This window comes from Chlamydotis macqueenii, chromosome 2 (genome assembly GCF_036417535.1).
Source record: "Chlamydotis macqueenii isolate bChlMac1 chromosome 2, bChlMac1.mat, whole genome shotgun sequence".
Lineage (NCBI taxonomy): Eukaryota > Metazoa > Chordata > Aves > Otidiformes > Otididae > Chlamydotis > Chlamydotis macqueenii.
In genome coordinates, this window is record NC_141557.1 from 74703259 (window position 1) to 74829298 (window position 126040).

The 126040-nt window shown below is 40.8% G+C and overlaps 2 protein-coding genes across 6 annotated transcripts; one reads left to right on the forward strand and one right to left on the reverse strand.

Moving 5' to 3' along the window:
• Positions 1 to 17652: 17652 nt before the first annotated feature.
• MYLK4 (myosin light chain kinase family member 4) lies at positions 17653 to 102354 on the reverse strand. 5 transcript variants are annotated; one of them, XM_086740299.1, is made up of 15 exons: positions 102259 to 102354; positions 86038 to 86296; positions 37173 to 37239; positions 36214 to 36679; positions 35361 to 35380; positions 32401 to 32506; positions 31449 to 31542; positions 30232 to 30341; positions 28952 to 29093; positions 26429 to 26499; positions 25584 to 25712; positions 24911 to 25063; positions 24499 to 24571; positions 22836 to 22905; positions 17653 to 20563 (listed from the first exon to the last, which is right to left on the reverse strand). In XM_086740299.1, the coding sequence occupies exons 1-14, from the start codon at positions 102312 to 102314 to the stop codon at positions 22864 to 22866; spliced, it is 1788 nt and encodes a 595-aa protein (XP_086596425.1). In that variant the 5' UTR covers positions 102315 to 102354; the 3' UTR covers positions 17653 to 20563; positions 22836 to 22863. The 5 variants fall into 5 exon arrangements, with proteins under 5 accessions (XP_086596425.1, XP_086596421.1, XP_010123650.2 ...); XM_086740295.1 differs by lacking the exons at positions 86038 to 86296; positions 102259 to 102354 and adding an exon at positions 47937 to 48596 and having other exon boundaries at positions 22836 to 22902; XM_010125348.2 differs by lacking the exons at positions 86038 to 86296; positions 102259 to 102354 and adding an exon at positions 47937 to 48596.
• Positions 91038 to 117013, forward strand: WRNIP1 (WRN helicase interacting protein 1). The gene is made up of 7 exons (XM_086740300.1): positions 91038 to 91589; positions 101124 to 101315; positions 102321 to 102565; positions 109310 to 109539; positions 114636 to 114791; positions 115662 to 115741; positions 116238 to 117013. Exons 1-7 carry the CDS (start codon positions 91068 to 91070, stop codon positions 116511 to 116513), a joined length of 1701 nt encoding a protein of 566 aa, XP_086596426.1. The 5' UTR covers positions 91038 to 91067; the 3' UTR covers positions 116514 to 117013.
• Positions 117014 to 126040: the final 9027 nt, after the last annotated feature.

The following is a 126040-nucleotide window of genomic DNA, read 5'->3' on the forward strand; positions in this document are numbered from 1 at the left end:
GCTGATACTCCCCCTCCAAACGTAATGTATTGCAGCCATAAACAGTAAAATTAGGCATGACAGATTAAGACTTCCAGTCTAACTGCCTGGCAGACGGGCTTGAGTTTTGCATAACCACACATACTGAAAAGACTGTCCTTGGCCCCTCAGATGTTTTAGGTACAGTTGGAGCACTCAGATCTTTAAAGAAGATGTCTATTTGCTAGAGGCACTAGTCAAATCTAGTCACTCATAATGAAATGCACAAATGTATAAGAAAGAAGTTTTTGCGGTGTCCTGTGCGTGCACTTTATGCACTTATTTTTTTTTTAAATTTGACTCAAGCCTATGTAGCTATCAATTGGGCAGCCCAAAATATATGATAATAAGCTATTTGGAGTAACAACATTTCCTTCATTTGACTCATCGGTGGAAATTTTCTTGGGACTTTATTTCTTTAGACCACCCCAGTCTGTCCAAATGACAATGTGTCTGTCTTTGTTCCAGATATCCTAAAAGCAAGGATGCTTACAGTTTCTGTACACTAACGTCTCATCTCTCTTCCCACCAGGGAGACAAATGAGTAGTTGAAAGAAGTAAAATAAGGGGAAAGGCAGAACTAGCAGCTGCAGCAGAATGAGCAATGGAACATACATACTGGTTTTTAAAAATGCTTTGTAAGAAAGGGCTTTAAAGAAATGCGATTCGAGTCTGCAAAAGACTGGAGTGCTGGGGAGGTCACGGCTTTATAATCCAACAGCAGTTCTGTCACAGGAGACCTCCTAGTAAAGGGGCACCAGCACAGTACAGACACACAGGCGTGTACATGCGCGCGCTCACACATCCCGCAACATGGATGGCATTGCCTGGCACTATAGGAACACCATGGCTAGTGTGCGTTTTACCTGGAAGTCTTGGAATTATTTCATATCATCGTTTCTTGAATTTATGGGGTTCTTATGGCATAGAATTAGTTCTATTTTACAGATTCAGAGATTCAGTGCCAGTAAGCCTCATCAATTAGGGACAGGTTAAAAGAAAAGACCCAGGTTGAGAGGGACAAACATGGAAACTCAGGCAACTACAGAGAAGTTGAGTCTTTCTGGAGTCTAGATAACATCAAACTGTCATAATTCACTGTTGACAGCCTTATCCAAAAGGCTATAGTCTTAAGAAACATGGAAAATAAACTGTTCTTCCAAAATTTTAGAGATCTCCAAAGCTGAGATGAAACCTTTTAGAAGTGCAGATGTTTATACTGCTACGTGCACTTTATTGAGATCTTTTTCAGTACTTAGATTTTTTACAAAAGGGATGGATCTTCAAGAAAGAACCACCAACTAACTGCAAATGAATTAGTGCCCTGCATAAGAAAAAAAACCTCATAAACTCTTACAAGAATTGCACAGATTTTCTGATATTGCAAAGAGAAACACTACTTTGGAACGATGTCTTGTCATTACAGATCCTATATGACATGCAGCTCACTTGGCTGCTACAGATTTCCAAATGTTATGAGCATTTATTGTGTATCTTTTCAAATGCTAGCTCGTGCATTAAACCTTTACATTCCTTTAGCTGCATTAATATCCTGCCTATTGCGAGCCTTCTCCATCTTCCTCTTATGTTATGGTAATATCTGCTGGTGGAAAAGTCTCTACTACAGTAAAAGACCCTCAAATACTCAACAACCACTAAGCAACTTCTAGAGTCAGTTTAGCAAGCTGCTTTAAAACAAATAGTTCTAGGAAATGCTTTTAGGTGGTGTAGATTTCAAATAAGAAATTAGTTCAGATCATATAAATAAACAAGAGGGGAGGAAGGTCAGTATGTTCCAGCAGAGGAGCAGAATTTATTTCCCCAGCCTCAAAGTTACAATAATATTCAGGGTTCCAGAGATTTTTCTGATCAAATATTAAAACTCTGCTTTCTACAAAGCAGAGTTGGCAAATGTTTGTGTTTTGTGCAGGAGCAAGGCCAGAAAGCTGTTAGAAAGGAGAGTGACATGGTAGTGCTGGAGTTGGGCAGTGGGGAAAGAAAATCAATTTTTATTGGGACACCTGATTTTCTCTTTCTTACAAATGTGCTATTCTAGAAGGGAACACTCAGAGAAACCAGTTTGTGGATATAGATGCATCAGTACGAAATCTTACAGATTACAGGTTTAGATTTCTTGTATATGAAATTCAGACGTCTTCTGTCCGACTTAGGACATGGAGGGCTGTGTTCAGGTCAGGTTCCTATGGGCAAGCTGAACATCTGTGGATACATTAAACTACATAAAATTGGAGGGATCATGAAGCTTCCTTCACCAGACCTTATGCCAAGCAAATTAGTGTGCTTAGGAACAAACCCTTATGGAGGAAAAGTGATTTCTGGCCATTACGCAGGGGCATGGGGTGGCTGGGCTAGAGATCTGCCTCTCCCTCTTGTCTTTGCTCGGGCTTTTCTGGCAGCAAGACTAATGTGACATCAAAGGGCTCTTTCATACGTCAGCACCTCTGACTCTTAATGCAATGAAAATTATTTCTTTCCTTCCCCTCCGGATCAGACCTTCCATGCCTCTGGTGCATCGTGAAGTCCCCAGTGGATTATTTCCTGCTGCCTCCCTGCAAGTTTTGAACTGGAAAAGTTCAAGTTTTGAGATGGAAAAAGAAGGAGAACAGTTTTCAGTGTTGCAGAAATCACAAAGAAAACAACTTTCACATGTGCCCAGCAGCTCAGATTGTAAAGACTAATTTGGTGCTATCTCTGAGTCTCAGGTGTGGTTGGATTTTAGCGGAGAGCTGGGGCAGGGGGAACTCAACAAGCTCATCTGAGTTTTCTTCAGTTCAAGCATTTCTTGTCACGACTTACTGAGGAAAAAAAAATTATTAAAAGAGCAAAAGCAGGAAAGGGCCATTTGGCTTATCTTGTTCACTTCCTGAAATCCAAACAAACTTTCAAAAAAATCCGTATCACACCCTATCCATTCACCCTGTTTCCCTGCACTGAGGATGGGAGAGTCTAGACAAATCTGGGCTTTGGGAAACCTTTGGAACCTTTTCTGAAAATAGGTTCCAAATATTTTCTTAAAGGCTTCAAACACATTGGAAAACACTAGCTGGGGGGTTGAGGGAGGTTTTTTGGGTTTATTTATTTGTTTTCTCTCTAAGCACCATTGCCAAGAGCACAGGAGAGACGGGCTGGGAGGTCTGCGCCAGCGAGCAATTACTCACACAAGGCAGTCTCGGTGACTTCCTTGGGACACCATTTGCCAGCAGTTACTCAGTCAGTATCACCAAAAGTCAAGAGCCAGCACCAGCTGGATATGACAGCCCTCTTGGCCCTTCCACACCAGATGTCTCGGGAGAGCTCCTGCCTTTACATCTCTCATTCCAGCTGCAGGAGCATGGTTTTCCAGGGTTTACCCACCTGGCCTTCCTCTGGCTGTGCCCTGTGTGGCTGCTCTTCTTGGTAGATTTCTGGCCCCTGGGGTGAGAAGCAGCAGCCCCTTCCCAGCCCAGTGCCTGGTTTACAGCACCTGGAAGCCAGGTCTGCAGGCATATGCAGGTACTTCATTTCGAATGAGGTACCCAAAAGCCTTTCTGTGTTTGGGCTTTGCTCTCTCTGTTGACCTAGGGTGTATTTTAGCTAGTAGCTGGCAGTTTCCAGATTAGTGAAAATCCAATTCTTCTTTATAAGTCAGATTAAACAAAAAAAAAAAAAAAAAAGAAAAAAATAGAAGAAGAGCAATGTCACAGATACCCACTGCAATATGGGAGAGGGGAATTTCCTCAGAGCATATGCCCACCTCCTTTCCCTGCTCACTCCTCCAGCCTTTTCCTACGGTCACCAGATAATAAATATATTTCCCCTTTTCTTGCATCCCGTCCTTCTGTTCTTTCTTATGTCCTGATGGGAGAAATGCTCCATACATGAGCCAGTCTTGCTGGACATTCCAGAAAACACAAGGCTGCTAACTTTCTGCCATAAAATAGAAGCAAGCGGGGGAGTCACTTCAGTCCACAGAGATTTAATTGACAATTTACTGAGCTAAGTGATGAAAGTTGGGAGCCGTCATCACAGACTTCTTAATATCTTAAGCCTTTCTTGTAAGAACCAGGGAATGGGCATGTTCAATCCCAGCTGGTTTAAGTGCTTTATCTTATCAAGCTGTTTGCTTAAACGCAACAAAAATATATAGGACTTCTGAGTACTTTTACTACTTGTGTCAACTTTTTAGTTTTATACAATGTGCAAATCCTGATGCTATAGAACATTTTTTTACCAGCCCCATAAGGCAATTAACAACCTTAGAAAATCTGTCAGGAAAAAATCACAGGGCAATGCTCCTGGGAGACAACTAAGGATTTAATGGAAAGTGTCACCAGAAACGTAACATGAAGGAAGTTTTGACCAGTTTCCAGTTAGTATGAAAATCAATAATCATAACACCATGTTGTGGTAGCCCGACTCCTTCTTTTATGTTATTTAGCAGAGGTTGGATGGCTTTGGGAAAAAGTTAGCTCACATGTTCCCCTGGAATACAGGCTGGGCTTTGGGAAAGTGTGGGAAATGCATGTAAATGTTTTTCACACACTTCAGCATATCTTACATTTAGAAGTGGAAGAAGAGAGAGTGAAACCAGGGAGAGTAAATAAGTTTTGGTGGATCTGCACTTCTCAGATATCCACACCCAAGACATTGTGGGGAATTTGTAAGAAATCTCTTTCTCCAGTGAAACAAGGACCAATTTCTAGTTTGGCCACGCAAAGTAACAAGTTTGGCTAATCGCCTGAAAGTTTGGATTAAGCTGTTAATAAATTAAGCCTAAGGAGCAGCCAAAAATCACATCTTGCTGCTAAAATCCATATTTGATTGAAAAATCCTGTGGTTTGAAAGAGAAAGGAATGTTGTGCCAGTTTTATATTGTTCTTTGGATCGGCACTTAATTGTCTCTTCAGGAGAGGCTCTTTTGTGACCTGCCTGGGTCACAAGTGGAGGGGCAGAGTGGAGGGGGGAGCACAGACCTCCCTGTCCTCCCCCCTGGCCCTCTCCTGGCTCACACCCCACCACTTTTTTCATTAGCAAGCTACAGGGCCCGAGTAGCTTTCCTCATTTCAGAAAGAGGAAGACAAATCCAAGGCTCTCAGCCAGTTTCTAGGGATTAACGGGCATAAATAGTCCTGGAAATGCCTGGAACTCAATTGACTCCTAAGAAGGAAGAAAAAAAAAATCAAAGCCTCAGCCCATCCCGTATATTCTGTGCAGCACTAGCACAGAACTTAAAATTTCAAATGTGTGGTCCTCGTGTTTAAAAAGAGATCTTCCACTGAGTGAAAAACATAGGAGATGTTTTTCACAGATTACATCTTGGAATATATTCTTGACACGAACAGAGATAGGATTATAAAACAGAGCAGTCCAATACAAACTGTGGTCTCCCAAAAAACAAATCCCCAAATATTGCACCATGGGCCTTTCCACTTTCCTGGCCAACAATCCCTTTAGATGGATTAGCTTCCGAACGCTCTCCATCTGGTAACAGAGAATTGGTCAGGTAAATCTCACTGAATGCCACAGAGACAGAGGTGCCTTTTGATAGTTAAAAAAAAAGGGTGTGTGGGGGAAAAGGGACAAAACCAGTTTTCCAAAGTTGGCAGAGGTGATCTGTCCCCTTCTATAGCTTACTACTTTCCACCTCTGAGCCAATTCTGTTGCACAAATGTGACCAACCAAAAAAAGGTTAGGCTGGCAGAGCCTTAGCTTTGGGAGACACATTGGTGTTATGTTTTGCTGTTTTCTTTGGTTTCTTTGTTGAGAGGGTATTTTTCTGTTGTTGTTCCTCGTAGTCTGAGCTCCAGTCATCCATCCGTCTCTAAATGTTGACACTTTAACCTGATACAAATCCCCCCACCTAGCTTTCTGTCTTTTCCATTTTCAGTTCAGATTTCCCTTGTGGACTTGCAATTCACTCTCAGGTCATTAATATCGTTTGCTGGCAAATCTCTCTTGATGTATGGAGCAAGAGTGCTTGCCGCCAACTGATCTTCCTTCACCTCTTTCTTCCAATAAGGAATGCAACCTCAGCTACCTTTCGACATTTCCGGCTCCTATTTTTCTACCCCTATCATTCGTAGCTGCATAATGACCACTTTACCTCAGTTATCAAGGCTCTTTATTTCTGTTCACTCTATGCCGGTGTTTGCCTGTAACCTCGCTTTTCTAGAGGGTTGGCAGACAGGAGGCAAGAGAGACTCACGCAGCTGAGCACGGGCTTTTCTGACTATCCAGGATGTGGCATAAGCCAAGAAAGTTCCCCCTCCTTCTGAAGAAATAAGGACAGGGGGGAAAAGGAAAAAAAGGAGCAGCAATCAAGTCTCAAGACCAATTTAAGCAGAATGAATGAGTCTTTGTTCTCTAGGGCAGGGTTTGCATTTATATTTGCTGTGTTAGCCACGGTCATGATTTAATTGCACATCTTAATGGCATTTGGTGTTTCCCTTAAAGACCCAGAAGCTGGAATCACGGGAGTCCATAAGGCTCTTTGCATTCATTCAGAGCAAAAGGTAAACCTTTACTTTTGCAACAAAGAGGAAGAAAATTCTCCCTAAAAGGCTCCAAAACCCAAAGGAAAATAAAAGGAAATTGACATTTGTTGTTTTTAAGAAGTCTCAGGATCTTTAAGCCACTCTTAGGATTTCGGAAGGTGTGATGCTTTGATGCTCAAAATTGACAATGCTGCCTTTATGTCGAGTGTGCCACCAGGCATGAGTTTCCTCGAGAAACTATGTGTAAGGACTCCCTCCATCTGCCTCGTCAGCCCTTTCAGCTTGTTTCTTCTTCTCTTTGTTCAAGTGATGTTAACGCAAGACACTGCCCATCTCACCTTTGCTGCCTTTTGAGATTGCCCATCCCTCACGCCTTTGCTAGTCAGATACGCATGACACTGCATACAAGAAAGCTGGTGTAGGCAGACACTATACAGTGTGGAGTTTTTTTTTGTTATTTAAATGGGAACACATGAACCCAGAGTTGGGGTTCACAGGAGAATGAGGCTGATGGCTGATCTCTCACTGTCCTGGCATGAGATTGTTCCTAGCAAACCAGGGCAACCAAAGGCCCTGATGCTGTCTAGCAAAATCACCAGAAACATTGCCATAACTTCAGTCATGGTCACCATGGCAGGAAGCAGAGTGTGAGGCGGGTGATCTGGGTCCTCTACCTCCTGCTATCTGCTTTTGTCTATTTGTAACACACTGCATTCTGCAGCCTTTTGCCATTCTCTACCCATTTTATCCTCCAAACAATTAACAGATCTGTTACTGACAGACTGGGCTGCTGGAGCTCACATTGCCTTTTCTGAGGTGAGCTAGTCACGTTCCTTATCTGTGCCAGGGACTTGGGCAAGCAGCATGAGCTGCAGCTGGGATAAGCACTGGAGTCTTGAGTTGAAGCTCTTTCACAGAACGTGCTGACTGGTTCACCAAGCTGCAGCTGAGCTGGCTGAGGACATAAGGAGCTTCATCCCATCCCTGGCTGTTCGTTGTCTTCCCTCTGCCAGAGCTGCTGACAGAGTTGCTTTTGCAAGTGTTAATTAGCTGCTCTCTGTCAGCGTGAGCTCGGTTAGCAATGATCTACCGCCCGAGCTCCCTTTGTGCTTGGGAAAGGCTGGGGGACATTCACACCAGTGGTGGCACAGCACACCCAGGTGGCAGGGGTCTGTGACAGTTCGGATAGGTGGTGGCCAGCAGCTGGAGATGTAGGTTGTTTAGACAGGACTCAAGAGGAGATTTGTGACCAAGCCTGGAACAGAAGTTGGTTCTGGGCAAGCAAATTCGTACCTCTGTTCATCTTGCCGTGTTTGGCTTGCTTGTTTGCTTGGATTGTAAACCGTGCAGACAAGGGGCTCATCCTCTCTTAGCTCTGGGTTGGAAGACCAAAATGAATAATGGCAGATTAATTTGCTCTCAGTTCTTTTAGGCATTCCTTTAAAACATTCTGCTAAACCTTCAAGAGTATTTTTTTTCCTCACTGGCAAATATGATACTGCTGCTGTTCCTCACTCCTACCCCCATCACCATCATGTGATGGTGATTTTCCATCATATTTGAGAAGTTGTGGCAGTCCAGTGAGTTTCCCACTGACTGGAAAAGGGGAAATATAACCCCCATTTTTAAAAAGGGAAAGAAGGAAGATCTGGAGAATGACAGGCGGTCAGTCTCACCTCTGTGCCTGGCAAGGTCATGGAGCAGATTCTCCTGGAAACCATGCTAAGGCACATGGAATATAAGGAGGTGACTTGTGACAGCCAACACGACTTCACTAAGGGCAAATAATGCCTGCAAATTTGGTGGCCTTCTGTGATGAGGTTACAGCATTGGTGGACAAGGGACGAGCAACTGACATCATCTACATGGACTTGTGCAAGGCATTTGACTCTGTCCCGCACGGCATCTTTCTCTCTAAACTGGAGAGACATGGATTTGACAGACAGACCACTTGGTGGATAGGGAACTGGCTGGATGACCGCGCTCAAAGAGTGGTGGTCAATGGCTCAATGTTCAAGCGGAGACCGGTGATGAGTGGCGTTCCTGAGGGGTCGGTATTGGGATCGGCCCTGTTCAACATCTTCATTGGCAACATGGACAGTGGGATAGAGTGCACCCTCAGCAAGTTCGCTGACACGAAGCTGTGTGGTGGGGTTGACACACTGGAGGGAAGGGATGCCATCCAGAGGGACCTTGACAGGCTGGAGAGGCAGGCCCATGCAAACCTCATGAAGCTCAACCAGGCCGAGTGCTAGGTCCTGCACGTGGGTCAAGGCAATCCCAGGCACAAATACAGGCTGGGCGGGGAATGGATTGAGAGCAGCCCTGCGGAGAAGGTCTTGGGTGTGCTGGTGGACGAGCAGCTCAACATGAGCCAGCAATGGGTGCTTGCAGTCAAGAAAGCCAACTGCGTCCTGGGCTGCATCAAAAGAAGCGTGGCCAGTAGTTGGAGGGAGGTAATTCTCCCCCTCTACTCTGCCCTGGTGAGACCCCACCTGGAGTACTGTGTCCAGTTCTGGAGCCCCCAACACAAGAAGGACATGGACCAGTTGGAGAAGGTCCAGAGGAGGGCCATGAATATGATCAGAGGGCTGGAGCACCTCTCCTATGAGGACAGGATGAGAGAGTTGGGGCTGTTCAGCCTGGAGAAGAGAAGACTCTGGGGAGACCTTATAGCAGTCCTCCAGTACCTAGAGGGGACCTATAGGAAAGACAGGGAGAAATATTTTAGCAGGGCCTGTTGGTGATAGGACAAGAGGTAATGGTTTTAATCTAGAAGGAGATAGATTTAGACTGGACATGAGGAAGAAACATTTTACAGTGAAGGTGGTGGAACACTGGAACAGGTTGCCCAGAGAGGTGGTTGATGACCTATCCCTGGAAACATCCAAGACCAAGTTGGATGAGGCTCTGAGCAACGTGATCTAGTTGGAGATGTCCCTGCTTCTTGCAGGGGGGTTGGACTTGATGACCTTTAAAAGTTGCTTCCAACCCAAACTATTCTATGATTCTATGTGCTTACAGTGAGCGAGATTTCTCACTTTTCTTAAAGCTAGATTATTTCTACCTTGCTCCCATACTACCTGTGAATGTCTTCCTTCCTTTGACCCTCACAAACGAGGCCTTCCTTAATTTATGCCGTATTTCCATAACAAGTCTCCTCTGTTGACCCTATTGGTTTATTTGGAATTTAAGCTTTGATTGAAAGAATATATAGCACCAGCTGTTGGTGGCTGGGATGAAAACCTTTGGACTGACCTGAGACTTTGTGGTCACATGGGTTCTTCAGCTGGTACACAGAGAGAGTGCAAGGCCACTCACAGCAAACTGACATTATTTTTGGACCCCAGTGACTGCTACCTATGTATCAGTGTTGTTAACCAGATGCCAAAGGAACATAGTCCTGCTCATGGACTGGGAAGTTCTGTCTTGGCAACACTGAAAGCCATGCACTGGGAACTTGCAGGTCATAGCCTGAAGCTAGCAACCTAACAACCAGTGAGGCTAACAGCTATCAGAGTGTGGAAACAGGCAACAGGGGAATGGGTAGGAAAGACTCCATGCTCCTGTTACATCTGATGCTGAGGTGACAGATACTGGTATGCTATGTTGTATTATATGGCCTGCAGTGTAACAATGGCCTCAGAAAACCAACATATACATACAAAAGAAACTTGTAAGAGTGATCCAAATGTTTTGTGGTGAAAGACAGGAAAAAGCAAGCCTGCTCACATTAAAGAGAAGGTCAAGGAGAGGCTTGGGCATTCAGTCTAGAAGTACTTTGGTGAGGAGGAGACATTTGCTATTAGCGATTTGTTCAGCCAGTGTCTAAAACATGAAGGAAAACAGACAAGTAACATTTTATTTTAAAAAATGTGCTGTAGTTCAAAAAGAAATTAACTGGGGAGGTCTTATGTCATCTAATGTACAGAAGATCAGACAAGGCCATCACAGCAGTCTTCTCTGACCATATAATTTCTGGTTCTATTCTACAAATAATCATCCAGCTTTCACAAAATTAGAGAAAGAGATCATATATGGAACTTGACACCTCCATTCTTGCCCTTTCTCTCAGGACAGCAACAGGACTTCTGTGCACAAAGGAAATGCAGAATAGGTGTTTTGGTACATAAAGGACCAACCCTAGTAGTTTCTTAGTGCGCTCACATCTCATTCAAGCCAGTGGAAGAGCACTCATCATCTCACCTGATGTGTTTGACTTCCTAAAGAATCTCTTTCTCAACATAGAAACCATGTGGTGTGGAGATTTCTGTTTATAAAAGAAGTGTCCAAGTTTCTTCATGCTTTTCTACTCATGTGAGCTGATTCACATGCAAATCCCAAATCACATCTACTTTCTGTTCATGTTCTGCAGAGGAGCTCAAGTAGTGCTGTTGCTAAAGGGAGAAAATGGCAGTGAGTAAGAAGCACTCCCAGCTTCACCATTCATTTCCCCACATTCACCTTGGCCAGTCTCCATGTTGCACAAACTCTCTGATTGTTTTTTTGATATCATACCTCAGACATGCCCCTGGGGCCTTCTGCTTGGTGTGCTAAGAGCAGGCTTGGGGTGGGGAAAGGTTAAAAGCTGTATTTAGCCCAGTTTACGCCTGAAAATAAATAGTGTTGTATTAGTCAGAGATATTTTAAAGGTCACCCATCTCCACATGCATGGGCTGACAAGGCGGTCCCTAACTGGGGTCTGGGAGTGCCACAGCACTGCATACCCCAGCCTGTACTGGCAGTTCTGTACATGGCTTTCCAAAATATCCCCTCATGGAAGCGACCATTTTATTAAATAAGAAACAGCAATGCTGACCTCTCGTGGCCATACAAGCCCTTTGCAGCAAGGTATCACAAGTGGCATCTTCGGGCACCGACTCTAGACAGCCACCAGGCTCTGCTGGGTACCAGTAGGACTGAGGTTCCCTGGCCCTGGGGAGAAGGCGCAAAGGGAACCAGCACCTGACCACCCACTGTCTCTTGAGATGCTTCTCATGATGGGGGCATCGCTTTCCCCTTGCCTTCCCTTGCTACCAGCCGCACCCCAGTGGTACTGACTGCTAATTTTGGCCCCAGCTCAGGAAGGCATTCATGGCCCAGGACCCAACTTGCTGCTATTGCACAGAAATCAAACTGGCTGCACATGTGTGCTTGCCTGCTGAACAGTGAACTATCTGGAGGAGATTGATTAGGGAGCATTGATTAGTACTGAGCATGGCCAAGTGCTGCTGAAGTTGAACATGCGGTTGCAACACAACAGCAGTAACCAAAAAAAGCATCAGGACAACCAGTTATAACAAGATAAAGTTCTACCATGAGTTGATGTGAAACACATTACAGAAAATTTTATGGGTCATTTATATGGGGCGATGCCACCCAAACAACAAACTGTAGCTTTATGTGACATACCACATTTTTAGTTCAGTTTTGAACTCTGCTTCTTTCTCTGCCTACTAATGCCTGTGGGACTAAGTCTAACGTTTCAGGCCCTCTGAATAGCTCTTGGACAGCACTTTCACCAAAAAAAACCACCACCCCAAAACAACAATCTCCTATGATTAGAAAGCTTCCTCCAGCCCCTGAAACATGGGCATCTGCAGAGATTAAGAACAGAGTAGATGAAAGCTCCTCGCAGTGGATACTTGTTAAGTCCACACAAGTGAACCATAACAAAAAAATAAAGCTAAAAGCAAAACCTAGCAAATGTTGGTGCCAGTTAAATAGCTCCTTTCAACAGTCTGGTGGTTTGGCTTACTCAAGTGTTACCCATGAAGTGAGCTTTATCGGTAAGGGTCAAAAACCCTTTATGAACCTCCTGACAAAGCAGAGGGGTACCAAGTGGCAGGTGACAGAGCACAGCAGCACTAATGCTCAGTTGCCACATCAAGGCCATCACTTTTTAACGAGGCAAGACCCTGTCACCTGTCTCTAAATCGTCTCCAGCCCCTGAGACCACACAGTCTGAAATGGGGTTGATGATACATTCAAGGAGTTGTCTCTGCTTCAGAGCTGGGGGTCTTGGTATCCTCTCTGTGAAAGTACTCGTGCTTCTAAAGGACCAAGGTCACCTCAAAAGTCACTTGCCATGACATGTTTTCAGTGCTCAGATGTCACACCTACGTATGTTATGGACATAGCCAAACAAAAGAGTTTATGAAATAGGGACTGGACACCTAAAGCAAAGAGGGCAGGTGCATTTAAACTAACCAGTGAGGAGTGGATGACTCTGGAAAAGGATGACTTTCACCTTCCCTTCTTCTTCGTCGTCTCTGACATCGCTACAGCCCTTTGTCCACAATGGACAACACTATGTTGCACCCTGGAGACAGCTTCACGTCTGATTTGTTGGTGGCAGTGAAGATGTTTGTTGTGCACCCACTTGGGATGGGTGCAAGTTGGGAGCCTGAGGGCAGACAGGGCCAGCTCAACAGAGAAGCAGTGCTGCTGGGGATGGTGGCCCTGCTGCACCCAGAAGAGCCTGAAAACTGTGACTCGCCGAGCAAACCCTCCAGCGCTGCCTCCCTCTGCACTTAGTCCCATCACTGGCAGTGGGGGCAGACCCCCACGTGCTGCACTCCCTGCCAAGGCTTTCATTGACTTAGGACCTGGTCCAAAGAGGGTAAAGGCATTCCTCACTTTCCGCAAGCTTTATAGCAAGCCCTCAAATGGCAGAGCCTGGAGCTGTGAGAGCTTGTTCCTGCCCATGGCCAGGCACCCTCGCTTCTCGCGGCAGTCACTCAGAGCCAACGGGGGGATCTGGCCCCTCGTCCCCCTGTGCATTGCCAGCCTGCACTCCCAGTACAAGGTGGCTTAGCTCCCACATGAATACCTGCTGTATGCAAGAGATGTATCTGAGTCACCCCTGAAGAAGTTATTTTTTTTTCCCTCCCCCTTTTTTTTTGGATGAGGAGGCTTCAAGAGAGGAATTTGGAAATCTCCAGGCCCTTTCCAAAAGCTTTCATTAAAACAGCCCATAAAAGCAGTCTCTGGAAACTTTAGGAGGCTTTTAAGAAAAAAAATTAAAATTAAAATTCAGTTTTATTGAACAAATGGGCAGCACTGAAAATATTCAGAAAATTAAAATTAATTTGAAAATAATTAAAAATAAGAGAACCTTAGTCTGTGTTTCCAAGTTCTGGGTAATATTAAAGTAGCATTAAAAAATTGCAAAGGAAATTTACTGTGAGCAGGTGTTTGAAATAATTGGGGGAGAAAAAGGGTTGACTATTAATTAATGAAGAATTATGAATGTCCCTTGTTGGATTTTTTTCCTGTAGTCAACATATTTTTAACCACATGAACTTAGCAAATACATTTTTAAAGTGTGGAGTTGCTTTACAGACACATACAGGGAGCTGAGTGTTATTTTATTCCCATTTATTTTATTTTTGCCAGTGGCATGCATTTAGCAGGAGCTGTTGAGAGGACCGAGGTGCTATGGCAAAGTCTTCCTCACCAGCTATAAAGCACAGATGCTAATATTTTCAGGGGAAAAAAACAAACCTCCTACAGTAGGGTCAAAGGCACCGAAGGCTAAAACACATTGAAAGGCAAATAAAGAGCAAACGTATAAGATCTGGTCACACGTAGGAACTCACTCTGGGGTTTCACTCCAGAAGCTTCTTGGAGAACTACTGAATTCAGTTGGACCTGGTGCAGACACACGCTGGAGCTCGAGCGCAGGGTCAAGATGTGGGTATGGTACCGTGATGTTCCCAGCAGCACAATGCTGTTACCAGCACTGATGACATTAGGGACCACTAGAAGACATTATTCAGGAGAAAGGGGAAACACCACCATTGTGCAAAGGCTATACAGCCTGTGAATTTGGAAGGGAAATCTCTCACCTACTTGCGTAGGAAGGACGCCAAGGAAGAGGCTTTGCCCGGGCTAACCAGCACAGCGCTCTTGAAATGACTGGTGATCTCAGAGCTGTCTTGAGCAAGTGCAAAGAGAAAGCAGCTGCATGTCCTGTGCTCAGCTGTTGTAAAATTGTTCTCTGCCCTCCTCACTTCCTCCAGCAGTCAAGCTCTGCTAGCCAGGTTGCAATGGCTTTGCTCTGTGTTGGCCAGGAGTGCTGAGCTCCCCAGAGGATGAGTGCAACTCTTTGGTTGATTTAACTTGCAGCTTAATCAGGAGGCTGTCTTGTTGTACGCTTAGATCTTACACCTGCAAAGCTCAGGCTCATCAAATACAGGTTGATATCAAATGGGAGCCTTCCAGTGTAAGAAGCCAAAGTTGCTCCTCAAGCATGGTGAATGTCTCAAGTGCTGCAATCAGAGCTGTGGATAAACCATGCAGAAAAAGTGCTACTTAGCAAATATAGGCCAGTGCCAGACAGAGGTTGCTTCCTCCTTTCTCATCCTGTAACTTTTTTTTCTCAATTTTTCTTCTTGCTCTTCATTTTTTCACTAGCCAGACAAACTTAAGGTTGATTTAACTCTGTAGGAAACATTCCTTCTGGTTTCAGGCTATTTTATTAGTCAGTGAACTCCTAGATGGGGTAAGGTTAAAGTGCGTTCCCTAGACAGCAATATTGAATAACAAGCCAACAGTCCAAGTGTGACAATTTAGGGAGAAAAGAGTGACACCAGTTCCCCTGAGTGACTGCGCACCAGAAATTTCAGTAATCTCTTCTTTCTTCCCTACTGACCTGCTCTAAGGACTTCCAGCAAGATTGCAGCCAAGAGCACCTCAAGTCCCAGTTATTTGCAGAGAAAGCCGAGGATTTCTTACAAGGGGTGAGTACAAGCTGTGAACCTGAGTGAACCTTCAACTTCGGTATTTCTGTTTCAATGGAAATTACTCTTTTTCTGTCTTCATGTATCTAGGAATAGCAGTTGTGAAAAAGGCCATGTTTCTTTCTATTACTTACTGGTATAAATGAGAGGCACACCAAATACAGCAAACAAAAACCCTGGAGTAAACAAAATCAGCATTTATTCTTCAGTCATCTTTTTACAAGATTGCTTCATTTTCACAGAAGAACACATACCAGAGATACATGAGTTACTCTACAAAACCAGATATGCAAGCCAAAGTGATATGGTACATGAAAATCCACGTGCTTCATAATTTAGTTCTCACATGCCTGTCATTTAAATTTAAGAGAAGTTGCTGTGGGGTACACAAACATTATTTCTGCTGGACCAAAATGTGATCGCTAACTCTACAGACACACTAAACAACATATTTACAAAGCGTTACCTCTACCAATCTTCATCTAAGGTTTGAAACAAGTAGTTAGTTGTTCAGCTACCAAGCCTTCATGGAAGGTGAAACAGTCTAACTTCCCTAAATGGATTCATGTGATGTTTAGTTTCATTCACGTGAGACACAAGCACAAGTATCTATGACAAAAGTCGTATGCGAAGATGTGGCATCCCTCTGGAAGGAGTTTGGAGCGTCAATGTTCATTCATCACTGCTATGGGACTGACACTAAGCAAAACTGCATTCGTTACCACATACTAAGAGTCCACAAGCTAAGAATTGCCCTGCTCACTGGTGGGGCCAAGGGAAGGGGATGGGATGTTTCCAGGTCCCCATCAGCAGAGAAGAGCTGGCAAACACCTGCTTTCTCACAACTCCTGCTGGTGGGGGCCATTGTGCAGAAAGACACTGCCAGTGATTTCTAATGTCAGTATGAAATTGAAGATGCCAAAATACCTTGATTATTACTGTGGCAATTTAACCACTGCAGAAAAACTGTATCCTGATTGAGATTCCTTAACTGTTAAAAAATTAAGGTTCTTTTCAAGGTCAAAACCGGTGCAAAATAGATTTTTTTTTTTTTTTGGCAGGGTGTGGGGGTTAAACCGGGCTTTTGTGCTACTCACATCACAAAAGGTGGACTGAGCACTTTCCTTATTTAATTCTGTGGAGCTGCACTGTTACTCCTGGTTGGAATCAAGTTATAGCAGAATTTAGCTTAGGCTTTACCTTTATTCAGCTTCTGACATTAGAAGGGATATAAAAAAGAGATTAAGAAGTAGCTTCTGTTCTAGTCTCCAGAGTGGATTATCAGATTGCCAACTGCTTACGCTATAAGGGTACTCAGGGGAGCTGCTGGCTGCAGGTGCTCACAAACATGGCTATGATAATACGGACATCTTTCTGCAGTAAAAGTTTTCACTCATTTCATAGCTTCCAGGATGTTCAACATGTGAGAAGAGTTGGAAAGCCACCAGTGTCCCACCCTGAGCCAAATCAATTTGCTTCTAATCCTGATACTAATGTTAGACTACACAAGTATATCCTGGGCAAACCTCTTTGAGATTTTCTCCAGCTGAATCTCTCCACTGCATCTATAGAAATGGGAGTAACAGCGTCCTAATTCTTGTAAGTGCCAGATGATAGCTCTCTTTCAGTGCATGACAAGTAAAATCATGCATTTCTGAGTACAGTTACATCCAAGACCCTGGGAAAATCTGACAGTTACAGAGTGCCTTCAACTTTCAGTGACTTCCCACAGGTCATGCCTGCAGAACAGCCCCTATGTAACATTACTGCTAAAGCTGCCTTTCCAAACAGAAAGCCCTCTGCCTTTTTGCAATCCAGTAGGGAGCCTGTATGGAAACCTGCGGGTCAAATAATCATCTGGTATAAATCACTGTATGCCCATGATATGGCCTTTAATTTTCATATGTCAAGAAGAATACGATGGTGTACACAGACGAAATGCTGCATCTTGACACGTGATCCCTTCCATCACAACTGATGTTTCTGTATCCTTGTTGGTACCTGCAGCCATCTCTGACTGCCTGTGGCTATACAGCCAAACAGAGAAACGGCAGCCAGTACAGTGCCTTTCACACCCAAACCTGCGCTCAAGCACAGTAATTCACAGTTTCCAAATGAATTCACGTAAACCAATACACAACAAAAATGGTAATAAGGAAACTCACATAGATGCAGTTGACTTATTAGAACCTACTCGACTTATTATTACCTGGTGGAAAATAAATAATGATGTGTCAAAACAACAATTCAATATAGCAGTCTCTAGCTATTAGTCATTACAGAATGTATTTAAGGAAAACGGAACCAAAATCAAACTTTCACGCTCACACACACACACAAAGCAGCATGCTGCTCAAAGTGCAATGAGACAGAATTAGAAAGCTACTAAAAAGAAGCTGTGTCAAGTTATTTAATTAAAACTACAACAGCTAGAAAAGATACAAACGAACAACTCTGGAGACATTTTTCTCAGGCACATCGCTATATACAGCAGTGATAATTACACAGCAGTATAAATTTTTTTACCCTTAATAATGATAATGATCTTGGTAACACGCCTCCCTTTAGACTCAGTGCTGCAGAGCTAGAGTCTGAGGGGCAATAACAAGAAGTACGCTTGGGATTTTCTCCTCCTCCGCTGGACACCTGTGGGCCCACGCTTGTGCGTAATCTTGGGCACCAAATGGCACCTTCAGTCACTGTAGAGACTCGCTCAGTCCAACCTCTTCCAACTGTCCCCACCGCAAACTCATCCCCCATCACAGGAGCTCTTCCAAGGATGAAACAGTGGGGCAGTTTACAGCTAAGACTCAAGAGTGTGACCATCGTTATCCATGTTTGTACGAATAAAAGTTAAATTATTTGAGTATGTTAACACAATGCCCTGTTGCACAAGTAAGGGGCTAGAGTGAAGTGCCCACTCCTCACCTCATGCCTTCTGAAAGGGCCTAGTCCCCAAAGCATGTGAAATATGTCACGCTTTTCCACTCTCCCTAGTAATTCACGTGTGGTATTTCTGTCAGAGCACTGTACAGACAAACGCTGTGGATGTGCGTAAAAGAGGCCACGTTCTCCAAACGGCTCCTGGAGGATTTGTGGCTGACTCAACGCAACACACTCTAACACAGGGCTGATCTTTAGGGCACTAAGCTCTTAATTACTACTCAAATGTATATATCCACAAATGATATATCCTCTTAATTCAACTGAGCAACAAAACAGATAAGACTGCAGTCACACTGTTATTTTAGTATAGTTAATAAGATTCAAAATTACATGCAATTTATTCATACCCATGTAAAATCTACCACAGGAAAAACAAACCCCTCAATCCAATCCTACAATACTGGCAGTAAAGTGTATAATAATACCTTATCAACCCAAAGTTGTCTGCTGCATTTTAGTCTGATTATTGAGTTGCTTGCTGCACAAAAAGCTACAATATCTTGAAGACAGTCAGAACAGGAGTGGGAACTCCATCCCTAACAGAAAGGTAGCTTTTCTATTTATTTTGCACAGGCAAATATAAATGGTGACTAAAAATAAGCAGCCCAGTTTCTATCTAAAAGTCATATGCTCATTTTCTTGCTGTGAGATGGCTTAGTCTTTTCCCAAAGAAACTTCCATTTCTGCTAGTCAAAGTTTACTTTAGTTAAGACTACAGATAAGGATTTGAAGGTGGCAGTGCTCTACATGGTATCATAATTACATGGTGAGTCATTGTGTGATAGTAGTAATGGGTCTCATGCATTTGTAACAACTAGTACAACACATTAGTATTTCTTGAATTTCACAGCTGTAAGAAGCCCTATTCAATTTATAGGAGCAGTCTTAAGAGATCTACAATGGCTTTAAAACATTGGATCAAACTGGCTGTAGAGAATGTCATGGCCATGATGTCCCATTAATGGGCCCCTTTTATGTCAGTATGAACGCTATCCAGAAAGGACAAAGGTATGAAAAACAATTCATTGAGTGGTGATGAACAATACTATTTTGTCTTTATGTTGATCCCCTTTAAAAAAAAAAAAAAGACATAATTTAAATATAAATACATATGTATAGATAAATATATAGAGATAGCTATGTTAATATGTAACTTGATCAGAACTAGATTAATCGAAGAAAATCTAAAGGCACCACAATATGTCAGCATCATTGAATAAAATGCTATACTTTGCATTTATGTAGTTCTGAAACGAAGCAGTCAGAAAGCCATACACAGCAGGGAATAAGTCCCCTTATTTTAAACTCACAGCCTAGGCAACTAAGACTCAGAATCACTTAATGATGAGCCATACTCAAACAACCTCTGGTAAAGAATTCAGCTGTTCTGACACCCAGTTTTTTACCTAGTTATGAATCAGAAAGGCTTTGGAGCAAGATAAGAAAAGAAAACTTCAGAAAAATGGAAGATTTTCATTTGGGCCTGTACCCAGAGGTTACAATGGGTCATTGCCAAAATGACCTTTTTGCCAATGGTCTTAATCAGTCCTATTAGCATTAAACAAATGGGCTGGTATAAAATCACCCTCTGTTAAAATAACTTTGAATTATACTTGCATATTGGGGAACAGAGTTTGCATGGGTACAAGTGAATAGTGCCTTGTTTTCTGTCTTGTTTAATTAATCCAAGTGTATTTAAAGCAAATAGTAATTTTTCAGGCTAAAAAATCCTAAAACGTATCAAATCACAGTTACAGCAAATTTACCTACGTGCAAGGAAAGCCTCATTTCTCACTTCCACTGGTGTTACATTAACATGGCCTTAACTTGGGTTGAGCTAATCCTTAGCTCATTTTAGTGTGACAGGAAAAACAAACTTCAAATCTTCTACATAAGGTAGCTTTAAATTGACTGCAATTTTTTTTTTTTTTTCATTATTTGACTCCAGTGTCAAACTAGCCTCGGCTACAGATATAACACAGTGACAGACTGCCTTCTGTGCTGAGATGAGAAATAGTCAATTTAACCTGATAACTTGAACCTTAAGGAGCCTTTGATAAGTAAGTGAGGATGTAAGACAAGATAGAGAAAACTTCATTATGAATCCAAGCTAATGTAGCACTTCCAGACATGGAGAACATGGTGCTCAAGAAGCAACACCTTCCTGCAACCTGGAGAAATACTTTCCTTCTTTCAACAGCTGAATAGAGAAGCAGCAGCTCAGCAATGCTAGGACTTGTCCTGCAGCTAAAGTGCTGTTGGTCCATTTAGTAGAAGTCTCGGTCACAACAGGGGGGGTAAAGCACCAAGACTGCTGATATTTTCAAATCTCTTAGCAGCAGTAACCACACAGCAGCTTTTCTGCAAAATAAACAAAATAAGAATCCAGTTAATTCAGCAGTATACTTCTTATTTGGTTAAGCATTCTAAGACAACCACATGGTGGTTTCTTTGTGCATAAGGAAAAGAAAGCAGTGCTGAAGCTTCTTGCTTACAAAGGATTTTTGCAGTCACCTTATTTGTGAGATGTTTTATACATATTACTAAGACAAGGCCTCTTTGTTAAGTGGAGAAATGGTCCTGGAGGTCTCTCTTGAAATGCAGCTACTCTGCTTTTTTGCCTCTCTTGCCATAGAGATCACAGCACGAGAAGGCATGCTGAAAACCTCTCCGTTTATTTGTGTTACCACTGCAAGCATTTATAATACCGGGTCTAAATCAACTGGCACTTGAGTGTATTATTTTGGGTTAAATGTGGTAACCATGCTACTTGCCTGATAAAAATAGCTAAAGGGATTCTTCAAAAACAAAGCACTGCTATGACTTTAGATCCACTCATTAAGTAAACTCAAACAAACTCCAAAAAGAAAAACACATGCAGAGGAAATAACACTGTGAAAGCCAAAACCAGGTTTTCCTGCAGGTTTGATCATGGGTAGGTTACTATGTTACAAAGCTGTAAAAAGTTTATTTAAAAATAATTTTGACTGCTGTTGGACAGTCAATTTATCTCAAAGTTGATTTTGGTTGTAATAGAAAGTTGTGTAATAAAGCGCATCCTGCATTACGGAGGGAGAATTTTCACCATTTGGTTGCTGTGCTGGCTGGTGGCTTGAAATGGGAAATACAGACAAAAACATTAGTCCTGTAACAGGTCAGGAAAACTTGTTTAGAAAACTACTAAGTAGAAGCACACAGGTGAGTGGATCAAAGCTTCATGCAACCTGACCCAGCACCAGTGAAGTGGGGATGAATGCTGAGGATCACAAAGAGGTATTCATTCCCACTGATTCCCACTGCAGAAGCTGAGGCTCAGACATCAACATATCAGAAAGGTATGTGGCTTCAGAGAGCAAGCAGGATATAATAATGGTACCTTAGTCCTCACTGACCTCCAGCGTGCCATGAAAGGCAGCTTGAAGTCCCCAAGATAGCTCATTTAAAGTTCATTAACTTCTGTGTTACTACACTGCACTGTATAAAATCTGTTCTAATTTTACTTCGTCAGAACAAAAATTTCAGCCTCTCACAATACTCTTTTTTACACATTTCTGGAAAAAAACAGAGTTGCTAACAAACCCCAGTACATTCACTTGCCCTACCAAGCAGATGATGGATGACAGTAGCATTAAAAACTTGCTTGTGGTGAAAAGTGGACTACTTTTATTTTGGTATCCTAGTTGTTACTTGTGACTCACGACTAAAAGGAAGTGGTTTTACAGTGTGTGTGTTCTCAGTCTCATTCACATCTTGACCCTCCACTGAGTTTTGCCCAGAGATGCCCTCAGAACCTTTGAGTGGTTCCCATGGTCCTTCAACAGAGGCACCAACTTCTGTGGTAGTTGGTAAAAGGGACTGTGGGAATTGGTGTACTGGTTTATGGAGGTTGTGTAGCGCCTGAAGTAGCCTGATTTCAAAGTGGCTGAGTGACTATGCTTTGGTCAAAGACCAGAGACAGAACACGAGAGCAGACTTGAGTCTCCCTGATCCCCAGAGGAGGCAAGCAAGCCAGGCTGAGAACCACTAATGAAGTGTTTGTTAATGAAAAGGCAAAGACAGGGAGCCAGAAAAAAAAAGGACAGAAAGACATGCTCTGTCAAAATTGTTTGGGTTGTTACAGGCTAAAAGGGCAGAGAAGTGCCTTGTCAGAACAAGGTCCTCAAAAGTTTTAGGGGACACCCCACTTTTGTTTCACTACAGTTAGCGGAGCTGCCCTTATGGTCTGGCCCATGTCTTTGCTAAAAAGTAATTACTTTTCATATTTCTACCCTTTTTAAACCATACTCCTAACCACAGCATGAAAACCTGAAAGCTTTCAACACTGAAAAATTATTGGGTGAAATCCTGCCTCAGGAGAGCCAGTGGGAGCATAACTATTCCCTCTAAAATGGCCAGGATTTGCAGCACATATGACTTCACATATATGAATTTTTTTTCACATTGCTGTGACTTGCTATAAGTGATAGGGCCAGTTTACATTTTGAATGCTTTCCAAACAACAGCAAGGATGGTATTGGTGAATAAAATTCGGAGCATGCACTTTGGAATATGCAAAGTTTTTGGCGGCCCACTGATTCCTTCCACAGGGGATACAGTATTTATGTCTGAAGAAACACTTGGACCCAAAACAAACCTTCTGTTTGGCAGGTCTTTCGGAGAGGTTATTGAGCCGAGGGTGCTTGGGACACACCTTTAGGCTTCTTCTAGGGGAAAAGAGAAACAAAAAAAAAGAAAGGAAGATGCCATTTTTGGAGCATTAATTGAAGATCAATCACATCTTACCTCTAGTTAATGTAATGGCAGAACACTGCAACATCAGCATGTTTAGTGAAGCTATTTTTGTAAAGCACAAGAAGTATGAACAAAAAATACCAGGGGAGGAGCTACAAAGGATTACATGAGTTGTAAGGTTTCTATTAGGGCAGGGTTTCCCCAGAATAAAACTGGTGATAGGAAGCAGCACAGCAGGTAAGCAGCCCGTGCTCTTGCACATTTGGAAAAGATAGCCTGTTTCCAGGTTGAAGGAATTGGAGCTTCACTGGACCCCAGCTAAAGAAGCTAAACAGTATCCTGTGAAACCCTTTAAAGAGATAGCTTACCTGTGACAAACTCTCTTATTTTTACCGTGTATGAACACTTATAATTTTTGTAATAATCTCATGGGCATTGCTGTTCTGGGAGATTATAATGAAAATTAAATTTCAATTAAAATTGTAATAATTTATTTGATTGCCATTATTTCCCATTTGATATTACTTCTTGCTATCCTTACTCTGTATAAGAGGAACATCTCACAAGGACACTGCTTAGTCCATCCTGCCCAGAACCCACACCACCTCAAGAGCAGAGCTACTATTGCTTTATTATCATCATAATCTTTACTCTTATTTTAATAAGATTATTTTATTAATTAATAATATGATCTCTTAATTCTTAATGATGGCTGTAGTTCAAAAGGCACCTTGACATATACAAGCTAGGTCATACAGCAGTCATTTTATTTAATATATATATGTGCTTTGCCTGCAAAGGAGGAAGTGAATATTGCACAAATGTGGTAAATATTCTGAAATCTACTTAAAATTATCCCTCATGAATCACTGAACCACAGAATGGGCTCACTTAGAACCAGCCAACAGCAGGTTTATCAACAGTGTGAATCTCCCAAACTGACTGACTGCTTAACAGAGGAATAATCAAAATGATTTAAAATCTCGTTGATCCTCCAACTCAGCCCAACTGAATTTTTTGTGTGAACAAACAAATGCTTCTTTTGTGTTGGCCACTAAGTTGGCCATCCTCAAAGGGCAAAAAGGTGCTTAACTACGAAGATGCACAAGGGGTGAGGTTCCCAGCTCTATTGGGAAAGGTATCCCTTAGGAAGATGTAGGATAAAATCTAACAGCAGTCATAGGGGACTTCAGGAAAGCCTGAAAGGGTTTTCAAAGCAGGATGCAGAATCATCCCCAGTAGGAAAACTCTTCTCATATGGTAATTCAGCACTCATTTTATAAATAGTCTCATTTTGCTAAGAAATGGATCTACTCAGCAATACACAGCAATTGCGTGATCTTATATTTCTTCTCAGACATGCAAGAACTGATGAGCAAGTGTGAGCATGCAAACTACAGCAGCTAAAAAAACACAAGGGGACACACATGGCTTACAGTGGCAAGAAACGCAGCAGCAAGGAAGATTCAAAACAGTTAAGAAAAACATCAAAGCAAATAGTGATGTGGCAACACAAGAAGGCAACAGTAGATCTACAATGCAGAAGGATATTTAAATTTAGGGACCTGGAGTCTGCAGTGGAGCTTGTGGTCTGATAACCATGGATGTTTTAAGGCAGCAGTTGCACTTATTCTCCAGCTAAAGGAAAATCAGAATGCTATTAAGTTCTTTTCCCAGAATCTTTCAATTGAACAATTCTCTCCTACAGGTCATGTGTTGTGCCATCATGCAGTGCTGTCATTTCAGGACGTTATGCCAGACGACAGTTAATCCACGAAGTAAGTTTTTTTTCACAGTAAAAATGCATTCAGGTAACTTCAGAGCATTTTATGGACACAATGAACAATATCAATGAAGTGGCACAATAATATTCTATGAGGACAGAAAAAACTTAGACAAGTAATGATAGTTCTGCAGTGACACAACTGTGACATGACGGCATGGAATACTAATTTCAAAAATACAGGAATTATATACCATTTTTCCTTGATGAGAAGCTTTGATATGAAATCTTTGGCCTGATCAGAAACATCTCGAAACTCCTCATCTTCAAAATCCCAGCTACAGGACAGGATATTGTTGAGGGTCTCATTGTCATCATCACCCAAAAAAGGAGACAATCCACTGAGGCTAAAGTAGAAAGGAATATGTTCAGTCCTCCTGTCTTTTCCCATTCCCATACATGATTTCCACTTTCTACATGATTGTTCCGTCACTCCTGGCCTATCTTGCAACATGTTATTGTCTAAGAAAGTCTCCAGACAGTTCCGATTCTCTTTTCTATTTACATGTTTAAATAGGCACCCTTTTTCCCTAACAAACCAAGCATTACTGTCTTTCATGGTAGGTCATATTTTCTAGACCTCTCACCACTCTTGCACATATCTATTGGGAACTTACCAAGCAGTCTACATTATTCTGGAAGTGTGATACTCAAACACTTATGAGAGATGCGCAATAAAACAAAGAAGAAAAGTTCATGGTGATTGGAAAAGAGGAGAGATTACTGAATATGGAATTTGGAAAGAAGCCTGTATTTTTTATTTTTGGGTAAGAATTTTGTCAGTATTCCAGTATAATAACAAATTTGGATGACTGACACAGTTCAACCTAGAAACAGCTTACAAAGCAGATACTGAATCCTACTTACAGCATATAAGCAATGACTCCTACACTCCACATGTCTGTAGGAAAGGAGACAAACTCATAATTCACAACTTCAGGAGCAAGAAATTCTGGAGTCCCAAAGTTAACTCGAAGTTTTTCCCTGGGTTTATATCTAGGAAACGGAAACATTAACAGAGGACACCAATTACAGCTCTAATTAAAGTTGCATCAGAAGTTGTCTAGCACTTGAGCAGGAAAACAAGGACAGATAGAGGTACAAAATAAAAATAAATACACCTGTATATAGAATGAAAAACATTTGCAAGCTTTGTATTATACTTTAGGGCAAAACCCAACTACTATACAAAGGAAGAAATTCAGATTTCAAGGACTTCTTAGAACAGCTGTTATGATTCTTTTGGGATTTCTCCATATCATAGGTATGAAATTTTTAACCAGTAAATCCTTCACTGAGGTTGTGATACCTAATTAAAGCAGAAAGTGATATAGCATGGGATATATTGTAACAGGCCTCTTACACTCTCTTTTGTGTCTCTTAACACTCTCTTTTGAAGAATCTCATAACGTTGGAGACAAGAGGTCAGACAAGACGTATCACTGGTTTTGTCCATTTCAGCTGTTCCAAGATACTTACACACATACTTAGTCACAATCACCCCTCTTTCAAGCTTCTACCTGAAAAAAAGACTTCAGAACAAATCTTCTTTTACTCAGCTCCAAACATTCCTTATTAAAAGATATCCCTGGTTAAAAGAGCCACATTAAATTTGTCCTAAGAACAGTAGGAGACAATTATGTATCAAATATGTAACACTTTTTTCACTGTTTCCTAATTAATTTACGATTAGCAAGAACACATGCACGTACCTTCTTGCCAATCCAAAATCAATAATTTTTATTTGATTTGCTGCTCGGTTCACACACAGGATATTCTCAGGCTGCCAAGAGAAACCAAAAAGCACTTTAATGAGAAACAAGTATGAAAAACTGGGCTTTTATCAAACTGTAGGGAGAAAAACACTAAAAACACAGCAAGCTTCTCATAAGCACCTTTTGCTTTCCTCCTTGGTCAGATTTCTCTGCATGGGTATCCCCCCTGCTATCACACAGCAGTTGAAATTGTGTGTTCTGTGCCTTCCAACTTCTTTTTCTTCTCCTTGGCTTTTCAATTTGACATACGGCAGCAGTTCAGATAAAGAACTCATTAGGGGGAGTGGGACAGAGAACGCAGAGGGCCGCCCCAAAGAGGGGCTTCAGGATGTTGGCACTGTGTTTTTACAGACTTTAATAAGCTGACGTTGATTTTTAAAAAACCTCAAAGAAATTAATTTGATGGGCTTTGAAGTTTATCTTACAGCTTTAAGTTTCTGAGATCACAAATGTTCTGGCAGTAACTGTTTGATTGAAGACTGACATATTAAGCTAGTCACATCAAATTTATGCTTTTCTCAGTTATTTTAGCAAAAGGTAAGATTCTCAGGTTGAATCCATCTGGATTTTCATAGGGCCAAATGCTGTTCTTCACTTCCCTGGCGGGAATCCATTAATTTCCTAGAATTACTCCAAATTCATACAGAAGGGACTGAGAACAGAATTTGGCCAATTGTCTTTGAAATGTAAATATCTAAAATAAGAGTCTCATACTCACTGCCAGCAGTTTTATAGCTACTCTGTCTTGTTGCTCATTGAGTCCTCTTTGAAACAAAACAGCCCTCAACACTTAAAACATTAGTTAACCTTTGTCACCATTACTAATTCATTTTACATGTAGGAATTTTAAACACCATAGGACTTTTAAACACCATATGACCACAGTTTCTGAGGTCCTGGATGATTATGGTCAGCATGATTTTCTTTCAATTTCAAGCTTTCTTCCCTAAACTCATTTGTTACTGACAGAAATCTATGAACAAGCAAAACAGAAGAATGAAGCCATAGCTGGCAAGCACATGAAAAGAGGTCTCCCGGCAGAATTTCTTGGATTGTATATGTATCTTTTTGTCAGCAGTTTGACCTCATATTAAAACTGTGCCATCTCCAAGAACATAACTAATGTGCTCCGAAGAACCGTGCAGACTTCTGCTTGACAGGTTTCTAGGTTACTGGATGTTTATAAAGAAAAAGAGAGTCTGGTCATTGATTAGCAACTGAAGCAGGTCTGAACAAGCATCTGTTCATTTGATTAACCACTGCAATAATATATACACTAACAACATTAAAGATGTACTATATTAACTCAGTTATTACAAGGCAAAAACAGCAGCCGTAATAAAAATCTCACCAAAGAGAAAACCGTCTTGTGCACTTTTTGTTTCTTTTTGCTTTGTTGGAAAGCTCAAGGATCACTAGGAAGCTTTATATCCAGTCATAAAACTAAAGACATCATCCCGTTTTATTCCTGCACTAAACGGAGGTAAGAAGCAAGTCTACTATTTGATAAAAACTTGGGTTAAGGGAAAAGGAGTCAGCTCAGATTTATAGTATAATGAAAATTATCTTTACAACAAATGTTTTCTTAGGGGTGACAGTTAACCATTAGCAGTCCACCAGAGTAAGAATGTGCAATTGGTGGATTTGTTTTTAAAAATAAGAGCAGGGATTTGGTTTTGGTTTTGATGTATTTGAATAGTTTTTGGGTTTGTTGGGTTTTTTTTTGTATTTGAATAGCTTTTGGTTTTGATGTATTTGAATAGTTCAGATAAATAAGCAAGTATGTGGCAGAGAATCTGCTGCCCTTCTCTGGGCCTTCAGATGCCCTAGCAGCTATTGTCTAACCCAACACAGACATACTGTATTTGTTACATCAGCCACTGACTATTTTTATTTATTTCATTTTAGCAAGTGCATTTTAATGTATTTTCCCTTAAGCTGGCTATCTATTGATGCTTTTCATGACCATGACAGTGGAGTGTAGTCCTCAAAAAGATGTGCAAGGTTTACACTGCTCCTGAATGACCCTTGAATTTAGTTCCACTCACTCATGTTTTGGTTTCTGCATCATAAAAAATGGGAATAATCACTACACCGTGGCTGATCTGTAAAACAGGGATCTTGTGCTGTTGAATTTGATAATATTTATACACTATCTTGAGATTCAAATATAAAAATTGAAAACAGCAAGATATTTGTGGTCAGCTGCTAGCTTTCTGGAAAATTCAAGTGCTACGAGGCTTGATGACATATGACCACAATTCTCATTTAATTTACTTACTCCCATAGTAATTTACCTGATCTCAACGTTGTTAAAGCAAATACACATTGCTCTAAGGAAAGCAGAATAAGGCCCTTTGTTGTTTCTGCCATGGGAATCTGCCAAGCTGTATGGCCTACCATTAAGAATAAGAATTTCCACAGCTATCACTGCACAAAATATACATCTCAATTCTCTACCTTGAGATCCAAATGAAGAATATACATTTGGTGCATGTACTGAATTCCCTCGCAGATCTGTTTTATGAACGAGATAGTATCCATCTCTGTCAAACTGCAGTTTTCATCAATAATTCGGTCAAATAACTCTCCTCCTTCCACACTGAGGAGAGAAAGAAAATGAAGTGGTCACCAAGTCCAAATCCAATCCCATGCAGTTAGAGTCATACAGAATTCATACTATTGACTATTTTAATAATTCACCGTCAAGTTCAGTAAGGTGGGCCTACAATATGAGCTTATACTCTGATCTGAACTGTCCAAGAACTAGGTTCTGATGCATACTGGCCTGAACTTACTGAAGCTCTGAGAGTCCAGCCTCCTATTCATTAATAAGTACGAAAGTCTTGAAATGTGAACCTTATGCTATCTTGAGTCATCATTTTGTATTAGTGAAATTAATGAAGTCACATAGAAAACCAAGACAACATCCTGGAGAATCTGCATTTAAATCCGCAGTCTCCTCCCTCAGATTTTACAAGGGATATGATCCAAAATTTCAATTTGAAACTATCTAAAGTAAAAAAAAAAAAAACAAAAAACAAAACAACTTCTTAATTTCTCGTCACACTTCAGAATGCCTCCAGTTTACCCATTCATAGCTACACTGACATTTACCTTTTGTGATATGCTATTCATGCAGGCCAAATTCAGAGGACCATCTGAGAATGTGCAGAACAGCCAAACTCACATAACTTTGAACCTTCTGCCATACCTTTTAATGTTTTAGTTATACCATTTTCCACTTCCTTAAGACAACATTGGCTTAACTTGACTTTAAGGGAGCTATTTTGTGCCTAATTACCCTGATAACCCAGCATAAAAAAAATGGTTTATCCATTCAGGCATCCAGTATAAGGATCAAGCACAACACCTACAGCTGGCTCCTCTTCGGTGTAAGAAGTCTTCCCATTTGCCTCACAAAACTAGAGATATTCTGAGAGGTCTCTTTCTTAGCTGACAAATTAAAATTTGAAATTAAAGAGAAGATATATACACAGCTCTGTCTTCAAGTGGAGCAGTGGCTTTACAGCATCAGGAATGTGGCATAGCACCAGATGGCTGTATGGGAAAACTTTTCTCTTAAATCCAATTTTTTTTTTTTTGTTCCTGAGAACATATTTCTTATGCTCTTTCCACCTGTAAGAAGTTCTATTTCTAATTTCAGGAGAAAGAAAGAAGGAAACAAACAATTCTAACAAAAATGGTAAAGAGAAAGGGAAAGAAAAGAACACACTTACTATTCCATGACTAGGACAATGTCATTTTTTGATTCAAAGGCATCATACAGCTGGATGAGGTTCACATGATTCAGCTGGTTCATGACATTAATTTCATTCTTTACTTCATCCTGTAAAGAGTCATGAGTATTGTTTCAAAAGCCTTTTCTCTAAGAAAGCTACATGAAACGGGACATAGTTTGAACCAGACATCTACACTACCTTCCTGTTCTCATTCGTGGCAACCAAACTCAGGGTTTTCCTTTGATTTCTCCTGCAGCGGTAGATGTCAAGGCTATAGGAGCTACTAGACTGAACTCAGAGTTAAGTGGGGGACTGCTTCATTAATAAGCTATTTGAGGTAAAAGGAAGGGGAGAGCCCACATGGACAAGTGGTGGGTTCGCAGCGATGTAAAGAAAAGAGAGAAGCACAATAGGACTTGGTTCAATCACCTGTAGGTATAAACAATCAAGCTGTGTAAGGAAAGTCCAGGACAGTCCTCAAAACCTCCCCTTGCAGTCAGGGGAGAGAGACTGGTACCTCCACTCAGCCCAACGATTTTAGACATACAGTTTAGGATGGGCTGAATCATTCTCTGGTGGTGTCAGTTTCTCTTTATTGACTATAAGGGAATTATTGGTGATCAGCCAGGCCACAGCTATACCTTAGCAACCCCACTTAGCTGAGACAAAGTCCACCCAGAATGCCATTAATGACACCGCTGTCACACAAAGGATGCTATGCATCGCGTCTATCCTGCGAAAGCAAGCCCCAAATGGCCAGGAGGTTTGCAAAACAGGCCAGGCTAATTTTTCTCATCTGTGTTCATGTCGATGTCAGGAGCCCAGATCATGCCTGTTATCAGCATCCATCACAGTGACAGTGTGCTCAGGAGAGAATATACTCTGTCACAGGCCTGACCACTGTTTTTACCATTAAAGAAAATACTAATAGAATTAACAGCAGAAACCAAAAAAGGAAAAAAGAGCTGAAAAGAAAGTTGGAAAAAATAATATTTTTTTTTTAAAAAAAAAAGAAAGAAAACTTCAAAAGAGGACTTTGATGAGTCATTAGAAGTTCTAGAGGAAAAGGGAAACAGAAAAATAGAACTAGAGTCAATGGTAACCCAATGGGTCCTGTGACGGCTTGTAAGACACTTGGCCATGGTCTGTTTTGTAGCTGAAGAACAGTGTGAGATCCATTGGGGAACAAAAGACTGATATCACACTCTACCAACCTTCTGTTTAGGACCTTTCGCCTTTATAATTTTGGCTGCTAGTTTGAGACCTGTTGCTTTCTCTTCACATTTGTGCACTTGACCAAATCGCCCTCTATGGAAAAAAAAAGGAGAAAAAAAATAAAATCATCCAATGGTACTGGTGCCAGCCCTGAATGTAAACTATGCTATAAACAACAGAAATAGTGCTCTCCCTGCTGAGTTCCTTTTCAATTGCTCTATTGCTGCTATTTTGTTGTCTAGATTAGACTTGCTACTACTCATTTAGGCACACCAAAGTCACGCACTGTTCTAGCTGATACCCCACTTGTATGATTCACTATACTCACCTTATAACATCCAATGACTAATCCTGGGGAAGTCAACACACTGTAAGGATAATAACTCACTTATATGCACAATCTGCCCCTCTCCATCTCATCATTCTCCTCCAAGTGGGTGTTGTGGCTTCATGACTAAACAAAGACTTACCCAAGACCATGCTGCCATCAAAAATTACAATGTCACTCTCTTCTAAACAATGTCAGTATGAGAGATCAATTAACTATATGGTCTGTCAGATTAGCCTGCTGATCTATCTGAAAACATGCAAGTGTTTTCAAGAATGGGGCCCACTGAGAGAAAGAAGGCTACATGTCTCTATGTCCTGCTGGCTGCAATGTGAAGTAAAGTATTACAGCATTCTAAGAGCCCCATCATAAAGCCTGAGGGCAGCTGGCTGACCTAGAGCAATACCAAATACAAGCCAAGTCTGCTGGTGCCAAACCGTAAGCCAAAATTCACTCACAGAGTAAAGTCAGCCTCCTGTTTTCGTACCTCTCTAAAGCACTGTTAGAGCTTAGACTTTCATGACTTAGGCTCTAGGATGCATGTTGCTTCCATTCACCTCCCAGGGTGCTTGGCTGTAAATTTGTACCTTGCTTTCTATGTTGATTAGATTCACCTGACTTACCCTCCCAGGATTTCATTCTCGCTGACGTTATAATAACTGCTGATCCCCACCCTTTTGGCTGAGACAATCCGGTGATCAAATGGTGCTGGTGGAGTAGGACTATCATCTACAAAAGACAAAACAGACAGATAACATATGAATGGTAACATGTAGTGCTTGTCTATCTCTTATTTTAGTCCCTCTTTTCCCCACATAAGCTCATTTGAGGACTGAATACACCTATTATAAGTTTTATAGATAAGTATTTCTCTGTTATTTAAGAAGGGCTTTATTCCAGGAGCTCTGACTCAGAAAACAGGGTGCTGTTGGGGAGCTACACTACTAAGACAAGGACTCTTTTATTAAGTTAGCATCTTCTGCACAACAGTGGCACAATGCAAAGTGAAGACCGCTAGACTAAACCAGTGTAGCTTCATGCCCACAAAGGGCCTCAGCAATTTGTTCGGAAGGAATTCAAGGAATTCAGCTTTTTCTCCATTTTTTGTTGTTGTTGTTGTTGTTGTTTTTGTTTGCTTTTTTTTTCCTCAGGGACTGTTAATAGGTGAGCATGTACTATAAATCGGCAGTGGGGTAGGAAGAGAGACTGAGCTCTCCTCCAGGCCCAGCTAAAAGAGGCTATTTCTCAGCTTTTGCTGTTCATCATGAAGAATCTCCTTCTCTACTGATTGACACAACCTGTCATTCTCTATGGAGTGGTCATCACCTTTAAAAATCACATTTAGAGCTTGTGCACATGAGGGAGCTTCACCCTGGCAGGCAGCACCTGGGATTTCCAGTATGGCTCAGGACCTGGTGTGGTAGGACACATGGTAACTGTCACATGCTGCTCTGAAGAATTTCTGTCCTTAAAAAAAGATGGCAGATAAAAGGCAAAGAGGGGCACAGAGAAGGGATGGGTTCCCAACACCACATTGCAGCAGCTATGGATTTTCAGCACAAATGCAGGTCTCTGGTATTATTGTCCAGATCTCCACATGCTGGACCATTCTGTTGTCCTGATGTCAAAATCCCTGCTGGAGACCAGCCTTGCATGCCTAATTTCTCCTTGGATTTTTTGCAGGGTGTTGCGACTTCAATTTCATACCCATGTTGTTTTTCATTTGATTGATATTCCCGAGAGTGACCTTTGGCTGACCAAGGTGACAAATACTTCTTCAACTGGTTGGGAGGGCTAGAGCCCAGTGTTTCAACATGAGCTCTCTGGTTTGGAATGCCGGCTCCCTTTTGTGTGAGGCTTGTTGAGCAATTTTAAAACCGTTCATTAATCCAGTGAAAATGATTAAAAACACAAACAAAAAAACCCCATGACAGCATGTAGCTGGCAGGAACACTTTGGTCATTAATGTAGCAGTAGATTGTCCTTATTCACAGTGAATGTCCATTTTTCCAGGACACCAGCTGTGTACCTACAGGTTTTTTTGACAGTGTTAATAACTTACATGGTCAGGAAGTTAGTTCACGGTCAAGGAATTGTGAAAAGCTGGGGCTTCTGGAAGTTTGCCACCTACTTGGGCTTCTGCAGAGTTTGAATTGCACGTCCGTAAGTACGGGCCTTTGTGTGTTACCGAGACGCACAAAATGCCAAGAAAACCTCTACCCTAAAGGCAGAATTTGACTTTAACAGCACAAACTCCAAGGGCACCAGCACCAGCATGTAAGTGACAGTAGAAAATGTATTTCTGAAAGCTCAGCTTCCAAATGTTACCAAATTTTGGTCATGGAAGTGCTCTTTTCAAGAAGCCAGAGTACCTCTTTAAAACTATGCCTAAGTTTTAGCCTTCAAGATTTCCCTGGTGACAGACTCTATTTTTTTTTTTCCCCTGCACATCTGAGGTGATTTTTCCCTATTCAAGAACGACCTCCCATTACAGATCAAAGATGCTCCTAGAGAGACACTCTAACCTTAATGTCATCTCTAACAATCTGCCAGAGCTCAGGACAGGTTATGGAGTTTAAAGTTTTATTACATTATCTCCTGTTTCCTGCTACAAGAGTCTAGCACAAACATTTAATAAATGTTTCCCTTTCCCACTCTCCTCCCATTCCCAAAGCAAAGAAATTCATTCTGAGTCCTGTGCATGCACACACACACACACACATCTTTAAATCCTTCAGGCCATCCTCTTATGTGCCATAACTTCACACAGAGGTATAGGCACTGAAATTCTCAAGCTGGATGTATAATATTAGAAATCTCTGCTTCACCCAAGTAAGCACTGCTTCCGAGTTCAGTGCCTGAGCACCATTTATCTGACTGTTCAACAGCATTAGTCAGGCTTCCACTCAAAAATCTCTATTTCCTTATTTTAAAGGATGTGGTTGTTCTCACTTCAGATTGCAATGGTACAAATACAAGCAAGCTGGTTTTGCAGGCTACATGCACAGCATTGCAGATTCTGTGTTAAGACATGTTCTCAGCACTTCCACAGGTCAACCAGTTTCACCACACATTATATAATTTCTCCCAGCACTCTAAACTTAGGAGTTTTAGCTCTGTTGTTAAAACAACAGGGAAAGAGGATAGTGTTAGTGGAGTAGCTGTGGCAGGAGTAAATTAGTTGCAAGTAATTTCTGCCAGAACAGAAGTCTCTAAGATGGAAGCAAACAGAACTGTGTTATTTCCCATCAGCTTAGGATGTGGCCCATGAACAACTGCTTCCTGTCAGAGCTACCATGCACAATTTTCCCCCTGCTAATCACAATCATGAAATTGTTCTCTTCTATGGATGTCTCTCTCTGATCATCACTGTAATACCAGTGGAATCAAATGCTTTGCCTTTAGGGATACTTTCTGTAAGAGCTTTTTCAAGTTTTACATATGCCATCAGCACTTTCCGCAGCTGGCCTGCTCTTTTTGTTGTCATCTTTGATTAGGCCTTCATCGTTCACGCGATGCTTAGTGCTACCACTATGCTCAAATTGGCAGGTCTGCTCAGTGATTGAACTATAATTTCCTGTACCTTTTTCGCAGCCTTTACACCTGCAAGGACAAAACATGGCATTAGATCAGGGTACACTTAAAGTAGAGAAAATTTAGAAACACAGGTGAAAAATGCCTACATATATGTTACATTCAAATACATTAGTTATTTTGCTTCAAAATGTAAAATAAATTGTTTTAATATCCACTTTGAGAAATGAAAATGACCCCTAAGTTAATCATGACAGTAAAATGTTTATCTATTACTAAAATCTTCACCTGAGTTTTTCTAAATTTAACATTTGGATATCAATCTCACCTTTAAAGTAATGGGAGAGCATTGTGATTTGACTGTTCATATAGGTTCCTGAGAGCTTAAACTGGTTTATCCCTGAAGGGCTATATATCAATGCAGCAAAGAAAGAATTACAGTAAACAAATTTATCAGTTTAATTGCCCAGGCAAAGTTTCACAGTTTTATGTTATCACTTAAGTTACAACATTTTGCAGTAACTTAACTCCCAGTTGGTACATTGCCTAATCTACCTTTACTGTGCTCACAGCTTACATGATGCTGCAGTATATAAAGATAACAATGCGAGAATTCTCCTCAGAGATGAAGAATAGCCTAACATAATTCCCATCTTCCTAACCTATTTCCCAAGCAAACCACCAAAGCACACTGCTAGTTCTGTGTACAGTAGATCATTCACTTGTCTTTTTTAAGGGTATAATTTCAGCTCAGAGCTCAGATCAGACAGACAAATTCATTTTACACTTTTGTACTGGGCTGGATTTCCACCAATATTTATATTAACCAGCCACTTTGACTTCAAACTTTTTTCTAAAGCACAGGTCTCTTAAGAATGTGCAGTCCAAGCTTTAGGTCTTACCTTCCCTCTGGAGCCTCTTGATCATGACTTTGTCCTGCCTCATCTTCATTTTTGGAAGAAGCTGGTGGTTCCTCAACTTCTTCTTCACTTTCATCAGCATTTCCTTCCCTTTCATTCTCCCTCTCCTCCTGTCTTTCATCTCCAGACACTTGATGTTCCTCCTTCCTCTCCCCATGTTCTGGGGACTCACTTTGTATCTCCTGCCCGGTTATCCTTTGACAAGCATCATTAACAGCCTCTTCTTCTTGATGCTTTTCTGTAGTGAAGGATTTCTGAACAGAGCTTCTCCTGTATTTGTAACAGCTTTCAAAAGCCAAACTTTTTACTTTCTCCTCTGGCCCTTCAGTATGAAATTTGGGAGGATCTATTTGAAGCAGAACAGAACTTTCTCTCTCAGCGTTTTCCTTGTTGAGCTTATCAACCTCTTCTTCCTGAGAGCAGGACTGGCTCTTCTGGATGGACTCCTCTGTAAGTAAACAGGGGAGGAATCTGTCAGTAATTCTCTGATAGTCAGTAACAATATTAAAGTAGGGTTATGCACTTAGCATAACTTCTGTTGCATTTTGAACCAGGCACTTGCTTTCTTCTCCCACTTTCAAGGTCAGGGTAAATGTCTCATAAGCAAGAGTAGACTACTTCTTTTGAACTGGGATATCCTGGGTCATAAACTCTTCCTTTTGGAGACAGCACTGGAAAAGGTTTTTCCCACTCAAATTTACTGTCAGCCAAGTCAAGGTTAATAAACTCCTCAGGCAAAGTATCTTTTTGTGCAGTTTGTCGCCATGTGCACAGGCATGTGAAAAGTAGGTTAATGTTGCTTGGACAATTGTTACTCATGCTGATGAGCACACACGTAACCCAACCAACTCCACTGGAGCTGCTCAGGAAAGTAATGGCTACTTATGTGCAATTGTACCCTTAGGAACTAGAAACTGATTAGAAAAAAAAAATATTCTAACCTGTTGAATCTGGTGGCTTCTTCTCTTTTGTTCCAGTCTCATTCAAATGTGACTTTTCTTTGATGACCTGTGGAGAAGGCAATTGATGTATTAGTCAGTGTATACAGTGCTCATGTTGTATTGTTCCTCATTAAACTGCAGCCTGATTTTTTTTTTTTGTCAAATCCAAGTACTCTGTGTTCTAACTCACACTTTGCCTATAAATGATGGTCCTTATTTTAACAAGTACCAAGCTGATCAGACTGGTAGCAGCGTAAACAAAGAGAAATTATCTCAGTTGTAATCAACATCATTGTTGGCATAAACACAGCCCAGAAAAGATCAGGATGGAGCCTCAGGGACTAAAAAGAAAAAAACATCCAGAAATGAGCTGTTGCCCTGCACTAGCTTTTGCTGTTAAAAACTAGGTTAGTTAAACCAAAGATAGTAATGTTTAATATTCTAGTAAAACGTTCAGTAACAGACTTACTGACAGATTTCAAAAAGTTTTTTTGCTGTTAATCAACATCTGGTAACAGCATTTTTAATGATCCGGTAATTTATTACAGGCTGACCGAAACAGTTACCAGGAATCGGAGCATATAAACCATGTCAGCTTTGTAGCGTTCTCCTACCTACGTTTTACAACGTTACAGTGACATCTAGAGGTGCCTTATACCAAGCCAGTTCCTCATAAAAACTCTATTACTGTGACCTTTATGGCTCTTTACTCATATTCCTATGCCATTTGCACAGTGTGTTTTTTCATCAGCCACTCCTAGACTTGTAGTAGGCTGGTGACCACAGTAAACCATGGTGTCTGCTGTTGCTCGGTGCTCCTTTTCCACCTCCCTTCTTCCTCTCTCAGTACTATGACACTGGCACCATCATCATTCCACACGGTGTTAAAAAAACCAGATACCTCCAAATATTTTCCAGAGAGACTACTTTGGATCATTGAGCTACCAGTCGAAGCAGTGTAACACGTATTTCAACAAAATATACAGTGCCAGGCACTTAATTTTGAGTGCCTTAATCATGCAAGCAGTCCCACAGCTTATTCATATTGTACTGTGAGCATGAATCAGTTCTATTACTAAACATTTGTTCTGGTAAGCCCTCTGCATTTTTTATGCTTTTTTTTTTTGTTCTGTTTTAATTTAATCGGGCTATACAGAAAATAGGCATGAAATTAAAGCAATGTGTATCCGCTATAAACAGAGTTCAAGGGAAAGGAAACTCGAAGAGAAGCAAAAAAGGTTGAGAAAAACTGGATGAAACTGCATGAAAGAATTTCAGCAAGACTTGTTCAGAAAATCTTGCTCTGCAAGGGACAAAAAAAATGGTAATATGAGTATACTGACACTGACAACTATTTAGGATGCAGCTGGTCCTAGGAAGTTGCAAGCTGCAAAATGGAATAGGCCTAAGCAAGACTACATAAGTACCCTTGAAATATAAATTGGAGCCTTGTTCACAGAGAACTTAAATATAAATATCATGATTACAGATGGATCACAGGGAATCAACCAATGCTCATTCTGTTCTTTTAATGGCAAAAAGCACTAAAAGAAGTAGGGAAAAGCCTCAGACTTATTCATTCTCCAATGTGAGAGCAATTAGTAATGCACTTGGATTCCTGTAAGTACGTCAACCACACCATACTGCTGAGGACACCAGCTCTGATCAAATACAGTCAGCTGAGCAAATAACTGGAGAGATGGCCTCCAAGGTCTTTGATGCATGGGGCCAGATTTCACTCCTGCAATTCAGAATTAATTGCAGGCACACAGTGCTTCCTACTAAATATTGCTGTAGTTTGCAGGTGTGAAATACAGAAGCCAGCTTTTGAAAATCTGTCTAGTGGAACACTAGATGATGCTGAATATCTGAAACTGCCAGTGCATTACATAAATTACTACTGTGTTTATTCAAGCATCATTTCTGATTTCTTACATTTTTACAGCAGATGAGGAGCTCATACTAATTTAAATGAGAAAAAAAAAAGAATACAAATGAAACATTTACTGGTATCCTTCTGAATCAACAAAAGTAGCTATTTTCAATAAATACAGGGTCAGTAGTGCACTAGAATAAGAAATACAAATATAAGGACTAGATATTGGACTATCTGTAGACACATGAGTTGTCTATACAGGAGCATCCCAGTTTTCTCCATATTTTGCTATTTGTAGCAATATGTGAGTTCAACTTGTCAAATCTTGACCTGGCAATAAAAACACACACATTTCACTCATTATTTCTTCCCCATAAAGGGTGGGATTGTGCCAGGTTCTCTGGAGCTGATGGAAGTCAACGCGTCCCTCTCGGCTGGCCGCATGCCACAGGAGGCACAAAGACTTTTCTGCAGTTTGTTGGGGGGATGCACCCCCACAATGTCCAACCCCAGTCAAGCCAGCTGCTTCGAGAGCCCACAGGTTGTGAGCACCCAAGGTCACCACATTCCTCTGAAAAACTCACCCAAAAGGTGTGGTGGTTTGTTAATGACATCAACCTGACTCACCTACTCTTCATAACATTCCTCTTCCTTCAATCTGCTAGCAGTGCTTTCTTAAGGGTCTTTTTAACTTAATCTCCAATGGGTTTTTATTTATTTCTGTATTATTCTTCCTGAACTTTGGTGAAATGTGACTTTTTCCAGTCTGTAACTTCTAAAATTACAGAAATCAATATTTCTTAGTGGAATTTATGCCTCTATCTTACTTTTCCCCCTTTCTTTATTGACTTGAATATGCACAATGAGGTTAATGGCACTACAGTCATTTTCCCTATTCATACAAGCCAAAAGCTTTCAATTAAGTTTTCACTGTAATTCCACAAAAGGTTAAATATGAAAGGTTGCATTGTGACTCTGCAAAACATACCAAGGCAAAAAGGTGGCCATACCTACACAAGTTGGTATTGTGTCTTCAAAAATACATTTTCCAGACTTAAACATATTCTTTCACACACAGTATGGCTAGACCCCAAGTAATAGAGACAGAATAAAAGCCCATGTGATGATAACAGAACAATGTGAGATACTCCAGAGGCTAAAACTTCAGTATAGACCAATGGCAACAAAAAAAAAAAACAAAACAAAAAACAAAACAAAAAAACCCAAAACATTTTCAGAAATTATTTAAATTGACCTTAGAAACCTGCAGAAATTAAGCAATAAGCAATATATTTTAACAGAAATTTCAAATGCAGTGAGAAATTAATGTTTTTTATAGACATCTGACTCCTTTTTAATGAGCTGTACTTAGTTAAATTCCGTCTTTATACTGCAGCAGTCCTACCTTTGGAATGTTTTCCTAGCTAACTTTCAAATTTTTTTTTATTCACCTAATAAAACTCTTTGATTTTTTTTTTTTCCTACTGCAAAAATTTTTATAATGAATGGCCTTATGAAGCAGCCTTAGCCTTTTAGTTAGAGGTCCTTTATCACCGAGTCACATTTCGTTTGATGTCAAGACATTACTCTCAACTTCAATCAGCCGATACTGAGACACAAAACTTTGTACATGCCTACACCACATCTCTCAGTCGGTTTCTCATATATTCAGTGAATGTATTCCTGACACAAACTTATAAATGATAACAAAATACACACATGGGAATTCTGCTTTTACTGGCAGGCAATACATCTGCTTCTGTGTCATTATTTTTTGCTACACTGCACAAACTGCTGGCACCTTCAAGCAAAGATTTTGACTATTCCATGATTTTTATACAACTCCTTGAACTAGATAAAGAAAGCACTCTTCCGTATAAACCAAACTCAAGTCACAAATATCTTTTAACGACACAGAGAAATAACCTCCAAGCTATGAGAACTGCGATTCCCCCACTAGTAATTACAAGAGAATTTCTATGTGACCTGCTGCCTTGAAAGTACATTGGTAATATATGCAACGGTAACAACCTCTGCATGAAGACACATACTAAATACTGAAAAACCCCTTGTAATAACACCATCCTAGATGAGAAGATGAAAATTAGTGAAGCCAAAGCCTTGTCCATTCCCCACTTCAGGTTTCCAACTTCCCACCCGCTGCGCTCAAGAAGTGGTAGCTGTCCTGTTTCAAATGGATGCTTCCTCCTGCCAAGCCATTCTTCTCAAAGCAGGGAGACTTACAGTGAAGAGTAGAAGACGCTTTCATGCAACCAGGCTCCTGACGGGGCCCATGGCCTCCAGCATGCCATCTGCTAGGGTGAAGACACAGCATATTGCACTAAGAGTAACAGGTTGCTTTCAAACATCTTTACTTTTGCCTTGAGGTCTAGTCATTGTCATTTAACAGAGTCAGCATCAAGCACAAGAAGAGCTTTAGAGGTAGATTCTTTAACTCCAAGTTGACTGGTATAATTTTAATGTCTCTGGAATACACGGAAGCTTGTAACAACGATCGACAAATCTGAGGCTACCAATCTATCCTGAAGACCAGAGCATTCAGCTTTACCTGGCTTTGACATACATCCTTTCACTGCATCTGGGAAATCAAATCAACTTGTTACTATTACTTTTGGGTTTCTCACCTGAACAAATCAGGGGCAACATCAGGCAAACACAATCACTGAAGACTCTGGCTGCTTGTCTTATCAACGCATTAGACAGCCTCACATCTGCCCCTTCTCTATACTGCTTAATGCCCTTGCATGTGTGATGACTGGCAGGGTCCCATGTGCTTCACAGGTGCACATGTGCCTCATAGGCACCTGTGTCTTATCCCCAAAACTTCCTAGGTGATATTCTCCACATTTTCCCCATTACCATTAAATGGCTTATCATCTAAAGTGGGCTCTACTATTGCCTCAGTGTGAGAAAGGAGGAAAAAAAAATCCAGCTTGAAAGTCAAATCAGTGGTGGATCTTTTTGCAGGCACAAACACCCATCTGTCAAACTACTCAGGGAATTTTTTGCTACAATATCAGCCAAGTAGCCTCCTTGTTAAGACAGTATTTCTCAGCTTTACTAACTTATCCAAGCTAAGCATGCAATGATACAAATGGCAATTATCTTCAGACTTCTTGAACCACCTTTCCTAAGCTACTTTCGGGAAATCACACTGTTGGGAGATTTCCAAAGGGTTATGAACTTCAGAAATCATCCCCTACAGCTTTGATGACTCAGTATGAACTGGACTCCAGAAACGCAGGTTTCCTAATAACGCACTTCATTTAACAAGAAGGGGTTTTAGGTGGAGGGGAAAGACCTGGGATCTCTTTATTTCCCCTTTATAGACAGACCTTCTCCTGTGGTACCTCACCATGCAGGCAGCACCCAGCCAACTGAATGTGATGGGACTCCTCCCAGCCTCTGCTGAGGCTGCTACCCAGCCAGCCATCACTGCTCCTCCTTACTGGTGCACATGTGCACAAAACCCAGGATGGTACCAAACTAATAGCATTCCAAGGCAGCTACCCTTGACAAAAGTCAGCAGGGCAGAGACCTCACATTTAGTTGCAATGCCGGAGGAGGCACTCAAGTATGGTATCTTTACTATTTGCAGAGGTATCAGACTCCTGACAGGGGCTGAGAGGAGTCCTCACCTGAAAACTGACTAAATGGCTAGGATATCTGGTGACAAAAGGTGGATTTTAGATGACTGGAGTGGGCAAAGACCTCTTACCTGAGCAAATTCTTCCTACCACTGTCTCACCTCTTCAAGGAATGAGGGCTCCTGCTTTTACAGGACTGCTCTTCTCTTGATGACCTGCCTTGCCTTGCTCTCCTGCACTTACTAGCTACCTCTTCATCTTCATCATTAGATCTCTCTAGTTTTGCAAAGGAATTGTAATGGATTCCTAAAACAGTCATCGTAACACAGAGACACTAATGTTATGCTCGTAAGCCATCAGAGATGGCGTCCAGGTATTCAGAAATCAGCTGTGCCTGCTTTGATTCCACACATCCCTTAGAGTTGAAGAGAGAGCAAAACCACAACAACAGTGCCGAGGGCAGGATCCTGCCCAGGGAATATTGTAGAGCAGACAGCAACTTCAGAGGCTAAATGAAAGCAAAATTAAACCACATTCTGAATTGAAAGGGCATGAAAAATCTTCTATGGCTTATGTCAGTAAGGGAGAAAAATGAGCAAATCAAGACGAAAATTCTTGTCCAGAGAAAATATACTAGTTTACAGACAGAGAAAGTCAGCGACAGAATTATAGCTCGAATATATTATAGCTCACTCAAAAACTGCAATACTTCTACCAAAAATGTATTTAGGTAAAGGCGTCAGTCCTGAGGGGAAGAAGAGCATCCTTGAGTATAACGGCAGACGAAGGCACCAACTGGCTGCATTGCCCAAGAAGCAGACAACCCATCTGCTGATCCTCTACCCTTAAAACCACCAAAGATGGCAGAAATTCTTGCAGACAGATAAAAAAAAAAAAAAAAAAGGAAAATGAAACAATTCCTGCCTATTTGGCTGGAATATGAAAAATTCACAGAACATGGCCAATCTGGAGAGAATTTAAATAATGCATAAGGGACTCGTTAGTACTTGTAGGCATAATGAAGGAATTAGAAGCACGGTTACAGACTGAGGCTGAATGGATCTTAAAACACACGTGGCAAACTTCATTGCAGACTCCCTCCTACTAAAGCAGCCAGTGAGTTGCAATTGCAGTGTCGTACCTGCACGGGAGGGAGAGAGGGTTCAAACAGAAAGCACAGCTCCCACTGCTGGGGTGTTTTTAGTGTGGGAACCAGCCTCAAACTGCTAATAGTTATTAGTCCTATGGCAAAGCCTGTACAAATGGCATGAGACTGAAGTCACAGCAACCTGCAGGCAATTGCAGAAAGTTCAACACTGCTTTACGATCGCAACAAAAGGGACTTTCTGACTCTCCAAGTGAGTATTCACAGGTTAATAGTATAGAATCTCTAAATTGTTTAATTTGGAGGAATTAAGTGAGGTACTATTTTACTCCCTTTCTTTTTGTGTGGAAGGAACAGGACCGAAAACAGAGTTACAGAGTCATTTTGCAACAGGATTATCACGGAGTACTTAAAAAGGTGAACTTGAGGAAAACCTCAAGACTTTTAAAGACCCTTACTGTAGAACTGCTGATTTCCCTGGGTGGTAGTAGTGAGAAAATAACTTAAAACGACAAGTAATAAATGCTACTCCTCTCAGCCATGTGGTGATAGGGTCACGCAGCACTCGGTGGAAAATAGCTTGGAGACATTTGGCAGCACTGACAAAGCATGAAGTGTCTGCAGGCTACACAATATTGTAACTCCAACCCAAAACAGAAATAAACTAGCTTCTTGTATGAGACAGTGGAGGTATTTCAGGATGGCAGTAAAAGGCAGCAAAGCAGAACTTTTGCTTCACAGGAGAGCGATCCCTATATTTTGCAGAGCAGAAAAACTCCCCGTTGAGCCTGTGATCTGGAAACTGTTCCAGCTGCTGCTGAAGCCAGAAGAGAGATTACACACCCCAGCTGCTTATCACCCCCTCTTTACCTCTCTCCCATGCCCCCTCTTCCCTCCTCGTTGTTCTGTCTTTTACACTGCTCTCTACTTAATCCAGTTCTGTAAAGCCAATTAGGAAAAAAAAAAAACAAACAATCCTACAATTAATAAAGCAAAGTGCAGCACCTCTTTTAAGAGGGAAGGATGGAAAGGCAGGTGATTAAGCAGTATGTGAACACAATCCACTCCCTTATTCAATATATCCCGGGCCACCTATTGCACCACCTAATACTAATTAAGAATGATGGGATCATCTTGCAGAACCAGGCTGGGGACAGCCAAGTATTTGTCAGACAGCTCAGCTGTCTGTTAGAACAAAGAGATGGCGTTTGCTCACAGCTGAGGCAGGCACATCATCCAAAATATCTCCAGCAGTGCACAAAAGTGAGTCCTGTCCTTCCAAATTAGGTGTAGTAAATGGATCACCTTGCTCACAGCCATAAGGAAACAAAATAGGACTGCGTATGTGTAAAATGATTGCAGGGTTGCTCAGAGTCGCCATACAGAGTCCACCTAGGATAAAAGAGAAGCTGGCCTTACTGCCTGGCAGCTAGCACTTCTGCAGGGTCTGCATTGTTCAAAACTGTCATCAGGTGGAGACTAGAGACAGTAATAAGGATTATGTTTACAGAAGCAAGGATTGATTTCTGCATAATCAGGTAGGTTTGTTCATTGCTATGCCACCAGTTATCAGTGGCACATTTCAGGTGTAAAACTCTGCAAGGGTGAGATCCCCTAGTTCTCTATTACTTTGCTTTTCTTTTTTATTTCATCATATCAATTTAAAACCAAAAACTTGTAAATTCAGTTTGAATACGTGGCAGCCAGAGGCAAATGCAACCAACTTCACAGTGTCTCATGGACCAGTCTTTTCACTGATTTGCTCAGAGATGCTGTTCTTACCTTCCCAGGCAGAGGAGATTCTGCCCTGAATGCTGGTAAATAGCATAGCTCCTACTAAACTGACAGCCAAGCTCAGCAGGCTCTGCTCAAGTATATCCTACCATCTTCTATTATTCTTAATCCAGGGCTGAATTCAAGTCTGTTTTCACTTAAACCCAAGATGATTAAGTGTTTACTAAAGCCAGCTGTTGTTCACAGGATAGCCTGATAATTTTATGATGGTTCTTTACTAATAAATCAAATGCACAGAGAGGAAGGTAATGACAAGCTAACAGATGTATGCTATCTCATAAAACAAACAAAATATTAACAACGCAATAATATCACCAGCATGATTCCAGACATGCTCGTGCCGCCTTTCCTAAGCCCTCAAAGCTAGACAAGCTCCTACCAAGTCCACTCAACATTGCCAAGAGTTTGCCTAAACAAAAACGAAACAGTGAGGGGATGACAAATAGAGCAGCTGTTGGAAGAAGACAGAGACTCTGCTTGCCCCTCTCCTCTTTGGGCCTTTGTCAGTAGGCTGCTTCTGTTTCCCTCATGTTCAAGCCTCCTACTCGCCACTTCCAAGCCCTTCAAAGCTCTGAACTCTCCACTGAGCACCTGCATCTCTGCTATCCCGGCTCCCCTCTGGGCTGCCTGCCAGGAGCACGATCTCCTCCTCTGACCTGCCCCTTCCACTACACCCACCAGCTCCCACAAACTCACCAGCAAAGCCTGCACGGTCCCCCCCTTTCTCTCACCCTGCATTTCTAGAGCAGAGAGCCTCGTACCTACTCAGGCCTCCAGGAGCTGCCAGTTTGTTAACATCCCAGGCCTGATTCAGTTTATATTAAGATATAGTTCAGATGAATATGTAATTTGACCGAGACAGGTAAAGCTCTACCACAAACTGCAGTGATCGCAGCATTACAGAGATGAACTGTGAGTCTCCCTACTGTAGGCCTTTTACAACAGATGCTTTCACTGATGTTGTGAAAAGTAAAAGAAACCCCAAACTCAGATGCTCAAAATAAGCAATCCCTTCTCATCAAAGTAATGCCTACAAAAGAAGAAAATTTTTCTTTTGCTAAAACTCCTTTATTGAAACCAGTCCAACCTGATGTTCAAGAAGGGCCTGTAAAAACAACTTTTCTTGTCAGTCTCCTTTGGCATGGCAGCAACTTTTCCCTTCAGTTAATGATGCTCTGGAAACAGGGCTGCACATTTTATATCCCTACATAGTCGTAGATCAGCCAGTTCAGTTGACAGAGCTTTACAAGATGCTCCTCTGCTGCTACTCAGCACTGACCCCTATTTTTATAGTCTCCTACGATGGCTCAAACACTTCTTGTCTACCTGAGAAGTGGGGCTATCTAAGAGTAAGCAAGCTGAAAATCATCTGGTTTGCTGACCAGACTGGTCTGAGTAATATTAGGTGCTGCTTTTTTCAATTAATGCCATTTCCAATAATACCTTCACAGGATGTTTTTCCAGCTCAAAAACTTCAGAAAAACAAACTCAAGAATTATTCTTTGGATCTATCAAAAAAGTAAAGCCTATATGAGACATTTTTTTGAGAAAAAAAATGCAGAAAATAACTATGAAAGGCAACCTTTTTGGTTCACTGTAGGTTAATTAAATATCAACACACTTGCTCAGAAGAAATTCCTCAATTTTCTAATGCTACTCAGCTTCCTTACCAAATAAAGAATAGTCAAACTACCTTACAAGAGCCTATTATAATCAATGGAGCCTTTCAAGGGATTTTTGTGGTCTTTTAATCTGACCTGTAAAGAACACGATGAAACTCCTGTTACAGTGACACAGGCGTTTTTCCCCTGAGGAAGTTTACACAGGCTGCAGCTCCAGTTACGGTAACCCTACCTCAGATCCCAGTTTAGAAGCCCCCCTCTCCCCACCAATGTCAGCAGAAATATCAGGTCAGAACAGCACACTTAAGATGTTCTTTGAAGGACATACACATGTACATGCCCAGAACCAAGAAGGATTTTTACCAGTTTCACTAAACTCTAGACCTCACTGCATATAACATGACTGCTGCAACTTGATTCCCTAGATAATAATAAATCCAGAGATCATAGTAAAACATATGTCCAGGACCCAAGCCTCCTAAAGTCTGTGTCAATCTTTGACACCCTCGTCAAGGACCGCTTGTTATGTTTTACAGCTGTAAAGAAATAATTAAAAAAAAAGAGGGTATTTCTCACTCGTTAGATTTTCTATATCTTTGCCACTGAAACTTGCTTAGTTTGTTCTACTAGTTTTCATTTTTAGAGCATACTGGTTGTTGTCTCTTAAATGTTAATGGAATGAAAAAGCTAAGCATATAGCAGAACATATCCATAGCTTCCAATGATTCCTGACAAGATGAAACACAAACCTGGGCTCACCTTTTCACTTTTCTTCTTGAGCAGGGCATCAGCTGTTGTCTCAGAGAAAAAGTGCATCCTAAAAAGACGTTCAGCTCCTTTTGTATAATCACCTGCCTTGCAAAGTTTACGTTTTTGAAAATGGTGTTTTACACGTGAATTATGAATTATTAATGATTTAACCTTCTCAACCAGAGGCCCTACAAGCTCCTGTAGTCCAAAAACATTTTGTTCCAGTCCATCTAGTCTTTTAACCTGCCACTCTGCATTCCTGTTTATATCAGAAAGAGATTTTTCCATTTTAAGGCAAAGACTCTTCATTTCATTACTTCTCAGATTTTTATTTGTTTCCATCCTTGATCCAGGTTCAGATGTTTCTGCCTTTACAATCTCAATGTCTTTTTCAATGCAATAGATTTCTTGGGAAATGCTGTTAAGCTTCTTAAGGACATTGTCTTGCAGAGTCAACAGCTTATCTACTTTCTGTTCAAGGGAGGCAAACTTCATATCCATGACGTTAAAACTTTCAGAAGTGCTGACATCACTGCTTGCAACATGAAGAATTTGGGGGGGTTCCATTCCATTATCAGGCCCTTGCTTTTGCAAAGCGTTTGGATCAAATATTTTGGCCAAGTTGTTGACCATAGACGTAGAAGAGCTCTGCCTGCTGGATGTGGTCATTTTGCTGGTTTGGGTAAGGGAAGGAAATGCTCTGATGGTCAGCTTCTTGAGGACAATATCAGTTGCAAAGGCTTCCCATCCAGACTGCTCAGATATACTGCCAAGTTTCGCAACTCCAGCTCAACTAATATAAAAACTACTCTCATATATTTGACTCCAACACAGGAAAGAGACACACAAATTATTCAGGAAGAAAAATGCCTTTGATCCATTCAAATAGACATATATATATATATAAATAAATACATGTATTTCCAAATGAAGTTAATATAAAGATGTGCATCCTAAATGCACTCAGTTCCATGACATCAGCCCTAGCAGGGACTGAACTATTTGCACTCCAATGGAATTTGACAGCAAAAAGGCTACATGATATGTGAGAAGCCTCTAAGGGTAAAGACACTTTGGCAGTGGTGTTGTTGCTTTTTGAAAGCCTAGTATGTAATGTGATTCCTGCTCTGAAGAGAATAAAGGTCCTTACAGGGACCTTCAGTGTGGCTGCGTGAAATTACTACGTCTTGAGGTGAGCTTTTCAGATTAAAACCTCTATTGCTTGAAAGGCTTGTTATGCCAGGCAGGAAGTCAATTGAGTTGTTAAAAAACAAATACATTAAAGAAAGTAAAAGAAGAAGGAGAAAGTGAAATGCAGATATTTGAAAAAATCAGAATCCCTTTCTTTACTCTGTATTTCAGCTACCACAGAGCAAGCTCTTTATACACAAGCAGTTATCTTCATAGTCAGTATCTTATTTTTTTCTGTATTTATCAAGACTGTACTAATTTGAAACAAATGAAGAGGCTCTTATGTTTTACTATGATCTGGTGATACAAGTTCCAAAATAGAAAGTTTGATAGAGACTCAGTTCTTTGCTTTCTTTGCCTGCCAATAAATGTCTCAAAACCACTAATTAGTATTCATAACTCAAACAGTTTGTTTAATTTTTGCATTGGCAAAAAGCCTTCATTTCTTTCAGAAAGACAACATTGGACAAAGAAGAAACATGATGACTGGGAATGGGATTCCCCTAGGCATAGGTCTGAATTGTTGAACATTGTTCATGTTGGTTAGAAAAATAAAAACAGAACTAAAAAGAAAGAATAAAACCAGAACTTCTCAACCCAAGTCAACTATATTCCACATGAACAAGAAGGAAATCAATATGGACCACCTTGATGGAGAAAGGCTGCCTCCGAAATACAAAGAAAAGGCTACCTTGTACAAATGACTGTCATAGATTGACCATACATAGGTCAATCTGCACTTGTGCTGAACCTATTATAGATATCAACACATAAAGTCAGCCAGCTGGTTGGAAAACTGCAGACTATGACTCTGTTCAAAGGATCAAGAGCTTCTTTTGTGATCCCCGTTAATTATTTCTTTTGCCAACCTCAGTTTCTCCATCCTTTAAATGGGGAGTGTGAAGAATAATTAAGTAAACCATGCAGTGAGTTCTGAATATCTAACACACTAAACAGCCTTTCAAAATTACATCTGTTCACTAAATGAAGAATATGAAAGGTCTTCTGTTTAAGTGCCAAAGAAATCTTTTAGAGTCAATCACAGCTGAAGTCTTAAAGTTTCCAAAGGCATTCTCCCACAGTCATTTATGAATCAACATATAGTCAGTGTTGATAAGCTAATTCAGGAGCTTGTTCTCAGGTTACCACAGGTTAATAAAGGAAAAAAAAAGCTCCTAGGTACATTCGTCACCTTCTGAGAGCAGCATGTTACTATGAGTGAAAGGTGAACCGTGTCCATGCATGACCCTAAAACATAGTTTGAAATCTCTTCTTTGCATAACAGACATTAACAAGAGGTGACTACCACATGTTACTGTGCATAGCATATTCACTGAGTGGATTGAGAAGGTTAAATGATTTTAAAATAGGAAACAGCAGAGGAAAAAAAAAAAAAGACAAGGAGTTTAGGGATCCCTATTTCATGGGAAGAATAACATACAGGACAGCAATTTAAAATAACAGAACACCAAAGCAAAGAACATCACATTGGTTCCAACAGAGAGCAGTTGTGTTTGAACCCCTTTGCCTTCTTCCGTTCATCTCTGTTAGGAACATAAACTAAACCCTCCTGACAGTTTCACATCTGCAGAAGCCCCCTATTAGACACAAACTTCCAGGAGAGGTGTTTCCATGTCTGTAAAATAACCACATTCAAAGAGCCATTTATCTTAGATGAAACATCCCTACAGGAGTTCACAGTGAGCTTCCCCCCTGTCCCCTACATCCTCTGTACAAAAAAAAAAAAAAAAAAAGGGTAAAGGTTTATTAGACCTTGCCATTCATCCAGCTAGGACTCCTGCTCTGGGAGATTTCATAGGCAAAGCCTGTCAGCTACAAGGATCCTCTCCAAAAGCAACACTGTTTTGTAAAAGCAAGGAAATGATAAAAAAAAAAAAAGGGGGGGGGGAAACATACAGATAGTAACGGTAAAATTATGTGTTATATTAGTGTGCACAGACACATATGTTAAACATTTCAATCTCTCCTAAGAATTGCCCAGGGAAACATTATGTGAAATACCTCAAACCAATACCATAAACACTAATAAAAATTTTAAGCTCTGTGAGGTAAGATCCTATTATCAAGTATCAGTTGTGAAGTCTTATTGATTGAATATTATGCCATAACACACAAAAATACCAGACACTTTTAAAATGTAGAAAGCAAACTATAAAAATGCTTCATTAAAGCCTTATCAGTACGTGTTAGTAGTTCTGTCTGAAGCTGAAGTGAACTGGAAGAGAGAACTGCTGTGTAGTGGCTAGAAAAGAGGAATAAATGAAAGCAAGCTAACATCAGCTTGCTTTCTGAGCTCAGAAAGCTCTTGCTGGTAACTTCTTCACAGCTGGGAATCTGTGATCCCTGCCTCTTGCTCTGTAAACTGGAAATAATCTTTGGATACCTTTCAAGAGTCTAGTGAGAATGAATTACTTAAGAGAAAGTTTCCTGTAAAAAATAGTATTGTTTGAAGTATTTTAAGATTTCTTTCTTTATGGGGTGGATTATTACTGCAGCTACTTTATGAAATTTAATAATATTAGATATAAATAATTTGAGATACTTTTAATAGCCAAATACCTGAATGCACTTTTCCTAGTCACTGAAAGAATCTCTTAGCAACTGTACCTATCATTAACGCACAAAATAAGCCCATATAGAATCATAGAATCATAGATCGGTTAGGGTTAGAGGGGACCTTCAAAGGTCATCTAGTCCAACCCCCACATAACAACATTCTTATTTTCATCTCACAAATTTTAGTGATGACTGGTCATCGGACTTGCCCAGCACGAAAACTGCTAGAAACTCTGTTGGAGATGAAGGGTAGGAGCTGCAGCAATGGTTATCCTTCATCAACTGAAAACAAAGAAACACAACTGACCCAAATACTGTAGAAAGAAAACAATTTCACCAGTTTTGAAGCTGATACAATTCCCCATACGCCTAACATTGCCCAATATTATATTTCAGAATATTAACACTAGGCCACTACACCATGGCGGTGCCAGTATCAGCCCAAAGGCTGACACTGAACCCTGGGATTTTTTGCACAGAGGCGTAACAAACACCTGCACTATATAATACAGTGCTAAAAAACTGTGAAAACTGAGAGTATTGAATAATCTACCAAAAGAGTTTCAATTCTTCCATACAATTGCTGCTCCGTTGATGTTGAATTCTTTAAGTGGCTTTTATATAAAAAAAAAATTAACTCATATTTCTTTTTTATTTCAAGTTCAGTTGAAAAAGGCCTTAAAGCAGCATGTGTAATTTTCAAAGTATAGAGGCATCTAAAATTTGGAAGAAATAGCAATGAAGTAGCAATGGCTAAGTTGCTGCTACTGTGACTTTCACATTTTTAACACGTCTGCAGACAAAATGCAATGAGTGTGTAAGAGATATGATACAATTCCATACTTTGTATAGAAACAGATAACGGGGTTAAAGGTGAAGACTGGACAGACTAGCGAAGTCAAGTCTTCCTTTTGCTTTTCTCTCTTGAACTCAAACTGCCGTCAGTGTTATTTTCTCTGCACACACAAATATGGAAAGCTGGCTAGCATTAGGAAATTACCACAGATGAGTCTGCTTGCTACCCTAGCTCTGTTAGCTGTCTGCCTCTGAACAACGAGCCTCTGGTTCAGAGATGCCCGGACCAAGCTTTCAGCATGTTCTGACCCAAAGCCTGCAAAGGACAGGTGGACCTCAAGTTCCACAGTATTTGGATGTCATAGGTATTAGAGAAAAACATCTTTAAAAAAAATTATTATAGCCCAAAACATCCAGTCTCTTATCAGTAAAAAGAGGTAATACTTGCTTTTTTTAATTTAACATGGCAAGTTATCAGTGCAAAGCAAGCCTGCTTTCTGTTGAAGTAAGTTGTTCACTTAGTTTTCACCAACTCTTCGTCCTCTGCTCATACTGCTGAGATGATAACTACCTTGCCTCAGTTTATCTTCTTCTACTGGACCCATGTTACAAGGAGCTTTCCTCTCCCTCCCCGCTTTTTTAGCCAGAGTTTTTTCAATTTAGTTCAGTTCAGTTCTTCGTATTTCCTAACCATTAAAGGCCCAGGCAGAGCACCTCATAAATTTATAGCTGCTGGCATCAAACATTATAAACAAGGGCACAAGTGGAAATGCTTGAGTCGTAGAGTCTTATTCCAACTTTCTTGAGCTGTAAGCCGTGTCCTGGAATATGCTGCATTTTGTGGAAGACTGCTGTCACTGAACCTTATCGGGAGAACACAGCACCATGTTCATCAATCTCAAGCTGTTCTAGACAAGGCATCTCCAAAACTCCTGAGTCCAGTTTGATATTTTACCGCTGTGGAGGTTTGGAGTGTTTTTGCCCCAGAAATAACATAAGGCTGCCTGCCATGCTTGAGTTTGCAGCACGTGTATGACGCATGCTCCACATTCCAGCCATTGCTCACTTGTATGTGCAAGCAGCGTAAGTTCTCCTGACATTTCTGTACCTATGTCCTGGTAAGGATCAGGTTTGCACAGGCTATATAATAAGGGCAGGGGGGAAAGTGTGAACAATTAGCTCTGACTTACAAGCGGTAATTTAGACTGGGCCATTGTAACCTCCACCTTCAGAGGAAAAAAAAAAAAAAAAAAAAAAAAGGTATTGTAAAACAACCTCCCTTGATCACTTAGAGGTGCATTGTACAAAATTTTATGCAATCTAGGTAAGAGCAGATAGGGCATGATGTATTTCAAGTCACAGCCATACTGAATCTTACTGCACATGTATTACTAAAACAGTGGGAAGCTCTGGAGGAAAGTCAGCTATCTTTATACAGCTAAAAGACAATATGGAGAAAATACAGTTCTTAAACTTGTATGAAAGTTTGTCTCATACACTGAGCTTATTCTTAAAAACTTACAGCGCTGGAGTTTCCACAACTTCTCTAAGTAACCTAAGTGCAGTGCTGACAATTTTCTCTGTTAAAGGGTTTTCCTAAAGCATAATCTAAATTTCCCTCAGTGCAATTGAAGTTGATTTCTTCTTGTCCTATCCATGGATGACAAGAACAGTTTATCTGCAGACACCTTTTATGTATTTGAAGTTTATTATTGCATCTCCCTCTCAGTATTCTCTTGAGTATATAGTTATATTGCACACAAAAATTACAATTTTCTAGAAGTAATTACTACTAAGAAAAAAGGGGAATATTTCTCTTGAATATTTTTATGAAGAAGTTGAGCTCCTATATGAAAAGAAATTGAAGATATTCTGTGTGTGTGTGTCTCTGGACATATAATAAATTCCTTTGTGAAAATAATACAAGTCAACATGTTATGCTGTATCTCTCAGAAAACAATGTAAGATTTGGCTTTCCTTTGACCATACTGATTTCCTTTTCTATTAAAAAAATACTAAAATTCCTAAATAAAATCTCAAGACAGTTGAAAGCAAAACATAAATTCATAAACATACAGCAGGAGTCAACTTTTCAGAAGCTCAGATAATAAATTATTATCTACTGGTTTACACTGTAATGACTTAAATTAAGGATTTTAAGATTATCCTTATCTACCATTCTCTTATTTTTCTGCTGAGTTTTAATTTATTTTTATTCTTTTCAGTGTCTATTTCATACCTTATATATCCCTGCCCTATATAACTGGAACTTCCATGTTCCTCTTCTTTCCTTAAAAATTAATTCTCTCCAGCAATATTGACCACCTTCTTGTCTTCAGCATTTATCCTACAGTTGATCTGTATTCATCCACTTAATGAAAACTCAGTCAGAAACTAAGAAAGGGCAAGAAATATATGTTAGACTACTTTTATGACATTCTAGTTCAAATTAATTGTTCTAACACTGTATCTTTTACAAATAAGCCAAAAAAAAAAACCTCCCAACTTTTTCTGAAATTCTGATTAAGAGACATAAAATCATAGAATCTTTAAAGTTGCAAGAGACCTCCAAGATCATCAAGTCCAACCGTCAACCTAACATCACTATGCCTACTAAACCATGTCCTGAAGCGCCATGCAGATTTTGTTCTCAGATTGGCCACAGAGATGCACATTTTGTGGCTGGACTGGCCATAGGAGCTAGTAGAGAAGTCCCAATAATATCTTTTATATCTGAATCATCAATTGTGCTTTACAGATAAATCATGTCTTTGTATTTTTCCCCATTGCGATAGCTGTCATAAACTGTACACATCCCTAGCAAAGAAGGCTGCCTCCTTTAATCATTTGCAAATAAAGTGTTTTGAAGAAGACCTTTATATCATTTATAGAATATTTCTGTAGAAATCTCAGCAAGATTCAAATCTCAATAAGCCTCAAAAGAGAAACAACTTTATACTCCAGGGAACAGGAGACCCACTGTCTAAAATATTCAAGGATTGCTATATGCAATAGCAATTGTTAGTCACAAAGCAGAGAAAGTACCATACACAGTAGCGCACAAGTGAGAGTTAAAGCATGTCTGCTCTTTCTCCAGTACGCAACAGCAGCTCCCTGAGAAACAATAGAAGCTTACAGCTGCTCAGCTCTGAAACAGATTAGAAAGCAAACATGAAAGCTATGAACCAGATTGAGAAAGTCATTCTGTTTACTGAAAGTTCACAGATGTCTGTGATGGTAGAACAGAAAAACCATTCTCTTCCCTCTCCCTTCCTCCCTCTCACTCCTCCCAACCCAAAAAAAAAAAAAAAAAAGAGACATCAACATGGATCAGAGAATTTATCCAAAACGATACATTTCTACAACCAGCAGTCACGTTGGACTCTTTCACAGTGGGGGCTGCAATAACTATATGCCCAAGATTAAGTGTCATAAGTGATATACCTTTATGGCCCCCCTGAGGTCTGCCCAAAACATTAGTCTGGAACCTTGCTTAAGGTCAGAAAAGGAAACAGCTTTACGCAGGGCAAGAGCATACAGCAAGAAAAGTCTGGCACTGAACTTCATGAGGTAGGACTACGGAATTTACTGCTCCACAGGGCTCTCTGTAAACAACTCCTCTACGACCTGTTAATTAATTATGAATTCTAGCTTCCTTTACTATAATGACCCTGGTAACTAAGTATCCTGGAGATACCCTAGTGATAAATCATGAGAGCAAGTCACCGAAACAAACTACAGAGAGATCCTGGTTCAGTTCAGTGATCAATCTGCAGATGATCTGGCCTTTTAGATGTACCACCACCTTCAAATTTTGAGCCTCTCTGTAAGCATTCTGCACTTCTTGGGAAACAAAAAAAAAAAAAAAAAGAGAAGTTTATTGAGCTGTATCTCTCTGCAGAAAACACCTAGATCTTTGAAGATTAAAATGATGATGGGAGACACTAACCATGTTCTGGGGGTGATACTCATACTCTGGAGTTCTGCAGATCTCTTGTATGTGGAACGGCATTTGCACAGGAGAAGTAATCCACTGCAAGTTGCACAGTGCAGCATCTATCCAGGTCAGGTACAACTCACTCACACATGGTTCCCAATGTTAATGGGTTTCTTTGGGTGAATAAGAACTGCACACACCAACAAAAGCCACCATAATCAGTACCTGTCTACTTAACAGCTGAAGCAGAAGTTCAAAGCACTTCACCATCAAAGTGCATGATGTTCTTTCACTGAGGGTTGGTCTCCGCTGTTATCATCTCCTGCGGTCAACATATACACATCAAGAGCCTCACCCCTGCTTAGCTGTCCCCATTTTACTATACTAAAAACAAAATAAACCTCAAAACCCAGAGTTTCTTAAGGCTGAAAAATACTGTGTGATAAATTACCCATTAATAGCCTAAAACTCTATTTCCAGGAAGCCTGTTTAAAGGAAAATTCCTGACTTTCTGAGGCTAAAGCAGAGGTGTCATAACTCTGAAACAGAGCAATGAAAGAAGTACTGTCTCCAGGTGCAGCAGGAGCTGTACCTCATTTCATCTGCTGGGGAGACTGGTTAAAATCTTTGGTTGCAATCCAAAACTTTCTGGCAGCTAGCATCCTGTATTAAAATTTATAAACCACGAAAGGTCTTTTCTTACAAAAAAGTTAATTCAGGGTGGATAGGCTGAAAAGACTTGAAAGGGACAGTCATCAGAAGTGGTTATATGGAAAATTGGATGTAAGTAACACCTTTCACTCCATCAGAACATACTAAAAATATGGCAAATGTAACTTCAGTGAGAAAGGGAAACTGTAACGATTAAAAGATCTTTAAAAGAGCTGTGGAGAAGAGCCCCAAAATTGCCTGGCCTGTTGGGAGGTAGAAGTTTTACAAAGGCTGTATTATCTTCTCCAAAAGAAACATGTTGATAGCTCAGCTTCCTTCCAGCTGCAAAACTTACATACTGTCCAGTCCACGATATCAGAGCGCCGGTCAGAAACAGCAGGCATCTTCTGGGGTGGCTGCCCACCCAACAGACAACATCAATAAAAGAGCAGTTGAGACCCATATCTGCCTTGGGCTGTCACTCTGTGATCAGCTGGCTTTATGAAACTAACTTTGGAAAAGCGAAGGTAACTAGCTTCGGATTCATTATGAGTTAACCTATTTTCTCTGCTCTAAGAACTCTGCAAACATAGCAACACTCAGGCTAGTGAAGGTCCCAGTGTGGCAATGAGGGGAATGCAGTGCTATTCTGCTGAATTACTACTGACTCATTTTCACCTGTAGTGGTTTGTTCCTTGCTGCTTTCTACTGTGAGACTGTCTATGGGAGTGCAGAACTGGGAAGGAAGGTTTGAGGATTTTTGCTTGTTTGTTTTGGGTTTTTTTAAATAGCAGTAAACACTCTCCACAACTACTATTAGCCTATTTCTGCATCATATACTCACTAAGAAATTATTTTATGCTGCTCCACTGCTAAGGCACTGCAGTAAAACCAGGAATCCACTCATTTTTTTAGGTGAGGCAGGGCACTGGTTGTTTATCCAGGCAGGCTCTGCTGAAGCAAACATTTTTCACCAGTATGACTGCAGCCAGAGTTGGAATTAAAGAGACTTCAACTAAGTAAATCAGCATGAAATGCTGTGTGCAGAAAATACTTTGACCCATCTCTTCTTATTGATTATGTAGTTTCAAAAAAGTTAAATAAATGGTACATTCATATTCAGCATGAATGTCAGAATCCAGGACTGAATAGAAGAAGAAGGGAAAGCACCAAGAAACGCATATACTGGAGACCAGTGTTTTTAGGCAAGGAGTAACTTGAGCTGATTTTATTTGTAGGGTTTGCTAATTCTGGTGAATATCTGTTGATATTTTAATAGATTGTAACTTGTGCCTGGCAAGTTTCCATAGCATACCTTTATGCTTTAGGGATGAAGAATTCAAAGGAACAGTGTTACATAAAATTTAACTTTGAGCTATATTAAAAAGCCCTAAAATCCAGGAAGCTAAGTATTACAGTTTTTCTCCCCTTTGATCTCAATTTCAGATTGAGCAGTCAATTTCAATGACAGAATGAATGAATATGAGGTAAATAAAGGTCACAGAAATCTTCCTCCCTTTCTTCATGTCCTGCCCAAGATGCTAATACCATTTTGTGTTGGTGGATATTCTCAGTGACAAAAAAGCCTTTTAGCTACATGTCATCTTTTATAGCTATTTTCTTCCCCCTAGAGCATTAATTCCATGATGAAACATTGCAAGTTCTCAGCCTTATAGCTAAACTTTGAAAGCCATCACAATCACCACCTATCTTTGTCTCCTTTAACTCCCACATATCGCAACTAAAGGATCATTCCAGATGCCCAGCCACCTGGCTATAAAGACTAGCCACATCCAGTGCCCAACCAGAGAGGTTCATTAAATGAACAGTATTAACAGCCATTAGAAAAATCCTGTGTAGCACTTCAATTTTCAATTATCTGATGAGATCTGAAAGGTGATATGGTAGCTGGCAGGACACTAATATATCAGACAAGCTGAGATTCACCAAATATCTTCTATAATAAAGCCTTTTTGTTTTAATTGGACAAGTTTTAATAGTCCAACTTGAAACTTCCAAAAATGAACGTCAATCTTGGCCTTAATGTTGTGAGAAATTTCAAATTAAATTATTTGCAAGAAAAAAAGAAACTTAAAAAAGATATTTTGTCTGTGGTAAATATATTGTTATCATCACTTGCACAAAAGCTGGGGAGAGCACTCTTGTTGAAAATTACCCGCCTTTGCTAACAGAATAAAAAAATGCTCGACTCCACCAAGTTCTAAAGCTCTTATACCAGAGATTTCACTGCGTCTTTTCGTAGCTACATGCAAGCTGCATGAAGCTTGCTTTCCTGGAGGCCATCGAGTCAAGGGAGGACTTTCCTTGCAGATGCAGGGGGCCTGGGCAGGATTTACCTTGCAGGTGCTTCTCCCACCTTCAAGAGACTGCAGTGGCACTAGCAGATGCACCCCTGCACACTGACAGCTTTTCTCTCGTGCTTTCACTTCTCTCTGTGGCACCCTTCAGGTAGTCTAAAATCAGTAAAGAACCTGTTTAAACTGAGCAGAGTGAGTGACACAAAGAAGGATGCACTCAATGGGAAGAAACAAAAGTACTGAGAATCAAGTCATTGTGAACAAGCTCCTACTTACCATTCAAGAGCGTCCCAAGAAAAGTAGCATGTGACCAGGCGTTAGGACAGTCCATAAGAACTAGAGGAGAAACCCTGAGGCTGCACATGTGCCATTTTTCAGCTTCTCAGTGCTTTTCTTGGAAAGGAGTGTTCCTTAAGGTAGGCCAGGAGTAAAATAACAGCTGCATCATTCAGTAAGGACTAGCTAAGTTTTTATTTAGAAATGCTGCAGGGAAACTGCTTTCAGAGGTCAGTTTGGGCATCTGATGAGCACAATGACCCATAAGACACACAGTTGGATTGCAGTCCCTGTAACTGAAACACTATTTCCCTACCTTAACCTGCAGGCTAAGTAAAATCATGTAAGATTTAAAGTGCTTGGCCTTCGGGCCAACTGGCTGAGCAAAAAGAGCGCTTCCTTTGGCCAGCTGTAGCTTTTTCCAGACAGAAGTTTCTTTTCATAGAAATTTTATCAACATGTAATGCTGGATAAGTCTGCAGTTTGAACAAACAATAAAGTACACCAGTGTTACAGAAGTTGGCTAAATAAAACAGTCTGGCATTACTGATTCATTAATATTCCACTGCTGAAACAGTGTTTCAGCCTGTAAATGCTGAGGAATTAGTTGTTGGGTTTTCTTTTCTTTTTAGGAAAAAAAAAAATTATTACTGCTATACTGTCTGCCTAGAAGCCTCACCTCCCTACCACATTGTATCACTTACACAATTGCAGTCCTATCTCTTAAACCTCTGATTTTATGTAACTATGTCCTGGTTCTGGCCAGGATAGAGTTAATATTTACCTGAGCTGGGTGGAGAACTGAAGCTGGTAGCCCCTATGGCTGGGATAGTTAACTAATTAGCTAACAGCTGGGGTTAATTTACCCAAATTAGCCAAAGGGCTATTCCATCCCATCTGACATCATGCTCAGTATATAAGTGGGGAGGGTGCTAAAGGGAGGCCCTGCTAGTTGGAAGAGACTGGATGTGGAGATCTGTTGTGAGCTATTATACTGTATTTGTGTTCCATCACTCTATTGTTTTCTTCTGTCATTACTGTTAAATTTACTTTTTGTTCAATCTCAACCCGCGTGTTTGGTTTTTTTTTTTTCCTGGTTTTCTTTTGTTTGTCAAATCTCCTCCTATTCTCTCGGAGAGTGGGGGGAGTGAGAGAGAGACTGCGTAGTCTGGTCCCCGTTGGGGCTGAACTACGACAAACTACCAGAGTTTTCTTTTTTTTTTCTCTTGCAGAAAGTGTGAGGCAGTCTTTCATTAGACTTTGAAGAACTCCAGTAGTCAGCATTATTAGAGTCCAGAATGAAAGCTTTGTGTTAACAGAATGGCTTAAGAATAGGTTAAACTAACTCACAAGTGTCTAAAACCTGTTAATTTTTTTTCCCAGCAAGTACAGAAGTACCAAACCAATACTCAACCTGTCTACTCGAGCTCAGCGGTTGTATCACTTCTTTGCCAAAATGCACACATTGTGCTCTTCTGTTGTCACCTGCTCCAAATTAAAACTCAGTTACAGTGCACACCTGCAGGCTACTGAAGTGAAGGCTTTAAGCCTTTGCTAAGTCCATGCTGTGGGATTCAGCACTAATTTTACGAGGAGGATTTTAAGCTAAAGACACCAGAACTGAAGTGTGATCCATTTAGGAAGGAACTTCCACACAGGAGGCCAGAACAGGTGCAAGGCAACTTTTGCTGAAAGTAGTCATGTTTCAGAGTGCTTCACCATCTGATAGCATTATGTGCAGCCGGAAGCACTTCTGACCACTCTTTGAAAAGTCTTCAGGGAAAAGTTTTGCCTGCTGTTCATACTCACTTGTGAACTTCTGAAGTGCCTGCTTGAACGTTCAGATGAGAACAACTGTGCTGCTACGTTATAGGAGTGGGAACCCTTCAGAAGCTGAAGAGAAGAGTGGTGATCCTCTGAACAACTCACGCAGGACACCAGCTGCATGCACTGGTAACCAGGCCTAGTTTCTTAGTGAAACAGGTGGTAAGAGCAAGCACTGCCTGCAGGAGAGCCTCAGTGCTCTCCTAGAAACTTGTCCAGAAAAAAGGAAGACAGGTGAAGAATTTGTAACCCTTACCTTTCCCACTTCCCCCGTGTAGTTGGCCCAATTGCTAACAGATTTCTTATCCTGAGAACACAAAAGGGGCTGACAGTGCTTAGCCAGTACAGTCTGCTTGCATCTGTACCTCCCCTGTGCTTCTGCATAAGGGGCACTATAGGCTATCTCTAATTCTGCATTGTTAAAACGCAAAGAAATAGGAAACAGAAATGTTGCTGCATTGTACAGCTGACCACAGTGCACATCCTGTGTTATGCAGTAGTATGACATTTAATAAAACCTCATAAATAGGAAATTCTGACTTGAAAAAACAGCAGGATTAAGAAACATTATAGCTATGCAATGTAAGAAAATTAACATTTTCCAGGAGCCACATCTTCTGCATTTCTTGATGTGTTTTCAGGCTAAATTGTTACCTATTTTTGGTATGTAAAAAAGTAAACATAACATTGCTTAGAATAAGTTCGTTGTATTTACGTTAATGAAAGATCAGATCTGGATTCCTGAGTGTCTAGTGACTCTGCTTCTGGGACAAGGAAACACGAGAAGAGCAGTCTTGTTATGAAACAGACTCTCCTCTTACCTCAAAAGCCCTCTCCTCTCTTCCCCTGACCTATCCTCATCTGCTCACTTCTTCTATTTACAGAACTCCATTAACGTTACTTGCTCTAATTTGATCACAAGTTTTTGGGCTCCATACAGAAACCGCCTGGCCGATTTCCATGGCCTCTGCCCTGTGGAAGGACAGAGTGGAGGATTAAAATGGTCCCTTCTCACTTCACACAGCTGGTGGAAGCTTATGTTATAGGACTTTTTTTCTTTTAAACTCTGAAATATCTTTGGGATCACAGACACACGCCATACTCTTTTTCTCTTTCCTAGTTGAAGCGAAAGCTAGGTAAATAAAGCCCTACTGATAGCCCCATCTGGCTTTCCTCTCCTCCTCAGCAGGATAGTCAGCAATTAGTACTATTACGCTGATTAAAGCTGGACACAAACACAAGGAAAATGAAGTTACAGAACCTCTAAAACCCATAAATCTAAATCTAGTAATCTAAAAGATGTTTAGCCTAAAGTAGGCATCCTCTGTAGTCAAGGGAGAGAAAAAGTGAGTGATGTCTACAGGACAGTTCAACCCATGTTACAATGGAGGACAAATAGGAAGAAGTGTACCCGGTGGTACTGCTCTCCCTCCTGACTAAAGGAGAAGATCAGCTTGGATTAAACACCTAACTTTTCAAGGGCTACAGGCAGAGAAGACTAATCTCATCTTTCGTCCCCACTTTGAAAATGGTTACAACTATGCTTAGAAAACAGTCTGTCATCATCACAGAAACATGAATTACGACTTTCAGCATTGTTTAAATTATGTCCGCCCTTTTCCTGCCAGTCCTGTAACCCTGCTTCTTCTGCACCATCAGGGTAGACTCTAACAAGGGAGAACAAAAAACCAGCCTATATTAATCTCAAAACATTAAGTAGTGGGTCTTTGATTTTGTAAGAAGAAGTATGGATAGTATTTTCATCATGATTCCTATCAATGTATCTCTCATGAAAGTTGCTTGGCGAAATGGCATCAGCAGGAATCATGGATTAGACCTTGTCCTAAGGGTATGAAATATACGAGGACTGATCAGAAATCACAAATTATTTCCTCACTCTGCCTACACAACACAGACGAGCTTTGCAAAATTCCTCTCAAAATATCTGATTTCCACTCTTTGGAAAGGCAGTTTTCACAAGCCAGAAAAAAATCCATGCTCTTTGGAAAGTAAGGGCAATTTCACACAGCAATCTCACTTTCCAATTAGGCCATGCTGTTCAGTTTCTTGTGAGTCTGCTCAGCTGGTTTTACCGTCTCATAAAAGAGTCCATTCCTCTCTCTCATTTGCTCTTTTTTTTTCTTTTTGTATTTTTAAAATAAATATGCTGTTTCTGACTAACATTTCTGCCTTAATCTCAATACTCACTGAGAAGTCATACATACATCTGTAAGTAGTATCATGGCTCTCGAAAATCATGATTGCTGTGACAAGACGAACGGGGAAGGACTAACTGCCATTTCTCCCGGTGCAAAATGATGGAGAAACTCAGCACAAGTATTGCACATCAGTTTCAAATGAGAAATAACAGATTCTCACACTAATTACTTGTTGTGGAGTTAGTGTGCCACAGGATATTGTGGGGCAGATGGGATAAATGGACAGGTAGAAAGGCACTGGACAAAATTAGAAAGGATAGCTTCATTAGCAGCAATAGTGAAGATGTAACTTCTGGCAATGGGCTGCTGTCTGACTGTCTGAAGCTAAGAGGGTCTCAACGGAAAAGAATCTCACTTCACGTTCCCTGATTTTAGAGGCTGCTGGTAGCCACCTGCAACTGGGACGCTGGCTGACCTCTGACTCCAAAATATTCATATGAAACCCCCTGCTTAATCACTTGTAATCCTTTATTTCTGCCACTAGAACATAGTGGAGATATTAATTACTTCTAGGTCTGTCCTGCCTAACAGCATGGAAGATTTCAGGCTGTCTGGCTTCTCTCCCATCCTGCTTGCACCTGGAAACAATTGGAAGCCTTGCCATGACCTCACTCACCTTTCTGCCTGTGGGATTCAATTTCGTGACTACTGCATTTTTTTACCTAAATTTTTCATCTGACACTATGGAAAATGAATTGTGATTACCGGGAGCACAAGTCTCTATTCCCTGACAATTCATATGATCCAGCGTGAGAATCAAAAATAGTTGTCACTGGAGCTAACCAGAGTTTTGAAACAAAACACTGGAATGCACTGGAGAATGACGGCTCATGAAAACAGAAGACTTTGATGGACACATGAGGACGTGCTACTTCCAAATAAAATTAACTGGGCAAGAAAGCAAAGCAATGCTTGCAACCCCACTGGAATGAAGCACATCTATTTTTCATTTCAGTGCAGTTTTGCTTATTGCAACCCTCTTCAGGGGCACAAAATTATTGCAATGAAACTGAAAACCTTATGAAAAGAGCCAGATTATAAATTTCTTTGCAAACTAATTTCAACCAGCTTGCTTAGTCAAAGGCTTTGTTAGCTTCTGGAAACCTACTGACTGAACCAAAGTATACTTACGGTGAAACAGAATCAACTAAATTTGACATAAAAAGACGATTTTACATGAAGCTGGGAGTAGCTATTTTTGGTTTTGTTTTAAATGCTAGTCTGTGTTGAACACAGCATATAGACTTAAGGCAGAGCATGAAGCTTTGACAACAGATATAACTGTTGAGATTGGCACAGATTTGTTTTTTAGTATTTCTTCTTTCTTTTCTTCTTTTACCTCTGCACTACTAATTGTTGCTATTTTCCTTAAAAGATACGTTTTCTTAACGTCATGTTTTGGCCACAGTATCCACAGAGTACAGCCAAATCCTTCAATTCTTTGGTTTTGCTGTACTAGCTGTTTCAAATTTACTTTCAGTAGTAAACATGCCACAATGGGGAACATCACCATATATCAAGTAGCTGTGATCAGGCAGATCAGGTACCAGTAATTTTCCTAACAGAGATCTAGTGTCAGAGATCAAGCACAAAGGATCAAATGTCCGCATTGCCACCATCCAGAATCAAATGTCATGGATCAGGACTGTAACTGCAAGGAATGAAGTGTCACGTGTGGCAGAGTGGGGAGCAGATACCGCCCTGGACCTCAGTGGGGGGACTGTGTCTCCATAGCTTCACCACTGGGCATCAAGGATTAACATAGCAAAGGCAAAGGTGGTTTAATGGTTGTTGTCTTAGATGACCCCAATGCCTCTTTGCCAAACATTGATTTGGCTATACTGGCATGTCTCTGGGCAAGCAGTACCTGCAATATTGCTTCTGCAGTTAAACATTTTAGACACTGCTCATCATGCATTTGACTTGCTGCTCAATATATAAATACTTACATTCTTTTGAGGAATATGCACTGGATGCATGTAGTGACAAGGGAACATCCTAAACTAGCATAGCAGTGCTCCTGAAGGGAGATGAAGGGACACAATTTCTTGAAATGATCAGATTTGAATCTCAAGGACTTGTCAGTGCCCTCAACTCCCCTTGAGCACATTATTACTAAGCCCAGTGTTTTCAGATATAGCTGAAACTGGGAACTGTGGGACATGAAGAAAAGAAAAAGAATTGGAAAAAAAAAATCTAGGATTTTGTCTTTAATATTAAAAAAAATATATATTTATTCTCTTTTGGTTTACGTTTCTGTTTTTTGAGGTCAATGGAAAATATCGGAGAACTAAGGTCAAGTTGCTGCTCAGTACCCACCTGCTGTGCATCACCTTAAGCAAGTTGTGTAATACCTTTCTGACTCAGTTTCTCCATTTTTCAAACAGGGAAAATGATACAGTAGTATCATCCAGAGGAGTCATAAGATGTTTTGAGAGCTTTGAGATTGGAAGGACACATCAGGCCATGAAAATGCAAAGAACTGTTATGCTGAAAGCTATCCACGGGAGCTTCTTTAACTGTCATGGATGTAATTAGAACTGGAGTGAAGTGGATATGCGCCACACTAACAGAAGGAACAATTATGCCTTTTTTGAGTAATGAAAATTAAAGTAAGCAATTTATTTTAACCTTTCCACTTTCTCAAGAGTGCTCACATGACTGGTTACTGGTTTCAAAAAAATAATCTATAGACACAAAGCCTCGAGTAACAGCTGAAGGGACATTTCGACTTCTCAAAATGGTCCAATTTGGATCTCAGGGACCTGCCAGCCTTCCACTCCTCTTAGGCACTGTGTCAGGTCACTGTTCAGAAGCATTTTGTGCACAGTTGTTGTTCTTGTAACCTGGGCATTTAGATGTGACGAATGCCCACTGGCAGCATGCTCCCTGCCTCACGCTACCTCTACGCACACCACTTCTTAGGCTCCGGATGTATAAAGAAACTATCAAAGGAGAATTTTTTACTTAATCCACATGCTAACACTGTGTACATGAAGATTAAGTAGGAGTTGCCAGTAGGCTCTAAATTTACACCATTTCAGTGCATTAATATGCATTCGCTTGCCTGAACAGACTAATTCCCATCAAGGAAAAATTTCACTGGACAGGGGACAGCGAGGGAGCATTACATGCAGCAAGCTATTTATATGAACCTTGAATACCTTATTCCATTGTAAGGGACAAGGATTTACACATCTTAAATCAAATAGAGACTTAGAGGTGGGATTTAATATGAATGAACAATACAAATTGCTTTTTTGAGGTTCCTCAGGCTTTCAGGGTTCATTAGAAATTGTAGAGACAAAGTTAAAACTGATTGCAAAGTAAAAGGTTTTGGCCTGCTTCATTAGTGCTGCAGTCCCACGCACAGTACTAGGAGTTAGTCTGCACAACCTCAGGATAGACTATTTGAGTACAATTGATTTAAAATGTAGTTTGTTTTTAAAACACTCAACAGAAGAATCTGTGCCAACAAAATATGAAGGTGCGAGAGACAGGTAGATTGAAAGAAAAATAAATACAAATAATAAATACAGCCTTCCACCCTCCCTTCTCTTCCCACCCTACCTCCTCAATCTATAGGCAGATATAATAACAATTTAAAACATGAACCTTGCAAATATCTTTAAACTGAAAAGCGTTTCAGTAGCTTGCATCCTGGCTTTTTTCATTAAAAGTGGGATAGATGAAAGTCTCTAAGGAAGGCATCAGTAGTGTCTTGTAGTGAAATTTTTCACACCTTATCTAGACATTGATCATCTGGAAGCACAAATCCTGTTTCTGCGCTGCTTCATCTTCATCTGGGAAATAAGATTGGTGGATGCAAGCAGCTTCAATTTTTTTTAATGTTAATACGCAGAGCCACAGATCTGTAGATTTTAGGACAGGATGAGCAGTTTATAATCATGTATTCTAATTAGCTTGCATTAGTTCCTAAATATCACCTTGTGATTCTCAAGAATCCCTCAGAAAACAGCTCATTGTCAAGATGCCTACCACTGCCAAACCAAAAAAGGAAACACCATGGTCCTCAGGAAGCGCTCCTGGAAAGTACTGACACAAGTAGATTCATGGACAACGCTCAAAACTACGGTCTGAAGCTACAACACATTTTGATAGTGCTTGGTATTAAGTCCTTGGTACATGAGCCATCTGTAAATCCCACCTATTATTGGCAGGGATAAAGGAACATGCCTGGAGCCATTTAAGGAGCAGAAACAATTTGAGAGAAGCAGACTTGTTATAGCTAACATTCATTATCACTGAACACCATATTTAGAAAGTCTCCTAAGCCCACAAGGCTCATTACCATCTGCAGGTACCTCAGTTCCCAGCTAGCTTTGACATAAATGCTTTATAAGCCAGAAGAGAGGAGCCAGCTACAGCCACTGCACCATTACATTTCATGTCACAGGTTTGAGTCTTTGTCACTCCAACACCTGCTGTGCTGCTGACAACTACAGTCTTTTAAACTTTCAAGCTGCTGTGACACTACCAGTATCTCTTCAGCAGTCCACAGCCTCTCAGAGGGGCATGAAACCTGATGTCTGTGCTCTACTGCCCAGAGATTACTGGTGAAATCTTACAGGGTGAGCAGCACATGCCTGTCACTGCAGAACCAGACGTGGCTACGTCCATCTTCAACCCAGCTCCACTGTGAGCTCTGTTTTTTTGTCAGCCTGGAAAATCAAACAAATGGGCTATTCTTATACATGTTTATTCCACAGCTGTTAGAAACATGCACTGAATTTCCAGCCATTTGCAGAGTTCACAAGGAGCAGGCTACTGATTGATTCACAGGAAGTTAACTTGCTCCTTGCCAGCATGGTACCCAACCTCCCTATCTCTTAGGACTTGAATATTCCCATTTACAAGCATAGGTGTCCCCTTGCAGTCCAGAGTAAGGAAATCAAAAGTGTGGTCAAGAATGGCAACATTCCCATTTCTTTTACAAGGACAACAGAATCTTTCATTCCCAGGCACTGTGGTCATAGCAAAGGTACAGAAAGCCTCTCTAAAGGAAATACAACAGCACCCAACTGATCCCTTTGAGAAGGATTTATGACAGAGCCAGCCCAAGCACAGTTTGCAGTAGAATGTTTCATGCTGTATCTTTCAGTGAGCTGCTCTGCTGTGTTGTTTAATTACTTAGTTTGCTTGCCAAATTTTAGCCTGTCTCAAGCAAGACAAGGTACTCCTCTCTGACAATCTCTCAAATACTATCCCAAAGAAAGTCCAGGAGAATTAAAGGCCTATTAAAATCAACAAAACGTGATTCAGAAAGTCAGCAAACAAGACTTCTCTTGCAGATTCTAAAACCTGATCTTCACATGTGTTTTTTCTGTTTTTCTATCTAGATATTGCCAGGAAAACACAACACCCATTATAAGCTCGTTGGCAACATAGAATATGTCCACTGAAATCATGCACATGAGAATTTACATTCACAGCAGTTGGCTGAAGTCTGATGATTTCTGACCCATGGCATGTCTACTACAGAGCACATTTACTTGGTATATGAAGTGTAAAAGAATGAAAATCATCTGGGAAAGGCAAGTGATGCCTGTATCATATTAACCCCCCAAAATTTTCTCCTCACCTATAATACCACAAACGACCTGACATCTTGACTGCTCTTTGTAGAATCCAGCTCCATTTTCATTCCTGAAGATGGCTCTCTATTTTCTCCAGAGAAAGGTCAGTAATGCTAAGAAATGTAAGTAAAGAATGCCAGTCACTTGACGGCAACCAGGCTAATCTGTGCTGCCAACAGTACAGAAGTCAGCGTAGGCAAAGACAAGTATTCTTCCACTAAAAATTACTATGAAGGACTCTAAAGTATAAAGGTCTATTCTGCCTTGTAGAACACAGAAATATCTTCCTTCTATCCCTAACGCCATATTCCAGCATCATCAATTCCAAAAATTTACTTTTCATACTATTTGTGGGGTCTGGGCTAGCCAGATGGCTAAACCATTACAGAATCAACCCTTAACATAGAACAGTGAAGAAGCCAGCTTAAGAGAAATGGAAAAAGTCCTCAATTAACAACATATGAGAGACTTTGTAAATCCATGGCAAAGCCGGAAAGGCAGATGTGGAAGAAGCTGAAAGAAATTGTGAGCGTTGAGGAGACTACAGAAAATAAGATTTCTGAGAGGAGGAAGACCAGAACTGACCTCACACTGTTATACCAGGAAACACATAATTGGCAAAACCTCATACAGCTCACGTAATGTACAGCTCCACTATGACTATTGTCAATTATTGTCAATCCAAAAAGCAAGAGCCTGAGAGGAGAAAGCGCAGAAAGAAGGAAAATCCAAGATTTTTTTTTTTTAAAAGCAACAACAGAAACAAGGCACAAAACACTGTAAATAAATCTGAATTCAATATGCTTTATAGGACTGAAACTTGCATCACCTACACCCTCTGAGGAATGACTTTCAGACAAAATTGGGATATTGGCTATGTCATCCTTCCAAAACGGTTTTTCACCACTGGAGGTCACTATAAACTGTAGTTGCTCTTTACCAGTCCCTCAAAAGAAAAAAAAAAAAAAAAAATACACTGTACACAAGGTATGTAGAGTCCACGTTTTGAGGTGAGACAGAACTGAAATATCACTTGCAGAGTATTTGAAAAACACCTGTAGCTAATTGGTGAGGACTTTTCTTGGTTGGAGACAGACTTATTCTTGTTTCAACTTATTCCAAACAGAGCAATTGGCAGACTGCTGAGAGTTTAGACATGTGCCTACGTATATATAGAGATCAGTTTTGTTTTTGTCAGCCTGCCTGCCTTACTGGTCTCTGCCTGCCTACTTGTCTTGGAGACATTCTTTCTGAACACCACACCAGCAAGCTAACAGCAGGTAAGGTGATGGGGACCCAATGGGAGATGTACTATTGCAGCTCATAAAAAAAATATCATGAGTTTTTCTTTTAGAAAATGAGTGTAGGATTATCTGCATTAGGATCTCTAAAAAAAAGACAAATGTTTGGCAGCAGTTCCAATAAAAATGTAAGCCTGCTAGGTTTGAAGGTTTACATCCTATGTAATCCATAGATCACAGTTCATCTGAATGTAATTTTCTTCTCTCTTTTCATTGTGTTCAGATGATCATTACTGGGAACAATCTTTCAAACAATTCCTAGCCCACTCCATTCCATCAGATAGCAGTGCATATAAACTATATACATTACAGATTTTAAACTGATGCTCAGGCAGTAAAGGGATGTTAGTCCAAGTTCCTGTCTCCCATATTGTAGGAGTCCCACTGATACAGTATCAGAAGGAACAGCTGATGCTCACAAAACCGAGATGCTGGGTCACTTCCAAGGAAAATAAGTATGAAAACATGGAAAAAGAATAAAGAGAAATGAGCCCAGCTAGTTCCCTATGGCTTAAAAAAAAAAAAAAAGAAACAACCAAAAATCCAACTTCATAAACCAAAGAATTTACATTTCAGGGATACAATTAAAACTCCCATTTGGTAACAATTCTGACAATGAATGAGTGCCAGCTGGTAAAGTTTTATCTGAAATGTACATTTTATTTATTGAAATTTCACTTTTTGGTGGGGACAGGGAATCCTTCTGATGCAGGTTTCTTTATTTTCTGCTCTGTGAAACACAGCAGACCAATTCTTGCCTTGTGTCAACCAGAATAACTCCAAAGGAGTTTGTCCTGGTTCAATCTAAATGGAGAACTTCTGCCAAAGAAAAGCAATTTGGGTCTCTCACAATTTAAAAACAAATTAAAAAGGGGCCAGCTTTTCTTCGCTCCTCTGATTTATCTTTTAGCTTTCCTTTTATTCTTTTATACTTTAACCTGTTTCAATGAATCAGCAACAGAAGGCTTATCACACAATCCATGGTACAGCAAAATTCTAACAAAAAAAAAACCAAATCCTGCAGAATCAAGCTTGAAAAATTCCTCTGATGTGATCAAAGTATTATTCTAGTTAAGCAAAAGCTAGCTATGAAGAGAAGTTCACTGAACAATAACTTCAGTGTTCAGTTGAGTCATTCTCCTTTTGTTTTCACTTACACATAGAATATGAGCTCCTTGAAAGAGTAATTGTCTTTTTACTGGATGTATGCTCAGACAATCTCAATGTAAATAAATACATAATACCTAACCACCCTGATTTAAGAAAGCATTTCAGCACATGCTTAACTTCAAGCATGTGAATAGACTCACTGTAAATAATGTGTAATCCAAGACCACCCACATGGTGAAGCATCTCCAGCCATACTCTTTACCAGGCCATTTTTGCTCACTGAAAGGTAGAAAAACTCAGCTTTCCACTGGAACAAACAGTACTTGCTTGTTTGCAATTATAATTGACCAAAGGATAATAGAACTTTAAATGTCTTATGTAGTTCAGAAAGCTATGCTTCAGTTTCATCTAGTTCTTTCTAACACTGAATGACTCATTTGGACTACAGTGAAGTACCAGAAAAACCAAAGGAAGCATGCATTTATAAGCTAAGAAGAAAAAAAAAAACAGGACAGATGCTGAACAATGGATAAGTAGATGCTCCAAAGCAATGTTTTGGGGTTTTTTTTTCCTACAAAATGTTTATTTGTCATAAACCTCAGTGTTTCATTTGACACACAAATTAATTCCCATTCCAAATTCATGCTGATAAAATTTGTATATAACACTACAGGCATGCACTTTTCTTCTTGACCTTCCTTGCATTGATGAGTCCCTATAAATTATAATGATTTCCAAGCTAAAACATGAAATTCAGTTTCTAAAGTCAAATCTAAGTGAAAGATAATCTGGGGGTTTTATTTTTAGGAATCTAATTTTTTCTTTGCTGTCTGCTGAAGATTTTGGAAAATCGTTCATAGTTCCAGAACAGCATACATTTAAGAGGATAATTCCAGATGCAGGAGATCCTGGGAACTATGGGAGACTTGGCAAATCTGGAAACAGACCTTAAAGTATTATTGCCCACCCATATTCTTTCAGTTAAGCATTCCACTGATTTTGGAACCCAGAGATCGCTAAGAAGCCAATGTTCTCTACCACAGTAACATGATGCTGAAATGGAGATGACTGAAAAATTTGTGGGGAAAAAAAAAACCAAACATCTCCCACACACTTGGCAAATGCTAGCTAATAACATGAAGGCTTTCATACAACGTGTATCAGAGAAAACAATTCCAGATACAAGAAACAGGCGTGATAAGGAAGACATTTCTATCATTGCAAGGGGGTCACGGTGCAGTAGCGGTATGCCTCAGGCCTCAGCCTGGAAGTCAGAGAGTCTGGCTTATAGCCCTGCTTCTGTCACAGATCTGCTGGGTGACCTTGGGTGTTTCTTTTCATCCCTCTGAGCCCCTCCTTCTCCATACAGTTCTGTAACAGCCTGCCTACTTAGACCGTCAAGTCTTTGATGTGAAAACAGTCACTCACTCACAGTGTCCATAAATAATCCCTAATGCAGTGAAACTTTGTATTGCCTGAGGACATAAGGAGCAAATGCTCATCCTGAGCTGGCCTTCTGCACTATCTATCCATGCATGAAATTACTGCTAATGAAGCAGGGGGACCATGTACAGCACAGCCATGAGCCAGGAAGAGTGCAAAGAGGCATCACACAAGATTTCTTTACAAGTCCCATACTAGCCCTCACAAACATTTTGAATCAATCTGTTGGCAATTGGTGGCAGCCAGAAATACTTCATAGGGATTCTTTAAGAAGTTCATTAAATAAAATCTGTTTGACTTGTTAGGAATTCCAACCATGAATTCATAGAATCATAGAATAGTTTGGGCTGCAAGAGACCTTCAAAGGTCATCTAGTCCAAGCCCCCTGCAAGGAGCAGGGACATCTCCAACTATAGGAGGTTGCTCAGAGCCCCATCCAACCTGGTCTTGAATATTTCCAGGGATGGGACATCAACAACCTCTCTGGGCAACCTGTTCCAGTGTTCCACCACCGTCCTTGCAAAATTTTTTTTCCCAGTGTCTAATCTGCATCTGCTTCCTCCTCTTTTAAAACCATTACCCCTCATCCTGTCACAACACGCTCTGCTGAAATGTTTCTCCCCATCTTTCCAATAAGCCCCCTTTAGGTACTGGAAGATCACTATAAGGGCTCCCCGGAGCTTCTCCAGGCTGAAGACCCCCACTCTCTCAGCCTGTCCTCATAAGAGAGGTGCTCCAGCCCTCTGATCAGCTTCGTGGCCCTCCTCTGGACTCTCTCCAACAGGTCCATGTCCTTCTTATGCTGAGGGCTCCAGAGCTGGACACAGTACTCTAGGTGGGGTCTCACGAGAGCAGAGTAGAGGGGGAGAATCACTTCCCTCAACCTGTTGGTCACACTTCCTTTGATGCAGCCCTGGAAGCAGTTGGCTCACATTGAGCTTCTTGTCCACCATCACTCCCAAGTTGTTCTCCTCAGGCCTATTCTCAATTCACTCTCCATTCAGCCTGTATTTGTGCTTGGGATTGCCCTGACCCATGTGCAGGACCTTGCACTTGGCCTGGCTGAATTTCATGAGGTTTGTACGGGTTCACCTCTCCAGCCTGCCAAGGTCCCTCTGGATTGCATCCCTTCCCTCCAGCATGTCAACCACACCACATAGCTTGGTGTTGTTGGTGAACTTGCTGAGAGTGCACTCTATCCCACTGTCCATGTCACCAACAAAGATGTTAAACACTCCGGTCTCAATATTGGACCCCTGAGGAACGCCACTCATCACCGGTCTTCGCTTGATCATTGAGCTGTTGACCACAACTCTTTGAGTGCAGCCATCCAGCCAATTCCTTATCCACCAAGTGGTCCACCTGTCAAATCCATGTCTCTCCAGTTTAGAGACAAGGATGTAATGCGGGACAGTGCCAAATGCTTTGCACAAGTCCAGGTAGACTTCATCTTCAACTACAGTCACTATTTGAGGTCAACTAGACAGGCTCATAACTAGATAGAGACATAGCTGAAATTAAACCTATCTGCTCACATATCTGCTCCATCACTGTTTAGTCCAGGCGCAGAGTTAGGGAGATCTTGTGTACCAGTATGCCAGCTTAGTCAGCCTTGAAGACAGGATACTATGGAAAAATACTGTCTTTTCTCTTTTTAGCATCAGTAACAAATTCCTTTATCTGTATTACAAAAACATCCTGTGTGCTCTCTTTAGGTCTTATTATGAAGCCCCATTTTAATTTATCTCAGGAATTTCATTTACAAATGTCAATCAAGCACTTAAGAAGTACTTGACTGTACAGTACTTAAAAAAAAAAATCCTCCCTTATATACGACACAATGTATGCCTAACAAACAGTTATCTTTTCAATATAAGCAATTAAGGGTTTTGTTTAAGTCGGGAGTAAAAAATAAACCATTTTCATCAAACACAGAAGGACCAAACACCAGGAATTACATTGGATTGTCCGTAGAAGGGGAAAAATTAAGATTCTAAACTCCTCAAAATACTCATTACACATGAGCTTTCCATTCAAGGTGACAGAAATGCGAACCTCTCCTAGGCAAGGGCCCTTGTTTGGAATCCTCACGCTGTGCTCAGCACTGGAAATCACTTTTACTGCACCGTGACTTCTGCTAAACGTGTCCACTAGACATTGCACAAGGGTGCCAGAAGAGAAAGGTCACAGGGACAGTCTGGATGTATCTCCCTGCTCATCCGTGTACATTACAAATTGGCTAGGTAGGTAATCTGTAATGAGACACCTTTGAATGATTATGGCCAAAATAATTCTTTGCTAAGCCATGCATCTAAGGTCAAAGAGGAGTTTTTAAGTGAAGGAGGTATTTTTCTAAACAGACAGGATTCAGTAGCTTTTACTCTGAAATAAATATCTATGCCTTTACTGTATCTAAATTGATCTGATTTTCATATGTTTTAAAAGTCATATTCTAAAGGTTATGACAAATATCTGACCACAGTATTCATAGGATCTAAATAAAAATCAAGCAGAATGAACTGGAGGAGGAAGGAGTAAATTGCACATAAATGAATGCCAGAAAAATTAAAAAAAAAAAAGAAAAGAAATCTAGAAGCTGCTGCAGATTTTTGAAATTTTGGATCCTGGACCAAATGGTGTGCAGGACCTCTACAAAGTAATCAGCATTCAAAAAATGGCTGGGATCCAGTAGGCTGAGAGTTCAGAGGCATGCCACCCCTCAGATTTTGGTTTATAGCTATGCAAAGAGGTTACTAGACAGAGAGTCAGCAATTTCATTTCCATGTTACAGATAACTCTGTATGGATGTCACCGGCCGAGGGCATGACCTGAGGAGACTCTTCATCCATCTCCGTACCTGTTTCTCATTTTACTTCTCCCTTCTCCATTCAGACAATTAATTCTGTGGAGTGGATCTGACTTGTACTGTGCCTCACACAAGTTCAGTTAGGGTCTCTGCTTGCTCACCATAACGCATATAATTATCATCAAAGACCCTTCACAACCCACTGAACAGACACAGGCTTACCCAAAGTACAGTTACCTGCGACTGGCAGTATTATTCTGCTGTAATATCACATGCAGAAAGATAACAGATTTACTTAAAGTTATTTGTTATAGCTCTACATTTTCTTTCTTGATTAACGCTGCTTTGAGGAAGGAGTATCATGACCAAAGGGTAGCACTGTTCCCTCACACTCCCTTAGGAAGCCAAACTCACATTTTCTCCAGAACCTCAGAAAAGTGAGCAAGATACATAAAGCTCTTTAGATCCCATCCCCCTTTTCCCCTCACTTTGGGAGTTCAAGGAGAGTACCATTCTCAAGTATGAGCTCTAGTAGAGACCATCAACTTTTCTGATCACACCAGCCATGTGACCAAACCTTCACAGGTCTGAGAGCCACAGGTCACATATTAGCGTGCAGAAGAACAAGGGAGCTGTAGGAACAGTTTACTTGCAGTTGACAACAATACTTCTCTAGAAAGAGAGGGGGAAGGATGAGTCTGGAATGGACATGCCATGGGGTCCTGAGATGACACAGGAATCTTGGTCTCAGGCTGCTGTTGGCTCATTTCCTCCCAAAGCTAAGGACTCAGCTTATCCAGGAGTCTCTGCACGAGCACAGCCCTACTGCTAGTCCCTGGCAAGGACACTTGCCCTGCTCTTGAAAAACTTGTGATTCCATGCCACCTTTCTATCTACAAGGACTTATAAGATAGCCTGGGAAACCTGCAGTTCATGAGAGACCTTTCAAATGAAAAGAAAAAAAACTTAACTTACATGCAGAGCAATCCAAACCCAAATGTCTGACAGCTGTTACCACTCTGAATTTCAAAAGTGAGTTCATGATGTGTGCCACAAAACTGATAAAGAGCTCTGACAGTCACTGACTTAGCAAAATTCAGGAAAAAAAATACTTTAGTGCAGGTAAGGACTAGAAAGCAACCTTTGTTAGTCTTAACGCAGGGTATTTAAAAATCTGTTTTCTTTGCAATGCAATAGATGTAGTTTTCTTGCTAACAAATACCATTTAATACATTGGCCTGAGGTCTTAAAAACTGAAAAATAAATTGACAGTAGCAAAACAGTAGCAGTGCAATAAAAACAGGACAGTGGAATGAAATTAACTTATTTTTCCTTACAAACTACAATTCACTCAAGAAAAAATGCAAAATCTCAGTGAGCTAGGCATAAACAAAAAAGTAGATCTTTTTTCAAGCTTATCTGTGAGTTCTGTAACAGTTTCAGACTGAGTTAGAGAGAAAATGAAAACCACCAAGCACAGACTTGATTTTTTTTTAATTTGTTATTGAATCTACAGAAATCACTTTCTATAAAGAATAGAGTCCTAGGATATCGTTTACATGTCTGTTAATTATCTTCTCTTTACCACTCGTTTGTCTTGCATGAAATGCACAATTCTACACTGTTAGCAGTTTCAGTAATGGAATGGACTGAAATTTATACTCAACAGAGCTGTGTATCACGGACAACATTCTCCTTGACAGCATGGTACCGAACAGATAGTTCTTCATTTTCTATCAAGTTGCTTAAAGAGTGGATTTAAAGATCATTATTTAAAGTGAACGTTTAAAAAAAAAAAAATCATCATTTCGTAACTGACACTACCAAATTAATTAACAATGTGGATAAAGACATTTGTAACAGTTTTTACTTTCTGAGTGTCCCCTTAGTTTTTCCTCTTTTTCTATTTATCCATGCATATATGTCATAGAAGTAGAATCATTATAAAAGGAAATAGCATCAAAAACCTTAATAAAATCTGGTTGGTTTGCTTTTACTGAGAAAAATATTAGTACAGATTTCTGAAAGAACAATTTTTCTGATGGATTAGAGGACATTCATATAATGAGCTTCTTGGGCCATCGTGGATCTTTGACATGAAATAAGTTTTGAGATTCTGCAGGTGGATCTCTTCACAGAAAGAAAGAAAAATGTCATTTGCAGCAAACTTGTTAAAATCCTAAGCACTCTGGCAATCTACATCCTTGGAGCTACTTTAGAAAAGTGTCTTCCTTTTTGCCTTTCTAAATCAATTTGTTTCTTTTAAGCAGTGTTTCCTGTTAAGAATTCTTCTAAAAGCTCTTGAGTTACAACATGATGGGTCATCACAGCATTGTATTACTTTCTCGGAAATCACAGCAAACGTACGTACTATCTTTGACTGCAACACCTAGTGATATAATAACTAGTGATGCTACTTCTTTGGAAAGATAATGCTACGTTCACTTGACAGCAACTGGAAAATAACCGGTATAAGCCTTACCGGGGATCTCCAAGTCCCACAACAAGCTGGCAACTTTGCTGCCACGGTGGCCAAAGAAGGCAACCTTGGGGCAGCCCCTTGTACATCACCCAGTAGAGGTCACTAGAGGACGCCTCATGTTTTAACGGCACGACAAAGCACTCGGACAGCGAGGGGAGATGCACCTTCCTGAAAAGCACATCAGCTGTCTACGATTTGCTGCCGGAGACACTCTCCTAAAAGAGAGGAATATGTGCTGCTCCATGAAATAACAGACAAGTTTAACTGGCTACATCTGAACACAAGCAGCATTCATCCAGTTAAACAATATCTATACTGGTCAGTGAAATATATCTAACTTATTAAAAGTATATCTACTACCTGTGCATTTCCAGATGCAGGGATCTCTTTCTTTCTTCCATAGCTTAATACAGTCCACAAGGTGTGCCAGAGATACGAAGCTAAAAGGCAGAAACTACCTGCAATCCAGGCAGCATTTCTTTGCAGGGTTAGATCCATCCCTTTATTTTTGATCAACTGATTAAATTGGTTCTCCTGCTCTAGCAGATGCAATTTGGCAGGCACCCTCAAAACCATCTCCAGCTCTGTAAGTACCACCTATCTAGGCAAGATTTGGACACTCAGCAGGATCCCATCTCACACTTCAACACATTCCCTGAACCTATAAGGAAAAGAAGTGATGGCCTACTGACAAGCATGAAACAGGTGCAGGGATCTACAGGAGATGCATACTGCACGGACTGGAAAAGCAATTATTCTGACATCCCAGAACTTCTCAAATGAAAGCAAACTGTTAGTGCAATCCCTTCACAGTTAGCAATTCAGGCCACTGGTCATCTTTTTCCCCTTTTAATAGGCAAGAAATGGAAAAAAAAAAAAAAAACACCCAAAGAGCAAAATTAAAGACAATCACTTCAAATGTGTCATGGCACACATGCACAGAAAGGTCAGTTTGAAATGCCATGGCTTTGCTGTCTGCAGTCCTTTCTGTTCCTGTGCTAGCAGTCTATCTACATTGCTCCCATACCCAAAGCACCACCATGCAGAAAGCAGGTCCTAGCTGTTTCCCCATCTCATATCCAGTGTTTGCTCATCTGCCAACCATCAAGTCCTTGATCCAAAGGATGGAGGTGCCCGACCATTTCAACCACATGGATGTGAGACTTTCACTATCATCAGGGTAACTTCTTTCCCCTAAAATTTCCAGAAAGAAATAGGCTGCTGTTGCTGAATTTTCCCAAGCAATTCAATGTGATGCAAAGTCTGGCTTGAGCAGCCAAAACCTGCGAATTTTTTAAACAACTGAAAAGAAGATCTTAAAATTGGAAATGATAAGCAACTTTAACAAAAAGTCCTGCTGCCAGCTCCATTATAAGCCCAGGGAAGCTGTCTTACTTCTAAAGACAGAAAACTAAATACATGAGGAACAAAGTATGTCATGGTTTATTATCTTGTATACGAGGATATATATAAGGATTGTGAAGGATAATTACATAAGGTCTTAGGTCTATATATAAGGAAAGAATCCTTATATATAATCTTATATATAAGGAAAGAATCCTTATATATAAGATTATACATCTGTGAAACAGGTGCCCATAATTAGAGAGTGCTGATGGTCATTGTGGAAGATCAAGCAGATGAAGAAGAAAAAGTGCCATTTCTTCTCTGCTTGTGTATTTATCTGATCTGAGGTGAAAAAGTAAAGCACTTAAACCACTCCCTCTGGCTGTGGAGAAATATGAGTACCAGAAATCTCAAGTACTGAAAATTCACAAATCAAACTACAAAAATCATTACATCATTTGAAAAAAGTCAAGAGATTAAAAAAATAATGACTGTTGTCCTTTCCTTAGTCAACTTCTGGCTTCTAAAACTTCAGAGCACTCTCAGGTCACATTTTGAGTTATTACGTAGTTGTTATGTTGGGGAGGGTGGGTTTAGATGTGGGATTTTTCTTCAGTTGGGAAACCTTGATATCTTTCTCTTTCTTTCTGAGAAAGACAGACAACATTCTGTCAACATTCTTACAACCATGGGAACTGGGAACCTTAAGCAAAACAAAGCCACCTGAAATCACAGAATCACACACATTGCTACATAAGAACAGACTGCTATGAACTTGGCACTTGAAGAGTGCACTGCAGAAAGGATATTCTGTAAAGCTGTACCAGGCTGAGGTTGGTAACACAATGCCTGATGACAGCATTTCAAGCAAGCTGAAAAGGAGGTTGGTAAAAAAAAACTGGGCCCAACCTCGGCTGAAGTTCACTTAAACTTTTCTGACCATATTAAGCCAAGCTTTAGACAGGGTGCTTTGATTTCAAGGCTGAAGAAATCATTGAGGGTTTTGACCTCTTCATTAGTTAAGAAGTCTCACTGCAAATATACAGAATCTCTTGTAGGATTTTGTTAAAGAATCTTTCTTAATTAAAATTGTAAAACAAGAAGTAGTTTTCTGTCAAAATACTTAGATCAATATCTTGAACAGTGTTTGGGGAGAGAAGAAAGTTATTTTGGGTTAATTATTCAACAATGATCGTTTTGTTCCCTGCTCAAAATACTGCCATGACTGTGACCTCCCCAGGAAAAAGGAACGTGCAAAGGTATTGTTGCCACCACAGTCATTTCCAATATAGAGGCTGCAGAGAAAGTAACTGCTAGAGAAATTGTGGTGGTGGTCAAGAGGGAGAAAGAAGGTTCAAAGGAGACAAGGCTCATCACATTCTGACTGGAGACAATGAATTAGAGGACAATTAGCCATCTCTGGGCCTAGCTTAACTGAATACCAGGTATTGAGTATATTCAACAGTTCCAGCTAGGCAAAATATTTAAAAGTCAGTCCTTAAACTGTTTTCAGAATATCATCAAAGGGATACTTTTGCATGGAAAATTGTATTGCCAACTCAAGAAACAAAATTCCAATGAGAAATATTTTTTCCACTTTTGGGGAAGAAGAAAAAAAAAAAAAAAAACCAAAAACAACCAAGAAACAAACAGCTCTCCTGAACCGAAAGTACTCCGAATGTCTCCAGAACAGCAAAATGAACTGGCATAGCAACTATCTATTAAAATAAAACTAGCTAGTGGGAGGTGTAATCCTTATTAAATTATTGTTTTCTTAAAAGAGTAGGACTAAGAAGCCCTGAAATATGGCAGTAAGGAAAGAGCAGCTCTGCTTCTAGCTACTTCTGCCCTTTCAAGGAGGACAGCAAGGGCAGTAGAGCTACCAGAGGTTATCACTTACACAACAGTAAGTTGCAAATGACAAAGTCACATTTTTTTAGCAAATGTTAGGATTCACATTTACGTTTACTAATAATGGGAGAAATTCTATTCTGGTACATAAGACTGTAGTTTAACTAATTTAATACATCTCAGCTTATGAATAAATTACTAGAGTCCAACTCTAAAGAGGACAAGGAGTAATGGTTTTAAAATAGAGGGAGGTAGATTTAGATTAGATATTAGGAAAATTTTTTTTACAATGAGGGTTGTAGAACACTGGAACAGGTTGCCCAGAGAGGTCGTGGAAGCCCCATCCCTGGAAACGTTCAAGGCCAGGCTGGATGAGGCTCTGAGCAACCTGATCTAGTTGGGGATGTCCCTGCTTCTTGTAGGGGGGTTGGACTAGATGACCTTTGAAGGTCCCTTCCAACCCTAACCATTCTATGATTCTAAAGGTAAGGTAAAAATCACAGTAAAATAAACATTTAAGTCAATGAGTTTTACCAATGCCTTTTCTTTCCATTTTGCAGCAGACTGTAAGTGTGGAAACAATCAGTTGCCACCACTCAGTGGACAGCAAGTAATGCATTACCCACGCTAGTTCAGCTGTGTCTGAGCTCTAGCTAAAAGTCCTTCACAGTGCTTACGCCTCCAAGGGAAAGCTTGCTCACGAACACGCACAGGGAGCATCTCTCCTGTCACAGCATATTACACAGCATGAATGTATTGGCACCACACAGCAAATAAGTAAAAGAGATGGATGGTAAGTCAAGGTAATGGCCAGATCTTGTGGATGCAAATTGACAAGATCCAGAAACCCTACAGTTACACTGTCGACTAGTAATAACTTCAGCCACAGGAACTGCAGTTGTAGCTGTAGCTCTCTAGGTTGCAAGAACTTTAAGAGCAGCAGCATTACGCTTCTAGAGAGATCCTGAATTTTAAATCTCTTTCCCTAGGTGGTCTGCCAGAGTTCAGAAAACTTTGAAGCTTCACTTAGGACTAGATTTAGCTTTTGATGAATGTTTATTTTATATTGCTCTCCTGAAAAAGTGGTTATGTAATTATTACCCAATGTGGGTGAGTTACTTTTGTTATTAGCTTGGTAAATAGGAACCTAGGAGCTTCTATAGTTCTGAGTGTTACTAACAGAAAAGAATCAAGCTGCATGCATCTGAATCATGGAGCCAGGGTTTAAAAACAAGTCACTCATGCTGAGGAAGATAATTTTACAGTATTTGAAACTCAACAGTCATTGAGAAGAGGGAACTAGTGCCCTAGTTTCAGGTAGTTAATCAAAATCGAACTATTTGAATTGTGTTCTCGCACCCATCATTTACCTGGTAAGAGCCAGAAGGAAGTGACTGCAGGTTTGCCAACCAACAGTGTGCAGCTTTGACTGGGCCATCAGAAGCAGTCTACATGGGGAACATGGAGCTCACCAGGAGCAATGCAACTGGGCAGACTGGATGGTAGTTTCACAATCAATTTACCTTTGCATAAGCTGGTGTTACTGTCAAAAGAGGAACAGCTGCTTGTTCCTACCCTGTGCCACCACCTCCCTTGGACCAGCACAACCCCCTGGCATGGCTGTTCAGTGCAATGGGTCAAGGACAGATCTGAATTTTTATTCTTTCTTTTAATCTGGTTCTTACCTATAAAAACTGGTCCTATAAAACAAAATGTCTTTCACTTGATAATGTATCACTTGAAGCAAAACTTTGTGTTCATTCCTGCAGACAAAACTTAGCTGAGAAACAAAGCCATGTGCTGCCAACTGTATAAATGGGGGGCAAGAGGCCATTCTGAACGAAGCACATGTAAAACGGGCAAAGAGGAGTTCTGCCATGAGTTATTTTAAGTTATCTTCTCCAAGCGCAAATGGTCTCGGTGGAGAGCTGGTGTGGCAAAGAGTGCCATCTAGAGGACTGCAACCTCACAGCACCAAGACGTACATTACACTGTCAAGTCATTATTCATAGTTGATGGCCAACAATTGCTGGGTTTGCTTTCCACAGTTGTATTTTAACGGCTCTGGAAAATATATTTTTTTTTCTTTTTAGGTTTTTTTTTTTGCAAGAATATACTGTACTGAAAGATGAAAACTGTGTTTGCTTATTTCATAAAAAATATATCTAGAAAAACAGTTGGCTTGAGGAAGAGAATAATCTTTTTCTGTAATTATAATCAATTAGTCTCAGAATAATTATTTATTTGAGCAAGTACACAGTTTGATCACTCTCTTCTAGATAGGCTCTTGAGTTGTAACCCACTTCCATTGAAGCAAATAGATGTTTTGTCACTGCTTTCAAAGTCAGCAGGACTTCATCCACAGAAATTACATACATATGCCCACAAGCATACACATGTAAATGCATACATATAAGCAATGTTTGCTGTATTTCCTGCCAGCACAATATTCTTTCCTTCCTTTCCAGAGCAGTATAGTAAAACTGCTCACCAGCCAAGCAGACCAAGCTGAGACCTTTCAAAGGAAAGTCTTGGTTTTCCTTTGATCAACATTAACAGCACAATGAGGCCCCAGTTCAGTATCCCACTGAGAAATTCCTAAAAAAAAAAAAAAAAAAAAAAAAAGTGTGAAAGTTAAGTTTTGCAATTAACTTCTAAGCTTGTAAAAGCTTAGGAGAAACAGAACTAATGCATCTGGAAACCTCACTCCAGAGAGGTATATTACCAGAGTTCAGTTGAACTGCCTTTCACCTTTGAAGTCTTGTCCCCAGGAGACTGATGAGCTAAAATGGGAATACAGAGCTGTTTCTCCAGCTTGCAACTAGCCACCAGCTGTCCATCTTCTAAATCTATTCCTTTCTCCCCTACTGCACCTCCAAACTCTCCCTGTCTTTTCTTACATCATTCCTAATAAAGAGCCTACCATTAATAAATTAAATACCTTAATAAAGTTCCAACTATTAGACTGAAGAAGCAGACATCAACAGATTTTGCAGCAAAAAGTGGTGGAAAATCCCCCTACCTCAGCTACTTTCTGCAATTAATCATCAAACTCAGATACATGAACACCAGCAAAGCAGCTCACATAGCCCTTCTCTTGGCCCTAAAGAGAGACAAAACTTGAAAGAAGAGCTACACGGCAAGAACAGCAGTTTTTACTTTCTCACCTGTGCAAGTTGTGATTTTCATACTGGAAGAAACCTTACTTAAGAGTTAATAATGTCCTCTAAGCCACAACCACCCAGATTTATTTTTTTTTTAATTCTCATTTTCACTGTAACACTAAATTAAAATCTCTAAACTAAACACATCCTACTTATGTGAGACATGGTTTGTTTGTTTTAATATACGGATCATTTTCTTCCTCTACAAAGTAAATGTTGCAGTAGCTTAGTGAAGACTGGAATAATTTTGTACAAAAGGGACCCAGGAGATGAAGACATATCAAAAATTAAACTTCTTGAGTTGTGAATACAAATGAAAATATCATGAAATTTACTTTACACCAACACCCCAGGGTATCATCTGAACAAAAAAAAAAATATTCAGAATACTTGAAAAACTGCTGTACCATACCAGCACAATAAGCACACAAATAGCCACAGCACACAAACAGCCACAGCACAAATTTTTCAAGTCTTTTCACAAATTGGTGTGTAAAATTACTTTTTCATTGCCCTATTGCAAGCACATTTTCTTAGTTCTTGACTAAATGACCTGTCAATAAAAAAAAACCTGGTTCCTCTAGACTCTCCTATAGAAAAAGCGTAATACAAGGAAATGTTGCTATTTCTAAACACATTTTGGCTGACCACAGAGTCACTTTCCTGCCAGACACCCCGTACTATGATGACCAGCACCGTTTTTATTGGAGACAAGTGCAGCGTAGAGGTACACTGGACAACATTCGGCCCTGCAAGCATGGCACCCAGCATATAACCATGCCCTTGCTCCTCCAGTGTTAATGGGGAGCAAAGGACAAAGGTGCCTGAGCTCCTCTGGGAAAATTGCTCTTTCCATAGGATTCATTCTGTCCCCACTAACTCCACTGCTGTTAGATAGGATAAATGCTTTCAAAACATGCATCCAACAAAATCCATGCTTGCCTTCTGATTTTGAAGAGCTGCAGAACCACACAACTTCTTTACAACTTATAAATCCAGCTGTAAATAAACCCCAGAAAAAAAAAAAACCACACTTGCTTGCTTCTATGAATTCAAAAGATTAAAAGATGCTGACCAGTCTCTCAAAGCTGCAATACATTTTCACACGATAATGAAAAATTCAACTTTATTGGGAAACATACATAGTAACCTCTTTAGCTGAAAAAAATAAAGGCATAGTGCTTTGGGAACACAAAATTAATTATGCAGTTAGTTAGTTACCTTTTCATCTTCTGTTCCAGGATCTAATTCACTGAATTTTTCTTCCTGAAAGCGTCTAGTCCTCTCCATTTTTTCCACGCTCTGAAAAAACGTTGTTTTTTCAAGTCTGTTGCTGTTGTATCGTGTATTGATCTCTTCCAGCCTGTTAATCTTAAGTAGCTTCAGACTATGCCCAGTTAATTTAACGTCTGTCTTCCTCTCCACCTTAGATTCGTAAACCAGGGAACACTCATAACTTCTGATTTCTCCTCCTTCTTGACTGTACAAAAGAAAGACAAACAAAAAGCAAGTGTTATTAATGCATCTTAGCTTAGAAAACTGCTGCTGTTGCAATAGTTTATACTTCAACTCTCTCTCCTTATACTTTCTGAACCAATACACAAATACAGAGTTAACAGCACTAGCTGCTCATAGATGCCGTTCTACCTACTCATCTACATTCAACACCAGATAATTCAAGCAGAATTTAATTTGTTCATATAAACTCTTTAGCTTTATCAAATCAATACAGATTGTTGTTGCTTGCAGACCTTTCTCATGGGTCACTCCCCACTTTTTAACCACTTCTGTGGTTCCCCGTTGCTCAAGTGCTCACCTTCTCTCTTGCAGTTCCAGCAAGTTGACATGCGAGGACCCTGTTACTAAATCTATTAAGATTTTTGATATTAAACCAAGTGGTTTAGGTCTGAACACAGTTCTTCGCCCTCTTCCCACTATCCTATACCCTGGTGTTCTGGTTTTGTTTAGTGACTAAGGTGGTAGCTTCTGTAGGAAGCTGCTAGAAGTTGTTTCCCCTTTGTTCAGTGGACTTGGCCGGGCCTAGGGCAGACCCGCTGCTGGCCAAGCCAAGTGGTAGCAGAATGTTCTGTGATAACGCCTCTGCGATAATGTATTTAAGAAGGGGAAAACATAAAAAAAAAAAAAAAAAAAAAAAGGAGAGAAGATGTGAAGCAGCTGAGTCGGGGCAGAGAGGTGGAGGCATGAGCCTTGTGGGCCTTGCAGGTCTCACCCTCTGGCCTCCCACCGGGCGGACGACTGGGCCCAACTTGACCTGGCCCAGATATGAATGAGATGTAAAAAGATCCTGAGAGGCACCTGCCAGCCTGTTGTGAAGAATTTTTCTTGTGAGAGGAACGGCTGCAGACACCAAGGTCAGTGAAAAAGGAGGGGGAGGAGTAATGCGGCTCCTGGCCAAGATTCCCCTGCAGCCTGTGGTGATGACCATGGTGGAGCAGGTTGTCCATGGAGGTCCACGGAGGAGCAGAGATTCACCTGCAGCCCATGGAGGACCCCACAGTGTGGCAGGTGGAGACCTGAGGAGGCTGCGGCCCATGGAGGGCCCTCTGGGGCAGCTGTTCTGGAAGGACTGCACCCCGTGGAAGAGATGACCCACGCCGGAGCAGTTTCACAAAGGACTGTGGCCCGTGGGAGGGACCCCACGATGGAGCAGGGGAGGAATGTGAGTTCTTCCCCCGATGATGAAGCAGCAGCATGAAACAATGCATGATGAACTCACCGCGACCCCCATTCCCTCTTCCCCCCTGTGCCACTCGGGGTGGGAGGGAAGGTAGTAGAGATAATGTTAAGCCTGGGAAGAGGGAGGGGTGGGGGGAGGTTATCTTGTTCCCTGTCTTGTTCTTCTGCTAGTTTTAGAAATAAATGAATAGTTTTCCCCAAGTCGAGTCTGTTTTGCCCATGACGGTAACTTTAAGGATTTCTCCCCGTCCTTATCTCAAACCTCGAGCCGTTTTCCTTATATCATCTCCCCCTATTCTTTCAGAGGGTGGGGGGAGCGAGCGAGAGAGAGACTGTGTAGGCTGGTCCCAATCAGGGCTGAACTATGACACGCGGAAATAGGTAATTGTCAAAATGGTGCTGATTTGGGGCCCTCTGTTGAAGGCTGCAGAAGAGCACAGTCCTCAGCTGGGTTCCTTCCCACTGCAGGCCCTCACGATGTGCCCAGGGCTTATATGATGGAGGATCATCAAGGCTTCTCTGATGGTAAGACTGGTTGGAAAGTTGTCGCAAGTCAAGCTGTTAGTTTTGATTGATTCCCTGTAGAAGGGCTTCTATTCACAGCAAGGTGGTGGGTTCTCTCCCTCAAGTAATCACTTTGTTACACTTGGAAAACATGTCCTTTTGCATGACTAATTTTAAAAGAGAAACTACTCAAAAATTTCACTTAGCAACTTTGTGTAGACCCAGGAAATAACAAAACAAAAACGTTTTCATTGTTTATTACTGCAAACCTTCCTCCACTGTACTGGAAACCCAGCTACAAAAGCACAGCCCTAATGGTTTAGCTCTAGAAAGCTCTGAATCTGGTCAATCTCATTACACAGCTCATGATTTTGATTTTAACTTGCATAAATATCATAAACTATATGGTGTAATTAAGAATGTATATACAACCTCACAGTCATTAGCAGCACCGAGAAACAACCTTCAGTGTACAACCAAAGACCACTTAAATCAGTTATTTTTACCCAAACACCTTCCAACAGAAAACGTTCCTATGTTTTCACCCCACATCTGCGCACATGTCACAGATTAGATGTGTATCTACATCAAGTACCTGTGCTGCCTAGAGCTAGTCCTCCAAACTCTTCCCAGATATGAAAGATGCCACGTGCTATCATGGGTGACACAGGATATGGCTTGCTAGTGGTGACATTTATAGATGATGAACAGCAAAGGACAGTGCAAGCTTGCAAATAAGCTTTTCGGAGATATTCCTGCTACCACATTATTGCAGCCCTAGAGCACGCTGTTAATACATGAGATGCAGGGACACCAGCATGGGACTGTGAGACGTTCATCATCTGAACAAGTTGTGTAGCCAGTACAGAAAAATGCCAGATCTGCTGCTTCTAGCTTCCATTACTAGCTCTCATGGTTCTGACATCCCTCTCCAACCCCTCCATGTGAAAGGACACTTTAAGAGATTTTCTTCCCTGGTTTCTCAAGAGCGGGGTTTTTGAGTTTTCCTAAACACACTGACAATTACACATGATATACCACAAGGGCTCCGTCTAACTGTCAAGCCACTATTCTACAGATTGACCTGGCTCTGAAGACCACTTCTGGCCCAATGTGACTGCAACTAAGGAAAGCTGATTCAGGCTCTCCACAAATCCTCAAAGAACACATCATCCTCTAGGTTATGATCTCCAAATGTGGCCATCCATCTAATGAGAATGACATGTCTTACTGAAAGGACATGTTGTTCCTTCAAGCTGACTGATGGGTCAGCTATCTGGAAAAATACTAATGGGATGGCAAGCCCAAAGGTATTACTGGGCTGTGTTACCAAGCAGAGGCTAGGACTGAGTCCAAACGTGATTGCCCTCTCCCCATTTATTACCTTAATATATCCCTGAAACAATAAGCTAAACAACATAAAGTTTCTGAGGTGCATATAGCACAATTTGTTGCACGTGTCTCCTCCAAAGTCTCAGAGAAGCAATCTCACCCTGGTTACATGCTACTGCGCAATGGGAGGCTATGGCCTTCCATCTAATTAAACAGAAAAAGAAAAAAAAAATGGTGTTCAATTGGGTGTTGAGCTCCATTTCCCCCAAAGGAGGGTGAAAACCTTCTCCCCATCATTCCTAACTTTGTCTTAGTCTTCCCTAACTTTGGCCTAAGAGATGTTTTTTTTTTCTGGGTCTTCCTCAGCAAGCCAGTTTCTCACTTCAAGCAAAATAGCTTGCTTCATGAACCACATCTTCAGATACACACTGAGAAACCACACACACGTCACAGAAACACAGAAAGTTGCCTAGCTGTATGCAGAAGTGCTATATACCTACAGTCCTACTTTTTCTGCACAATAGCAGCATGTGCACAATAAAAAATATAAAGTACATGTTTTAAAAACTCATCAGAAACAGAATAGGCAGCCAAAAAGAATCGGCGAACTGCTCCTTTTCCTTTCACCATCTGTTTTTAGATCATAACCCCTTCAGCCAGAACTAGGTTTACGTGATGAATTATGTATTTTGCTTGAAAGTATTTTGCTTGAAACTCAGTCCTTCAGCCTCCATCTTCAGTTCAAATAAAAACTTTATTTCTGACCCATTGGCCATTTTCAAACGAGCTATTTTCAAAATTTAAGCCTGGGGACAGGTACCGTTAGCCAGTAGCCAGACTTGTTTACATTGTAATACATGTTGACATTAGACTGACCTGAATTTTACAAGCTGGCAACGATTAGGTAACAGTATATAATTAAACCTAAATATATAATTTAAGAAAGAAAACAAGATGTAATGTGGAAAGAATTACTAGTGGGTCAAGTTCAGGTGGCAAATTAGGATGTGCGTGGTACTGCTTACTATGTTTTCCTTTCAAATATGACCTGCCCTGCATTCTGTGTAATACAAGAGCTGTATTTTCTTTATTAAAAATTAAAAAAAAAATTGGTAGCTCTTCAACTGAACATGAAGTTTACACGTATTTCAACAAATGGCCAGGTGGACCCCTGAATACACAAACCTTGGCAATAATGATCGGCGTGACCCCGAAGTAGCTCCACAGCCCTTCAGGCCATTTGAACGGGGCCAGTATGGCCTTGTTCTTCTCCTACCCCTTCCTCAGGTTTGGCTGCACAACCCCACTGAGGCTGGAAACCTGCACGCCACAAAGCCAGTAGTGACAACCTTACGCTGCCCTGGAATCACAGCCTGAGAGACCACAGAAATACTGCACAACATTTTTCAACACCTTATGTCAAGGTAGAAAAACAGTAGCACGGGTTCCAGACACAACTTAGGGCTGAAGGGCCTCTGCCTCTGAGGAATTTGACCCGCAACGCCCTGGGAGTGTAGGGGTAACGGACTCCCGCCCCTCAAGGCGCCATGTTGGCACCTGCCCTCAGGGGCCTTTCCCCGCTGCCGGAAGCCTCCGCTATGGCGGGGAGGGGGCCGGGCAGACTACAGCTCCCGAAGGGCTGCGGGCGCCGAGGGACGGCGGCCTCGCTTCCTGCCCCGAGCAGGCCTGGCCCGCCCGACCATCTGCGGTGGGAGCCGATGGAGGGCGCCGAGGAGGAGCCGCTGGTGCAATGCCCCGTGTGCCTGCGGGAGCTGCCGGGCGCGGGCATCAACTCACACCTGGACCGGTGCTTGCAGAGCGGGGAGGGCGATGCGGAGCCGGGTTCGTCGCCGCCTTACAAGCGGCCGCGCCTCGCCGCCGCCGCGCCGGGCGAGCGGGAGGAGGCCCGCCCGGCCGCCGCCGGCCCCCCTGTCTTCTCCCTCTTCCATAAGGGTCGCGGCGGCGGGCAGAGCCCGGGAGCCCCCGGCAGGAGGAGCGAGGCGAGGCGGGAGGAGGCCGCCGTGAAGCCGGAGGACGGAGGCTCATCGGCGGCGGGCCGCGGGGGGAGCCTGGCGCAGAAGCTGGAGGGGAAGCCTCTGGCCGAGCAGCTGCGGCCGGACACGCTGGGGGATTACGTGGGGCAGGAGCGGGTGCTGGGAGCCCAGACCCTGCTGCGGTCCCTCCTGGAGTCCCACGAAATCCCCTCCCTCATTCTCTGGGGGCCACCGGGCTGCGGCAAGGTGAGTGGCGCCGCCGGGCCCCGCCGCCACTGCTATCGCTGCTGCTGCTGCTGCTGCTCCCGCCTGGCCCCGGCCTCCGCCCCGCCGGCGGGCGGCTCTTCCAGGCCCCGGGGGGGAGGCGAGTGGCGACCAGCGAGAGGCTGGCACCGAGCAGCTCGGGTTGGATGTGCAGGCCTTTCTCTGTTTCACCTGGCTTTTGAGGCTGACGAATTTCACGGGTGGTGCCTGTTTATTTTTCTGAACTCGCTGTTTTTTCCTGTCTTCTGTGACGTCCTGACGTTCTCAAGTTTTTGGGTTACCAAAGTGCAACTTGCCTCCTGAATAAAACGGAAGTCGCTCCCCCCCACCAACTCCACTCCCTGCAGCTTGCACTTTGTTTACACACGTCCGTGTTGGTTTCACATAGTTTAGATTTGGTAAACTCCAAAGGCGTTAACTAAAACACAGAAGCCGAGAAACTTAGCAACAAAACAGAATCTGTAAAAAATGTATAGGAAGTGGGTGAGATACTGGCAGATTACTAGTGTAGGGTTTGCTTTAGCTTACAAATTCTGGCCCCATCACACAAGGCAGCAGGAAAGGAACTAACTTGTGGCCAGGCAGTCATCCACCTTCAAGCAAACGCTCTGATCAGTCTTTGCCAGGATCTGGCTGCTGCATGCTGCTGTTCTGCCTCTTTTAAGATACCAGGGGAGACCATGGTGAATCCCAAAAGGCACTGTAATTACAGTACAACAGTGAAGGGATGTACAGCTGTAGTGTGGGAAGGGCCAAATGAATGCCTTAGGTAAGGTCAGGAGTGAGCAATCAAAGACCTTACCTTCATTTTGTCCTGCCCTGTATTCCAGGTGACAGGGGGAGATAGGCAAGCAAAATACATTATTATTTTTGCCACTCTAATGTGTGAACAGCACTAAGTTTTGCATATTATATATATAGATATATATATATATCAGAAAGCATGTGTGGGAAATATGGGATAGGGAAAGTAGTGACTAATGCATTAATGCTAGCAGAGAAGTTAAGGACAGAGCAGCAGCTTGCTTTTCTCAGCATACTTGCTTGAAGATAAAAAGATACTTCATATGTATGGTATTTGAATAATAATGCCAGTTAATCACAGTTAATAAGGAGCAAGTATGAGAATAATTGATAGATGAATACTGTTAGCAAGAATGCAACAAGTTGTTTAAGCTAGATAATGTACACCTAAAAACTTGAATACTTGAATAATTGCTATGTTCTTGAATAGTTGCTGTTCTTTAAAATAACAAGGTAGTGTCAGAAAGAGAGAGATCAAAGAAGATGAGGTAAAGAAGGGCTGTTTCTAAAAACTCATTAAAGGGGAGGTATATTGACTGAAGCAAAATGGTCAGAGAGAGAAGTGGAACTGAATTCTTTAGGAATCCACTTTACTGAATTAGTAACATGTTCAGTGCCCTGTTTCTATGTTTATTCATACTCTTCTGCCTTTTTATTTCTTGGTATCTGTCAATAGTGTCTGCTTGCCCTTTCTTGAAGCCCTTCTTCCTTAGAAAAAAATGCTATTACAATGGTAACAAAACAGAGGCTGCATACTCTCTGGAAGTCAGAACTGAGTTCAGAGGGCTTTGGGTTGTGGTCTGATGAGCACACCTTTTTGGCTATGCTTTTTCATGAGCTTGTGACAGCTTACACTTGTGTTTCAGGTCTTCTTTAGGAACCTTCTGTGGCGCTGAAACTGCTTTTGCATGACGGATGATCTGTTTTATGCTGTAATAACACTGCTTTCACTCTCCTTTCTCATGACCTGTCTTCCTCCCTGTATACATTATGTGGAGTTGTATTTAGTAAGCTCTCTTCTCACAAGATTTAAATTCCACTGCTCCTCAGTCATCACTGTGCCTTTTGCCCCATTTATCTGTTAGATTTTTCTGTCTCTAAGTACTTAAGCTGTTGGGTAGCTCTTATCCTCTCTAGGTTACTCCTTCTCAACAAACAGTTTTGAGCCTATGCTCTTTCAGCTAGGTTGTGATGGACCATTCATTCCTGGCTGACTGAGAAATTCCTGCTGCAAAAAGTTGAACTTTTCCCTTCACCCATGTTTATCAATATTTCTGGGACAGTGCTAGAGTATAGTTTCATCTCAGATCTTCCCCATAAATTGTGTTATTTGTCTCAGGTAAATGGCTGGAAGTTCTATCATGTACTTGGGCATTTTTTTATTAAATTTCTGTCCTTGCAGATTTAACATGCAGGACAAAATAGGCCCCCTAAAGATGGAAAACAAATTGCATACCTCATTCACTTACTGTTTGAGTTGTACATATATAACATATCTAAGAAAACATTTCCTGAGGAAGTAATCTGAAACAGGTGGAGGATGGACAGATGAAAAGTAAGCCTATTTCTCTTTTTATGTGAAGAATCACATAACTTAGTGCTTGAAACTTGACAGATGTTGTGAAAGAGAAACAAGTATTCTCCCTGCCTCAGGACATAGTAGGACTGATAATCAAAAGCTTTTTCTCGTTAAGTACAGTCTTTTTCAGTGCGAAAAATACTAAGAAATAAATGCATGTTATGTAGCTTTAAATATAACAAGCCCACATGCTAAACTCTGCTCATCAGAGAAAACAGCCTTACATTAGAGGGTAGGTACTAAAATAGGAGTATAATTAGATATGTTGGTCTAAATTCAGAAGTGCTGTGTAAGATGGTCATAGGCTCCTTAAACATCTTCACGTTCCTGCTACCCATGGAATCTGGTTATTGCAGCCTGTCTATGCTTTCTTCCAGTTCTTCAGCCAAATGCCATGCTAACCAATACTTCTTTTGAAAATGGTAGAGCAGGACTAAGTGAAAAAAAAAACCAAAACTGGAGATGGAGTTAATCCTTGGGGCCAAATTTCAAATTAATTTATGTACTTATCAGTCTGGACCTTTATGAGAAGTTGTAGTTCAAAAGATTTTTTTCTAAGAAAGAAGAGAAGAATCTTGGCTATGGAACTGCTATAAATGCAGTATTTCATATTGTAGGTCAAGAGTACTTTGGGAGAACTTTCATCATGAAAGTAATAAAGATAGATACCCAGGTAAAAATACATGTGCTTTGTGTTGCTCTGCCCAAGTTGATTTCAGCCCCAGCTGCACTTGAATGCTCAAGGAGGCACAATCGAAGTTGACAAGACAAAATCAGGGTACTCCTGTTGTGAATTTATTTTCTCTTGAGTTTTCATCTGTATTCTTATTTTAAGGGAGTGTGATCTTTGTACTTTTAATTTGTCATCCTAATTCCTTAGGAAGCCAAGGTGCTGTAGGTGAAAAGGCTTTGACTCTTTGTTTTTGTTTTTACTTTTGTCACTATCAAGTATTGAACACACGAACATATTTTTTGCTTTTAAGAAGCTGACCAGACACAAGCCAGAAGAGATGCCTCAAAGAGATGCCATGATTATTAACTTAGGAACATTTAGCTTGTTCATCCTGACTATGCAAATTTTTTAAAGCCTGTATGAATCCTACTGTAATCTGAGCACGCTGTACTGTGATTTATGAGACCTTAATGCAGGGATTTAGATTTTTGCTTGTCTGCCATGGGGCACCAATTTTAGTAAAGAGTTAGCAGGAGGACACAGCGTAACTTGAGCACTGAATAATTTTACTGACACAGATACGGTTTAAGCCTTATAAACCTGAACATTCTGTATTTAAATACAGTAAGCATTCCCTTTTAACGTTTGCTGTTTAACAAGAAAAAATGTAGGCAGCAAATGTCTGGAACTCGCTCCCTACAAAAGATAAGACAAAGAACATTCATGTGTGATTTTCTGGGGTCCATATGTGCAATCTAGCACTAAGGTAAAATATGCCATGTTGATATGAGTGCAAAATATTAAAAACCTCAGTAAGTGCTATTTGAAGTTTGTATTAAATCTCCACTGAGTTTATATTTTATTTCTAGGACTCCCTTGTATTTCTTTTCTTTGTATTTCAAGACTTTGCTATATGACACATTGAAGCACAGGAAGTCCAACTTAAAATATGTTGCTCCCCGCATATTTATCATCCTTTCCCTCTAGTGTTTTCTATTTTGTTAATTCAAGTGATTACCTAAATGGCTATTTAATTACTTGAGTATCTTTCATCTTCTCTTGATACGGCTTGGGGACTGATTTGAACCATTTGAAGTAATGAGTTCTTTGGTTGATTACTATGAGATTTTTAACTGCATGATGTCTTTTACAGTAGCATAGAGTGAAAGTCCAGAACCACTCTGAAAAATGAATTTGTCTTTGCAATTGCCTGGGAGAAGTCTTCAAATACAGTGTACTTGAGTTTGCTTATGCCAGTCTAAGTCAGGAATAACTTAGTGTAGTTCTCTAGGAAGAGAAAACTGGAAGAGAAAATACAATTGAATTTGTAAAGCAGATGGAATAGAAGGAGACAAATCTGGATGCAGCAAATGGAGGCACAGCTCCATTTCAGTAGACATTGTGCAGTGACCTTGCCTCTGTTTATGCTTGGTCTGATTTGGATTCTGGGAGTGTGGTGATCCACATGCTGTGGCTGTTGTTCAGTGACACTTTACTCCTGCAGTAGTCTCACAGTGGGCTATTTGGGGTGTGATGAACCAAACAAGATGGGTAAGAATAGCATCTGCCCTTACATAAATGCCAACTGCTGCCACTTCTGATTGCATTTATCTCTATAGGCAGTGTCCCCGGGGCCATATTCATCTGCTGTCCTGCGAGTTCCCTTCAAACACAGCCTGGCTTGTCTCCTGTGATGCAATGTGGTAGCTTGGTGTCAGCTCAGCAGTGTTGGGTGGGACAGACTTCAGCTTTTTAAGCTGCATCCAAGGATGCTAGCGCTGTTGGTGTCTCACTCAGGGCAGTGAAACAGAGCATGGCCTTTCCTAACTGCTTGTCAACCACAGTATGGCTGTGCTGCCCTCAAAAGGAGGGTTGAGGGTGAGGAGAGGCTGTTGATGACAACACCATGTAAGCAAAGATGTGGAAATCCTGGCCAGAATAAAGGAAGAGGCAAAAAGACAGGGAAAGTCATGGTCAGAAGACAGCAGAAAAAAGCAGGATGCCAGTTCAGAACTCTGATAACATAGCTTAGACCCTACAAGTCTATAGATGTAGCTAGCCTGTTGGGCTTGTGTTTTGCACTAGGCTGTCAGTCTTCTGTCATCCCTGCCGCAAACATAATTCACACTGTGGTTTGCGCTGAAACAAACTAGGGGAGTCATTTGGTGGAGAAGCTTAGATGCCAACTAGATTATCCCTGCTCAGGAATAATCCATGCTACGCTGCAGTCTATACACTAGTGCAGATCTGTGCCAGATCTGTTTGGTCACCTAAACGTGGCCTAGCAGACCATACAACCTTCCAGACTTCTTGGGAGAAGTACAGATGTTGGAAGAGCCCATCCAGGTGCAAGGAGAGCTCTTGCACCAGTGTGCTTCCATGAAGTGTAGTATAAATGTCAACTCCTCATGAAAGGGGCCATGAGGCTGGAACAGAATGACTGTGAGCTGTTCCGCACACCTTGCAAGAGCTCTCTGACGTGACTGCTGAACACAGTATAGATGTAATCGGAGAGACCATTTGTTTTCTGTGACTGACATCTAGAATAGCTGTTTTGCTAGATTTGTGCATTTTGAGAATAAATAAGGAAAGTCTCCATGAACAAGCAACCTTAGGCAGATCCCTAAACAAGGTCTACGTGATCTTCCACAAGAGTGAGGTAAGAATGACCTTAGGTTTCATAGTCCACTTCTTGACTATGATCTGAGCATAAATGCTAGTCTGTTCACAATTTTTTCAGTTTCACTTCTTGAAGAGAGCTGGGCAATACCACTCTTTATTCCTGGAAGGGGCTTTGGTGAGCTAATGCAGTGGACATAGTTCAATGGCCTGGTAAAGAGATGCAAAAATGAAAAGACCACCTTACTTCTAAGCAGGTGACGTTAGTAACAGAACATCAGCATCAATAGGATTGGCTTAATTTGTACTTGCTTTTTACTGCTTTCTTCCAGCCAGGGGTGTGAGGTTGCATTGACTGGTGGCAGCACAGAGAATAGGGAAGTACGTTACACTCAAAGAGGGTTGCCCTGCCAAGAAAACTTGTGGAAAATTCGTGTCTCCTGGTACAAACATCCAGTTAACCAAAACAGCAAATCTGGTTGACTAAAACTGCTCTGACAGTGAGAGGTGTGTGGACCCAAGCACAGTTTGTGGATTGCTTTTATTTCATCTATAACTCATGTCAAAGCCTGGAAGAACTGGTAGCATAGTTCCTGGGAGTGGGCTTGCGTGGCTATTTTTTTGTTTGGGTTTCTGTAAATCCCAGGTGGTTGCAGCCTTTGGGAAAGGATATTCTCTTTTGGGCTGACATGAAGAAATTTGCAGGACAGTGGAGGAGAGCTTTGGTAGTTAAGTGTTTGTTCTGCATGTAGTGGATCTGGAAATAAGTGACCAGAGGCTCAAGTTGAAAGTGCTACTCATTGGTTCATTAGTTTCTTGGTGGATATGTTTCCCCGTGTTTCAGAACAGCTCCTTATGGTGGTGCTTTTGTAGCCTGTCTAAACAGATAAGTCACTAATGTCTTGCAATTTTCAGCAAGAGATGATAGGTGTGAGTTTGGACAGTTTCATGGGATAATGGAAGAGAGGTGAGGATGAAAGGGGCAACGATATTGCACTGTGAGCTTTGTAAGGTGTAATTTTTAGTTATGTTAGCAAAAGGTTAGTTTGCAGGATCACTCCTGTTCTCATTGATGTAAATAACAATTTATGGGAAACAATATATCTGCTTCTCCCGATAAGGAAAAAACATGATCTAAAGAAGAAACACCTGTGTAATAAAAGGAGCAGAATATCAGCTTGTTTAAATTTCCTCTTTATGCTTGCTATGCTGCTTCTGATATGGATGTATCCATTCATATTAAATTGTCACATCAGTGTCACTATTTTAAAAGACTTATTTTCTAATGTAATGATCAAACTTCAGAATTTATTTCAGATAATGAGGGATATTCAGTGTATTTTCTTCTGCCTTATCAGATTTTATCTTCCATATCAGATTTTTAATTTTCTTCTTATCCCTCAAATACATTACCCCTGAATTTAGTGAGACAACTAGGGGTTTAGCATGCTAGTTGCAGTTCTTTTGTGCTTTCTTACAGTTCTTCTAACCTTCATACTTAGGCTACCCTGCTGAAGTTAAGACTCCACTGGTATATATGTGTCCTAGCTTATCACCTAATAGTAATAAACAGGGAGAAAACCGTAGCGTGTTACTGACTTTTGCTTGAGATGGTAGGAGGAAAAGCAGTGTAAAAAAATTGAGCTCATGGGAAATAATAGGCTTTCAGAGGAACAGGCAAAGTTTGACCTGTATGTGATGGGCTCCTAAATGGTTGATTGTGCAGCACAGAAAGAAGAAGCCATGAACATGCCTGTCCGTGTCAAACACTGCTTTTGAAAGACAATGTGTGTTATTCTTATTACAACCTTTGTTGACCCAGAAGTTGGCAGAGCAGGAGAAGTACATGTTGGCTGACAGCTGTGCAGCAGTTTTTAAGTAGATTCTTGGCCTAATAGTAACCTTCAAACAAATCTCTTCGTACTTTTTTTCCTAAATTAAGTGTAGAAATATGGACTCTTGTGCCTGTGTTTAAAAACAATTCCTTGCTTCTTTTTTTTAAACAACAAAACTCTCTGTGACCTGGTGAATGAGAGCCAGGATGCTGTATAAGCTACCAGTCCAAGGGGAGCTACAAGAAGAATAGCTACTAGTTTTGTTTTCTTTTTTTTTTTCTTTTCTCCATACCCCCCACCCCGCCACATTTTAGAGAAGGAGGAGGTACATTTTTCCTTTTTCATCCTCAAATTTGATGTATTGGGGGTTTCCATGCTTTCAGTGATTTTTAAGGCGTGGTTACATGCTCCAGAGGTACATTCTGAATCAAGGCCGTTTTGTAAGGAAACACCAACTTTGGTTTTACTTTGTTAGCTTAATTTCAAAGATAGTTTCACTTTTGGTTTTTGGTTTCACAGGTCTTCCTGATTTCTGTAGCCTTTGCTGCAAGCACTTTCCAGGGTGTCTTTCCAGTCTTGTCTTCTGCAGCAATACAAGGAGTCAAGGGGCTGGTGCTTTGAGCTCCAGGGAGTGAGAGGATCTACCACAGGATGTGAGGCTTGTATCAGGATGCGAAATGACATCTCTTATGAAGACAATCAGGAAGCCCTTACTAAAACTAAAGCAAGAATAAATAGTGATGCATCCTCTCCCTTAGCCCCCCTCCTTTCCCATCTTGGGCTAGTTGACATTTCGGGGACAAGGAGATCCATTAAAGAGATAAAGTAGTGCTGTTAGGGCAGTGAAGGAGATCCTGCCAACACCACTGGTAGCCATGTGGTAGGTGGCTGCTTCTGCAGCCTCCTTGCAAGAGGATCAGGTTGGCAGCACCTGCTGCTTTAACTTCAGTACTTGGAATATCTTCTGAAGCAGTTTTGTCAGCACCTGTTCCACTCCTCAGCTGCTGCGGCTCTCCTGTCTTCAGTCTCATTGGGCCCCTTCTTTAATAGAAGAGTGAGTTTGATGGAAGAATCACTTGCTTTTCTCTAGCAGTGCTTTCAAGTGGAGATACACTGTGCTTGGGACATGCAGATACATGTGCCTTTGCTAAGGGTTATGAAGGGAAGTCTGAAAATTGTGCCTGTGATGTGTTCAGGTGTAGTGAATTTCCCTGGGAGGTAGTACCAGAGGTTGCTTCTGTGCTTTGGTAGGTTCGGTGAAATTCCCTGTAAACAAACTCTGATTTGAAGGATTTACCTATAAGTAAAGAAAAATATCATAGCTGCTCACTAAAACCAGTCATCAGTTTGTTCAGTCAGCTGCCCTTTGTTTCCCTGGGCCGGCATTTGATTACTGTTGACTATTTAGATTTAAAGAGTTACATTTTCTTAAGTGTACATATAATTTTTCAGTACTAACATTCTCATGCTTTTGTAGAGAACTGCATTCTGATTAATTTCATTTTTATGTGCAGTGGAAATAGAAAAATACTTTAATTAAAAACATTGTAGGTTGTTGTTTCTTAAAAGTGGTTGCACTGTAAACTCTTCTGTCAGTGTCTTGGGGTAGTCCAGCTCTTTATCCATTAACATAGTCTACAAAATAGCTGCACAGCGAATTGCAGTCAGCTCATCTTCTGTGACTGAAATATGTTTGGTGAAGAGTTCTTCTTCCGTGGTAAAGGAGGCAGCTGTCATTGCTGACCTCAGTATTGAGACTGAATAGGTCTGGTACATAGAAGTGCAGGCATTAGAAATGCAACGGTGGAATTGGCAGCTACCTCTGGCAGGAAGTTTTTAAGTCCTCTGTGCTAGAATATCATGAACTAAAATACCTTACTCTGTAAACTGTCAACACTGTCCCTATGTCCACAATACACAGCTTTGTTCTTTACATATTTCCTTCAAATGAGTACCTTCTGTGTCCAAAATGATTTTTACAAAGCTTTCTCCTATTATTGTTTCAGACTACGCTGGCACACATCATAGCCAACAGCAGCAAAAAGAACGGCACGAGGTTTGTGACACTGTCGGCCACAAGTGCCAAGACAAATGATGTTCGAGATGTCATCAGCCAAGCCCAGAATGAAAAAAGACTCTTCAAGAGAAAAACCATCCTCTTTATTGATGAGATCCATCGTTTTAATAAATCTCAGCAGGTATTGTCCTACGCTGCTTTTTGAAAAAAGCCTTTGTCAGCACTTATGTAAAATTTCCCACTGTGCCTTAAGATCATAGCTTACTTTTGATTTTAATGTTGATGTTTTTAGTAGATTAGTTAGGGAGAAACATAAAAATTAAATTCCATAACTAGCTTCCAATCAATGATTAGTTATTGTGATAGAAAGATTTAAATAAAAGGCTGAGCTATACTTATAGTAGACTTGCGTGCCAGGCTTTGTATGATGTTTTTCTGAAATTTTATTTCTGCAAAGTCCTGTTAATAATGTTTGCTGCACATATCTTCATTTCAGCCTCCACCCTGGGGTAGCATTCTGCATTACCTTTAAAAAGGTCTGGAATGTGAATGTGCCTAGAGTGTGCGTGTTTTTTAATGTTTCATCTGCAAGAAAAGTAAGGCAAGGCATGGCATGGTACTTTGGGATAACACATTGTTGCAGCCGTCATTTGGGTGGGTTTTTTTTCCTTTTTCTTTTCCTAGTCATACCATGGAAAACTTGAATTTTGTACTACAAGTTACAATTTTTATATCGAACCATACACCAATTTTCCTGTAGTTTTCTGAGTCCTCTCACAGAATTATGTAGGGAATTGCAGCCCTGAAGGTTAATTCAAAAAGTATTTAGAAGTAGCCTCACTATTTGTTATATTTTATAACATATTTGATTTCATGACATTTACATTTGCTAGGCAATAAAATAAACTGAAAATCTGGAGATTTGTGACACTTTCTTTTCAGCTGGAACAGTCATTCTCAGTGCAAGCATGAGTTATTAAGGTGATCAGCCTGTAACATGCTATGTGCATGAAATGAAATCATGTAGATAGCTGAGCAGATGAGCTGCCTTGTCAGTGAGGTTATTTGTCATATCAACAGAGAACCTAAAGACTCACAAGACATGAAAAATGAAGCCTACTCACATGGGATGTTTCAGGTTGTCATTGATTGAGATCAGCTTTTTCTGCTTCCCCCCCATCCTCAGGACACGTTCCTTCCTCACGTCGAGTGTGGGACGGTGACCCTGATAGGAGCGACCACAGAAAACCCTTCCTTCCAAGTCAATGCCGCTCTTCTGAGCCGATGCCGGGTGATTGTCCTGGAGAAGCTCTCGGTTGAAGCGATGGAAGCGATTCTGATGCGGGCCGTCAGGTCCTTAGGAGTCCAGGTTTTGGGCCAGGGCAACCAGCACGGCAGCTCTGCAACTGGCAGCAGCAGTGAGAGCTCAGAGTGAGTACTTTATGGGCTGCAGGGTGTTAACGCACACAGCCTGAGGAATTGACTGCCTGCCAGGGAGAGAATGAAGCAGTTGGAGGGGTGGGAAGAGAAACCCTAGCCACTTCTGATAGTAAAGAAAAGAAGCGGCAGCATATGGCAGGGGTGAGGGGTGACAGGAGAGAGAGAATTCAAAGCACTGGCTCTCTGCATCCAAAACATAATCTCGCCGTCTGTATTACGAGATAGAGTTTTATACTTGGATCTGTAGCTCCTGACTCACCCTCCCAGGTTATTTAAATCCATTCTGCTGCTGAGGATTTGCTGTGGAAGCCTGTAACTGGGTGTTTGTCACACCCTAATGTGTGTTACTTCTTGCTACCAATTGTTAAAAGCATTGTGTTACCATTAAGTGGTGGGTGGGGCATACCCTCTTAAATTAATTTGGAAGTGCCTCACAAAAGTTTGTTGTTTTCTGAGGATTTTTTTTTTTAACAAGATCAAGGAGAATACTACTGTTCTTTAGTTGGAGGATAAGTGTTGTGGTGTATTTTATGGTATGCTGTGGGGAGGGGGGACTGTTGCTGTGAAGTGTTAATTTATGGTTTTAAGATAGACTTTGTTTTTCTCTGCTTCGTGTTGCCCAAGCCAGATAGTCACGTTAAAGTTTTGGAAGAAACAAGGTCCCAGTTTGTCCATAAGGGATGTTATCTGCCTTCTGAAGTGTCTGTCGGGCAGACAGGAATAATGCTTGGTACTATGCTGCTCTCATACAAATCATTACAGTTCCTTCATATGCTTGTCTATACTCCTAGTAATTTACAGAGTATTGACATGCTGATAATTGAGCAGGCATTCTGTATTCAATAAATGAGAGGGAATCCACTCTGTCCTTTAGCTTTATCACAGAATGTAAGCACTAGGAATTGCTAACCTGAGTGCTGAGGTCAGGGCAGGGAAGGAAAGCTATTAGGGTACCTTGCTTCATGATTTACTCTTTTGTAGCTTTTACACATTGTAGTAATGTGAATTTTAGAAGAGAGGGTAGTCCTGCATGTCAGCCTTAATGTAGTGGCACAGCTGTGATTGTGGCTACACCCTGATTGGGGTTCTGAGTCTTTCCTTTCTGTATGGGATTAAAGTACAAGGCATAGTTTCAGCTGCAGTTGTTTGGGTTTGGGTTTGGGTTTCTCTGTATCTGTAACTTTCCATTAGCTATGGATGATTTAAACAGCACGGTGTGGTGCTTAATCAAACTGAAAGAAGTCTGGCAGGCAGACTGTCAGACTAGCACAGTTTCAGAAACCTATCCATGGAGAGAGAGGACCTCGCTCCAAGGGACCCCACTAATGTGGGAGCCAACCATTTGAAAATGAAAATGGGGTGCAGAATTTAGGAGTGTTTGTTGCAGTTATGGGTTAAGTCTTTCTTGTCTTTCCTGCCGCTGTCTGTTTCTGGTCTGTAGTTGATACTTACTGTGGCTGATGAGTTTGGCTTTTTATAAGCCATCCTGTCCCTTACTGTGGTTCTGGTTTTAAAGGTCTCCTTATTAATTCCTTCTTCTTGCTTTCATACCATTTCTGCCCCTTCATTTCCTCTCCACCTGCTACTCTGCAGGAGCAGCTATGTCTTATCTTTTACCTCGTCACCTTCCCAGCAGGGCTGTTATTAGATGCAGGCAAGTAACAGTGTTCATGCTGGACTCAGGAATAAGTGAAAGTCGCCAATTGGAGTTGAATTGGTTGTTCACCTTTGTTCCAGAGTTGGAAAAGGAGCTGTAAGGCAGCATGTCCCCAAATGTGGGACATGCCTACCTTGAAAATGCTGCAGAGATCTGGCCAGAAGGCACAAGAAATGTGTATAGTTAATTTTGGATTTAATTTCTCTTGTGTGTCTCCCTTCCCAAACTACGGAAGTGTAGTGTGAAGTCCTGCATGTGCTGCTTGGCCTCGATTTATCAAATGGTCTTAATATCACATCACTTGTCTGAGATAATGTCTGTCCTAGATGAGATTCTGAAGATGAGAATGATTCTTTGTGGTCTCTCCTATTACCTTGAGGAATAAGGTGAGGGTAAATCTTCCTTAGCCTCTACAGGCATCTTCTGTGTACAACAAGAACGCAGCCATTGCAGACTGATTCAATAGGTTTTGTCATCTCTGCCTCCATGCAAGTGCAACAGTAGTCAAAGGAAAAGTGTGCTCTGTGCAAATTTATTTCCTTAAATTTTCTTGGTGGCTTTTTCTTATCTTGCCTCCACCATTGCTGCAAGTTTCTGAAAAGGTTAGGTCACCTGGCTTCTCTGTCATCCCACAGTGGCCTTTTTCTTGCTGCAAAGCTGAAACAGAACTAGGAGATGTTACCTACTTTGGTATCTTTTCCTTTGTTATGTCATCACACTCATAAAGCTTCTTTGACAGTTTTTGTATTAGTTACTGGATTTCTTTAGGATAAGATGTGCTTTGTGTTATATTTTCATCAACTTTCCTGCCATCAAATTGTGCCTATTAAAACCTGCAGTAAATTAAGCTGAAAGACTCGGGAATATGAAAGGAAGAAGCACACTTAAGAAGAAAAGTAAGGAGAAGTCAATGTTAAAGATGCTTCGTATTGCTGAAACTTTGCATGTGCTTTCTGCAGTTTATGCTGTCTCAGTAATGCACAAACTTCCAGGTGTACACTGATACGCTATACTTGTACTGTGTCAGTAAAGGAGGAAGTAAAATTCTTCTTCTCTTGGCTTTTTATTTTTATGATTTAAGTGCTGCCTTCATAGTGGTGTCTCTGCTTGAAGTCGGACAGTAAACTGGATGGTGGATTAATGTATTTGAAGGTAGATAGCACGGAAGGCGCACAGCTGAGGGAAACGAAAGGATCCCCGGTTTCCTGTTGGCAAGCCCAGACATCATGCAGTTCAGCTTGTTAGTGGCTGTGTTGCAAGTACTGACAGGTTTTGAATTCGCTGGTGTGTAAATCACAGTGTTGAAGATGGGCTTCCTTTGGGTCTTCAGTGTTCAATACCTTTTTGAAAATTATTCACTTTTTGGAATATCCATCCAATTTCCTTGCAGGAAATAGAGTTACTGGAATGAGAGGCAACATTCAAAGACAATGCTGTAAGACAGTGAGCAACGCATATCATGATACAGTATTTCAGATTAAGAACTGTATTTGCCTGTAAAAATGTTGCAATCTGTCAAGGAGTGAGTGTAGTGAGAGTAATTGCACTGAGAAAGTAAGAAAGTACTGATTGATATGTGAAAGAAGCAATGAGTACTTTATCTCATGTTCTACTCAATTATTTTTAAATCTTTCGTTGTAGAGGTTCTCCTTGCTTGGACTTCCTTATATCTACTCTGATGTTGTTTACACCCTCTTGTCATTGGATCAAATGCTATGGTGTTATACAGGCTTTATGGGTAGTTCATTATATGTTTCACATGGATTCTTGGCACAAACTGTCTTGAGGGTTTGGAGGTAAGAGTTGGAAGAAGGATTTATTATCCTGTAGTGGTAGTTTTCCATTCCTTAAGCTAGTATATCACCTTCAGCTCAGTGAGTGATGGATTCTGGAGTGTCCCTTTTGACTTGTTTATGTTTTTGTCTCCAAGTAGCATCGATTACAAGGTACCAACATTGAGCATTGGCATCCAGTGGATGTTCAGTGTTAATTTTGGAGAGTGCAAAATATGAGATTGCCCATCTGTAAGAGGATCAGGAGCTTGGGAAGAGGTCAGAAAGCATGGGAGTTACTCTGCCTTGCAGTTCTAGGGTGTGCAGAAGTCAGGTAAAGTGGAAGGCTGTAGGGCACTTGACCTTCTGAAGAGAGGATGGGCTTAAAAATGTAAAATACAAGTATATTTTGGAAGCCAAGGTACTGAAAGAATTTTGTCATCCTGATTTTGAAATTTGGCTTCTGCCTAGTGAACTTAAATCATCAAAAAATGGAATTTAACATTTTAATTCCTCAGAAAATATAACTGAATTCAGTTATTCTGAGTATAAAAGGTTAATATTTTGAAATACTGAGTGTGAATTGAGCTGAGATTATGGAACAGGGAAGCATTATGTTATTTTCATCAGTGATTTTCATCAATGTGCTATGCAAACAGCTTGTACGTGGATATTTTCTCCTTTTATTCTTGCTCTTTATAATGTCCTCCATGTCATGCTATTGTTGTACACATGGACTAATTGACCTAATACATGATACGTTATTTGGAGCGTAATTTCCATTACCAATATGTTATAACTTGGATTTCACCATGGAAGTGGGCAAGACCTTTGCTTATAACCAGGTTTTCTGTATTTCCTTGTGCATATTTGTTTCAGTTCCTGTAATGCCAGTTGCCTGTGTTGAGTCAGCAGAGCACTAAAGTCCTAGAGTGAAACTGAAGAGACAGGAATACGACTCTGCGTTATTGCCCAGCTTCTAATTAGCAAATACATGACAAAAGTGCTCTGAGGCCTCAACTTTTTTGGGACAGACTGTTCTTAGCTTCTTGCAAGAGTAATACCTGCCTTCGCATGCTCTCAACGCTTCCCCTCAACTTCCAGTCACTGAGTGCAGTTGTGGGTGTTGATGTGAGAAGGGCTCAAACACATGGTCTTTACAAACAGCCGGCAAAGAGCTTAATCCTTGCAGGTGAAACATTCTCTTTAGTCTGCCCTGCTAGTGTATCCAAAGTATTTGCTCAGTGGCAGCATATTTGTTTTGTTTCATCTTGATGGAGGTATTAGCAGCAGGACATTTGTGTGTAGTGCCTGCTGGATCTTGAAAAATAGCTTTTGCTTCCTTTGCTGCCTTCTTTCATTGCATATAGAAAAATTGGGTGCCCATCTGTTGTGCTGAGGGGTGAATGCTGCTCCCTGATTTTCCAGGAATTTGATGCATGAAATACTTGACTGAATAAGTCGCTGTGCTGTTACATTCTTCTGCTTCCCTGTTCAAACACAAAGAAGGTATTTGGAACACCTTGGAGGTGTTATTTGGGTTATTTGGGAGTGCCACTGTTATTTGGGAGTGCCACTGTTATTTGGGAGTGCCACCGTGTGTGTGTGTGTAGTTTTTGTTGTTTTTGTTGCTTTGGGTTTTTTTCTTCCTAGCTTTGTCAAATACATGAGAAATAAGGAGATGGAAATAAAAATATGACAAGATATCTATTTGTATATAGGTAGATTTATTTTTCCAACAGGATGTGATTCCTGCTGCCTACTCTCTGCAGAATGGGTTTTGGCCCTAGAAGACGTTTGTCAGCCTTCACTTGAGTGGTGTGGATTAAGATTGCAGATCTACAAGCTTTTGTCTCTCACACGAGAAGGCATGAGAAGGCTCAAATACTGACTGTTGAAGCTTTTCCAGCACCTCCTCTTTTTTTCTTTTGTGTAAGAAGGGCACAGTGGGTTTGCAAGGAGGAAGAGGAGGCAAGTAATGAAGATTAGTGGATACGTGTGTGTGGGAACCCTGGCATTGCCTTTTTATACACCACCGGTAATAACAGTAATAAATCTTTCTGGTGAATGAAGTGTAGGGCTGTTGTGAATCCTTAATTATTTGGCACGCAAGGGCTTCATAAGAAATGGCCTCTCATGCCAAGCTCGGTGTGTTAATCTCCACTGGTGACTTGATTTTCAGCCCAGTTAATAGAAATGGCTAAGTTAGGGCCATTGCTTAATATGCCATGCTTTAACTCCACTAGCTGCTGTTTCCAGATCAGATAATCTGTACCCTCTGCCTGGCAAACACCTTAGCCATTACCTTGTCTATGTAACTGAAGTTTGAGGGTGAAATCCTCAACAATATGCATGTGAAATGTGCAGAATTGAGTTGGTTTGCATGTGCGCTGATCGTGGGGACTGCAGCCCAGCAGATGAAAACCTGGAGAAAGAGCTTGAGGACTTTGTTACTTTCCCAGATTTTTCATAGATGCACTATGAGATCTCAAGAGATCCTCCACCTGTTGCTGCATTTCTCCACTCTTCCCATCTTGTTCATTTAGATTGTGTGTTCACTGAAATTCGGCCTTTTTTGTGTGTTTGTGTAGTCCTGGCACACTTAGAGTAGTACATGGCAAGAACAGTGACTTGCATGTACTGGGATGCCTTTTCTTTCTAGTAAGATATTTTTTGTAACCCAGTGACTAAGTTGTAATACCTGTTACCATTTTAAAAAAAAGAATGTAGGATGCGTATATGCTTTACAATGTAAACAGTCCTTCCAATTGTTGCTTTTTAAAGAACATCTGATAGCAGCTCTTCCTGTTGGTAGTTAGTTCAAAACCTTATGCTAATGACTTTATACCTCACTATATTCTCTCGTGTGCATTTGGATAACTTCCTACCTTTTAATTGTCCTTCCAACAAGGAATATGAAGTGCTAGCTATGAAATGCTGATGGAGTAAAGCCTTGTAAAGTTAAACTGGTTGTGCCAGAATTGTGCTCTGGCAAAATCCTAAGCCTAGTTTCCATTGAACTTGGTGAGATAAGGAAAAATAAGGGGGTTACATACATGAGAGCTCCTGCCCTACCTTTTTCGTGTGCAATTGTATTTAACACGCATTGGGGCAGGAGGAAGAGGTGTCGGGTCCCACAGTGTTCTCCCAGGCTCTGCAATGCTTAATCATGGCAGAATGAGTTAAGAACTAAACCTTAACCCAGCTGCCTCTCAACAGGCTTTGTGAAGAAATGCCATCTCTAGCATAATACGCAAGGAGGGGAGCGTGATGAGGGCTAACAGTGTATTGGTTCTTCTCTTGCAGATTCCCAGTATACATAGAGGAGAAAGCTCTAAATGCCTTAGCCTACCTTTGCGACGGTGATGCAAGGACTGGACTAAATGGACTCCAGTTAGCGGTTCAGGCCAGGTTAGCAGTGGGGAAGACCACTCCTTTGAATATTACCAAAGGTGGCTCTGCAGATGGCATCCTAATAACAGAAGAGCATGTAAAGGAAGGGCTCCAGCGATCTCACATCCTGTATGACAGAGCAGGTGAGTGAGTACCTGATACAGTTTCTGAGATGCAGCGTTTTCAAGAGCTGATAGCCTCTATAATTTCTGTTTCTCCCCCCACTTTCATACCAACTGCTCTGGTGAAGCAGTGGTTGTACTGAAATTTGGCCTAAAAATTACTTTTCCTTTACAGTGTAGCAGGCTCACACAGAAATTCTTCTAAACTAGATTTCCTCTTACCACTTAGGAAGTGTAGGCTGGCTGAAAGATGTATTTGCTGCCCTGCATACAATTGCATGGTGAAATTATTTGTTATTTAAGGTTATTAGAATATTGTCTTCTAGGAGGGTTGCAATGTAAAGAGGGAGAAATAATTTGATTAGGAGATTTATTCTTGGAGGATTGGAAATCTTCCATTGTGCTTCAACTCCTTTGGAAGTCTTGGAAGTGCTCACATTCGCAACAATATGTTATGTCAGAACCTGAGCAGTTTGCTTTATTTAGGGAGTTGCTTTTTAAGGTAATGAATTTTGTAGCTAGCTTAGGACAGTTCACATAAATCTAATTGCATTTAAGGCTTCCTAATGTGATAACCACTCTTGCCAAATTTGTGACTTGGCAATATTAGGCATCACAGTAATTGGCCACTATACCATTTTACATGAGAGGATTAAAAATCAAGAGAGTATTAGCGATTAGGTGAATCCCCTTGAACGCATACTTGAGTTCTTCAGCAATACTTCAATCACTGTGCAGTATAGTGTCAAATGATTATGCCAAGCAGTATTTTGGAGAACTGATTTTCATTCTGACACTGTATCTGGTATAGAATCATAGAATCATTAGGGTTGGAAGGGACCTTTACAGGTATCTAGTCCACCCCCTCTGCAAGGAGCAGGGACATCTTCAACTCGATCAGGTTGCTCAGAGCCTCATCCGGTATGCTCAATTAACTGTCACTACTCAAAACCTGTAATGAGAGATTTCGTGAGGTTGTTTGAAACTTATATGCCTGCTTGCAGCCTTCTTGTTACAAAGAGGAAATGATGACTCATTGTCAGGAAAAAGTCAGCTGGGCAGATATCGATATGATGGCAGCTGAAAAGTGGAGAGTAGGCAGGGTGAGGGAGGAGAAAAAATTTACGGGATTTTTGGCGGGAGGAAGTCGATTAAGAGGGAGCAGAAAATCTGACCAGTTCACTGGTGTGAGTCTCTTGCATTGTGGAGGTACCTTGTGTGTTTGCTGTCGCCTTGTGGCCACTACCACACAGAACTCTTGGCGGTGGCCATCGCTCCCAGCCCTCCTATGCCTATTTGCTCCCTTACAGGTGGATGGAGTGCCTCTTTCTGAGGCTTACTAAGTAGCACGTGTCAGCCCCTTCTCGGTGGCAGAAATCCTTCAAGCTCTATGTAGCGGGTTGGGTTTTTTTGTCAGAGATTGTCAGAGAAGGGCGAGAGCAGTGAAAATTCTGTTTTTCTTGATAGGATGAATGCCAAAGAGCCTGCCACAGATTCTGTCACAATAGCAAGTCGCCTGAGTACATGCCTTTACAAAATTTCTCTCTTCTGTTGAGCAGTCTGTGTCTCAGTTGACCATTTTTGTCTGAAGTAGAGATTCCTGGTTATCTTTTTATGTACAAAGGGGTTGTGCATAGAGGCTGCTGTATCAATAAAGACACTTTTGTAGCATGTTTTAGCAAATACTTTTTGAATTGCAGTTCTTGTGATGGAATCTACAATCTTCGAATAAAGTGCTTCAGCCTTATAAAGTGAAAAGACATGACACCTTTAGTCATGATAGCAGCAGCATACATTTGAGTGTAGTGTGTTAATGTAGAAAGTATCCAGTAATTGAGTAGTGTTCAGAGTTGTGTAAATACGGAATTTTTATTTTACATATTTTTTTTTTCTCACCTTCAGCAAAAATTGGCAAATATATGTGGTTGGGCATTCTTTTTTGTCCTCTCATCAAGTAATCTAGGAAGGAAATTATTATTAATCCAGTTGTTAGGCTGTTGTTCTGATCTGTGTGCAGATAGATAATCTGTGCATTTTAGCTGGAAGGACAAAGAAACAGCTCTATTCAAATTTCACTGCCAGCAGCTGTCCTTGCAGTGTGAGCAGAAACAAACTATTTAGTCATATTTTAGCTTTCAATTGCATTTTTTTAAATTTCAACTTTTGGAGAAAATTATGCAGCAACCAAGTTAATTCAAATTAACTGCAGATGGACAAAGACTAGATTTTTAAGATAGAGTTGTATTGTCTCTTCTTCCTCTTATGTAGTGTGTCTCACTGCTAACACTGATTTAATAGCAAATACCAAAGAAAAATATCAGAATAATTGCATGATTTTAAGTCATTATCTATATGGTAACATAGCTTCATTTATGGTAAAGGCTGGGAATGTGTTAAACTGAATATACTTTATTCTGTAATATGGAACACAGTTGTTTCTTCCTCTTCTATGGAGAAGGTATCTCATGCCATAATGTTTTTTGCCAGCTTTATTGTTTTCTGCTGGATGGGAATGAGAAGTCTTTTTACTCATGCTGTCTTTCTAGTCTTTCTTCCAAGACTTTCTTCTGTCCTTCATCAGTGAGCAATTGATGTTTACCTTTGGTTAAGACAGACAGGAAGTAATATGAGATAGGGACTGTTGTTTTACTTTTGCCCTCTACCTTACAAATAAGGTAGAGGGCAAATTAATTATGGTCAGTGAATAAGGTCTTTTCCCTGTATTCTACCAATAAGACTTTAGCTAAATTAACAGGGGCTCAAAACTGGGGATCAACAAGATTTATGCATCTGTATACATTAGACACCCTAGTCCTCCACAAAGTCTCCTGTGCAGTGTCTTGTTTCTCTTAGGAAGGGTATCTGCCTTTGTAGGAACTGCATAGAGTAAATGTATTTTGATTCCAAGAGAGTTTTGATTTCAAGAGGCATCCAGGATGCAGAACAGCAATGATAGATAGGGTTGTATGTGTCTATCTCTCAACTGAATTCGTAAGACCAGAATCTATATATTAGCTAACCAACCTGAGAGACAGAGCAAATAAATAAAGGTCAGAAAAACTTCTGTCTAATTTCTTAAAACTGCTTCTAGTATTTCACATAGAAAATATATAAACTGTATTTTTTAAAAAGAAACATATAACCTTTTTGTCCAATGCTTGTAACTGTATTTTGCTTTTAATTGAAACTGCATTTAAAGTACAACTGCACAGTTTTTCTGAAGAAGTCCAAGTCTGGTGTATAAGTATTGTCATTGTGTTGATGACTCAGTCAGCAACATTAATCTGGTGAGGAAGGAAATAAAGGGAGAAAACTGTCCCCTTTCTCAGCCACGTGCTCTGAAATACCTCACAGATATGTATCTCTAGTCCCAAACTATCCGGTGGATTCCGTCTGCCTCTCCAGCTGGTATCCCCAAGTCCAGCACTTTACAGTAGCCTCAACAGTGTATAAAAGCACTCCAGCAAAAAACCTGGGTGAGCGCAACTTCTGGAGATGCATAAAGGCCATCTTCCTTACTCTTAAGAGACCAAGAGACGCCTCTTCCAGGAGGACAATGTGAGTTCAGCTGCTTGGGTTTATTGCTAGTAACTCAAGTATTCTGATGGGGCACAGACACGCTGTTTGTGTTGGCATGAGTGATGACTGCATACCACAGGGCTCTTTGTGTGGAGTCCTATCGAAAATAGCTGTCTGCCAGCCTGCATAAGCTGGCAGTTCACGCCTTGAATTCCCCACAGAACCACACCGCAGTGTGACCAGCGATGCGGGAAGATGGACCCAGTTTCTCACCAGGGAAGTAGAGGTCTTGCTGGCTTTGAAAGAAGCAATTGCAGCAGCATGGGGCCTTTGGTTTTCAAATTCATGAGTGCAGCCTTTTGTTTTCCATTGCCTACAAGCAACGGTGACGTGTTCTGATACAGCCCTGGGGCTGTAAATCCTTTTAGCGGTAGGAAGAAGAGAAATATTAACAGATGGCTGTGCATGCAGCCAGTTGCCTTTATAATACACACTTAGCTGTGAGCCAAGGAATGCCAGGCACTTCAAAAATAAAAAAGGCAGATTATGTGGAAAATCTAATAACAATATTGCAGCAAAATACTCTTACAAGTTTGATTAAAAGAAATGCATAGGAATCAAAACCAGCTGCACAGAGAAAAATTGCAAGCAGGAAGGGTCTCATGCAGTGTTTGTAATGTTAACCATCTATTTTTAACTGTAGCCCTAAAAGATCTGTGGAATGGCTTTGTTTGTCTTTGGAGTCCTTATCTAATCTTACATTAAACTTAAATGTTAAAAGAAATTTTCTCGTAATTCATTCAGTCGTCCCACTCCTATTTAACAGTCTGGCATTTCACCTTTTGTTTGTGGCTTTTTTGTTTCAACTGCTTACGGTTTTCAGGACCCTTCCAGTAGTGCAAGTGTCCACAACTGAACTCAACATTTCTTAGGGGTTTGCCAGGATTGTGTGCTGCGATCCTGTTTCCTCCAGATTGTGTAATGTGCCATCATTGTATATCCACAGCAGTGTTTGCTGTTTTCCCCTATATAATACACCAAACTCATGCTTGATTTACTGCACACTTCATTTTCAAGTTTTAGTTTATGTGAAATTTCTGTTTCTAAAGTATCACTAGCATACAGTACTGGATTTCTCTGATTCTTCTGTTGTCTTCTCAGAGCTGTATGCATGTCCAAAACCAATGGTCAGTGGTTTGTATGTGCTCATCCTTTACTCTTTATCAATTAGGAAATATTTTTATAGAGTCATCTTCCTAACTGCTTAAAATATCCCTATTTTTTTTTCTTTTGAAGGAAAGGTCATTAGGGTACCAGAAACAAATTGTTTGCCTTGCAGTGTTTTAAAAAGACCTCTCCTTTTCATCTGCAGTTGCTCTGTTATGCTCATGTAGTTAGTGTAATGATCCATGTGGCAAAGCATGAAGGTGTTGAAAACATTGATGAACACCATAATTACATATATGTAAAAAGAGCTTGAAAAAGCACATTATGTTTACCTCCTGTGATCAAGTAAAATATATTCCATTCCCTTAAGTGCATTTAACTTAATTTCCTCCTAACAGCTTTTTGTATCTCTTCTCCTCCATTCTAAATAGGAGAAGAACATTATAATTGCATCTCTGCCCTGCATAAGTCAATGAGAGGCTCAGATGAAAACGCTTCCCTTTACTGGCTTGCTCGAATGCTTGAAGGTGGTGAGGATCCACTGTATGTGGCAAGGAGGCTGGTGAGGTTTGCAAGTGAAGATATAGGTCAGTATTTGCAGTATTTCATGTTGGAATATTATGTTGGATGAAGATCTGCCAGGCTTCTGGTTTCCAAGAATCGGCACTCAAGAAGAAACCAGCGCCAAAACTGCTTTATGCAAAATAGATACAGAATAATGAAATGCTCCATGTCCAACAAAAATTGTATGTGCAGGCATAGACCTACATGTGGTGTCATTGTGAGGATTATCTATTGTAGGGGAAAGAAAGTTTTTTAAGGTCAGGTTTTGGCTGTGTATTAATATGGATTCTTTTAAAGTCTGGTGATTGTAGGTTACCAGTAAACTTGTGTGACCGAGAATGTGCATTTCAGGGATGTCTGGTTTTTTAATGACTGTGGAAGGTGAATGCCTACTCTGACTTGCAAATTTCAGATTTTATAGCTGGCTTCCTAGTTGTAAGACATCTTGATTGACATAGCCAAAGTAACAGATGCAGCAACACTTTTAGCACGTGTGGTGCGTGGAGAGTCTTAAGATCTGGGGAAGCTATGTCTATATAGCAGTATTTCCCCATTTCTTTCTCACTTCCAAAAAGTAAGCAAATCATACGCTGGCAGCTCCTGCTCAGCCTGCCACCATGTGGCAAGAGATTCAGACTGTAAATCATACCCAAGATTTAGACCTGTCTTTTATGTGAGGGGGGCAGAAGGAGGAAGGCTGTGGACTGAGGGAGTACACCTTATGTACAGCGAAGTGTTGTATCAGAAGTTCCAACATCTGAGAAAGCAACTTTGAAATGTGCATGGATAATCTTCTCTCCCACGGGAGGGGAAAAATAAGAAAGGAAAAAAAGAGAGGATTACAACCAAAGAAAGCTAACTTTAACCTCCTTTTATCTGATATCTTTTTGTAGGGCTGGCAGATCCTCTGGCTTTAACGCAAGCAGTTGCTGCTTACCAAGGCTGTCACTTTATTGGAATGCCAGAATGTGAGGTAAAGACTTCCTTAATTCATTAATTCAGTGATTTGAAAGTACTACAACTTGTAAAACCTCCTTGTAATTATAAAAAGAAACAGAGCTTACAAAGAAAAGACAAGTTTAGTTATTTGTTCATTTGGCACACTCCTTCTCTGACAAGTAAGCAACCATTATAGCTCTTAAAATAGATTATGTAGTTTGAAATAAAATTCCCTGCATATTTATTATTAAAATGTGTTATGTGAACTAACGTCATTTTACTCTGTCCAATTTTTTTCCTCTGTTATAAATAAAATTACATGCTTTGTGATATTCACTACCAGAAAAGAATAGCTAATTTAAAGCATCAAAGAACTGTGTTGCTACATAATAATATTCATATTGCAGCAGTAGGCAGAGGTCAGTTTGAAACATAGTCCCTGTCATACTACACAAACAACCTGAATAACAGACCTGTTCCCCAAGAGCTAAAAAGAAACCATTTAACATTCTCCATTTTCTTCTTTCCAGGTCATTCTAGCACAATGTGTAGTGTACTTTGCCAGAGCACCAAAGTCGATAGAGGTATACAAGGCGTATGGCAATGTCAAAGAATGTCTGAGAATGCACACGGGACCTCTGCCGCCTGTTCCGCTGCACCTGAGAAATGCCCCAACAAGACTCATGAAGAACTTGGGCTATGGTAAAGGCTATAAATATAACCCCATGTACAAGGAACCTGTAGAGCAGGACTATCTACCGGAAGAGTTGAAAGGAACAGACTTCTTCAAGGAACGAAAAACGTGACCACCTTGCTTGGAATGGGGTTTAATTTTGACTCATACGTTTGTACTGGGATGGAAATTCTCCTTACAGTTTCAGTCATCTGTTACTGTGGTTGAACGTATTAAACCACTGAACCTTTCAGATACTTCTTTACTGCTGTTATTCTGAAGATGTTTTGTAAAGAATTGCAGTTAGGCAGTGTAGAAATGCAAAAATAAGCTTTGTCAGTATAGTGCTGTCACCCTGGTTCAAATTAAATGGAGAAGAAATGAGACACTTCTATTTCTGACTCTTGCTGTGAGACAAGGAATATTATTGTGCTGCTTTTTAAAATCAATTTCTATTTCAAATTTTGAGAATGTTTGTTTTCCAGAAAAATAGTAAACTGTACTCCTCCACACTAAAATACAGTGAACAAAATATAATTCCAGTGTAATTCTTCCTCTCATTATGTTCCAGAAACCAATTTTGTACAACAACGTTTATTAAACAAATAAAGTTGTTAAAAAATAGTGTCTATACATTGGTTTAAATATTCTTATCATGGTGGTATGGTTTTGAAAGTTTGAGGTTCCTTTAACTTTATCATCTCTACTTTCCAGAGCAACTTTAAATCATTTTGGAAGTAGAATCATAATGAAAATAGCTGAATTATGTTAGGTTTTGAAGTTGTATCACTTAAAATTTTTATTGTGTGATGATGTTTGGGGGGGTACTTGTGGAAAGTCTCCTGGTAGCAAAGTGTGCTTATTTATTTCCAGTTGTGCTTCAGGAATTCCATTAGCTTTGAATTGGAAAGTGAAGAGACACAAATTGACTTCCTGCTGTTATGATAGAGAGTTTGGCTTCCCCTTCTTACTGAAAACATATCCATGTCCAAGATTGTTGTTGACTGCTGTTGACTGAACATTTCAGTAAGTGGAACATATGGTCATGGCAGTGTCCCTGATGTTGACAACATTCCTTCACATAAGTGCTGATTATTTTTCTTCTCCTCAGTCTAGTCTGCAGTGGTCCCATGTGCTGAAAAGCCAGCAACTGCTAAAACAGGATATGACTGCTAACTAGCAGTTGGGTAGTAGAAGAGGACTGTGTTTGGCTAGAATTACAGCAGATAATTAGCACAGAAAATTTTCATGACTGAAATGCTGAGGAGCCACTGGGGCAACTGTCCACACTTGTCAACGTGCCATGGAGTAAACTGGTCGCCAGTGATGAGGATGTGTCTTGGCTGAAAATCACTACCTACACAGTAGTGCAGTGCAGTTACAGCTGGTTTTGCTTGGTAATTACTCAGGATTTGCTTGCTACGTGCCCCATATACCTTTGTTACTGGGTCTATATTGGTTACCTGACGGACTTCTAGGACTCCTGTCCTGATCCTGCTTAGTTATGAAATGTGATGAGATCAAAGCTTACAATGCCATACCAAACTCTTTGCACCTCTCGAGCTGTACATGTGGTAGACCCAGCCACCTGCAGGTCAGGTACCTGGTATACACAAACTGCGGGCAGGTGTTTCTTGGCAGCAGAGGTATTTGGTGCTGTGAGGAGCTTAGGTGAGAGGGGATGCCACAGCTACACATCCAGAGTTTGTTCAGAGCAACTTTTGCAGACCAGGAGGTCTGTGGTCTGAGGATGTGGTTCCAAGTCAGGAAGCCAGCTTGAACTTTCTGTAGCAGGAAATTCAGCTGATCACTCTTATATTTCAAGATAGACTGCTGGATCTTGGCCTTGATGGAAGGTTTTCAATATACAATCTGCAAAACTTTGTGTTTAGTGTCTTCTCTTGACCAAAGGGTATTTGTACTAGAAACTAACTTTGTTGTGAGTCTCCCAGCTTGATAGTCATCATATTAAGTTTTATTCTGCCTGACAAAAATGTAGGACTTAGGCCAAGGATCGTGGTGTAACTGAAATGTTTCAGAGATTAAACTGATTGCATGTCTGCATACAGTTAGGGGGATTGAGTGAGATTCTTTAAATGTTTCTGTGTTCCCCTTCCTCAAGTAAGTACTGGTGTTATTCACAGCAGGATGGTTTAGCAGGGTAAGAGCTACTTCTCTGAGTTTGTGTCTACACTTCCAAGAGATTTAGAAAGCTAGGAACAGCTTTCACAGAGGTGAAAACACATTATATTAATCCAAAATACTCTTGGCGAGTATTTTGGATTAATACTATCAACCAATGTTCATTTTAATTCCTAAGATACAAAGAGTTAATGTAAATATTTTTTTAAATGCCTTATGATTTGCAAGCTGACCCCAGCTTGCAAAACAAATCAAATCCATGTTTCTTTGTCTTACAGGTGTACAAGAGGTTGGTGTGCTTCTCTTTGATGCAACTGGCAGTTAGAAGTGTTGGACTAATGCAATGTGAGGTATTTTTCCATTCTTATTTTCTTCTGTTAGAAAAAATAATGGGATAACCTGAGCAGATTTCCTTAACTTTGCTAGTACTTATTAATGCTCAAATTTAATTCACTATAAAGTTTTACCCAAGGGAAACCCCAGACTGTAGTTTCTTGCCTACAGTTGATAGAAATTGTATAAATCGTTACTCAAAGCCTTAGGTTTCTATTTATAGCTTTTATTTTAGTTATTTAAGACTTGATCAAACTTCCCTTTTTGCAACAAATTGTGTTCCAGATGTTACAGCAGAAGTTGCACAGAAGTTTTGCAGAATGATGATCATACGCCTCTCTACCCTGTGTTCTGGAGCAGCTTGGTGTATTCAAGGTAGACCTGATGAAGATCCTCTGTGGTGGTCTGCACTCAGCAAAGACTTTTTGGAGTTTAGCTGATAGAGTCTCTATCAGCCAAAAAACTCTGTGGCTGTAGAGGCCACAGGCAGTCGAGCTGTGCAGAGATTGTTATTTTCTCTGCAGTTTCTCTTCTGAGTTGCTTGCAGGCCACTGCAAAATTGCAAGCAGAGATAATCACTCCTGTGTTGTTAGTGCTCCTGTGATGGTCCTGTCCTGCAGAGAAAGTGCAGAGGAAGAAAATTGACATTGCTGAGCTTGTGGCTGAAATGAGGAAAGTTAACATCTGCTGCTGCATGGAGAAAGTAGAAGTGAGGCGTTAAGAAAATCTGCAGGTAAGACAAAGTAATTTAAAATCAGTTATTGACTGTGGGTGTTTGTCCCCTTAAATGTGACCTAAACATTTCTGCGTCAACAGAAGCAAGAGCTGGAGGTGATGGGAAAGTGCAACAATACTGTGTAGTCTGTGCAACAAACACCTTGGGTCTCCAGTCAAGGACAGTCTAGGGGTGATACTGACGTATACTTTGTAATCAATAGGAATTGTGGTTCAAGTAAATACAGATTTTTCTGCCCTGATCTGAATAGACTGTGGGTTCTCCCTTCATAAATACTTAGTCTGTGTTCCTTTCCGCCACCACTGGCCTCTAAGCACTCGTGCATCATCTATACAGTGCTATACTGCAAGTGTTCTCGGACTTGGCAGTCCTCCTGCTGTTACTTGGAAGGAGACAAAGACCCATAGCCAGTTGCAGACCCCGGGTTTTTCCCTCATCTACTACCTCACACCTCCTTCTACAACGTGTGACGTGATACATAAATATTATTTTATAATGTGAAAAAGGATAAGGGATGATGAAAAAGGATAAGGGATCTGTTCTCTGCACTGCCCTACTGATGATAAGGCTATGCCTGTTCGTGGACCAAATTGCAAATTATCTAAAAGCTGCAGGAAACAAATGTTTAGGTCAGCTATGTCATGAAGGTAATAAATGAAGTATTCTGTACTGATAGATAAGATATTACTTAAATGGGTATGTGGGGATGGAGATGTAGGCATTGTCTTTCCTGTAATTTTACAGACAAATTATGCAGAAGACTTTTATATTAAGTACCCACAAAGGATAATTCCTTATTCCTCATATTACAGAAAAAACACCATAACTGTAAACCATAAACTACAAACTGTTAAGTCTCTCAGCTGCCTAGCAGGGGCATTGTGTTTCATCTGGTAAGAAACAACTGAGATGGACGAAATCATAATATGACTACTTTTTTTTTAATTAATAATGACAGTGTCTTTTTCTTAATAAATATTAACTGAGTTTTGAAAAAAAAGCAGATGAGGACCTTCAGGATAGTACTAGAGTCATAAAATATATGACACCAAAAATTGTACTTGAAGGGGAAGAATTTCTCACTTTGTAAAACTTTCCTGATACAGTGTATGATAGCCAGAAGATGATTACTCATGGAGCTCTGAGGTTAAATGCACTGACCAGAGTCATACGTGTACTAATGCGAGAAGTAAGGCTTTCCATATCTGTGAGGGCTTAGACATGACCATTTACATCTGCCGCATGCGTATGAGAAGTCATTGCTTAGAACAGATAATATATTGATCAGTTATAACGCATTAGTGGGCTATAATTATTTTTTCAAGACCAGTTTAACTCAGTATTTACTTACTAACAAACACTGGAGACGGTAACAAAAACATGGGTTTATTTTTCTTTGCTGGACTAATATTTGGAGGACATAAAGTGTTGCTATTTGGGTCCGATATTAGAGGACATTCCTGGTACATGCTTATGGAGTATGCTAGGCAAGGGATTTAGTGATGAAGAATACCAGCAAAGTGTGAAGACAGGTTTAGAATTACTAGTGAGACATTTCAGACTCCTGTTCTTGGTCATGCTAGCTTTTATATATTGCAATAAATTGAAACTACCAAGATAATTCGGATGTAAAATACATTACAACTATTCTCTTCTGGGGTTGGACACACATTGCCAAAGGTTTTGGCCAACAGCTGCCCTGTCTTGTCTAAACAGTGGGTTATAAAACTGGCAGTAGGCTTGGTATCTCTTGTGGCATCTGATGAGGCCCGGAAGCTGATAATCCTGATAGTTTTTGAAAGCTTTGAGCAAAATGCCTTTCTAAAGATGAGCAAGTCTTTTGACAAGCTTTATTTATGTAAATTTGCGTGGTTTTCTTTTTAACCCATAATTCACTTGATTTTGCTATTTGATTGGAACTTTCTTGTTGCTTAAATTAATGCACTAATTAGATTAGTATTTTTATCCTGCTAGTCCTCTGAAAGGCATATGGAGAAATAAGGCAAGATGTGGACATGATAGCATCACCCTGAAAAGTTAACGGACTTTGATTCTTATACAAGTCCAGGTTAGGGAAAGCTTTCATAACCTGTACATTTGAGCCAGGGATCTTGTCTGGATTTCACTTGGGAGCTTTTGAGCAGTGTGTGGAGGAACATGTGGGTTGAGGTGGAAGTAAGAGTAGAGGAGTCCTGATTGCACAAATGTAGCTGAATCTACATAGAGGAGTAATGGAGTGAGGAGGCACTCCTACAATGCTGGTTCAGAATAATCCGAGCAGCCAGGACTGCTGTGATCAGCACCAGCCATGAGGCTGAAATCACAGAATTGGGATGGGAGCTTTGGGACAGGTCCCCACAGAGCAGCTCTTTCAGGACTGGAGCAGAACAGCAGTGGTGCATCCTCCCTCCCTCTCTGATCCCTGTGCCTACCACTGTGACGAGCTCAGCCTGCAAGAAGGGAGCTGCGTAAGTGTAGCGTGGGATGACAGAGTCCTGGGTTTCCATAAACTGCATGTTGTTTAATTGATGTGGAAGAGAGGAAGGAGGTTTGATCAAGCTCCTCCTGCATTGGTCACAGTTACTTTTTCCATGTATATGGTGAGTTTCCCATGGCTTTTTGTCCTGTTTCGCGTTTTTCCACACCAAAAGAAAATTTAAAAATAATAAGTAGAACCTGCTGACCTTACTATAGTGACTTCATTAATAATTTCCCAGTGACAAAAATAGCCTGGCTAGGAACCTGGGTCAGTTTTATTAATTGTGCAGATGAACTCCCCAGTGGGCCTTGGTCCCTGGTCTCTCCCACCACCAGACGGTCACACAGGATGGCTGGGGTTCTGTAGGTTTTCTGACACATTACAGCACAAGAGCCAAAGTGCTAAAGGGATTTCACTAAGTGATTGTGGGGTGGCTAATACACAGGACATGTGAGCCTGTAAGTGTCCTATGCCAGGGGATATTGCCAACAATTAAGACAATAGCTCATCTGTTGTATGAGGTGGACGCATGCTAATATTTTTCCTTGTATCTGAGTTTACTGTGTAGGATGCCTTGTACTCATCTGCTTCCTTGCCTCCCTTTCCTTGGAAACTTATCAATTGTCTCCTCCCATGCCCTAAGTTCCAAGCAGTGTTAGTCAGGGTATCTTTGCCAGTGCTGGAGCAAATCCAAGCAACAGGTGCTGGCCTTCAGAGGGCAGCACAGCTTGGCCAAATGTTCAGAGGTGCTTTTTCACTCCTCAGCCCTCGGTGGGTTTTTCTGTCAGTGCTGCATGAAAAGAGATTGTGCCCCCCAGGACAGCTCCAGTAGACAGGGCAGCATAAGGGGCTACTAAAATGCTGGCAAGAACAAGTTAAAGTTTTGAAGCCATCATGCCTCGTGGCCTCTTTCCAAGCAAAGTATTATTTACCTTTTCCCTTCTTCCCTGCTGCAAGAAGCAAGATGCTACGCTGGAAATAAGAGTGTCTGCTCCCTGCTCTCTCCTTCCCACTGATGTGCATCTCTTTTATATTCCCTCTAAAGAGGGTCATCTCCGCTGTTTGAAGAACTCCATGCTCCATTAAAAAGTCCATCAGGACCAGATGCACTCACAAATGGACATTTCACCCTGCATTTCCTATTCCTCTGAAATGGAAGCCGATCTCCTAGTGAAATTGCTTCAAAAGCACAAGATGAAAAAATATTGACGTATATTTCTTTGTTTTCTGGCTTTTGAGTGCCTGGGGCTTACCTTTTGAAGTCCACTTAAGGGCAAGAATGGTCTCTTCTTAAGAATCTCTTGCTGATATACCGATGTATATATTTATCTTCAGAGCGTAGAGCTGTAAGGAAATACCAAATATTGCAGTGTCACCAAAAAATTGGGGATGAGACTTGTGATCCCATCAGGTGACACTTGCTGCCACTGTAAGGAGCACCATCAAAATCTGCCATACCACAATCTCTTTTTCTTTTATATAAGTTATTCGCTAAGAAGTAACACAGACCATGAGAGGCCACACCACAGCCCATGTTAGGGAATTTAATACATGTGTATTGAATAGTCTCCCAGTAGTAACATACCAATGTCAAATACATGGACAGCAAGACCAAAATCATTAATTAAATAATGCCCTGAATGAATTCCATTGCAGCTTTTAGAAAATTATCTAATTAATGTGGTTTCCATTATTTAGCTCGCTTGACTCACAGATAAAAAACTGGATGGTAAGCAGTTGTCCGGGCTTTTATACTAAATATTTATATGAACTCATGACTTCTGTTTTCGTTTTCTTGTACTGTTTTCTATACACAAAGGGTTTAAGTCCTCAGTTAACCTCTGGGCTGCATTTTTTCCTTTTCTGTAGTGTTAACTCTCATGTGTTGTAAGAAAAGTTCTTTGCCAAAAGGACTGTCTACCATTTTCCATAATATGGCTTAAACATAGAAGTGATTATACAAACTGGTTGTTTGAAGTTCTGTTTAACCTGAAGATACAACATTTTCTGGCTGATGTGATGAATTCGTCATCTGAATTGCCAACAGCCACTGCGCATGTTCAGCATATTTCCAAGCAGGTTGTGCTCTCCAGGATTTTGGCTGTGGTTTTTGTCTTTTATTGTTATTAAGTACTGAGGGATTGCATAGGCCACCTTAATGAATATGAATAAGAATATGTATTTAGTTGGTACCGTAAGATGACATGACAGAGCTAGACAGGTTCGCTACAGTAAAAAAAAAAAAAAAAAAAAAAAAAAAAGCCAGTTTCTGATTTTAATTGCAGCTTTTTATCTCAGTAGGTTCACATGAATTGCACTGGTCTTATTCCTGTCTAATGAAACCATATTAAAAAATCAAGACAAATATCTCTCTTCAAGACATCTGGGAACTTGATTGAGTTTATATACTCTATCAGGATTTTGGTCATATATAAATACATAAAAACATTTAACAGTGAAAGTATTACTAAACATGCTCTGAGTTAACTCACCTATGTAAATTTATCTCTAGGATAAAGTGACTTAAAACCTAGAGATAGCTGTCCTCCTTATCCACACTATGGCATTTGCTTTACAGGAAGAGCAACTTGAACTGTATGAATCAGATAGAAAGCAGCCAAATGGTGGGTGGCAGTGGGTGTTTTTTCTTTTTAAATTACCAAAATCAAAGGGCTGTTGTAAAGAGTCTGTGTAAGCAGTGGTACAAAGTCTGGCTTACTCATCACATCACAGTGAACAGATCATAGAATTGTTAGGGTTGGAAGGGACCTTTAAAGGTCATCTAGTCCAACATCCCTGCAAGAAGCAGGGACATCTCCAACCACATCAGGTTGCTCAGAGCCTCATCCAACCTGGCCTTGGATGTTTCCAGAATGGGGCATCCACCACCTCTCTGGGCGACCTGTTCCAGTGCTCTACAACCCTCATTGTAAAAATTTTTTTTCCTAATGCCTAATCTGAATCTACCTCCCTCTATTTTAAAACCATTACCCCTCGTCCTATCGCAACAGGCCCTACTGAACAGCCTCTCCCGATCCTTCTTGTAGGGCCCCTTTAGGTACTGGAAGGCCGCTATAAGGTCTTCCCAGAGCCTCCTCTTCTCCAGGCTGAACAGCCCCAACTCTCTCAGCCTGGCCTCATAGGAGAGGTGCTCCAGCCCTCTCATCATCTTCATGGCCCTCCTCTGGACCTTCTCCAACAGGTTCACGTCCTTCTTGTGTTGGGGGCTTCAGAGCTTGATGCAGTACTCCTGGTGGGGTCTCATGGGAGCAGAGGGGGAGAATCACTTCCCTCGACCTGCTGGCTACACTTCTTTTAATACAGTCCAGGATGCGGTTGGCTTTCTGGGCTGCAGGCACACATTGCCAGCTCACGCTGAGCTTCTTGTCCACCAGCGCACCCAAGTCCTTCTCCTCAGGGCTGCTCGCAATCCATACTCTGCCCAGCCTGTACTTGTGCCTGGGATTGTCCAGACAAATATTGCTCTGAATTTTGGATTGTTATAAAGGCTGGCCTGCTTAGGAAAGTCCAAAATGGAGAGTGAACTCCACATGCTGTAATCCTCTTTTCCATTGGAAGAAACTCACTCAAGCCAGCAGCCTGTTCCAACCCGGTTTTCAACAGGAAAGTTTATGCTCAAGTACTTATCGATCCCCTACTAGGAAACTTAACTGCAGTCAGTTTGACTTGTTGCAGTCCTCTGGGTTAATATAAACAAAAGATTTTATATGTGGAAAGTATTTTTTTTATATATTTTGTGTGTGGATTTATGACTGCTTAGCTAAGACTAAGGCTAGGCTCCTGATTTTATATTGAGACTTCTGATGTGACATTCTCTCATCGTGGACATTGTATCTTTAACTCATGAAAATTACATTTTCTTCCTTTTTCCTCGGTTAAAGCATCCCATAATGAAAATTACCATGCTTTAAACTCAGTGAGACCTGTGTTCATTTAGTAGTTCTAAAAA

What these genes read in the sequence shown, in the direction of transcription:
- MYLK4 (XM_086740294.1), bottom strand. Translation starts at nt 48,596, where the DNA reads ATGACCACATCCAGCAGGCAGAGCTCTTCTACGTCTATGGTCAACAAC. An exon ending in TCAAGAAGAAAAGTGAAAAG is followed by an intron (nt 37,240 to 47,936) that starts GTGAGCCCAGGT and finishes CCTTCTCCACAG; the next exon opens with GTCATCAAAGAAAAGTCACA. An exon ending in ATTGTCCTAGTCATGGAATA is followed by an intron (nt 29,094 to 30,231) that starts GTAAGTGTGTTC and finishes TTCTCTCCTCAG; the next exon opens with TGTGGAAGGAGGAGAGTTAT.
- WRNIP1 (XM_086740300.1), top strand. Translation starts at nt 91,068, where the DNA reads ATGGAGGGCGCCGAGGAGGAGCCGCTGGTGCAATGCCCCGTGTGCCTG. An exon ending in GGCCACCGGGCTGCGGCAAG is followed by an intron (nt 91,590 to 101,123) that starts GTGAGTGGCGCC and finishes TTATTGTTTCAG; the next exon opens with ACTACGCTGGCACACATCAT. An exon ending in AGCAGCAGTGAGAGCTCAGA is followed by an intron (nt 102,566 to 109,309) that starts GTGAGTACTTTA and finishes CTTCTCTTGCAG; the next exon opens with ATTCCCAGTATACATAGAGG.